This window comes from Microcaecilia unicolor, chromosome 7 (genome assembly GCF_901765095.1).
Source record: "Microcaecilia unicolor chromosome 7, aMicUni1.1, whole genome shotgun sequence".
NCBI lineage: Eukaryota > Metazoa > Chordata > Amphibia > Gymnophiona > Siphonopidae > Microcaecilia > Microcaecilia unicolor.
Genome location: NC_044037.1, coordinates 246,100,011 through 246,206,486, shown reverse-complemented (window position 1 = coordinate 246,206,486; position 106,476 = coordinate 246,100,011). Strand labels below are relative to the sequence as shown.

The 106,476-nt window shown below is 43.5% G+C and overlaps 1 protein-coding gene across 1 annotated transcript; it reads right to left on the bottom strand.

Annotated features, from left to right (window-relative positions):
• Positions 1-41,161: 41,161 nt before the first annotated feature.
• On the bottom strand, positions 41,162-93,886 carry CYTIP (cytohesin 1 interacting protein). The gene is made up of 8 exons (XM_030209464.1): positions 93,675-93,886; positions 81,080-81,129; positions 66,910-66,964; positions 60,687-60,759; positions 58,837-58,930; positions 57,874-57,940; positions 47,652-47,718; positions 41,162-43,706 (listed from the first exon to the last, which is right to left on the bottom strand). Exons 1-8 carry the CDS (start codon positions 93,834-93,836, stop codon positions 43,228-43,230), a joined length of 1,047 nt encoding a protein of 348 aa, XP_030065324.1. The 5' UTR covers positions 93,837-93,886; the 3' UTR covers positions 41,162-43,227.
• Between the last annotated feature and the right edge of the window lie 12,590 nt (positions 93,887-106,476).

The following is a 106,476-nucleotide window of genomic DNA, read 5'->3' as shown; positions in this document are numbered from 1 at the left end:
TCACACCTGTTTTCCATACCTTTCCTAATAATACCCAATATTCTATTCACTTTCCTAGCCACAGCAGCACACTGAGCAGAAGGTTTCAGTGTATTATCGACGACAACACCCAGATCCCTTTCTTGGTCCGTAACTCCTAACGTGGAACCTTGCATGACGTAGCTATAATTCAGGTTCTTTTTTCCCACATGCATCACCTTGCACTTGGTCACATTAAACGTCATCTGCCATTTAGCCACCCAGTCTCCCAGTCTCGTAAGGTCCTTCTGTAATTTTTCACAATCCTCTCGCGAGTTAACGACTTTAAATAACTTTGTGTCATCAGCAAATTTAATTACCACGCTAGTTACTCCCATCTCTAAATCATTTATAAATATATTAAAAAGCAGCAGTCCTAGCACAGACCCCTGAGGAACCCCACTAACTACCCTACTCCATTGTGAATACTGCCCCAGACCAAATGTAAGTGGGAAAAGGTCAACAAAACCAAAGCACTGCCAACATAGTTAAATAGTGAATACAAAAAGGCTATTTATGCCAAAAACATATCTTTCAAAAAGGAAAGAGCACAAAGAATGGCAAATTAAAGGTTAAGCTTTAATAAAATAAATCCAATTTGAAAGGAAGTTTGCCATAGAGGAAAAAATTAATAATGACATTTTTGAAGTATATTCATACCAAGGTGTTTGTCAGGGAGTCTGTTGGGCATTAGATAACCAAGGGCTAAAATGGACAATGAGGGAGAATGAGGCCATACCTGAAAAACATTTTTTCTTGAGTCTTTACTGAAAGGGATGTTGGATAAATACCCATACCAGAAACACTCATTGATGGTGATGACTCAGGAACTAAAGCACATTGTGGTAAATCTGGAATATGTAATGGAGCAAATTGACAAATTAAAGATCACCGGGACTCAATGGTATACTCTCCAGAAGTTTAAAAGAACTCAAAAATGAAACAGCAGTCATATCTGTATTAGTTCAAACATTTTAATATTTTTTAGAAATCATACAAACCAGAGCAAAACAAATCAACTATCTCCCAGCAACCAACAATTTCATAGCTAGGTAAGATAACACACACAGGGGTCCTTTTAGTAAAGTGTAATAGGCACTTAATACGTGAATTAGCACACATTAACTGCTACCACACAAACACAGTAACTGGTTATGTGTTATTTTAGCTGTTTGCAAGTGCTAATTCATGCATGATTTGTTAGGGGATGGTTACTACTGTAGGTGGGGTATGGATGGAAGATGGGTGTGGAGAGTATATTGGAGCTAGTGCATGGCATATACTGTGCTCTGACAATTGTACAATTAGTGCAGGTCTACTCAGTGTCTCCTAAGTAGTCATTTTAATGCAGAATCTGCAAGCACACTCTAGGCATCCTTCCCAATAGTTTTTGCACTAAGGGGGTCTTTTACTAAGGTGAGGTCATAGGCATTTTGAAAATCTTTGCACATCATTATAGAATATACCCACTCTGCGCCTAATTTAAGAGTTGGGATTTAGGCCAAGTAAAACATGGCCTAAATGGACGCAACCAAATTTGGTTGCGTGGAGAGAAGCTCATCGTATTCTAAATACCACATGGACATTTAAGTAGATTCTATAAAATTTAAGCATATCACATGGATTTTTCAGGCACCGCATAGAATCTAGCCCTTTATGAATATTTCTCACCATTGTAATAAATCCAGAGGAAGTTTACATGGATAAAGAGTTGTGAATGGCTCAGAAGAAAGGGATTGGATATGGCTGGCAAAAAGCCTGTTGTTTTGTAAATTAGAAAATTTAATTTGTAAAGGAATAGGTAATTTAGCTTTGGGGGTGAAGTGCTGGGCAGCAGAAGTGCATGATCTTTGAAGAGAGGTTATATGGTTTCTAAGAAAGTCACTTTTCTGATTTTAAATAGTTGTTTGACATGTTTATGGTCTATAATGGAATTGTGAAGAATCGAAATGTCATCTGTTTCATATTCTGTTCTTTTTTTAATAATAAAATGATTTGACAAAAAAGAAACAATAATTTGTTATTTAAGCTGCCCTTCTCCCCACGGCTTAAGGAGAACATTAACATTTACACAAATGGCTAGTTTGCATCATATGGTGCAGATAACACTCTACTGCTCTTGGGAGACAAATTTTATATACAGTTACATGCTGTTACCCTAAGCTTAAATGCAGGGAACACCTACAAGATCAAGTAATTGAAATCATAGTTGTATTCAACTCTGTTTAAACAGATGATATAATATGATGGAAGGAAAGAACTGTTTATACTAGAGATGTGTGGGTTGAAACCGATGAATATTGTTGCTGCACATGCTGCTGTACAAGACTGATGTTTGATTCATTCTTACTTTTTAGATTCTTTAGGGGAGGGACCTCAAGGACCTTCAGTCCTCTAGGAAGATAACACATAAGCTTAATATCAGAAGGTTCAAAAGACAATTGCAAAATGTCTTTCAAATACGTTTTGAATAACTGCATAGATGAAAGATAGTGAGTAAATGGAAATGGCAAAATCCTCAAATTAGTAGCTCTTGATGAATTTTCTAAATTCTCCAGTTGAGAATTTAGAAATTCATCAATTATCTTTAATTGAAGAGGCCACTGGGAAGGAGATAGAGGGGGACAGGTGCTAGACTTTAAAGGGAAGGGCAAGAGAGGGGGTAGATGCTAGACTTGGGGGGGGGGGGGGAAGCAGAGAGAAAGAGAGAGAGAGAGCCTACACCAGAGGAGAGAGGGATTCAGATGATGGACCAGCAGAGGGAAGGAGTGGTCAGGGGTCACAGAGGGGCAAAACTGGACACAAAAGGAGGTAAAGGGATACAGAGGAGAGATGCTGAATATGGTGGGGGGGGGGAATAGAGACAGGGACACAGAGGGCAGACACTGGACTGGACAGATAGGGATACACAGAAAAGATGAATGCTGGACATAGAAAAGAAACATCAAAAGGACTGGAGACCCTGGAAAGAGTTTTAAAAAAAAACAGAGAAAAGCAGAAGAGAGACACCAGGACCAAAGCAATGCTCAGACAACAAAGGTAGAAAAAAGTTGTTTTATTTATTGTAATATGTCAGCTTTAGGAAATGGAAAAAACATGAGAGGCAGAAGATCTGCAATGTAAGCACAGCAGAACAAACAATAGACCAACATGTGGAAAGTAGCAACAAGGAGTTTTAATTCTACCAGAAATAATTATGCCTAATGTGGTCACATTTCGCCAAAGGCTGTGTCAGAGGCAAAACTAAAGCGGCAAAGACAAACACACACTTCTTTCTAAAGTAACAATCTAGGTGAATTAGTCTTGCAGCATATCCTCAGGATTTGCTGGAGACTTTCCTTTTCCCTTTTTTTTTAAAGAGTTATAAATCATTACATAAAACAGCCATCAAGCAAATACCAATAGAAACAAAAATATATAAAAGAAAAAAAACAAATTATGTATAGCAACTAACCCACATTACTGGGAACAATAGGGAGCATGAAAAAAGAGGAAAAAAGAACCCAAAATAATTATCCAACAGGCCTGGACTAATTTACAACAGTTTGCCCAATTATACCAGCATGCATTAAATTTGAATAACAGAAGCTCCCACTTTAGTTGACAAGAAACCTTCCAACTGAACAGGGTCAAAAAATATGTATGAGTTGTTTCGTTAAGTAACTAGGCACTTACAAGGAAATTTCAGAAAGAAAGTGCCTCCCACAGCCAAGATCCTAGGTCTGAGCTGTAAGAAGGCCCTATGCCTCAGTTGGGTAGGCCTAGATACATGTGGAAATATTTGAACCTTCTGGCCACAAACGTTTAAGGGGGTCTTTTACTAAGGCACGCTCACATTTTTAGTGCACACTAAAATTGGGTGTGAGCTAAATGTTAGAGAAGCCCATAGGAATGCATAGGCGTCTCTAACATTTAGCGTGCGCCCAATTTTAGTGCACGCTAAAAACATGAGCGTGCCTTAGTAAAAGGGAGTCTAAGTCCTTTTTTTAAAAGTGAGCTTTCATAATATCCATTTTTTTTAATCAATAGAGCAAAAGGAAAACATTAATGTGGTACACTTTTCAATATTATTTTTAGATGTTTTCAGAAATTTTGTAAAGTCTAAACTATCAGGTGAGTTTAAATATCAAACTCCTTCTCTGGGTTAGAAACCTTCAGTCGTCTAGGAAGATAATACATAAGCTTAATATGAGAAGGTTCAAAAGACAATTGCAGGATGTCTGTAATATACATTTTGAATATACATTTACATTTACAAAGGTATGGTAGTGTTTTTAGTGTGTGCTAAACACTAGAGATGTCCATAGGAATATATGGGCATCTCTAGCATTTAGCACACACTAGCATGCCTTTGTAAAAGACCCACATAGTGAGTATTATTAGGAAAGGAATGGAAAACAAAAATGAGGATGCTATAATGCCTTTGCATCGCTCCATGGTGCGACCGCACCTCGAATATTGTGTTCAATTCTGGTCGCCGCATCTCAAAAAAGATATAGTGGAATTAGAAAAGATGCAGAGAAGGGCGATGAAAATGATAAAGGGATGGGACGACTTCCCTATGAGGAAAGGCTAAAGCAGCTAGGGCTCTTCAGCTTGGAGAAAAGGCGGCTGAGGGGAGATATGATAGAGGTCTATAAAATAATGAGTGGAGTTGAATGGGTAGATGTGAAGCGTCTGTTCACGCTTTCCAAAAATACTAGGACTAGGGGGCATGCAATGAAGCTACAATGTAGTAAATTTAAAATGAATCAGAGAAAATATTTCTTCACTCAACGTGTAATTAAACTCTGGAATTCGTTGCCAGAGAAAGTGGTAAAGGTGGTTAGCTTAGCGGAGTTTAAAAAAGGTTTGGACGGCTTCCTAAAGGAAAAGTCCATAGACCGTTATTAAATGGACTTGTGCTGTGTTTGGAACTGTGTGGGCTGTATGGCGGGGAATGCTGCAGGTGCAGCGGCTGAGGCCACGTCACGAGGTATCTCTGGAGGAGGAAGCAGTGCTTGAAGCGCAGAGGAGTCCGCGTGGGCTGATCCTGGCCCTTGGGTGCTGTGCATGTCATATACCCCCGGGAATTCTGCTGTAATCTCTGTGTTTCCCAAAACCAGATGGTAGTAGTCGTGCCAAGTATTGGGAGTATACTACTGAACACCGGGGGTGATGCAGGATCACTAACCACGTCTCCCATCCTCTAAGTACGGGAGAAGAAAATAAACTAAATTTAGGATTGTTTCCAAAATTCTATAGGAGACCAAGAAACCAAACAGTTTTTCTTTTGTTAAACAAGGCAACAGATTTATTTAGAAATAATTTCCCTTCTTTTGTAATAAAGTAACAAATGTATTCTCTTTTTCAGTAAAACAATTTTTAACTACGAGTCACTTCAAATAGTATTTGTAATAAATAGCGTTCTGACTTTCTTTCTCTTTGTAGATCCCTTCTGTCATCAGAATAAAATGATTATCAGATAAGTACTTTTCCTCAATTTACAAATTTCCTAACTAAACATAAAGAGGGGCATAATTGAACAAAAACGTCTATCTCCATGGGCGTTTATCTCCGAGAAGGGGTCCGTGAAGGGGCGGACCGAATCTTATTTTCGAAAAAAATAGACGTCCATGTTTTATTCGACAATTTGTGAGCTGGGCGTTTTTGTTTTTCAGTGATAATGGAAAATGAAAGCGCCCAACTCAAAAACGAATAAATCCAAGGCATTTGTTCATGGGAGGGGCCAGGAGTCGTAGTGCACTGGTCCCCCTCACATGCCAGGACACCAACCGGGCACCCTAGGGGGCACTTTTACAAAAACAAAAAAAAAGGTAAAAGAGCTCCCAGGTGCATAGCACCCTTCCCTTGGGTGTTGAGCCCCCCAAATCCCCCTCAAAACCTACCGCCCACAAGTCTACACCATTACTATAGCCCTAAGGGGTGAAGGGGGGCACCTACATGTGGGTACAGTGGGTTTGGGGGGCGGTTTGGAGGGCTCCCATTTACCAGCACAAGTGTAATAGGTGGGGGGGGGGGATGGGCCTGGGTCCACCTGCCTGAAGTCCACTGCACCCCCTAATTACTGCTCCAGGGACCTGCATACTGCTGCCAGGGAGGTGGGTATGACATTTGAAGGTGAAAATAAAAAGTTGTGAAACGGCATATTTTGTGGTGGGAGGGGGTTAGTGACCACTGGGGGAGTCAGGGGAGGTCATCCCCGATTCCCTCCAGTGGTCATCTGGTCATTTAGGGCACTTTTTGGGGCCTTATTCGTGGAAAAACAGGGTCCAGGAAAAGTGCCCTACATTCTCGCTAAAAACGCATATTTTTCTTCCATTATCAGCGAAAGGCGCCCATCTCTGATCGCCCGATAACCACGCCCCAGTTCCACCTTCACCACGCCTTCGACACACCCCCCATCAACTTTGTCCGCATCCGCGATGGAGTGCAGTTGAAAACGTCCAAATTCGGCTTTCGATTATACCGCTTTATTCGTTTTTGTGAGATAAACGTCTATCTCCCGATTTGGGTCGCAATATAGGCATTTTTCTTTTTCAATTATAAGCTGGAAAGTTTCAATTATCGTTTACCAGAATCTTTAAGTGTTTGATTCTTTGTGCCCTTTTTCTATTTATTTCAGGTACCTTCACATGTGTATCAGTGTTCACTATGAAATAAGGTAAGTACCCCTTTATTTTTTTATTTTGCTTTCCCTATCCAAGTTTAGTTGGATTTTCTCTGTCCTTCTCAATTTCTTCCTAGTTACTAACAAAGTCACTTAGCTGCTGTGGACTCAGTCGTGCTGCGTGCTCTTTCTTGCGATGGGGCCCGTGATGTTCTCTGGATTTCACCAATCGTTCCTTGTGCCGAGCTTCTTCCTAAACCTTGCACTTAACCAAATTAAAAGTAGGCAAAACCCTTTCTCCTTAGCTTATTTTTGAAGATCCCCTCTAGTGAAACAGGTTGACTGTGGCCAAATAACTTTTTTCAAAATAAAATTAAATAAAATTCCCTCTCTTCCAGGGCTTAAGCTATTTTTTTTTTTTTATTGTCCCTGCGCTAAGACAATGTGACTGGCAAGCCTTGCATCACTGCACTTCTTCAGCATTCCATGCCCAGCACCATTCACCAACATTCTATTTTACAGCATACCATACATCCACTCACTTCACCAAGGTTCTTTTCCTTTTAACAGTTATTTTATTCTCTAAAATCCCTTCCCTTACTCTCACAATGCTTCAATTGTACACATAGGCGGTTGGTGGCCAAACTGTTTGGGGAGGCTAAAGGGGGTGGGGTTAGGGGTGGGGCCAGGGGCGGAGCTTACTCCATAATTGTCTGACAACACAGAAAAAAAATAAGTAAAAATAAAATAGTCACAGTTAATACCTTTTATTAAATTTAGATATTAGATGTCAAAGAATAAAGTGGTTGCTCAAAGCATATACTAACCACAATTGCTCAACTGCAAAACACTATGCACAACTTTGTGCAAAAACACACTCAGAGCCTTACTGTACCATAAATATTACACTGGGCAGACCCTAATACACCAATATACCACCCATACGGAAAACACAGACCGTCAACAATATGAAACAAGGGATCATATCACAATTCTCATTTAGAGCCACAAAACACCCTTTTAGGGTGGATAGTGTTCACAATGAGCTCCTTTTATTAACGACCATATGTAGATCCTTCAAGAGGTAGTGTGTCATGATTTACGCTGTACACCCTTTCTGATGTTTTGGTGCCACCTCAGTAAGCCCAACACACAATCTCTCCACTGCAAAACACTATACATACACTTGTGCAAAAACACACTCATAGCCTTACCAAACCATAACAGCACTAATTCCAAGGACAGGACTAGCTACAACCTTTATGTGTGGAGAGGCAGGACTATAATTACATGGGCTCTAAACACCAGTACACAACCTAGTGAAACAAAAACAAAACAAAAAGGGCTGCAAATACTACACGCTAGCAGAATACTGCATCTTGATCACACAAGAAAAACACATGACACAACAGATATGAAGGCAAAATACTGAACTGGAAAGTTACCTCAAGAAGTCATACTCAGCATGCAGCAATACTAGAAAAATTGAAACTTACATGCAAAATATCACAGATGTACATTTCCAAAAGCTGACATATTCCAATTAATAAATGTTTTCTACCTTTGCTGTCTGAGCATTTAGTTTTTCTATTAGCTTTGGTCCCAGTGTCTTCTTTCCATCTGATATATTTTTCTCTCACCATGTCCACCATCCTTCTGTGTCCTTATGCGTCCTTTCTACCATCTGTAGCCCTGACCCTATCCTTTCTCCAGTTTCAACATCTGCCCTCAAAGTGTTCCAATCCAGCCCTTAAATTCAGCAATTTCCCCTCCATCCATATAAAGCATTTCTCCTCACTCCCCTCCCCTCCATCCATGTGCATCTACTTCCTCTGTCTTCTCTTCCCTCCATCCATGTCTAGCATTTCTCCTCTCTTCCTTCTACTCCATCCGTGTGCATCTCCTTCCTTTATCTATCTTTCCTTCCCTCCATCCTTGTCCAAGATTTCTCCTCTCTTCCCTGTCCTCCATCCATGTCCAGCATTTCTCCTCTTTTCCCTCCCCTCCATCCATGTGCATCTCCTTCCTGACTTCCCTCCCCTCCCTCCATCCACCCATCCATGTCCAATAAATTTCCTCTCACCCCTGCCTCATCCATCCACATCCATGTTGTCCAGCAATTCTCCTCTCTCCCCTGCCCTCCCCTTCATCCATGTCCAGGACCTCTCCATTCTCCCCTGCCATCTCCTCCATCCACCTATATCCTGCAAATTTCCTCTCTCCCCTGTCCCCATTCATCCATCCATGTCCAGCAATTCTCCTCTCTCCCTTGCCCACCGCTCCATCCATCCATCCATGTCCAGGAACTCTCCATTCTCCCCTGCCCTCTCCTCCATCCATCTCCAGAAAATTTGCTCTCTCTCCTGTCACCTCCATCTATGCCCAGCAATTCTCCTTTCTCCCCTGCCATCCCCTCCATCCATGTCCAACAATTCGCCTCTCCCCTGCCCTCCTGTCCAGTGATTTCTTCTCTCCCCATGCCCTCCCCTCCAACCATCCAAGTCCAGTAATTCTCCTGTACCCTGCCCTCCCCTCCTCTACAGCAGTCTGTTCTCTCCTCTTGAACTCACCTTCTCTCCACATCCAGCGATTCTCCCTGCCTCCCTCAGCTCCCCAACAGCCCTCCTCTCTGTTCCTTTCTGACCCCCCCCCCCCCATGCAATCCTTTTCCTCTCCATGGCAGCGGTTTTGCGAGGCAGCTCTGGCTCACCCTCCTTCCTTCCTTGGTTCCCGCTCTGACTGACTCCCCGAATCGATCGGCAGCCCCCCCCCCCCCCGCGTTTTAACCTTTACTTTACGACGTGGCAGCGACGTCAGTCAAAGAAGAAGAAGGGCACAACAGGCTCCCTCGCTTCCAGCTTCTCTCTTCACACAGTGTTCCGCCTTCAGCATTAGTGATGATGCATTTCCTGTTTCCGCGAAGGTGGGGCACTGTGTGAAGAGAGAAGCTGGAAGCGAGGGAGCCTGTTGTGCCCTTCTTCTTCTTTGATTGACGTTGCTGCCACGTCGGAAAGTAAAGGTTAAAACGCGCGGGGGTGGGGGTGCTGCCGATCGATTCGGGGAGCCACAGAGCGGGAACCAAGGAAGGAAGGAGGGAGAGCCAGAGCTGCCTCGCAAAACCGCTGCGCTTGTGAGGGCAGCAGGGAAATTGGAAGTTCACGATTGGGCTGGGGAGGCTTAGCCTCCCCAAGCATCCTATATGGGGCGCCTATGATTGTACATTCCTTTAATCTTCCATACCTGTTTCCCCAAAACCTCACTCAACCAATACCAAAACTTCCAATTTCAGTAAAATTTTAATTAACTCTCTTCTCAACAGCACATCCACCCTCACCTTAACCACAGTACACTCACTGCTACTCAAATCCCTACAAAATTACCTCTATTACTTTAAACTACCCCTTCCTCGCTCCCACTCAGCACAGCACATCCACTCACTCTGGCTGTCCGTCTCACTCTGGCAACTGTCAGCAACCCCCGTCACCTAGGAAACCGGACTTTGGCTTGCGATTCCGTGCTCCATCAGCCAATCACCCGTCCCTTTTAAAATTCTAAATTTCTTTGCTGACCAACGGAATGTTGGCCAGTGCTGCTCCATCTCCATTTTAAATACCCTTTTACCCATAGAAACAATGGGAAAATCAGATATTTAAACTCAATTAAAATCTAGCCCAATTACCCCAAAATTTCCATACACATTAACCTCATTCCTAATAACGGTATTCAAATTTAATTTTCAAAAATAATCAATTTTAAGTTTCCGCCCTACATTTCCTTACCTAAAACCCATTTTAAATGTTCCTGCCCACAACCTCCGCTCACAGCACAAAGCCCTTCTCTCAGTACCCTTCTCCACCACTGCCAACTCCAGGCTCCGCTCATTCTGCCTTGCCTCACCCTACGCCTGGAACAATCTTCCTTTACCCTTACGCCATGCCCCCTCCCTACCCATCTTCAAATCTCTGCTTAAAACTCACCTCTTCAATGCTGCCTTCGGCACCTAACTGCTCGAGAAATATAAAATGCCCCAAACTATCCACCCTATCAGATTAACTGTTCACTCGTCCTCTAGATTGTTCACTTGTCTTTAGATTGTTCTCTTGTCTTTTAGATTGTAAGCTCTTTGAGCAGGGACTGTCCTTCTATGTTTAAATTGTACAGCGCTGCGTAACCCTAGTAGCGCTTTAGAAATGTTTGTTACTAGTAGTAGTAGTAAATTCCCAAATTTAATCTAAACACATATCAAAAATTAAATTAACTCAACATTTACCTACCCCGTCGAATTAAAAATTTTAACCCCTTCCGAACCCCTTTAAATTAACCCCCCCCCCCAAATCACCCCCTAAAAATATTTAAATTTAAAAACTAACCCCCTCCAGAAAAATCACCAAAAATACCCCGACCCCAAATCTGAAAACAGAATTTAAAAAACTTAAAACCCTGAATTTTTAAAAATAAAAAATGCAATTTTTGCATTTTTTAAATAAATTAATAAACATTTCGGGCCAAATGACCCCTTACCTTAATCGGGAATTTCTCCACACGTGATGACAACCAGTGGATCCGGTCCCGCTGCTCTCCAACCAAAATGGAAGTAAAAATAAAAAACGCCTGAAAATCATCATTTTGCCTGGAACTCCGGTCTAAAATCGAGGCCCAGGCTTCTAGGCCTCACTAGAGCTCCAGCAAAATGGGTTGGTGCGCGCTCCCGATTAGTGCATGAGGCGTGCGTCCGCCGGGAGCGCGCACCCCCTCCAACGTCCTCCTTCTTGCTCCCTCATCCTTTCTCTTCCCTCGGACCTCCAACAGCCCCAAACCAGCCCAAATCCGACGGCTGCCGCTCTCCCAAAAGAAATCGGCCCGAACACATGCCCGCCAACCTCAGGAGATCTCCTTCCAACGCTTCGGACCCGAAATCACCGCTTGCTCCAGGGCCCTGCTCCTTCGCTGACCTCTCTTCCGGCGCTGCCTTCCCCCACGAAAACTGCCCAAAATAGCAGCGCTGCCTCGCATGGCTCTGCTTCCTGCGTCACTGCTTCCTCCAGCGGTCTTCCATCTCCCCCCCCCCCCGGGTATAGCGGCAGACGCGGCAGCAAGCCACTTCTTCCTCCGCCTTCGTTTTCCCCCCACATCGGCCCAAAACACGTCCCAAAAATGCCGGGTAAAACCTGGTTTGCCCATTCATGTCCGGGGATGTACCCAACCGTCCCCGGACCTCCAGAAACAGCAACGCTGCCTCAGGTGCTCTCCTCCTGCAGCGCTGTCCCCTCTGGCAGCCCCAAACCAACCCCTCACCCCATACTGGCCCAAAACTGGAACTCACAGCATCGGAGCAGTCTGGTTCTTTCCCCGGACCCGGAAAACCCTGCGCTGCCCCATAGACCGCGACCAGCCCCGCAAAAACAATCAGCGCTGCTTTCCACTGGCCCTGCTCTCCACTCTCCTAACTCCGGCTCTCTCAGATCGCTGACCCCCAGCCAGAATTGGCCCCCCCAAGACCCCAGAAGTCTCCTGGCCCTACCAGAGCCCAGAACAGCGGCGCTGCTTCCCCCCAAAGGTAAGTATTATTTTAAAAAATGTTATTTTTCTTTTATTTTCTCTCTGTGTTACATGCAGGGCCGTTGAGTCTTCTACCTTGGGAGCATCGGCTCAGGTCTGGCTTCTTCACCATGCTTGCCTTGGGAGCGTTGACTCAGGCTTTGCTGCTTTATGTTGCTTGCCTTGGGAGCATCCAGCTCAGGCGCCTCAGTGACTGTTTGCTTGTCTTAGATGACATCCCTAGTCATCCCGCTCTTGCCTCCACCTGCGGTGCAGGTCCTCAAGAGACTCTTCCTTTTCCCTTTGTTTGGCTTCTGCTCCACTCTGGTTTTGAGGGAGCTTGCTGTGGTTGTTCCGCGGCTCATCTGAGTGTACTGAAAGAATGAACCCTTTCCTGAACCACTAGTGGTGTTACCTCTGTCAGCTAAGTATTACCTGTTTGTCTTTAACCCGCTAAGGTGGGCTTTTTGCCTAGTGTATTGTGCTCTATTGTATGCCATATGTTTGCATTGCTGTGCTAGTATTGAGAGGTGCAGCTAGGCTGCTTATCTTTGATTTCCCTATATTGCTAGGCTGTTCTACTTTACCTTTACTGTATACTATATGCTTTGCATTGTGGTTGCTAATATTGAGATATGTAGCTAGGCTGTTCTACTTTGCCTTTACTGTATAAGTTATGCTTTGCATTGTTTACGCTAGTAGTGAGATGCACAGCTAGGCTGCTTATGTTTGATTTCCCTATACAGCTAGGCTGTTCCACTTTACCTTATTCTGTGTTTCATGTTTGCCTTGCTTCAGCTAGGTTAGACAGTATAGCTAGGCTGTCTGTTTTCCTTTCTGTGCCATTTGGCTATCCTTTTAGCCCTGTGTTTTTTGCTGCTAATAAAGCTGTCTCAATTCACCTCCACTTGCAGTCCGGTCCAGTTCTTGGGAGCACACTTAGTTCTGAGGGGACTTGGTCTACCCAGAGGTGGGTGGGTGATTCTCTCGTGGCCACCTCTGGGCAAAGGGCTCACAAATGTCACAGATTTAAGCGGGCAGGAGCCTTTCCTGCCTGCTTAAATAGCTTCCCGCTGCCTAACTGGGGATATTCAGCAACATGTAACTGGACAGTGCCACTGAATATCCCCTGAGACCGCCCAAACACAAAGTGGGGAGGTCAGGGGTGGCACTGGGGAGAAGCCAAATTATGTAGGTGCCGGCAATATTCTGTGTACTTTGTGTAGTACCACGAGTTGCCACAAGAGGCCACGGCAGCCATTTTAGACCAGTGCCACAAAGGGCAGGAGCAAGGGGGCTATGCTCCTGACCCCCAATGACCCCAGTGGACCAACAGGGATACAGCTAGGCCCGGAGGGAGGGCCTGCCTGCACAGCTGGGAGGGGGAAGGGAAAGAAGGGGACATTGGCGAGGGGGCTCTAGTTAAAAGAAGAAATTTTTTTTTTAAGTTATGCGGGCTGGCCAGCCTGGGCCACATAACTTTTATGTGGTTCTGGCTGAATATCGTAAGTGCCAGCCTGCCCAAAAAAATCCCCGATATTCAGTGCTGGTGCCCGGCCATGGCCTGGCACTGAATATCGGGGGATGTTAGCCGGCGATGATCAGTGTTTAAAAAAATGCTGAATGCTGCCAGCTGAATATCGGGGGGATGGACAATAAGCCTACTTTAGAATACATTTTAATGATTAGAGTATGTGTGAGTGTGTGTATTTTATAAAATATGTACATAAAATGTGACTCCACTCCACTCTGTCCAGGCTTCTTCTTTGAGAAAGCCTACTCTACAACAGGGGCGTAGCCAGCCTTCCATGGGGGAGGGGTCCAGAGCCCGGGGGGAGGGGGCACATTTTAGCCTTCCCCCGGCGCCCCCCCCCCCCCCGCCGAAATTGCCGCCCCCCCCTCCCGCCGCGAACCCGCCGCCGCTGCAGCCTACCTTTACTTTTGCTGGCGGGGGATCCCACTCCCCGCCAGCCGACGTCTTCTTCTCAGTCGCTTCCTGCTCTTCAATTTGTTTGCTGACGTCCTGCACGTTGTACGTGCAGGACGTCAGACTCAGAGAACTGAACTGTTCTCTGAGTCTGACGTCCTGCACGTTCAGGACGTCAGCAAACAAATTGAAGAGCAGGAAGGACTGAGAAGACGTCAGCTGGCGGGGAGTGGGATCCCCCGCCAGCAAAAGTAAAGGTAGGCGGCGGCGGGGGCGGGTTTGCCGGGAGGGGGTCCGGGGGTGAATCTGCGGGGGCCCCGGCCCCCTCAGGCCCCACGTAGCTACGCCACTGCTCTACAATATCCCCAGATTCTATATATGGTGCCCAGATTTGCATGTGTGCATTCCCAAGATACACATGCAAATTAATTGAATAATGAGCTCAAAACCATCAATAACTGGGTGCTAACAACCAATTATTGATAATTGGCACCTATTAAAATTTACCCACTTATATGGCTGCATGTTATTCTATAACACTGGGCGTCTACTTCCCATAGCGTGTATCTGAAAAGGGGTGTGGCTGTGGGAGGGGCATGGGCATGTCAGGGGCATTCCAAAAAGTTGTATGTGTAGGTATAGAATAGTGACACAGTGCACCTAACTTGTGTGCCAGCATTTCCACCAGGTTTCAGCAGGCATAAGTCTGGCACTCAAAGTTAGGGTGCAAGGGTACATACCCTTTATTGAATAGCGCTTAGTGTGGATTTTTTTCAGCAGACATTTTTGAGCACTCACACCACATGTAAATCTGCACATGAACTAATTCTACCAGTGTTTTATTTGTGAAAAAGTTTTAAAATTATGGCTTTAATGTCCAATTTTGTATAGTTGTCTAGGTTAGAAAAGGGACTTCTAATTTGAGTGAATGTGGAGCCATTTTATAAAATATATCTACTATAATAAAACTCACCCTCAACGTTCTGAAGACAACGTTCTGAAGTCACTCAGTCACTCCCTGAAGGGTTCATGGATTCATGGTGGTGAAGCCACAACACTGACCATGTCTCTCTGCCCCGTCCTCGCATGACGGACCAATCAGAAAAAACACCCTCAACATTCTGAAACACAAAGGACCATCACAACACCGTTCCCAGGCAACACTAGGCAACGTAAGACGGACAAATCAGAGGAAACTACGTGACAATAAGGGAGGAGCATTCCCCAGAAGAATGGCTCATTATCTGTGCAGCACGGAGAGCACAGAACCACCGCTGGAAAGAGAGAAGAATATTCCTGCTGTGGGTATGTGCAAAAATAGACCTGGGGGGGGGGGGGGAGAAATTTTTAAATGCCTAATGCCAGTACTGAAAGGGCCTATAGCACAGACTATATTTGGGATCACTTGACATGGAGTCAGAGGAGCCAGAAAACAACGTGCCCATCACCATCTGGGACGTGGGCAAACAGGACAAGCTGCGGCCCAGCTGGAAGGATTACCCATGACCCAGCCAGCAGCAAACAGCGACCAAGGAAGGGGGAGGAGTACTCCTTCCCTGCCTAGGAATCACTGGAGACTGGCTGCCAAACTAACGAAACAACCGCACACCGACGCACCACCTCCATCATTCGAAAGGCATCCACTCTTTTTTCAACAGAAATGCAAACTAATAATACAAAACAAAAAAAGAATACATGGTTTCTCAGGTGGCTGCAGGTAACTCCCCACCCCCTTCCTCTTCCCCTTTTGCCGAAGCGGCCAAGGACATGCCCAACCATTCCCAGCCTCAGGCAAGCTGTCTCCCACCTCGGGGATTCCCCGAGCACCCGGAAAAAGACAGCGCTGATTCCCGCAGCGCATAAATGTTCCAGCATTCCCCTGCAGCCGGCCTGAAATGGACCAAACTTACCGGATCACCCCTCGACAGCCTGAGACCATGCTCTTCTCCCTTCCGCCAACTTAAAACAACCATCCCCGTCCTCAGGCAAGCTGTCACCCACCTCCAGGATGCCCAGAACCCCAGCCCAATGGAAAAAGATGGCGCTGCTTCCAACAGCACATTTCTCTTCCAACATTCCCCTACAGCAGCCCTGAAGTGGCCAAAAAATAACGACAGACAAAGAACTTGCTCCTCTACCTTCCACCCATCTAAAACAACACTGCTGCCTCAGCACAACACAAAAAAAAACCCTGAAAAAAAAAACAACACTCAGCAAAGGCTGACCCCCCTACAACCACATTTACATTTCAACAACAGAAAGACCCCCCTCCACAAACCTCCTTGACAGACAAAACCACACACACACAATACAACAGAAACACACCCTCAAAGCCACACACCAATCCAACCCACTTTGCCAGCACAGCACAGCACATCCCCCAACCCCCAAGCAAAAAACAAAGCAAAACAAAAAAAGACACACATCAACAACCTGCACACACACCGCACCCTCACACCCTCCCATACACACACACACACACACACACACACACACACACACACACACACACACACACACACACACACAAAATAACTCTGTGACACATACACACACACAAAAAAAAAGCCTCATGCTAGCACCCGTTTCATTGGTTTCGGAAACAGGCCTTTTTACTAGTCTATATATAAGGCTATGGTGAAAATATTGCCATCTGGTGGCACATTACAAAGAAACACATCCAAAAAAGAGTGGCTTCACTGTGCTTGTAAATGCTGGCCCTTACATGCATAAATGGTGGATTTTGCAACCTACACAGTGGAAGCTGGTTGGGTGACAGCTTGGTCAGATCAGAGGGGAAAGTTCCTGCTATGAGATCAATCAAAATGGATGAACACCAGTCACCCACATGAGAGGACACAAAATATTGTTAAGAGTATCTGTCAGCATATATTTAAGATGCACAGATTTATAGACTCTCTTGAAAGACAACAATTTGGACAATTTACTATATATTTTCATGGGATTGGTTCATAGTGATTTTGTGATATACTTATTTTTACAAATATTTTGTAATTAGTTTTGAAAGTATGTAACAGTGTTTTGAATGTTTTGATGATAATTAGAAGCAGATAACCCCATGGTATTGTGAAGCTGAAATAATATATCTAAACAGTAGAAAATGAGTTTTCTTACTGTTTCTTTTGAGTTTTACTTATGTTATCAAGTATTACAAAATACTGGGGTCCTTTTACTGAGCTGCATTAACCATTTAATATTGTGTGACAGATGTTAGCGCTAACCTACACTAATGACTAAAGTGCATTAAACCAGCTAGTACGATTAAAAAAAACATGCTAGCTCATTATGACAGGTAAGGGTAGTCTGTAGACATATTAGGGGTAGAGCAGGGGAGTGGCCAGTGGTGACAGCTTGCACACGGACAGGTACTGTACGATGGCTGACATGACTGATGATAGCATAGGAGCACCTCAAGAGAACCTCCCCAAATTCTGCATCTCTTTATATAGCCAAAATTTATCCATTAACCCACTAATTCTATATTTGGTATAAATGGTTAGGTGAGGGAGGCGTGATTTGTGTAAGATCACAATGAGCCACAGTGGGATTTGAACCAGATTTCCTTGTTTTTTCAGGCCACTCCCTTTCTCATTAGGCTATTCTTCCAAATGGGCATCTGCCTGAGATGCAGAACTCAGTCTACCAAACATATATGTCAGAGCCTTCCAATTCCTCCCTAATCCCAGATATGCATGAGTACTTCCTAGGCTGGCCAATAGCAGCCCACCTTGCCCCAACAGAGCACTGGAACCTCAGAGCCACCTAGGGATCAAAGATAAGTGCCAGCAAGGGAACCATGATGAAAGACAATCTTGACACATAACCACTTAAATTAGATATATTAAGAAAGTGTACTGCTTCCTTCTCAATATAATTCCATCCATATGGAGGTCTCTTTTTATCTATTTTGTAATCTGCTTTGCACCGCAAGGTTAAAAGTGGAATAGAAGTAACCAAGTACAATACAATGGCATCATCTAGAACATTCTTGTTGCATTTTAGATCTACATATCCAGGTAGTAACCAAAAAAGAGACATCATCGTGATTTTGTTTGCTTTAGCTGTCAAATGATTTCTCTGAAATTGTGATGTCTGATGCTTTGGTTAGTATTCTCTATGTGATTGAATTAAATAGAAAAATGAAGAGGAGTTTTGGTTACTTTTTCATAAGATCAGTTAATGCAATTCTTTGTGAAGTTGATAATTATATAGTTTTATTTAAACATGTTTATATCTAAAAGATGCTGACAATGTGAAAGACATTTTCACTTTATTGTTGGCTCCTCTTGAATATTTATGTTGCGTTACAGTATAAATGTTAAAGTATCTTCTGACAGCAGTCTTTCAGTAAATCAAGCAATAGGAATGTGGACTAAAAAATGTCTTTGTCTTGTGATTTTCCTTTGCTTATCTGTCAATGAAAATCTTACATTCAAACAATGCAGCCCTTTTAATACAATGAACCCTAGAACAGTGATTCCCAAACTTGTTTTACATGCATATTTATCTCATGAATATTCATTGTTAATTCCCTCGAGATCTCCATTTTTCCAATCCAGACACAATTCAATATCTAACTTTCAATCACGTGACTGCTAATTATTTAAATATTATGCACTAATCATTTTATTGATATACTGTATATACTCTCCAATGTAACAAATATCCTGATGTATTTGTATCTTCATTCACCTTCTTTCAACACTCGTTCATTCTAACTCGCATACATCCTACATTTCAATTCAATTAGTGCCAAGGTACGAACATGATACTTGAATATTCTAGAATAGAATCCACTAATGTGCACTTTGTTTATGGATCTGAATAATAACTTGGCTTGAGACACAAGCTCTCTGGTGATATTCACGTTTACCAGTGTCCAAAGTTCCTAGAGCCAAGTCAGTGTCCTAGATGTTAAATCCAATAGACAATGTGCAAAACAGTTCTTCAGAAAAATATTCTTCAAAGAGATACTCCTCGAAAAAGGTTCTTCAAATATCGCCCAGCGGCCCGCCGATTGGCTGTTACAAAATCTGATGACAAGTACCACTATCCTTCCTTGGGTAACTATAATTCTTTTTAATTTGTTGGTCTCTACTGTTGTTCTTTAATGGTAGACCAAAAACCATAGCCAGCACCTATACATTAAAGTCCATCAAACCCAACGCTTGCAAAGCGTTTCTCCTATTGGCTTCTTCAGGGGTTTAACTGTAATGAGATAGATACAAGATCCAGCTAAAATATTCATCCATCTTCATACTTATCTATAATGAATGTTTTAAATATCTTAATATGCATACCTTTTTGTCCCTCCATTGGCTGCTTGCACAGGATCGACCTGACAGGTGTCCTGGAAAAAATGGCGCTGCTGCTGGAAATGCCAGCGCATGCGCTCTTATTATATTTATCAGGGGGGACAGATGTAGCCAATCAGTGCAACGTACTCATAACCCTGCCCACTCCACTTCCTTATTGAGACCCAACGGGTATACCGTGCCCCATTCAAAAATCATACTTTGCTCTTTTTCAACATTTTATGCAAAATATTTCCTACACGGGACCTGTCAAATTGATAGAGGACCACAAACCGAAGTGAAGAGATCGCATGATTTTCAGACAGCCAATGCTCTACTATCGGAGCTTCTAGTTTTGATAACCTGATATTACTTAGATGTTGCGCCACCATCTGACCTATATACCACTTACAACAAGGGCAAGTGATTCCATAAATGACCATATCAGAGTCACAGTCTGTCCTACTTTGAAGATAATATTTCTTATTGGCTTGATTAGGGATGGGTATCCATGTAGTTACCCAAGCTTATTTACAATATACGCACCCTTTACATTTAAAGTGACCTCTTTCCTGAATATCTGTCGTGTAGTGGGTGCTTAATCGTTCGCCTATATTATGGCCCCATGAGAATGCAAATCTAGATCTATCCTCAAATCCAGGTATAATACCTAATACCGGCCAATATTTATTAATAATCTTTTTAATCTGAAGTATACCAAGCTCATTAGGTAAAATACACGTTATTAGGTTCTGTTTATCTTGTAGTGCTCTATCTACACCTAACAACCTTTCTCTTTGAGCATTATATGCTTGTTTGAACGCTTTCCTTATGATTTTTGGGGAGTAACCCCTTTGTAGAAAGCGTTTCTGCATGTCAGTGGCTTGTTCCATAAACACTTTCTTGTCAGAGCACAACCCCCGGATCCTTAGAAATTGACCTGCAGGTATATTGTTTTTCAAAGAGCACGGGTGATGACTCTCATAATGGAGTAGTGTATTACAATCTGTAGGCTTTCTATAACCACTGGTTTCAAAACTCCCTTCCTTGTATTTAATGGGAATATCCAAAAAATCAACTTCTATCCCCCCTTCCTTGACATGAAAAAGTGATGTTGCTGTCTGCCTGATTCAAATACACAAAAAAGTCTTGTAATTCTTCCTGGCTACCTTTCCAAATCAAAAAAACATCGTCTATGTATCTCCACCAGGAGATCATAGATGACCTGAAAGGGCCCCTGTTAATAAATTCTTCTTCAAAGGAAGCCATGTAAAGACAGGCTATCGTGGGGGCTACAGTCGCCCCCATCGCCACCCCTTTAGTTTGCAGATAATATTCTTGATGGTACTTAAAGTAGTTCTTAGTGATCACTAATTTAGCCATGTCGCTTTATAAAGATATATGCATATCTGATAACTCTAACTTTGCCAAATGATGGTTTATAACCGTTAAAGCTTCTTCTTGCGGGATGTTAGTGTATAATGCTTTGACATCAAGAGTCACCAGCGTGACAGGTACATCATCAGGTAGAGAAAGTTGATTCAAATGAACAAGCATCTTTAGAATGCTGTATATAGGAAGGGATTTTTTGTACTTCTACTGACAAATGAAAATCTAGATATTGGGATAGGGGTTCCCATAAGGAGCCCCTGCCATTCACAATGGGGTGGCCAGGTGGATTTACTTGATCTTTATGAATTTTTGGTATAAAGTAGATGTGGGGAATTATGGGTTACGGATGGTATAGATATCTGTATTCCTTGATAGAAATAACTCCTGCTTGATTAGCCCTTTTTAATAAAAATTCGACCCCTTTCTGATACTCTTCAGTAGGGTCATTTTGTAATGGTGAATAAAACTCAATATCTCTCAATTGATTGTTAGCTTCCCTATTTTTTTTATCTTGAGCTATAACCGCTCCCCCTTTATCCGCCCGATTAATTACTATTGAGCTGTCTTGTCGAAGCTGTTTCAAAGCAACCCACATCTCTTTATCCATATTCCCATAATTTCTCCTCCTAGTGGCTTCGAGGCGATAGAGGAGGATAGATGTACTGCACAGGGTGGGGAGGGGAGAGAACAGAAGAGATACTGGGCACCTTGGAGGAGGCCTTTAATGGCTGGTGTTCTTTATACTAGGTTAAGCATGGAGAAAGAATCTCCATCTAATTTTCAGAACTGTAGTTATTTTCAATACAAACTTAATGTTCTCTTAGACTTCCTGGCTGGTGTCATGATTGTCGTTGTCTGGATGTTGCCATGTCTGAGTAAGTGGAACCAATGTTGCAGCCATCCTTCTGTGACTTTTATGAAGAATGCCACAATGACCCTTGTGATGTTTTCTCTCCTACTGGAGACCAGATGGAGAGGGAGGAGGAGGATCCTCTCAGAGCTCCAGTAAGGTTTGAAAGTTCGAGGCCACTGCATGAGAAACTACATTGGCTACCTGTTAAAGACTGGATCACTTTTAAAGTTTGCACCCTGGTGCATGAAATCCTCTATGGAGAAGCTCCAGCTTATATGGATAACCTTATCAACTTACCACCTAGGAACTCTGACAGATCATCTCGTTCGTACTTAACTCTCCATTACCCTACATGTTCTGACCTCAAGTATAAAGCCACTTACGCATCCACCTTCCCCTATGTTGGTGCTCATTTGTGGAATGGATTACCTAAATCTGTAAAAACTACTCCTGATCATCTGACCTTCAGGAAAGCACTCAAGACCACCTTATTTGGAGTAGCTTATGCTAAAGTCCCGCCGTTGCATCCCTAACTGTTGAACTGTACCTATCTTAATGACATCCTCCACTTTCTTACCCCTTCCCCTTCTCTGTAATTACTTACTGATCATGCCTACTTCCATGTACTTGATTGTTTATGCCAAATTAATGTATGCCTTTTCAGCCGTTTACTGTTGTAAGCCACATTGGGCCTGCCCGCGGGTGGGAAAATGTGGGATATAAATGCAATAAATAAATAAATAATTGATTGCCGTTTTCACATAGACCTATACCTTTGGATCTCTTACTCTTGTGCACACCCGAAGAAGACAAAATATCCATCAAGTTTTTATTTCTTGCATAAGACACCATACAGCAAGACTTCCGAAACATATCATGTGTTCCAAGTACCTTGCAATCTTTTTGCACCACTTTAGCTATTTTTAGGGTAAAAATAATATATTTCAATATGCATACAAAATCTTCTTTCTCTGCTTGTTGTCCTTTTGGTTGAATCAATAATTATCTATTGTTAAATAAGGCTCTCTTATATGCATTTTTCACAATTTTGTGTGGATACCCTCTATCAGTGAATTTATTAGGCTAATCACCATTTTTTAAAATATTTTGCTTCTGAATCACAGATACGTCTATATCTCATAAACTGAGAAATAGGAAGACTATTTTAGTATGTACAGGATGCATACTATTAAGCATGAGCAAAGAATTATGCTCAGTAGGTTTCAAATATATATATATATATTGCTACATATTTGTCCTTCTTGTAGCTGAACATGGACATCTAAAAATTTACATTCAAAGGGATGACATTTGTATTGAAACCGAACAGTGTATATTTTTAAATTCTCTTACAAATGATTTTAAAGTTTCTTCAGTACCATTCCACATTACAAAAATGTCATCAATATACCGCCACCAAGGGGTGTTATTGGCAAATCTTAGTGCCAATTAAAATGCTTTTAGTAAATAGGCCCCTTAGTCTGTATGCCCTTTGGGGACATGGATATGCTTACTGTACTTAAATCTAACTTGTCTCTGAACTATCAAAACAAAAAGGTATCAGGTAAATCCACTTAAGTCCAACCTTCCCATAGGTAGGCCTCACGTCACCTTCTGTAGCATGGAAAGAGAAAATATGATGCATCTTGTTTCTGTCTATACTGATATAAGATAATGTTTCATTTGCCTTCAGTAACAAGATTGCAGCTTAGTTAATTTGAATCTGAATCTCATTATTAACCTACACTTCTGCATTCAAAACATAAACAAAGGATTTTTTTTCCTCAATGCATTTTGAGAAACATTTCTGTTGTTTCTCCTTATATTTGACTGCTAAAAGCTGAGTGTATGCCTCCATCTCACCCACATCCTGTTTTTGATCAGAAGCATTTTGTGGTTATGATAGAAATGTCATCCTATGGACAGAAAATGAGATTTTCATTCAAATTAACCCATCAGATTTGAATACACAAGTCTAATACGACACATTTTCCAGTTCTTTTGGCAACTGACAAAGATGTTGAGTAAAAACAATAACCTTTTACTTTAGTAAAAGGGCCTCCTAGTTGTGTCCTTACGTGAAACAAGTCTCTGCCTAGGTCCAGGGTATAATTTTTGTGTGATATGGGTACCTTGATTGAAAGATTATATACGTTTGGGCTTTGAAAAGTATATTGATAGACAAAGGAAATAGCATACATAGAGATAGTGAGTGTGACTATCTTGAAAATGTGGCTTTATTGCAGTATTCAATAGCCAGACTCACCTATCGCAGAAGTATGTTAAAAATAAACCAAATAGGAAGGTGTCTCAGTGCTGGGTTATTTATGTGCAGGAGTATAACAATTATTTTATGGCTTACAGATAATGGAGGAACAATAGAAGGCACAAATAAAATTCATTTTCAAGGGGATAATTCTATAAAAGAGCCTATTCTACAAAGGAGAATAGACATCTACTTTCTTTTATCGAATACTAGTATAAAAGCAAAAATTCACATCTATGTGTATAAGTTAGACATGAGCACTGATGCCAGCTATAGAGCTGGAATAAATGTGTGCATCTATGTTCTCAATATACGTGTGTAACTTATATTTTTCTATAAGTTACATGTGCAAATACGAGTCCTGCCATCTACTCATAAAATATGCACATATTTACAAAATGATGCTTAGTCATAATTTTGGCATTTACGTCACATATGTCCATATATATGTGTAAACATGCCTTTATTCTAATGATTTACTCATGTATTCAGCATGTAACTTAGCATGTATGTTATAGAATTACCCTCCAAGGGAGTAATTCTCTATAGATCGCCTAAAGTTAGGCACCAAGATGATGCAGGCTAAGCGTGAATTCTAGAATGACAATTGTGTGTGCATTTGCTGTTATATAATACTAATGTTATGTGTCGAACTTAACATTAAGTTATGCATCTAAATTTAGGCACAAGCACCTATGCTGGCCCAATTGCTGGTGTAAATGTTCATGCCTAAATTAGGCACGTAACATCTAGCATTCTGGAACCTGTGCATGGAAGTGCTAAGCACGCTTCTGACCTGCCCTTCCCCCTCCCAGGTTCACACCCCCTTGCAATTGTGCACTATGGATTTCACGTGCACAATTTGCAAAATCCAGACTAAGCGCAGTTACTTGCATAACTGATAATTAATGGCAGTTAGTGCTAATTTACACCTGTTATAGTCAATAATTGCTCATTTATGCCAGTTAGCAGCTAATTGTCATATTAAGTTATGTATGTAGCTGACAGTATTCTATAACTTGCTTGTGCAACTTTACATGTTAAGGATAAAATTATTTGCACAGATTTATAGAATTAGGGGGCAAATACTTTTTGATTGGGTCTAAACACATATCAGCCTATGAGTCCACTCCAAGGTTCAGGTTACTTCTATTCCTCATGACAAACAGAAAGTTTCCCCTGGCCATGACTTTAGACTACTTCACATCCATATAACATCTTCACATAGTCAATACGTCTGCCCTAGGATGCACCCAGCTTTTTGGACACTGCCCCATCCAAATGTTGGAAATGCCTTCCAGACATTCCGGTGTTCCATGCTTCCAAGCCATTCTGTGGCTCCATGATTAAAAATGGCACACAGAGACTAGGCTCATAAATACTCACCTTTGTTACATTTCCCCCAAATCTTTAAATACTTGTTCTATTAAGGTAATAACATATCTGTCCTATAAATATAATCTCCAGTAATGTTAACATGCACTGCCAAGTCCCAGAAGACCATATTTACCAAGCGTACTTTCCATAGGCACATGGGGTAGATTCAAGAAAGGGCACTAAAAATTAAGGACAAATAAACTGAGCTCTAAGCAAGTAATCTACATCAACAAAGTCAGGCGCTGAAGCCATTATAGAATACTAGCATAAATCAATATTTGAGCGCCAAACTTTAGGTGCCAGCATTTACGCCATGTCAAAGGCTGGTGTAAATAGTTGTGCCTAAATACTGCCAGTGGCATGCATAACTGACAGCATTCTATAAACTTAGCTCATAAGTGCTTGACATGCCCCTGACATGCCCATGCCCCTCCCATGTTAACGCTCCTTTCTAGTTATGCATTATAGAACTTAGGTACTAATCTCCTGATATTCAGTATTATTTAAACAGTCAGAAATGGCTGATGATTGCTTAACCAGTTAGACACAAAAATACTGTTTATCTCCCACTGAATATGTGCGGTTAGCGCCTACTGCTAAACAGGCAATATCACGCTATTTATCCGGTTATACACGGATATTCAGCACCTGACTGGATAAAATTAGTGGTTAAATTGGACTGCATAAATACTAGTCCTATCTTTAACAGCTATAGCTCAACTGGTCAGTCGCTAAATATGGCTTAACTGGGTAAGTGTTTAACAACCAAAAAAATACCAGATATTCAATGCCAGTTGATAGGAAAAAGCCTGGCATTGAATATCCGGGTTTAACGGCAGCGATGGGCAGTGAAAGAGCTGCCCACCACCGGCTGAATATTGGGCCTTATGTTCTTAGAATATCGCCTAAGTTCAGTCACACACATAACTGCCAATTTGTGCCAATTAACACCACTAAAGGTCATTATTGGCAGGTAATTGCCAATTAGCAACATTTAAACAAGTTAGGTGTTATGCTATAACTTGTGTGTGAAATTTTGTGCTCTAGTCACAAAATTGTGCACCCAGCTTTATAGAATTAGGGGTATAGTCAGTAATTTCATAACTGGGTGACCTCCATTTAGGTACCACAAGGGTGGGCAGTAGACGCTTATTCTTGAATGGAACCCAGGCAGCTAGATTCCATTCTAGAATACTAGCATAACCCGATATCGATGTACTTAGCATTTAGGTTCCCACACAGTCCATGTGTACACCACCTTGCAGATATTCAGTGATTTAGGGGTGTAGTTATTAATGTGGAGACAGATTACCTAAATTGGCTCGCTTGTTAAAGTGGACTAGATAGGCTCACTTCCACTCTGGTCAATTAAACCTCCCTGGGCAGATTTCTCCCTTCTCCAGCTCCCCCCCCCCCCCCCCCCCCCCGAGTGTTGCATCTTCCACCTTCTCTTCTGCCCATCTCTCCCATCCGCGTGGTCACTTTTTACTTCCCTGAAGCCTTCTTCCTGTGCAGCACTGCACCGGTAATTTACAGTCAGCCTTCTGCCAGCGTCGGGGCCTCTCCTCAGGCGCATCCCGCCTACTGTATTCCAACTTCCTGTTTTCCGCAGAGGTGGGACGCGCCTGTGGAGAGGCCCCGACGCTGGCAGAAGGCTGACTGTGAATCACCGGTGCGGTAATGCGCAGGAAGGAGAAGGCTTCAGGGAAGTAAAAAGTGACCATGCGGACGGGAGAGATGGGCAGAAGAGACTGGAAAAGATTAAGACTCGGGATGGAGGGAGCAGAAAAAAATATTTATTGGCACGAGGCATATAGGTGCCATTTTTTTCAAAACAGCTGTTTGGGGGAAAGACCGCTCCCCCTGCGCCCCACCTAGCTATGCCACTGGCACATATACTTAAGTGCTATTCTGTAAATACCTGACATAAGGCATAAGCATCGCCACACTGGGACAGACCAAAGGTCCATCTAGCCCAGCACCCTGTCTCCAACAGTGGCCAATCCAGGTCACAGTCACCCGACAAGATCCACGGAGCAAAGCATTTTGTACTGCTTGTCCCAGGAATAGTGGATTTTTCCCTACATCCATTTAATAACATTCTATGGCCTTTTCCTTCAGGAAGCTGTCCAAACCTTTCTTAAACTGTGCTAAGCTAACCGCCTTAACTACATTCTACGGCAATGAATTCCAGAGTCGAATTACGCGCTGAGTAAAGAAAATTTTTCTCTTATTTGTTTTAAACTTACTGCACTCCAGCTTCATCACATGCCCCCTTGTCCTAGTATTTTTGGAAAGCGTAAACAGACGCTCCATATCTATCTTTTCCACTCCACTCATTATTTTATATACCTCTATCATATCACCCCTCAGCCGCCTTTTCTCCAACCTGAAGAGCCCCAGCCGCTTTAGCCTTTCCTCATAGGAAAGTCGTCTTATTTCCTTAATCATCTTTGTCACCCTTCTCTGCACCTTTTCCAATTCCACTATATCTTTTTTGAGGTGCGGCGACCAGAATTGAACACAATACTCTAGGTGCGGTCACACCATGGACCGATACACTGGCATTATAATATCCTCATTTTTGTTTTCCACATTCTAGTTGCTTTCTTAGCCGCAGCAGCACACTGAGCAGAAGATTTCAACATATCATCAATGATGACTCCCAGGTCCCTTTCTCGTTCCATGACTCCTAACGCTGAAGCTTGCATGACGTAGCTATAGTTTGGGTTCCTCTTTCCCACATGCATCACTTTGCACTTGCTCATATTGAACATCATCTGACATTTAGATGCCCAGTCTCCTAGTCTCACAATATCTTCTTGCAACTTTTCACAATCTACCCACGATTTGATGACCTTAAATAACTTTGTGTCATCAGCAAATTTGATAACCTCAATAGTTACCCCCACCTCCAGGTAATTTATGAAAATGTTAAAAAGCAACGGTCCCAGCACAGATCCCTGAAGGACCCCACTAACTACCCATCTCCATTGCGAATAGTGGCCATTTAACCCTACTCTCTGTTTCCTATCTTTCAACCAGGTTTTAATCCATAACAATACACTACCTCCGATCCCATGACTCTCTAATTTCCTCTGGAGCCTTTCATGAGGGACTTTGTCAAACGCTTTCTGAAAATCCAGATACGCAATATCCACCGGCTCACCTTTGTCAACACGTTTGTTTACCCCTTCAAAGAAATGCAGTAGATTGGTGAGGCAAGACTTCCCTTCACTAAATCCATGCTGACTTTGTCTCATCAGTCCATGCTTTAGAATGTGCTCTGTTATTTTGTTCTTAATGATAGTCTCTACCATTTTGCCCGGTACCAACGTCAGACTCACCGGTCTATAATTCCCCGGATCTCCCCTGGAACCTTTCTTAAAAATCAGCATTACATTAGCGACCCTCCAATCTTCTGGTACCACGCTCGATTTTAAGGATAAATTACATATCAACAACAGTAGCTCCGAAAGCTCATTTTTTAGTTTCATCAGTACCCTGGGATGAATGCCATCTGGCCCAGGAGATTTGCTACTCTTTAGTTTGCAGAACTGCCCCATTACATCCTCCAGGTTTACAGAGATTTCATTACGTTTCTCCGACTCGTCAGCCTCGAATACCCTGTCCGGCACCAGTATACCAACCAAATCTTCCTCGGTAAAGACCGAGGCAAAGAACTCATTTAATCTTTCCGCTATTTCTTTATCTTCCCTGAGTGCCCCTTTTACTCCCCAGTCATCCAGTGGCCCAACTAATTCTTTTACCGGTTTTCTGCTTTTTATATACCTGAAAAATTTTTTACTATGTGTTTTTGCCTCTACCGCTATCTTCCTTTCAAAGTCCTACTTAGCCTTTCTTATCAGCGCTTTGCATCTGATTTGACATTCCTTATGCCACTTTTTATTATCTTCAGTCGGTTCTTTCTTCCATTTTCTGAAGGATTCTTTTTTTGTTCCAATAGCCTCCTTCACCTCTCTTTTTAACCACGCTGGTTATCGTTTGGTCTTCTGCCCTCCTTTACTGATACATGGAATATATTTGGCCTGGGCCTCCAGAACAGTGTTTTTGAACAGCATCCACGCCTGTTGTAGGTTTTTTACCCTGTTCTTCGCTCCTCTAAGTTCTTTTTTTACCATTCTCCTCATTTTATCATAGCTTCCTTTTTTGAAGTTAAACACCAGCATATTTAACTTCCGTTGCCTACATTTTTGACAGCAGATTTCAAACCTGATCATATTATGATCACTGTTATCAAGCGGCCCCCACACCGTTACCTCCCGTACCAGATCATGTGCTCCACAAATGACTAGATCTAGAATTTTTCCTTCTCTCGTCGGCTCCTGTACCAGCTGCTCCATGAAACAGTCCTTGATTTCATCAAGGATTTTACCTCCTTGGCATGCCCCGATGTTACATTAACCCAGTCTATATTGGGGTAATTGAAATCACTGATATATAATAAAGGAATTAGTAGAATATAAATCCACAAATAACACAACAAATTCTACTGAAAATATCCGTGTATTGAAGGTGTTTTAATCCATTTAATCATGAAAATGTGGAGAAAAAAAGACTTCAGAAACCATGGAGAAATCTCTTAAAGGAAAACCTTTTCAAATATACAGAGAAACTCCTCTTCAATCACTAGTCTTCACAAAATAAAGTCCACTCTTCATTCATGAAATACTTGTTCAAACACCTTTTACAATACACTAGGGTAGAGGCATTATTTCAACCACATATATCCGGTGAACAAACATTCATTTGTAACTTAGCTTGAATGATGATGATGCCACTGGTCCACATTAAGTTTCACAATCCTCGATGTCCAGAAAGCCCAACAGTAGACCCTGTTTCGCCACCATCGGGCTGTTTCAAGGGCTAGACACTGCATCCAAATTTTCAAGCTTAACACATTCACCACACACAAAGCCTCTTAATGGCGTCTTTAAATCCAGGACGGTTTCCCCTCACCATATATACGTCATTTCCTTCCTCATTACTTGCTGACGTCAGCCTGCACAGACTCAATCTCCCAAGATCCATTCACAGAAACGCTTTCCACTCAATTGATATATTTAACCCTTTAGGGATTACGGTTTTCAGACAGTATATCCATCTTTGTTCTTTCTGTCTTAATATTCTCCTCACATCTCCTCTTCGCTCAGTCACACGGACTTGTTCCAAAACTAAACATTTTAAGTCAGCAAAATCATGCTGTTTCTCAATGCAATGAGACACCAGAGGTTCATAAGTTTTCTTAGCCTGTACACAATGTTTGTGCTCAATCAACCTCGTTTTTAACATCCGCGACGTTTGTCCCATGTAGTACAAATTGCAGGGACATTTCAAAAGGTAGATCACATTACTAGATTGACAATTTGTTAAAGATTTTAAACCATAAATCTTCCCTGTGTGCACATCCATGAATCCATCCGCATCTAGCATGTTGTGGCAAACTATACAATGACCACATGCACTAGGATGTCCCTTCATCCTATCACCAATTGTTTGACGATTCCACGTGTCAGCCACACATAATAAGTCATTCAAATTGCTCTGTCACCCATTATTATCGCGTTGCCCATTTTATTAGCGTCCGTAATTTCCTTTAACATGACTGCGTCCGTCTGCTCATCCTGGTCGGGCGGATGGTAGTACACTCCTTTCACCATCCTTTTCCCCTTGACACATGGAATTTCGATCCATAGTGATTCCAAAATGTCATTTGTTTCCTGTAAAATTTTCAGTCTATTTGATTCAATGCCCTCGTTAATATACAATGCCACTCCTCCCCCAATCCGGTCCACTTTATCACTGCGATACAATTTGTATCCCAGTATGACAGTGTCCCACTGGTTATCCTCCTTCTACCAGGTCTCGGAGATGCCTATTATATCTATTTTTTCATTTAGTACAATATATTCCAGTTCTCCCATCTTGTGTCTTAGGCTCCTAGCATTTGCATAAAAACACTTCAAGTTATTCCTAGTCACATTATGTTGATTACTTGACAGTATTAATGTACTATCTTCTGCCTGATTTTTATTATTTCTGTTCACAGACGAATCTATTACGGTCGCCTTTGCAACCTCACCATCAGGAACCCCCATCCTCCCTGTTTGGGCAATATCTTTACAAGATACCTCATTCCGAACCATACGCTGTTGTGCGACTGTCGGCCTTCCCCTCGTTTCTAGTTTAAAAGCTGCTCAATTTCTTTTTTAAATGCCAATGCCAGTGGCCTGGACCCATCCCGGTCAAGGTGGAGCCCATCCTTTCGGAATAGATTCCCCCTTCCCCAGAATGTTACCCAGTTCCTAACAAATCTAAAACCCTCCTCCTTGCACCATCGTCTCATTCACGCATTGCGACTCCGGAGCTCTGCCTATCTCTTGGGCCCTGCAAGTGGAAAGGGTAGCATTTCAGAGAATGCTACCCTGGAGGATCTGGATTTGAGCTTTCTATCTAAGAGCCTAAATTTGGCTTCCAGAACCTCTCTCTCACATTTTCCTACGTCATTGGTACCTACATGTACCAAGACAGCCGGCTCCTCCCCCCCCCCCCCCCCCCAGCACTATCTAAAATTGAATTGAGATGAGGGTTCTAAGGGAAGGAGAGGTTATAAAGAAGGGGATGTACACATGGTGCAGCATGGGCTCGATATAGGCAAGGCTCCCACTTAACCAGACACATTATAGAATACTGTATCCCTGTTCTTTATGTGCCCGCACTTATGCCTGTTTTATGGCTGATGCAGTGGCGTACCTATCTTGGTTGCCACCTGGGGTGGGTTGACGCTGCACTCCCCTGGCATGTAACACCCCTCTGAGGTATGTCACCCCCTCCAAGACATGTCACCCCCACTACCCTTCCTTCTAGCATAGGGAATGCATGGAGCAGTCGTGCGTCTGTCAGCTCTGCTGATTCCCTGCCCCGGAACAGGAAGTAAAGTCAGAGGAGGCAGGGGACCACAGTCATGTGAGTGCTCCATGCACCCCTTTGCTGCCTGCACCCATGGGGGACCGCCCCCCACTGCCCCACCCTTGGTATGCTGCTGGGCTGGTGTAACTTCAGGTGCTGAAATGTTAGGCACCAATACCAGGTTATGTTGATATTCTATAGTGGAACCCAGCCTTCTAGGTTCTCTTATAGAATAGACTTACATGTGACTTCAAGGTACCTAAATGGAGGAGCCCAGTTATAGAACTGCCTCCTTAATGCATGGAAAATGCTTTTTCTCTGTATTAATTGCATGGGCAGATGTTGTGAACATCTTCAACATTGAACACAGAGGCTTTGCAGTCACTACACAGTAATTTAGCCAAGTACCATGCAGTAACTGCAAACATTACCACACTTTATTAAAAGGGACCCTAAAATGTTACAGCATTATTAAAAGTATGTTGCATACTAACATAGATTTTTTATTTATTTTAAAACCATTTATGTCTCGCCCATCTGACATTCGGAAATGGTTATAATATAATATAAGAAATAAACTCCAGCAATGAACAAACATTGCATAAAATCACTTCCTAAGAATCAGCTCCCTATGGATTACTAACATGCACATGTCTGAATAAATATGTTTTTAATTGCTTTCTAATTTAATAAGATCCTGTTCTTGCTAGAATGATAACAGCAATTTGTTCTATGGTGTCGGACTAGCAGATGAAAACACATGCTGCCTCTGTCACATCCTACCAAGACTTTTTATAGAAGGAATCTCTAATAGTTCCTAATTTTCAGATGTACAGAATACTTAGTTTTCAAACCTCCTCAAGTTCATGAACAAAAGCAAGTAATATAGTAATAGGTTCACTCCAGATCTTCTTTTTTGTTTTAGTCATCAGAAAGGTTTATAACCACAAAAGGTGTCCATTTTAGATAAGAAACAAATCTGGAAACTGATCAGGTGCAGGTTTTTGATTCTGACTGATCTGCCAGGAAGCCATGTCTGACTTTCTGTAGCATCAGCACAGATGTGAAATAGACCACACTGTTTCAGTCTGCATGAAGTTCAATAACTGTGAGTACTGCAAGGGAAATTCCACTCACCTTAAGTCTTATTTCCTGAACAAGGGGAGAATAACCTTACACTAGCTTCACAGTTGCTGTGAAAATGTGCATCAGAACAAAAAGCTCAGACATCAGGCAAGCAAAATAATTTATCATTTCATGAGCATTGTTGTTTGAACAAACCAACCAACCTGTTAGATATGCCCTCTATCATCATTTAAGCAGCTAAGGGATATCGTTATCAATGTGGGCTACCGTTAAGACATGTTTTACCATTAACTCATGCTGTTTAAGCAGAAGTCAAGAGATATGAGTACAGATGTCATCTCAGGCCAAACAGGAAACATCAGTCTTCAGAAAAAAAGAATGTTTCATTTCAGTAAGCAGCACAAAATAAAAGAAGTTTGCCACAAGTCGTTTATTATGGACATGAGAAACAAAATTTAGTAAATAAAATATGTTGAGGAAAATGTTATTTGGCAACTTCTGCAAAAAAAAAAAAAAAAACCCAAAAAACTACACATCTTGGGGTCTCTACTCAAAAACCTGTCTAAAACTAATTTTAGCTTCGGCCAGTGGCTAGTCAGACCATAATTTTGGGTGGGTCTACAAGCAAAATAGGTGGATACAAAATCTTCTTCATAACCTCTCCTTCCCTTAGCACCCTCATCTCAATTCAACTTAAAATATTAAACACCTCAACTAGTAGGGATCCCCAAGCCCCGCCAGCTGAAGACCTCCTTGAAGGCACCCAAAACTCCTTCCAGCGCAGCATGGCAGTTGGCAGCAGCTTCCCTGTGCTGCTTATCACTGGCACTCAGTAATTGTTCAGTTTTCATGCATGGCATCAACACAAAGAGTTCAGGGACAGAAAACTAACATGACTTCCTATTTAAATATTTATGTCTTATATGAGGTTAAATGAAACGTAATCCTCCACCTCCATAATTCATCAACAGATGACAACACTGACACACTACACATATTCACTTGTTCTTTGAAATCTCTTCCTTCACCTCAGTTGACAAGAAGTGTCTTTGTGAAGAGACTATTTTGCTGTTGCTTGTGGAATGGAAGCATGCAGTGAGTGCTCGTCAGTGTGATTTAAGCAATGTGCTGTGATAGAATTTCTGACTGTTAAAGGAGTTTCTCCAAATCTAATTCACCATTGCATGCCAAGTATATTAGCAGTTTCCATTTGTGTGATCCTCTGATTTCCTTTATAAGTTCATCAACTTTTCTCATGTGAAACTCATCCGTTGCTGTCATGGACTGTCCATTTCATTTCTGATCATACAAACCAGCCCTTCTTGGCCTATTTTGGCCCAGCAGCACACAGTACTCAGATCAATACAATCATTACCATAAACAACCTTCATGCAATGATGAATTTCAATTGGAGGGACTCTGTGAAGAAGTACTTCATCTTGCAACATCAATTCATGTCCACTAGTTCTACTGCTTTCCCGTCTCTGGAAAGGATTTGTTCATAATTTAATACCTTTCAAGTATTTAAACATCTGGATCATATCTCATGTTCTCTACTTTCTCTAGCAAACTTTTCCTTCTAACCCTTTGGCATTAACTTAGAAGGAAACATTGGCCTTTTTGTGGATGTCACAAAAATTTCCAAAAGAATGGACACCCTGGAGGGAGTAAAAAGCACGAGAGAGATCTAAAAAAAATTATAAGAATAGTCATAAGGTGGCAGTTAAAATTTAATGCAAAGAAGTGCAGAGTAATGCACTTGGGATGCAGAAATCCAAGGAGATGTATGAGATAGGAAACACTTTTCAGGAAAGGGACCTTGAGGATGATGATGAATTAACATGCATTAGATTACATTTAGGGTGGAAGTTATCAATGTAGGCTACCGTTAAGATATGTTCCCCTGATATTCAAAACCATTTAACTGGCCAGGAACAACACTTAGCCGGTTAAATGGTACATAGCTGGCTATCTGGCAATATTCAGCAGGAAATAGCTGACTATCAGAGCTGGCTATCTCTCGCTGAATATCATCGGCTTATGGCTTATGGCTATTCGCCGATTTTTAGCACAGGTTTGGTGGCCATCTTTGGCTGCATACATAGGTGATATATCTTTGGCCATTTTGAACTTAACTGGCCAGCACCAAATATCGGCTTGGTCAGTAAAGTTCAAACCAGCCAAAAATAAACCAGATATTCAATGCCTGTCACCGTAAACAGCCCAGCATTGAATATCTGGCATTAGCGCCAACTGCAGGAGTTAGCTGGGCTAACTCCCTTGGTCTGAATATTAGCCCCATTGTTTTACTCTCAACCCCAGTTATTTGTAACTAGGTCTCATTGCATATAATGGGACCTGTGCTAAAATAGCACAAGTTAGTGGTAAAATAACACATCTTAATGGTAGCCCATGTTGATAATTGTGACCCTTAATATTCATTAATTTAATTAAAGTTATTAGTAAATAGGACCTACTGACAATAATGAAGCTTGTGTTAAATAATAATGTGCATTAAGGGGGGGGGGAGATAATAGAGATAATGTTAAGAGGTGCTATTTTACTGTTAATCCCTGTTATTAGTAACTAGGACTCATTGCATAAAATGGGACCTGTATTAATAGGATGAATTAGTGGTACAACCACCCATTTTAATGGTAGCCCACATTAATAACTACACCCCTAAATCACAGAATATCTGCGATGTACACATGGACTACTGTGTGGGCATCTAAATGTTAAGTACATCTATATCGGGTTATGCTAGTATTCTAGAATGGAATCTAGCTGCCTAGGTTCCATTCAAGAATAAGCATCTACTGCCTACCCTTGGGGTACTTAAATGGAGGTCACCCAGTTATGAACTTGCTGACTATACCCCTAATTCTATAAAGCTGGGTGCACAATTTTGAGAGTAGAGCACAAAATTTCACACACAAGTTATTGCATAACACTTAACTTGTTTAAATATTGCTAATTGGAAATTACCTGCCAATAATGACCTTTAAGTGGTGTTAATTGGCAAAAATTGGCAGTTATGTGTGTAACTGAACTTAGGTGATATTCTAAGAACATAAGGCTCAATAGTCAGCTGGTGGTGGGCAGCTCTTTCACTGCCCATCGCTGCCGTTAAACCCGGATATTCAATGCCAGGCTTTTTCCTATCAACTGGCATTGAATATCTGGTATTTTTTTGGTTGTCAAACACTTACCCAGTTAAGCCATATTCAGCGACTGACCAGTTGAGCTATAGCGGTTAAAGATAGGACTAGTATTTATGCAGTCCAATTTAACCACTAATTTTATCCAGTCAGGTGCTGAACATCCGTGTATAACCGGATAAGTAGCGTGATATAGCCTGTTTAGCGGTAGATGCTAACCGCACATATTCAGTGGGAGATAACCAGTTAGACACAAAAAAATGCTGTTTAAGCAATCATCAGCCATTTCTGACTGTTTAAATAATACTGAATATCAGGAGATTAGTACCTAAGTTCTATAATGCATAACTAGAAAGGAGTGTTAACATGGGAGGGGCATGGGCATGTCAGGGGCATGTCTAGCACTTATGAGCTAAGTTTATAGAATGCTGTCAGTTATGCATGCCACTGGCCGTATTTAGGCACAACTATTTTTTTTTGTCTATTAGATTGTAAGCTCTTTGAGCAGGGACTGTCTTTCTTCTATGTTTGTGCAGCGCTGCGTACGCTTTGTAGCGCTATAGAAATGCTAAATAGTAGTAGTAGTAGTAACTATTTACACCAGCCTTTGACATGGCGTAAATGCTGGCACCTAAATTTTGGCGCTCAAATATTGATTTACGCTAGTATTCTATAATGGCTTCAGCGCCTGACTTTGTTGATGTAGAATACTTGCTTAGAGCTCAGTTTATTTGTACTTAACTTTTAGTGCCCTTTCTTGAATCTACCCCATGTGCCTAAGGAAAGTACGCTTGGTAAATATGGCCTTTCTGGGACTTGGCAGTGCATGTTAACATTACCGGAGATTATATTTATAGGACAGATATGTTATTACCTTAATAGAACAAGTATTTAAAGATTTGGGGAAAATGTAACAGTGAAGTAGTCTAAAGTCATGGCCAGGGGAAACTTTCTGTTTGTCATGAGGAATAGAAGTAACCTGAACCTTGGAGTGGACTCATAGGCTGATATGTGTTTAGACCCAATCAAAAAGCATTTGCCCCCTAATTCTATAAACCTGTGCAAAAGGAAGTTATAGAATACTGTCAGCTACATACATAACTTAATATGACAATTAGCTGCTAACTGGCATTAATGAGCAATCATTGACTATAACAGGTGTAAATTAGCACTAACTGGCATTAATTATCAGTTATGCAAGTAACTGCGCTTAGTCTGGATTTTGCAAATTGTGCACGTGAAATCCATAGTGCACAATTGCAAGGGGGTGTGAACCTGGGAGGGGGAAGGGCAGGTCAGAAGCGTGCTTAGCACTTCCATGCACAGGTTCCAGAATGCTAAATGTTACGTGCCTAATTTAGGCGTGAACATTTACACCAGCAATTGGGCCAGGTGCTTGTGCCTAAATTTAGATGCATAACTTAATGTTAAGTTTGACACATAACATCAAACATATAAATGGCAAGTGACCGACTCACCTGCAAATGCGCAGTAGAGACTTCCCTCTCTGTCCCGCCCCCGCATCAAGACGTGATGATGGAACAGAGAGGGAAACTGCGCTGAGGAGTGCACCACACAGAAAGGGAGGGAGGGAACCACCGATGTCGCTACCGCCCCCCCCCCCCCAGGTCGCTGCCGGCCCCCCTCCACCTGGGCCAGGGCCTCTCTTCTCCATTGAACTTACAGCGCCGAAACCACAACAGGCAGATCAGCTCCCGTCGGCTTTCCTTCCCTGCCTGTGTCCTGCCCTCGCCGACGTTATGTCACACGAGGGCGGGACACAGGCAGGGAAGGAAGGCCGACGGGAGGCGATCTGCCTGCTGCGGTTTCTGAAGTGAGGTGCTATACGTTTAATGGAGAGGGCCCGGCCCGGGTGGGGGGGGGTGGCGGCGACCCCGGGGGGGGGGGGAGCGGTAGCGGTGACCTCAGGGGGGGCGGCAACCTTGGGGGGGAGGGAGGGGAGAGCAGGAGAAATGCTGGACATGGGAGGTCTCAGAATGAGGGGGGCCTTGGAGCTGGGAGGGAGGGGGCCTTGGAGCTGGCTGGGAGGGAGGGATGGAGGGGGGCCTTGGAGCTGGTAGGGAAGGAGGGAGGATGCTGGACATGGGAGGTCAGAAGGAGGGGGGCCTTGGAGCTGGGAAGGATGGACAGAGGTGGGCCTTGGAGTTGGCTGGGAGGGAGGGATGGAGGGGGGCCCTTTGGAGCTGGGAGGGAATGGGGCCTTGGAACAGGAAGGGAGGGCGGGGGGCCTTGGTGCTGGGAGGGAGGGGGAGGGGGGCCTTGGAGCTGGGAGGGAGGGAGTTAGACATCAAAATAGAACATACCAATACTTGCCCGTTTTAACGGGCTTAACGGCTAGTTAGTATTATATAACAGCAAATGCACACACAATTGTTATTCTAGAATTCACGTTTAGCCTGCATCATCTTGGTGCCTAACTTTAGGCGATCTATAGAGAACTAGCCGTTGAGCCCGTGTAAACGGGCTAGTTTTGGAATGGGGGGGTTCCGAGGCCCCCCCCCCCCGAGGTCGCCGCTGCCCCATCTTCCCCCCGGCCCAAGCACTGTCTGTTATTGAACTTACATCGCACCATGCAGATGCAGCAGGCACATCAGCAAAGCTGCCATCGGGACGGGCTTCCTTCTCTGCCTGTGTCCCGTCCTCGTGTGACATTTTCAAGATAGTCACACTCACTATGCATGCTATTTCCTTTGTCTATCAATATACTTTTCAAAACCCAAAGCCCAAACGTATATAATTTTTCAATCAAGGTACCCAAATCACACAATAATTATACCCTGGACCTAGGCAGAGACTTGTTTCACGTAAGGATACAACCTTATGATTCGCTGATCTCATTGGTCCACTACATTTTATTTTTATCTTTTTAAAAAAATCTTACTTTGATCTTTTTCTCTTAAAAAGCAATATTTATTGACCCCAACCTTGACTTCTCTTAAAAAAAAACTTTAGAAATTCAATACTTATCATTGTAAACTATAAACCGCTGAGAGGACCCTAGCCAACATGGGCCATGTTTCGCCAATGCTGCATCAGGGCTTGGTTCTAAAATTCACCGTAGCATAGTCACTTCATATTCCAATCCATGCATATTCATTCCTAATTTCCTGACTATCCGACTGGATTGTGCCACTAGAGCAGTGCTTCTCAACCCTGTCCTTGGGGCACACCCAGTCAGGTTTTCAGGATGTCAACAATGAATATGCATGAGAGAAGAGGCGGTTCATGCCATTCTCTCTTATGCATATTCATTGTGGATATCCTGAAAATCTGACTGACTGGGTGTGCCCCATGGCCTGAGCAGAGAAGCACTGCTCTAGAGAACCATCATTGCCAATCCTTGATTTAAAGCCTTGTTTGGACAGGCAGTTAAAAAACGTAACGTATGGCAGGGTGGACTCCTACTGCCAGTGCTTCCAATCTGACAATGGGATTCAGAGCAACAGTTTTAACTGTCACTGCTTTGATTAATTACATTGGAGATGTGGTATATAAGACTTACAACAAATAAACAAGGGAGTAGTGTATTTAAAAAGGTGAATGGGGAAAGGCCAGAGAGAGAGGCAGAGAGACCCCCCCCCCCCCCCCCCCCAATATTTAAAACCATTTAACCAGCCAGGAATGGCACCTGGCCAGTTAAATGGTACATAACTGGCTATCCGGTGATATTCAGTGGGAGATAACTGACTATTTCTCACTGAATATCCCCAGTCAGAGGATAACGGCTAGCCAGTTATATCACGCAATATAACTGGCTAGCCAGAAATACTCAGCATCAGTTAAGCGGTCAGATTTGGCTGTATAAATGCCTAGTATATATTTGGTCGGTTTGAACTTGACCGGCCAGTGCTGAACATTAGCTTGGCCAGTTAGGTTCAAACCAGCCAAAAATAAACTAGATATTCCATTCCGGTCACCAGAAATGGCCCGGCATTGAATATCAGGTGCTGACCATAGGAGGCAGCTCAGGTACCTCCACAGTCTGAGTATCAGCCACAAAAAGATAAATTGAGGATAATAAAACATGTTTTAAAAGCTGCTTTTTATGTATTTATTTAGTTTCATTTATTAAGTAGAATGATTGAAGACATACTTTAAAATTTAAATACTGTGTAATCAGTCAGTTATATATAAATGGCAGCACCTGAAGACAGGACCTATGCAAAAACCCCTATACTTCAAGTGGTAAGTAATTGTTATAATATCATGCCTGGTTTAAATGGCCAAGTAGACACCTACACTATATAGGCTCTATTTTATAAAGACACATACGGGTCAATATTCAAATGGGATTAATTGGACAAGAGAGGCTTTTGATCAGTTAAACCCTGTTGAGTTGGTCAGCCACCAATATTCAGCAGCATTTAACCAAATGGTGCCTCTGAGTGTTGGTTCTAACTGCCCATTCCTAGCCAACTACGGGGCCCTTTTACTAAAGGGTTGCCATGTGGCAACCCGGAACTTTCGCCAGCCCAATGCAGCCACCAGCTGTAATTCCATCTTGAGCACGTACTGTTTCTGGCACTATGGAAAATAATTCAGTCATTTCTAATGTGGTGCTTACCTGGCAGTAATCAGGCAGAGCTGTGCACTGCCAGGTTACCATGGGAGCCCTTACCGCCACCTCATTGGGTGGCAGTAAGTGCTCCCCCCCCCCCCCCACCGCATGGCCACATGGTAATAATAATCTTACTGCATAGCCATGTCTTTTTTAGGGGCTGTTTACCCACTATAGTAGAAAGGGCCCTGCAGCTTGTAAAAGGACACCTAGGTTAGGAGTGGTCCAGGAGCAGATTTTGGGCAGAGCTGCTATTTACCCTATTAGCAGCAATATTCAGACCACTAACCGGCTAAGTATGTGTATAAAGTTAGAATAGCAAAAAGACTGTTCTAACTTTATCCACCAAGTTAACTGGGCACCTGTCTGAATATCAGCCAGTACCCAGTTAACCTCTGGGTTGCCACGCTAACCTGGAAATTAAATTCCGCAGGCTGGTCATGCTCTGACATTGAATGTCCAGGATTAATTCAACCCACGGCTGTGAGCGGCTTACAAGCTGCTTACTTCTGCAGGCTGAATCTCGGGCCCACAGTTGCCTATCAGGCTTATTTTTGAAAGAGAAGGGCGCCCATCTTTTGACACAAATTGGGAGATGGGCGTCCTTCTCCCAGGGTCGCCCAAATCGGCATAATCGAAAGCCGATTTTGGGCTGTTTTGTTTAGGACCCACTAGGATTCTGCACAAAAATGGAAGTATGGAGGAGGTTGGGATCTAAAGGCCAGTTAATTTAATGAAAAGGCTGCTAAAAAAAAAAGAGGATAGTATAATTTCTGGAATCCAGTGGATTGCAGGATCTGAGGATTTGGGGTAAAGTTTGCTCTCTCTGTATGATACCAAAATCTACATCTACTCTGGATGACGTAGAGGGATCTAGGAAAGCTTCAGGAGTGGTCTAGAATTTGGCAGCTAAGATTTAATGCTAAATGTGGAGTCATACATTTGGGGCTGCAAAAATCAAAGGGATTGATACCGTACTTCTATACACAAAAAAAGGAGAAGGACCTGGAAGTGATTGTATCAGCTAGGCAATTATAAGTCTCTGGTGAGACCTCATTTGAAGTATTGTGTACAATTCTGGAAACTGCACCTTCAGAAGATATAGAGGATGGAGTAGGTCCAGAAGTCAGCTACTAGAATGATTAATGGATTTTGTCATAAATCATATAGGGACAGACTTAAAGATCTCAATATACTTTGGAAGAAAGGTGGACAAGTAAAGATATGACAGAGACATTTAAATACCTCTGTGACAGAAATGCACAGGAGATGGGCCTCTTTGAATTGAAAAGAAGCTCTTGATTGAGAGGGCATAGGATGAAGGTGAAAGGAGATAAACTGAGGAGTAATATTTCATTGAGGAAAGGGTGGTGGACGCATGGAGCATCCTCCCAGTGGAGCTGGTGGAGACGAGGCTTTTGAAAACGAGGGCTGTGTCTGAATTCTAGAAAACATGGCACAAGCACAGAGGGAGAGGAAAGAATTGTAGAGCCTAGTGGTTGGTGTGGATGGACAGACTGGATAGGCTGAATGGTATTTTTATGCCATCATTTTCTATGTTTGTTTGTCCAAACAGGTCCTAAAAGTAAGTTAGGTGACTTCTGCTTTTAAAGCAATTACTCTCATTGTATTTTCTTATGGAAGAATTCCTAACTTCAGTAGTAATGGACTGATGAGTATGTAGAATATGTAACTGGAGTGGTAAATTAAGAGCTTGAAAACGTATGGTTCAAGCATTCCAGATATGTCTGTTGCCTTAGCAACTTCAATACCATGAGAAGCATATTTTTAAGCAAAAGTTTCAAATCCTTACTGCTCTGTGTAGCAAATGATCATTTTCTCATATCTTTTCCCCTTTGTCCATTTTCTTTTAAAGATCCTGCAATTTAAGATGTCCCTTGACTGATTCTAGGAAATAAATATTTGCATTGCACAAGGGTTTTGATTCTTTGTTGTACAAATAATGGTTCAACACATTGAGAATGCCCTCTAAGCTATGTCAGTTCTGCTTTAAAGTTATGTATGAGAAAACAGGAAAGCAGTTTATTGTCCAAGAAGTTTGTCTTTCCTTCATTGTATGCCTCATAATTTTCTTAATCACCCTAAGGGTCTATAGCATGAAATTTATTTTATTTAATCTAACACTGTAATATAGTCAAAGTATATTGTGAAATGTCAGCCATGACTTTCTTCCTCTTCAACTGCTCTATGTATGCCAGGAATATACTTCAAGAGATGCTTGCGAACACTGCCTCTTCTATTTTTCCGTGGAATCGTGCCAAAGAGACTTGAGACACTTCCTGAATCCCATGAAGGTGACAGAGATCCACTTCCACTGCTGGCCACACTGATACTTCTGGTTCTTGTCAATGAAGTCTTCTTAGGGGAAATGTCATTGTTCTTTCTAACAAAACAGTCTTCTTCCACACTTGCCTGTCGACTGAATGTCTCACTAGCTGAATCATCAAATGCACATATCTGGTAGAAACAATCCTCACTGTCTTCTGTCATTGAGCTAAGTCTGCTTTTGCAGCTGCTTTCACTGGAGAACCTATATTTATTCAGAAAGGCAGATCTAAATGTAGATGGACTACCTAGTAATTTAGATTCCAGGGATTCCAGAGTGTTTGCATAACTGTGATCATTTTTTACACCTAGAAAATATGAAGAAAAGAAAGAGGAAGGATTAGAATGTCTCATTTCCAGTAGCATTTAAAGAATGTGCCCATAGTGAGGAGTTCCAGATTGTAAGCTCCTTTGAGCAGGGACCGTCCTTTGTTAAACTGTACAGCGCTGCGTAACCCTAGTAGCGCTTTAGAAATGTTCAGTAGAAGTATATAGCCTGGTGAAACTGGAAACGAGCCGGAAACACCAGAAGAGGAACGAAATGTTCTGCAGTGCAGGAAATAGTCCAAAGAAGAGCAGAACACACCTCTTAGTATGATAAATAGGCTTTATTTGTGCCACTCTGTAAAAAATTCCCAATGTGGCCATGTTTCGCCTCACTAGAAGCTGCATCAGGGACTAAAACAGCTATTGCGGTCCCAAAAGGCACAAACACGCAATAGAGCTAAAATCCAATGAAAGCATCAACAGTCGTCTTGCAGGATAGATAGAAACACAGCAACCATCTCCCTCATTCCAGACAACTAGTGAGGCAAAACATGGCCATGCTGGGACATTTTTACAGAGTGGCACAAATAAAGCCTATTTATCATACAGAAACTGAAATCTTTGCAGGCAGTGACACCTTTTATCAAAGTGACAGAAAATACGTTGAAGTACAGTACATATGCAAATGAGATCACATAAGGGTCCTTTTACTAAGCTGCGGTAAAAAGTGGTCTTGGCATATTCTTGCACAGGTTTTTCCACATGCTATGGCCATTTTTATTGCAGCTGTAAAATGGATGATTTTCTATTTTTTTTATTAATGGCCATGAGCTGATGATGCCATAAGCACACATAAGCCATTAAAAATTTACCACGTGAGCACTTACCACCACCCATTTTGGAGGTGGCAAGGGCTCATGCAGTAACCTTGCACAAAACAGCGCTATTTAACACAGGAAAGCCCACTTTCCACCCCCCGATGTGCCCTCTCAAAACAATTTAAATATTTTTTAGCATGTGGTTAGCGTGCACACATTTGACACTTACGCGGGATAACTGAGCACGTCCCACGAAATGCCATTTTAAGCTGCATTAGGAGTGTGTTAGCTTAGTAAGAGATCGCCATAGTATATAGTACGATGAGTAAATGCTCTTCAAAGACAGTGAATCTTAGAAATATGTATAAAAATGGCACTTGCTCTTATCAAAAATATCATTGGACTAACATGTAGCTTCATCAGCGGATCGCTGTACATCAACCTGATAAACATCATGATGAGTAAATGCTCTTCAACAAAACATCCTGGATGCAGTCTTACAATCAAAAAACACTTTCTATGCTCAGAATCCGCTTGCATTCATTGAAAACAAGTGTTGTTTTCAATGAAGTGTTAAGTCTCTCCTTTCATTTTTCCTTACTGTTCCAATGATTAGAATAGTGTTGAATATTACATTTTTCTTCTTTTCCATTTCTTTAATGTAAATGTATAATTCTCAATAAAATAAAATAAAATAAATGGTGATTGCTCTTATCAAAACACCAACTGTCCCACAGCAACCCATGTAGAGCAAATATCATTGAACCAAATAATAATGATAAAAGACTAATCCAGTGCAATCAAAAGTGTATTTTATGACTTAAATCCCTTGAGCCACATGGTCTCAATAGTAGTTTGGACTTGGGCAGCTTTTTATGACATATAGATATGATTTGACCCAATGGAGTTATCAGCAGTATGCAGGTCCCTGGAGCAGTTTTTTTGTGGGTGCACTGCACTTCAGACAGATGAGCCCAGGCCCATCCCCCCTACCTGTTACACTTGTGGTGGTAAACGGGAGCCCTCAACCCCCCCCCCAAATCCACTGTACCCACATGTAGGTGCCCCTTCACCCATAAGGGCTATGGTAATGGTGTAGAGTTGTGGGGAGTGGGTTTTGGGGGGACTTGGGGGGCTCGGCACACAAGGTAAGGGAGATATGCACCTGGGAGCAATTTTTGAAGTCCAATGCAGTGCCCCCTAGGATGCCCGATTGGTGTCCTGGCATGTCAGGGGGACCAGTGCACTACAAATGCTGGCCCCTCCAATGACCAAATGCCTTGAATTTGGCCGGGTTTGAGATGGCCGGCATCGGTTTCCATTATCGGCAAAAACCGATGCTGGCCATCTCAAACCAGGCCATCTCTAGGGTGCTTGGAATGCCCTCCCGCGGGAGGTGGTGGAAATGAAAACGGTAACGGAATTCAAACATGCGTGGGATAAGCATAAAGGAATCCTGTGCCGAAGGAATGGATCCTCAGGAGCTTAGTCAAGATCGGGAGGCGGGGCTGGTGGTTGGGAGGCGTGGATAGTGCTGGGCAGACTTATACGGTCTGTGCCAGAGCCGGTGGTGGGCAGAGGGACTGGTGGTTGGGAGGCAGGGATAGTGCTGGACAGACTTGTACGGTCTGTGCCAGAGCCGGTGGTTGGGAGGCAGGACTGGTGGTTGGGGGCAGACTTATACGGTCTGTGCCAGAGCCGGTGGTTGGGAGGAGGGGCTGGTGGTTGGGAGGCGGGGATAGTGCTGGGCAGACTTATACGGTCTGTGCCCTGAAGTGCACAGGTACAAATCAAAGTAGGGTATACACAAAAAGCAGCAAATATGAGTTATCTTGTTGGGCAGACTGGATGGACCGTGCAGGTCTTTTTCTGCCGTCATCTACTATGTTACTATGTTACTCTGACATTTGGCTGGCCCGAACTGTATTATCGAAACGAAAGATGGCCGACCATCTTTTTTGATAATACGGTTCGGGACCGCTGTTTGCGGCTCCGGCCATATAGATGGCCGCTGCCGTTCAATTATGCCCCTCCACGTGTCAAGGGTAAAAGGGCACCTATTTGTAGCCTATTTATAATGACACATAGATGCCTATGTTTTTTTATAAAATACTAGCAGCTTGAAAGCAGGTGTAAACTTACATGTGTAGAATACACATGATTATGTGCATTTTATAAAGTATGCATGTAAATTGTGACTCCACCTGCACTCCACCTAAACTGCACCCCTACACCCTAAATTACACCAGTCTCATAAACAAATATGCATATTTTTGTTATTGCACATACTTGTATGTGTGGGGTAACCCTATAAGAGATTTTTTACACACATACTGTATATTGGCCTATATGCATGAAAATGCCTTTACAAAATTACCCTCTTAGTCATCATTAAGGGGCCCTTTTACCAACCGACGGTAGGGCTACCACCAGGGTAGTGTGCAGCAAAGTAGTTCTTATTCTGTCACATGCCATTTCCAGCTCCAGTGGGCGGGGAGTAGGTGTGCCCAGTGGTAATACTGTTGGAGCCCTCACCACCTCCTAAATAGTAGGCAGTAAATGGCTTCATGCCAAATTTTTAAGTAGCGCACAGCCATTTACAGCCTCTATTAGGAAAATGCCATTTTGCCCGCTGCAATAAAAGGTGACCTCGGCGCATGGCAATCCCACACGCCAACACCACTATGGGCCGCCTTTTACCACCACTTTGTAACTTTATGTCCATCCCTCTATGGAGTTCTAGTACAGCTAAGTTTTCAGCACCACTTTTTTCTCTGATCTCAGTTTTTATGCTCTTATCTGTTCTTCTTTCTTGGTTTATCACTTTGTCGAACTTCTAGCAAAATGCATAAAAGCTCTGTGCAGAACTTATAAGTAGTTTGAATTCCAGTCTATATGGAGTATTAAGAGGGACAATGGAAACGATTACTGAGACAATGGGACTAGAAGCATCTTTACTTTGGCAGAGATCAGACAATTGATCACAATTCTTTCAGCCTTGGCATTTTTAAAATCCCTCCTACAATTATATTGCTCAAATTGTAGATGATTCAAACACAAGAAGGACGCAAATGTTTTTTTTTCTTCAAAAACATATTACTGGCTGCAAAAGTTACAAAAGAAAAGAAAAAAAGTATTCTAGTTACTTAACAGGAAGTGTAACTTTACCATGAAGCAGGTTCTGTTCCTGTAAAAGCAGTGACCGAAGCTCCATCCGTTTTTCATGTAAATTTTGCTGTGGGTTCAAAAGGATAAGTTACTCATTCCTTATTTCTCTTCTATCATTTTATTTCTCTTAATACATCATAGTCCATTTTTTCTAAAATGGAATGCATCATATTCAAAATGCTTCGTTCAAATTCCAAGCCTCCATAAGAGCAATTATCTGATGATAAAGTCTGATGCTGCAGATATTAGGACTTAAACACTTCTGTCTGATTAAACTACAACATTTAAGCACCTGTATATGAAGCTGTATTAGATGCTAATGTGGTAGTTGGTATGTACTAATAGCGTATGAGGGCACCTTCTAACAGTTAATGTGGTGTCTTAACAACACACACTAATTTCCATATTAATTGCCCAATGTTGAAGGAATGTGTTTACATTTACCCCCTAATTCTATAAAGGGCACTTTGAGATGTGTGTGCAAATTGGGTGCGCGCCCAAATTGTGTGCACATCTTAACTGAATAATTAGCTAGTTAGCAACAGTAATTGGCTTTTTAACAAGCTGTTATTGGTGCTAATTGGAATCTATTAAGTTGCACACACGTAAATTTAGGCATATGATCCACGCCTAAATTTTTTGCATGCCCCGGAAAGGGGGGTGCGGAAATGGGAGGATCATGGGCAGTTCGGGGTGGATCGTGGGTGTGTTTTTTGGTTATGTGTGGAATTATAGAATAAGGGGGCTCCGTGACTAAATTTAAGTGTAAAACCTAGGACTATTCTGCTATTCTATAAACCATGCTTAACTTTAGGCATAGCTTATAGAATAGTGCTCACCGTTTTTTTTTTCAGTGACAATTTTTTTGGCTCCATTTATATCTAACCCTTAATGCGGGAGTAGTTACCATGAATTTATTGTTATCACAACAGATACCACACTGCAATTAATACCCACCCCAACAGGTGCAGCTAACTGTATCACATAATCTGTCACTTATTCAGGGGCCCTTTCACGAAGCTGAAAAAAATGGCCTACCACAGAACACGCGTTCCACATTAGTTTAGCCATTTGCAAGTGCTAAGCAGAAAGTATTTATTTTTTGCATTTTTTTTGGAGAGAGCATGTCAGGAGTGGAGAATGGACAAGGAAACACACACTAACTGAATAACGTTAACAATGCTGGAGCCTTCGCACCTCCTAAATAGAAGGTGGTACGTGCTCCCATGTTAATGTTTTTTTAACGGCATATCCAGATATTTAACAAATGGGAAAATGCTCACTTTATAGGTTATGCTAGAAATGGGCTTAGCACACAGGAAAGTCCACTAGTGTAGCTTAGTTAAAGGACCCCTTAATGTGTAGTAAGAATTGTTTTCTGCATTATCTGAACAGCTGACCAATGATCGATTGACATACTAGATTCAGTAAATCGCACCAAAATATTGTCAGGGAAAAAATTGTGCATTGAGCGCTATTCTGTAAAGGGTATCCACACTTTGAAAAATGGTGCCTAAACCATGCCTGACTTGAGGTGCCTGTATTTACATCTGCTGAAACCAAGTGTGACTGCCGGCGCCTAAATTGTGCGTGGATTTGGTGTATTCTATGAATGCGCATTACTCATAGGAATGCCCCCCAAATACCCCCTTGTAATTATACACTACAGGAGATGCATGCACATCATTATACAATACAATGTGCACAGGGCTGGCCCAAGACAAGATGCCACCTGAGGCGGAGCTACGATGCCGCCCCCCCCCCCCCAGGCTGAGATGCAGCTCCCGACTCCATGCTGAGATACTGCCCCCCTTCCTACCTCCAGCCCGCTCACGACGTTTACCTCGTCACTTTCCAAACCCGGCAGCAGCAGCGATTCCCATACGCTGCCCTGCCGCTGGCATCTGCCTCTTCCCTTTACTGCGGCTTCCTGAGCCTCTGATGAAACAGGAAGTTACATCAGAGAGGCAACCACAGTAAAGGGAAGAGGCGGGTGCTGGCAGCAGGGCAGCATATGGGAATTGCTGCTGCTACCAGGTTTGGAATGTGACGCAGTAAACGCCGCGAAGGGGGAGATGCTGCTCCCCGAAGAGTGGGGAGATGCTGCTCCTGAAGAGTGGTGCTGCCTGAGGCCCCTGCCAATGGTTGGTTGTTAACAGCCAATTGTTTGTGCTGATTGACTCATTAATGAATTAATGAATTAAGTTGTTCGCCTAAGTCAGCTTTGTGCACTGATTTGCACATACAACTTTAGTTGGCATATATAGAATCAGGGGACTAATGTATGAAACTGTTTTACCAGTGGTTAGAGCCTAATTTATTTAAGAGTTCCATAAATAGCAATTCACACGCTGAACATATGACCATGTACTAAAGAGGGAAAAAGGTATAAAACCTTCAGACATCTTGCTAAAAAGTAAGAGTGTTTATTCCATTCAATGCTATAAGGTTGTTGTTGTTTTTTGTTGTTTTAAAAAGAGAATATTGGAATGTGTTTGAAGACATAACTGCTTGTTGGTTGTTGTAGTGCATCAGCGTTCAAAAGTAATAAGAAACTCTTAAAGCTACATTAACCCATCACTCAAATAAGCTTCATTGTACCAACATGTTGCACTAAAACCTTGTCAGTCATAGACAAGAAAACATTTATCTAAAAACATCAGGAGCAACATAAATCAAACATCTGGCGATTCATACATATTACATAAGGAACCATTATCAAGTAATAGGCCCCTCCATGACAGGGAATCCATAAATTAAACCTTGAGCTGTGGTAGCTGAATCAAATCATTTCCATTGTTCATCTGAGTAAATCGTCAGTATTGCAGGATATAGAAGCATGAATCTAATTTTACGCTCAAAGTAGTGCAGATAGTACTCAAATTTCTGCAATGCTCCAAAAGCACTGAAGAGTAGCTTTTGAAAAATACAAATAGGTACCTCATCATATTGAAATGAGTCCTTCTTAGATTTGTATTTCCACAATATGAACTTGGGAAATCCATTGCTTATTTCTAGGAAGCAGCATAAAATCTGTTTTACTGTTTTGGAATCTTGCCTGATACTTGTGACCTGGTTTAGCCATTGTTGGAAACAGCATACTGGGCTTGATGGACCTTTAGTCTGTCCCAGTATGACAATGCTTATGTTCTTAATGTTTTGCACTTAATATGCATTGAATATAGTCATTAACCATTGACAAGAGCAAACGCTTATCACAACTTCATAAATAGGTTCCTTTAGAAATTGCAGAGGCTGGCATCGGACATGCGGGGAATGCGCTCCTGTCTTTACTTTCTACTATTTTCTAACATTAAAGTTTTCATGCCAAAATGACAAGGCAAGGTGAGGTGATCTCTTCTTCCTTCAATACCTGTTCCCTTAGCACAACAGACCATGATTACCACCTTTGTGGTTTCACTAGCTTCAAGCACAGCCGCTGTTGAAGCAAGGAAGTACACAGACTTGGCAAGTGATCCATCACTGAGCCCACTGAGTCTTCAACTGCCTCCTCAACCTTGGGTTTCCACACTGCTGCAGCCGCTATTCAAAGAGACGGGGATACCTTCTAGGAATGTAGGCCAGGCAGTGATGCAGAACCCTGATCCAACTGATCAGACACTGATGCCAATAACTTTGGGTGGGTTGGCTATGGAGGTGACCATCAAGGATGTCCCGAAACCAGTTGACACTACATTCTATGTTTCTTCTGAATCTATGCAACAAAGTTCATCATTGGTGGTAAATCCTCTGCCTACTTTGGAGATGCCCTCGGTGGTGATATTAGATGCTCTATGGTCAGCTATTGAAAATGTACACAAGGTTTGCTTCTCATTTGTGACTATATCAATGAATTAACTAAGTTACAGGATTTAGATAATACAATAAACATGCAAGTACCTAAAATTGACAGCTTAGAAAAATCTTCTACTGAGTTAAGGGCTCTAGTATCTAACATTTCTCAAGATAACAAAATTGCTTCTAAGAAAGATTGAGAACCTGAAAAATAACAACAGGAATCTCAATTTGAGATTCCTGAACTTTCCGCAATCTGAATTTCATTCTGCAAAACATCTTCTAAATAAGTTTCTGAGTTATCCAAGTACTACACTTTCACCAATACAGAAGGTTTATTATTTGACCCCACTAAGGATAATGGAAAAAATTGCTCCATTGGATGTTTCTACGATTTTGGAATCCTTTTTAGAAGAAATTAAAAGTAGATCCATATTGTTGATTTCCTTTGTTTTTCTACAGGATAAAGAGACGATTATGAAACTTTATTACCTGAGGGGAAGATCAAGATGGTCGCACAGTGAATATGCTGGTTGTTTTGATCCTGTCTTTGTTTGATATTTCCTAGCTGAGTTTTCTCCTTGTTCCTTTTTTCCTATGCTCAAATAAAGAGGAAAGCAGGCAGCTTCTGCCAGGCTGCAGGAAGTCCCTCCTCCTGTGTGCCTAGTAGCAATCACCAGTTTCATGACAAGCTTGGACACTCCAGCTGGAAAGGTTGAGCCTTGGGAGCAAATTTTCACTCAGCCCTGCAGGACCAGCACCTCCTTTACAACCTTGAGATCCTGTAGTGTCGAGTTTGCGCCAAGCTATGGAAGCCGTGTTCGCTGCTGAGTTCATGGGCAAACTGACTCTCCAGGAGTTTACAGTGGCTGGTACAGCATCAGGGGATCTGGGTCAGGTCTCCCAGTTAAGTGAGGGAAGGATCAGAGGCATAGCTAGGTGGGTCACCAGGGGAGTGGTCACTCCCCCAAACAGACTTCTGAAGGTGCCGGCGCCTATTTTTCACATGATCTGTCATGTTTAAAAAACACAACAACACCATCAGCAGTCTGCTCTCAGCTCCCCCCATTCCCTCAACCTAGCTACGCTCCTGGGAAGGATGGATGGTCAATCAGAGAATAGGGTGATTCCAGCTGTCCCGCTTCTGGTGAGGCCTTCAGAGGTAACCGTTAACGCTATCTGGACAGCTTTATACTCTCTTTATAAGGTTTGTGCGGGAATTTCTTGCCTTACTCAGCAGCACACACTAAGGATTGCCAAGTGTGAATCAGATAATATGTTAGACTCTCAACTTCAGAAGTCTCAGGTAACTCAAGGGACTTTGGTTCAAGACAAACTGATATTACGTTGAAAAATAGAAAATTTGGATAACTTCACTAGGCTTTTGAATCTGAGACTTTTGAATTTCCCAAAGCTACCTACTGCTACCTCTAAGGAATTGTTTTACAAATTCTTAAAAGAGAAGTTTAAATCTTCTGATTCAGCAAATATATTATTTGCCAATTCCTAGACATATGAATTCTCCTGCTGGCAATTCATTGGTGGAAGTGCCTTCTGGTATTAGTCTGAATAATACTATTATCTTGGAAAGTTTAGCTGAAGAAGTAACTTTAAGGACTTCGTTATTGGTGACTTTTATTTTTAGCAGGATAAAGAGGTGCTTTTGCCTCTCTTTTTTAGGTCTGCTGATGTAACTTTACTTGATGGACTCAAAATAGGAAGAAGAAATTCCTGTCATTAAAGCAACAAGTTATTTCTTTGCTAGCTAGATTTCAGTTGAGATATCCTTGTAAATGTGTCATCTATTTTGATCAACATTCCTATGTTTTTTATAGGGCTGTTCACCAATTAAAATGTTTAATCGCATGACTGGTCACAATTAAAATCTTTAATTGTGCGATTAATCACATTAACTGTCTCCCTCGCATTTTCACCTGTATAGTGCAAAATATAGATTGCAGATGTCAATTGTCAAAATTGACGTGGAGAGGCATAATCGAACGGGGCGCCCAAGTTTTCATGAGGGCGTCCTCGCAGGATGGCCCCGTAAAGGGGCGGGACAACCTGTATTATCGAAACAAGATGGGCGTCCATCTTTCATTTCGATAAAACAGTTGGGGACACCCAAATCATGAAATTTAGGTTGACCTTAGAAATGGTCATCCTTAGGTCGTTTTTGAGATGGTCGTCCCTGGTTTTCTGTGATAATGGAAACCGAGGACGCCCATCTCAAAAACGACCAAATCCAAGCCATTTGGTTGTGGGAGGAGCCAGCATTCGTAGTGCACTGGTCCCCCTCACATGCCAGGACGCCAACCGGGTACTCTAGGGGGCACTGCAGTAGACTTCAGAAAAAGGTCCCAGGTGCATAGCTCCCTTACCTTGGGTGCTGAGCCCCCTAACCCCCCCAACCTCAAAACCCACAACTAGTAACTGAATATTCATAGGAATATTAAAATCATTTAATATCACCAAACTAAATCATCAGTTCTGTAATATACTCTTAACAAATTAGATTTTTTTAAATCACTCGTCCCTTTCCTGGAGGATTCTATACCAACAGTGAATACATTTGGTTTATCCCTTGGAGTTTATGTACATAGTCTTCCAATTTTACTGCTTCCCATCAATTATGAAATGTTACAGCCAGTCCAAACCTCCTTAAACACCTAGCTTTTAAATATGTATAGTCCAAAGAGCTGTAGAAGTAACCTCATTACTCTCCCTCAACTAGGTTTCAGTAATGAAAAGCATCTGAAACCCATATTTCATAATATAATCATTAACTACTTTGTATTTATGTGACTCCTTTGTTTTACTTTACTTCATTTTATTATATTTGATTTACCTCCAGAAATATCATGACTATATTAAAATAAATATTTCATTAATACCTCTTGTAAACTTAGTTGTAGGCATGGTCATTTTAGCCTTCCCCTGAATTTGTGCTGAAACCAAAATCCATAGAGGCACAAAATTTCCCTGTCGCCTTTCTTATCTTCTTCTCCCTATTCTCATTGGAATTTCAGAACTTAATACAATGCACATAATTATTCTTTACCAATCCAAGCAAGCCTTTTTCTAATAAGTCAAACTTTTACTCACAATTTACAAACCCAACATGCAAGAATAGACAAGCAAAATTTCCAGGCCATATTTCAGGATCATGCAAAGGGGCATTGCCCCTTTAGTGTACCCCTTCAGCTACAAGCCTGCAGTGGCACACTCCAAAGCAACTGTAGAAACAGTATAGGCAGTTGGCACAGCCTGATAACATTGATGGGGGTGAAACTCATTGTTCCTAGAATCAGAAATACTACAAAGTGCCCAATGCTAGGAGGAAACAAAAGAGTAGAAAAAGCACCAGAAGTAAAGTGCAGAGAGCTTGCAGAATTAATTTTCCAATCAGCAGGAATCAGAAGTCCTTCAAGCAAGCAGGAAAGCTTGGCACACCTTAAAATCATTTGCAGAAACAGCTGTTTACAATGACAAGCCTCTCGAAAAAGCAGTAAACCAGCACAACTTAGTCTCTCTGGCATAATAGTGTAGACAGTTAGTGCAGCATGATGATGTAACCGGAGGTGAAACTCACTGTCCCCAGGATCAAAAATGTTGTAAATTGCTTAGTGCACGAAAAAAAATGATGAGCTGAGGAAAAAACACCAGAAATAAATATGCATTGTTAGGAAACAGCCAATTCATCAATTTATGTCAACCTGGCCTAGGAGAATGTACACATTAGCAGCATGCTTACTAAGCTGCGCTAAACAGCAAATATAGATTTTACCATACCTTACAAGTTAGCACAGTCCTGCACTAATGGATAATACATGTTCAAAAAGTCATAACATAAGAACATAAGAGTAGCCATACTTGGTCAGACCAATGGTCCATCTAGCCCAGTATTCTGTTTTTCAAACAGTGGCCAAGCCAGGTCACAAGTACCTGGCAGAAACCCAAATCATGGCAACACTCCATATTACAAATCCCAGGGTAAGCAGTTGCTTCCCATGTCTGTCTCAATAGCAGACTAAGAACGTTTCCTCCAGGAATTTGTCCAAACCTTTTTTAAACCCAGATACGCTAACTACTGTTACCACATCCTCCGACAAAGAGTTCCAGAGCTTAACTATTCGTTGAGTGAAAAAAAATATTTCCTCCTATTTGTTTAAAAGTATTTCCATGTAACTTCCTCAAGTATTCCCTAGTCTCTGTGCTTTTGGAAAGAGTAAAAAATCGATTTACTTCTACTCGTTCTACACCATTCAGGATTTTGTAGACTTCAGTTATATCTCCCCTCATCCGTCTCTCTTCCAAACTGAAGAGCCCAAACCTCTTTAGCCTTTCCTCATACAAGAGGAGTTCCATTCCCTTTATCATTTTGGTCACTCTTCTTTGAATCTTTTTTAAATCCACTATATCTTTTTTGAGATACGGTGACTAGAACTGAACACAATACTCAAGGTGTGGACTCACCATGGAGCGATACAAAGGCATTATAGTATTTTCGGTCTTATTCACCATCCCTTTCCTAATAATTCCTAGCATCCTGTTTGCTTTTTTGGCTGCCACTGCACACTGAGCAGAAGATTTCAAAGTACTATTTACAGCGACACCCATCTTTTTCTTGATTGCTGACCCCCAAAGTGGACCCTAGCATCAGGTAACTATGTTTTGGATTATTCTTTCCAATGTGCATCACCTTGCATTTGTCCACATCAAATTTCATCTGCCATTTGGATGTCCAGTCTTCCAGTTTCCTAAGGTCTGCCTGCAATATTTCACAGTCCGCACGTGTTTTAACAACCTTGAATGGTTTTGTATCATCTGCAAATTTAATCACCTCACTCATTGTTCCGATTTCCATATCATTTATAAATATTTTAAATAGTATCAGTCCCAGTACAGAGCCCTGCAGCACTCCACTGTTCACCCTCTTCTATTGAGAGAAATGACCATTTAACCCTACTCTCTGTTTTCTGTCCAGTAACCAGCTGAACATAGAAACAGAATATTAAAACAATGGGAAACCCTAGAAAGAGAGTTGAGAAGAACACAGGAAAGCAAAAAAAAGAAACAACTAAGGTAGGGGAACAAGTATATATTTTTTCTGAATCTTGTATTTCAGCTTCTATTTCTATTACTATGACACCTTCTCTATATAGGTGTGGAACATGTTTGCTTTTTGCAGAGTTTGTTTACTGTTGCTTTGAAGGGGTTTCTCCTCTATCCACTCCACACCCCCCACCCCCCCCCCCCCCCCGGTGCCCACTACCTTGGGAGAGATGGTATTATGGGTGGGGGTGGCTTCTTAATTTTTCTGTTCGGGGCTCATTCACTCCTAGCTACGCCTTGCAGATCAGTGTTATATTTTAGTACTTATACACTTTGAGGCCCTTTTACTAATCCGCATCCGATGTGCACCAAAATGGAGTTACTTCCTGACTACTGCGTGGCTCTTGTGGTAATTTCATTATTGGTGCACGTCCGATATGCGTGTCTGAAAAATATTTTTTATTTTCAGGCGCGCGTAACAGACATGCGTCAAGTGGCATTTAACGCATGTAGGTCATTACCACCTGGATTCTTTACCATTAGGTCAATAGCTGACGGTAAGGTCTCAGACCCAAAATGGACGCACGGCAATTTTGATTTTCCCGCACGTCCATTTTCGGCAAAAAAGGCCTTTTTTACAGGCACACTAAAAAATGGATCGGCACGCACCCAAAACCTGCACCTTCACTACCGCAAGCCATTTTTTACAGCCAACAAATAGGCAAGTCATACATATAAAATATCACATACCATGTAAAATTAGTTTATTTTGTTGGGCAGACTGGATGGACTGTTCAGGTCTTTATCTGTCGTCATTTACTATGTTACCACGTTATTTATACTCGCCAGGTAGACTAAATTATTGGATTGCTATATTGATGCAAATACGAGAATTGGGGATGAGGGGTTTTGATCACTTTTTCATTTCTAAAAATCCACCTGATCTTATGGCCAAATCTCTTCACACCTCTACAATATCGACTGCTCCTCCAGCTGAGCTCCCAACAAATATACCAACTATTTCTGCAGCTGGTGACACACTTAGATAAGTAGGTATAGAGGTGTGATGCCTAGACCACTGGGGTGCAGTCAGGGGAAATTACAAAAATTGTATGAGGAAGCCAAGCTAGAAGGAGAAAAGGTACTGGGTTCTATTATATCTTGGTCAATATGTATTTTGAAAGTAAAAATGTATTTTGAAAGTAAAATGTTTTACTCTGGCAAAATGCAGGGGGTTCATTTTTTGGAAGATGAACTTGTCATACTCAAAGATCACTAACTTATGAGGGTATAGTTTTAAATTACTTGTAAAATGAAAAAGTTAAATTAAAGACAAAAACAAATCAGTCAAGTACATATCAAATTAAATTACCTTCAAAATCTGTAGTCTAACTTCAAGTTCATTTCTTTTCATCTTGTCTCCATTTATAGTCTCCAATCTAAGGAATAAAATATTTAGATGGGAGAATCAGTCAGTAACAAAACCAGCCAACGAGATAGTGTTCTGCCAAATCTTAGATGAGTGCAACTGAAAATCTAGCACAGTTTTCTTCCATAATTAGCATGCTAAAAATATGAGAAGTGCTGTGGTTATTTATTTTATTTTCAAAAGATCCATGTGTGGAGACTACAAGAAATTCATACAGCAGCATTCAGGGTCCAATTAAAAAGAGTAGGCTAAGGAATTTTCACCACTGACATAATGAGTTGGTGGGCAACCTAAATATTTATGAATACGGTAGTTTAGAGGAAGGGACCCAAAAAGAAAAAAAGGATAACACTGGCCATCATCATCTTAGTAGGTGGAGAATATTTTTGGACGGATTATAAAGCCTGAAGTACAATTTGAATCTTTGTCTGTTGGTTTTTACCTTCAGACTTGGACTCACATCATAAGAGAATACCCCTCAGCCTTAATCCCTGGCAGCAATGTTTCCTCTAAGGTGTGGCTTGGTCTATAGAAAAAAATTTTCATATGAGCAACAAGTTTTAAAAACCAACAATTTTTGAGTGCCAGTATTAACAATGCATTTCTGTATATTGCACACATACACACACACAACATTTTTGTGAGAACCATGTAAAATCTGTGAGCAACGCTCCTAAAATATATGATCAATTGCTCATGCGCTCCGCTTAGAGGGAACATTGCCTGGCAGTTTAAGGTCATACTGAACTGCAGTGATAATTGAGTATTTTTAGCCAGACCTACCAGGCCCGGTTTGGAATTGAAACTTTTCCAAAATCTACGTAAGTCCAGCTATTTAAGCCAGCAATTTGTGCTTTGTTGAGAAGTGAAGATACAACTATTTGATATATAATTTTTTTTTTTTACCTTAGACAGTTTCCAGAGGATTTAATTAGGTCAACCAACTGCATGTGACTGAAGTCTTTTGTGTCAACTCCATTGATGCTGATGAGAATATCACCTAATAGATTTATATAGAAGCAGAATTAACATTTTAGTAAGAAAATTGTTACTACTACTACTACTTATCATTTCTATAGCGCTACTAGACATATGCAGCACTGTACACATTCCCCCAAATTCCATATATGATGCCTTAAGTTGTGCATGCTAATTTGGCTGCATGGCCAAATTGCACGCAGAACTTAATTGATTAGCAAGCTAATCAGTGCTGATAATTGGTATTTAACATCCAATTACTACAGAGTGGAGGAGTGGCCTAGTGGTTAGAGCACCAGCCTTGCAATCCAGAGGTGGCCGGTTCAAATCCTACTATTGCTCCTTGTGATCTTGGGCAAGTCACTTAACCCTCCATTGCCTCAGGTACAAACATAGATTGTGAGCTCTCCTGGGACAGAGAAATATCCAGAGTACCTGAATGTAACTCTACTTGAGCTACTACTGAAAAAGGTGTGAGCAAAATCCAAATAAATAAATAAATTAGCAGCAATAATTGGCTTTCATTAGAATTAACATGCACAACTTTTTAGGCATATTCTATAACGTGGTGCATGTAAATTCTAATGCATGCAGTCAAAAAGGGGGTGTGGCCATGGGAGTGAAATGGGTAAGCTGTGGGAGTTTCAAAACACTATGCACACTATTATGGAATATATATGGAATACAGCCAATCTGCACCTAACTTAGGCTCAGGTATTTAGGCCTGGTTTTAGGTGGCCTAAATGGGTATGTCTAAATTTTAGTTACAAGAGTAGCACGTGAGCATATTCTATAAACTACGCCTAACTTTAGTTGTACTTTATAGAATCATGCTAACCGTGTGGTTTCTCAGCACCGATTTTCAAGGCGCTATATATAGAATTCCTCCCATTATGAATTAGATTTAGTAAATGGCGCTCAAAATTTGGCACAAAAAAAATGGTGCTTGGCGCTATTTTATAAAGGGCATTCCGGGATGGGTGGTTTTTATAGAATAGAACCAGGATCTGTGCCAAACTTTGGGCATGAGGATTTACACCAACTGAAAACAGGTATAAATCCTAGCACATAAAAGTTATGCATTATTATTATTTATTGCATTTGTATCCCACATTCCCCCACCTATTTGCAGGCTCAATGTGGCTTACATAGGTTTGATAACATTGTCATAGCTGGATATCAGATACAGTTAGTTATGTGTGGCGATTAGGAAGGGGAGAAGGAAGAAGGAAGAGAGTTGTTAAGGTAGTTATAGAGGGTGTGCGATCATAATTGAGTGGACTTAGTGAAGTTATAGGTTTTCATTGTAGGCCTTGTTGAAGAAGAATGTTTTCAGAGATTTTCGAAACATAGTTGTTTCTTTGATTGCCAATTATCAGCACTGTGCGCATCTTTAGTGAACACCCCTGACCCACCCATGCTCCTCCCATGGCCACGCCCCCTTTTCAGTTGCATGTTAAACGATTTGCATGCAGATCTTTATAGAATAGCGCTTAGCAAGATATGTGCACAAATCCTAATTGGAGCCAATTAACTGCAATAATTGGTTGTTAGCACCTAATGATTACTAGCTCTAGGCTAATTAATCAATTAAAATGCTCACACAACTTGAATATGTGCCCAATTTTGGGCATGCAATTTTGGGCACCATATAGAGAATCCATGGGTATATGCAGGTACTTTCTCTGACTGATATTACTTTCAAAAAAAGAAAACAAATGGCAATATTAACCACAAAAGAAGAAAGAAAAACAAAAGCACGAAGCATAAATAGTTACCCATTTTCAATCCAGCATTATATGATGGGCTATCTTCATGCACTTTACCAATACAGGTGTGCGTTTTGGAAGTCTACAAAATACCACACGAAGAATGTTAATAAAAATATAAACTCTCTGGTTGATATTCAAAATGATTTAACTGGCCACTGACCAGTTAAATCAGTTGTTTGGAGCTATCTGCTCATTTTCAGCAGCACTTAACTGGTTATCTCCGCTGAAAATTAGTGGTTAGCACCTAAGTGAACACTAGCCATTTTGGAAGCTTTCCAGGTGCAGAGTCAGCCGTTGGCCGGTTAAGTGCCGATATTCAGCACTGTAATTTAGCTACAGATGCTAATGAGCCTTTAACTCATTTGAATCCATATCTAAAGAGAAATGTAATGCATTGTCAATGCTGGGATCCTTGTATGCTCCCGATAATGGCGATCTGTGTTAAATTCAAAGCCCAGTTTGCACAGTGGTACAGCCAAATTTAAAGGGCCAACTGGCCCCTTTATGATTATTATTATTATTTCTAGATTTTGCTCACACCATTTTCAGTAGTAGCTCAAGGTGAGTTATATTCAAGTGTACTAGGTATTTCACTGTCCCTGGAGAGCACTGTTCCCTCTAAGCTGAGCAGGAGTCCTCCACCTACAGTCCTAACAGTGAGGACTGCTGTTTCACTATCACAGCTTCAATAGTGAGGGACAGGCAAACTCTGCCGGAATCCATGGAATCTGCCTATCCCCAGGGTTAGACTGACCATTCAGGCAACCAGGAAGTGCCCAAGGGCCCAGAGGTTTTAGGGAGCCAAGAGGCTTTGCCCAGCTGCCCACCGCCACTGGTGGTCCTACCTTGAAGGGCTCGGTAGTCTAATGGCTTCTTTGGGAGCAGCTGGGCAGGAAAGAATCTCACTCTTTCCTGCCCGCTGCCACTAGTGTGCCCAGGGCCAGTGCTGCTGTGTTTTAAAAATGGCTGCCGAGACTAGGAAATCTCGGCAGCCGTTTTGAAAACATGCCAGTGCCAGCCCCAGGCACACTAGCAGCAGGCAGGAAAGACTGGGATTCTTTCCTGTCTGGATTCCCCCGAAGAAGCCACTAGACCACCAAGAACTTTTAAGGTAGGACCCACTTTCAGGAGTCTGTAGTGTGTGTGGGGGGGCAGCAATTGTGGTGGTGGGGGAGCCGTGATGTGCATGAGGGCGGCGGGAGTGCAGCAGTGGGGCAGCAGGCAGTGGCTGGGGGGGCCCCGATGACCATTACTGCTTGAGGGCCCCAACCACTGTCAGTCCGCCCCTACCTGTCCCTATTGATTGAAAATATAATATTGAAACACCACTGCCACTGGCTGCAATGCAGTTGGAAGACTCCCACTTAGCTTAGAGAGAACAGTGCTAGAGAGCTCACAATCCAATTCTGAACCTTCATTGCCTTCAGGGACAGAGAAATATCTAATGTACCTGAATGCAACTCACCTAAAAAAGATGTGAGCAAAATCTAAAATCTTATATAATAAAAAGCACCTCCAACATTCTGAAGCTGACTCCGTGGCACTGTGGCAGTGTAGGGTTCATAAGTCTGTAGTTCAGCATTTCATTGGCTCTCACTGTCAACGAAGAACCAATCAGACAGAATGGAACTTGGAGGAGGGAAGTGGAGTGGATTGAATCTCTAACAAACAATCATATACAGGGAGGTACAAACATCAGTGGAGGCAAGTGCACAGAATGGAAGGGAAGACAAACATTTAATCACTTTGTCACTCACACACATCACACACACAGGGCCGGTCTTAGGCAGAGGCGACCGAGGCGGCCGCATAGGGCCCCGCGCCTAAGGGGGCCCCGCGCGGCCCACCTCAAGTCTGCCTCGCCTCTCCTACCACCGCCAATGCTCGCCTGCCCTCCATGTCCAGCGACGTGACTCTCGGGACGGTGTAAAAACCAACCGCTTAAGGTAGTACTTAGATCCGGAGGATCCCGCGGATCTGGCTTTTACAACGTCCCACTCTCCAGTCCTTGTTCCCCTGCTCCACCTCCCTCCAGCAGTCTGAGCCCCCCCCCCACACTCCCCGACCCGCCAAACGACCCTCGTCTACCACCCGACCCACCGGCACCTCACCTGACCCAGCATTTTTAAAAAAGCTCCAAGCGGCAGTGCCTCCTCGCGTCTGTAAAAGAAGAAAAGTCGCTTCGTCCATTGGCCGGCCTTCCCTCATGTCCCGCCCTTGCGGAAGTTACATCAGAGGACGGGACATGAGGGAAGGCCGGCCAATGGACGAAGCGACTTTTCTTCTTTCACAGACGCGAGGAGGCACTGCCGCTTGGAGCTTTTTTAAAAATGCTGGGTCAGGTGAGGTGCCGGCGGGTCGGGTGGTAGACGAGGGTCGTTTGGCGGGTCGGGGGGCTCAGACGGCTGGAGGGAGGGGGATCAGGAGAACGAGGAAAGTCGCGACGCTGGACATGAGTGGAGGGCAGGGGGCACAGGAGGGTCGCTGGACATGGGGGGATAGCAGGGGAGGGGGGGTCTGGAAATAGGTGGAGGGCAGGGGGCACAGAAGGGTCGCTGGACATGGGGGATAGCAGGGGAGGGGGGCTTCTGGACATAGGTGGCTGGCAGGGGAGGGCAGGGGGCACAGGAGGGTCACTGGACATGGGTGGATGGCAGGGGAGGGGGTTTCTGGACATAGGTGGATGGCAGGGGAGGGCAGGGGGCACAGGAGGGTCACTGGACATGGGTGGATGGCAGGGGAGGGGGCTTCTGGACATAGGTTGAAGGCAGGGGCACAGGAGGGTCGCTGGACATGGGGGATAGCAGGGGAGGGGGGCTTCTGGACATAGGTGGCTGGCAGGAGAGGGCAGGGGGCACAGGAGGGTCGCTGGACATGGGTGGATGGCAGGGGAGGGGGGCTTCTGGAGATAGGTGGATGGCAGGGGAGGGCAGGGGGCACAGGAGGGTCACTGGACATGGGTGGATGGCAGGGGAGGGGGCTTCTGGACATAAGTTGAGGGCAGGGGCACAGGAGGGTCGCTGGACATGGGTGGATGCCAGGGGAGGGGGTTTCTGGACATAGGTTGAGGGCAGGGGCACAGGAGGGTCACTGGACATGGGTGGATGGCAGGGGAGGGGGTTTCTGGACATAGGTTGAGGGCAGGGGGCACAGGAGGGTTGCTGGACATGGGTGGATGGCAGAGGAGGGGGGTTTCTGGACATAGGGGGAGGGCAGGGGGCACAGGAGGGTCGCTGGACATGGGTGGATGGCAGGGGAGGGGTTTCTGGACATAGGTTGAGGGCAGGGGCACAGGAGGGTCGCTGGACATGGGTGGATGGCAGGGGAGGGGGGCTTCTGGACATAGGTGGATGGCAGGGTAGGGGGGTTTCTGGACATGGGTGGATGGCAGGGGAGGGGGTTTCTGGACATGGGTAGATGGCATGGGAGGGGGGTTTCTGGACATAGGTGGATGGCAGGGGAGGGCAGAGGGGACGGGGGGTTGCTGGACATAGATGGATGGCAGGGGGGACAGGAGGGTCGCTGGACATGGGTGGATGGAGGAGAGAGAAGAAATGCTGGACATGGATGGAGGCGAGGGAAGAGCGAGGAAGGAGATGAGGTGAGGGAAAAGGAAGAGAGGAGAAAAAGTGCACATGGATATAGAAAATAGGCAGAAGCTGGATCCACTGGACAGTCAAGTCTGCGGAGGACCCAGCTTTTACTTACGGATGTAGGGCAAGAAATGAAGAAGAAAGGCGGAAAGTAAAGAAATAAATGGAAAGGAAGCCCTGGAAACGGAGTTAAGAGGACAGATAGCAGTAGAATCGGATACTGAGCCAGCATGAGCAGAAAAACAAAGTCACCAGACAACAAAGGTAGAAAAAAATATTTTATTCAGGATTTATTAATTGGAATATGTCAGTTTTTGGAAATGTGCATCTGTGATATTTTTCATGTACGTTTCAATTTTTGTAGTATTGCTGCATGCTGAGTCTGACTTCTTGAGGTAACTTTCCATTTCAGTATTTTGCCTTCATGTGTTTTTCAGGTGTGATCAAGGAAGGTGCAGTATTCTGCTAGCGTATAGTTTGAATCCCTTTTTGTTTGTTTTTTTTCACTAGGTTGTGCACTGGTGTTTTAGAGCCAGGTGTAATTACAGTTGCCTTTCCACGCCACGCATAAGGTTGTAGCTCGTTCTGTCCTTGGAATTAGTGCTGTTTATGGTTTGTTAAGGTTATGAGTGTGTTTTTGCACAAGTTTGTGTATAGTGTTTTGCAGTGGAGAGATTGTGTGTTGGCCTTACTAAGGTGGCACCAAACATCAGAAAGGGTGTAGAGCCTAAATCATGACACACTACCTCTAAAAGGGTGTTTTGTGGCTCTGCATGAGAATTGTGGTATTATGATCCCTTGCTAGCTTCATATTGTTGACGGTCTGCATTTTCCGTAAGGCTGGTGTATTGGTGTATAAGGTATTAATTGTGACAATTTGTTTTTACTTTTTTTTTTCTGTGTGTTGTCAGACAGTTATGGATGACAGACAGAGTCGGAGTCTTCTTGAGTCAGAGAGCTGTGGTATATATTTTAAAACAATTTTAATACCTTGGTGGTCTATATGTTTTTATATTGTACATTATATTTCACACATCACTTTATTTTATTGTATATCTTTTCATTTCATTTTTATTTTATTGCATATATGGGTTACAGAGTAATAGGGGAATTTGAAAGTACTGAATCTTTTCTTAATATTTTTCCTTTATTCTCCTTTGTTATGAGAATTAGAACTACTAATTGTAGTGGACTTGAACTGAATAATTTCTGGGGAGGGGAGGTTTCATGATAGCATTGTGCTTATTATTTCAATCAGTTTTTTGTACAAGTTTAGCTTCATTTGTCTTTATTTGAAATTTCATAAATAAAGTTCTAAAAATGGAATAATCTTATCAATGGGGTGGAGGTAGGGGCGGGACTACGGTGGGGCGGGGCTAGGATGGGGCCCCACCAAATTGGTCTGCATAGGGCCCCGCACTTGCTAAGACCGGCCCTGCACACACACAGACATCACACACACACACACACACACACACTCAGTCACTCTGTGTATCTCTCTCTTACACTGTCTGTGAAACACACTGTCACTCTCAGTCTGTATGTTGCATTCTCACGAGTAAGGAGCTCTTCTGATGTGATTGTTAAACTGATTGTAGGGCCTGAACAAGGAAAACTTTTACCACATTGTAAGACAGTTTACACAAAACATATTGTATATAAAGAAATCTTACACATGTAAACAACAATTATATTCAGAATACAACCGTGGAAACATTAATGGCAGGAACTCATTACAATGCTAGCGCCCGTTTCATTGCATTAAGAAACGGGCCTTTTTTACTAGTAATAATAATAAAGGGGCCAATTTCAGGGGACCTGAAATCTGAAGTGGGATAATCTATTGAGCTTCCCCCCCCCCCCCCCCCCAAGTTCCAGCCAGACCTTAGGATGCCATTTTCCAAGATGGTACCAGTGGGAAGAAGCAATCTAGCTCTGCCCCCTTTATTATCTAGAAAAATATGGGGTAATGCTTCAAGGAAATGTATGGGGAGCAATCAGGAAGACTTTGGCCCTCAATTTTTTTTTACATTAAGGCAGAATTTCAAGAAGCTGGGTTGGGCAGTAGGAAATTACTTCTTTTAAACATTTTGCATGGCATTGATCATAGAGGTTTGTAGAACAACCAAGTCCAACATGGTTTTGGACCTCCAGGGAGACTCTAAAATAAACTGTGCTGCCCCTTTAAACTCGGCTCTTACCAAATGAAACTCTAGTTTTAGGATAGTTTAAAAAAAAACAACAGGTATATGGTGCCACTTATGTTCACCCATTCTTACAATACTGCCTTGCTGCAGCTCATTATTGTTAAAGTTTCATCAACATTTGAACAAAGCAGACAGCAGGCAAATATCTTCCACTATAAAGCCCAACTTTGTGAAGACTTTCTGTAAAAATGTGCTTGATATAAAATGTTATCATTTTCACTCATTTGTAGTTATTTTGTACTTCTTTTTAGCAAAGCACACTTTTGTGAATTTTCAGGCAAAACACACTTTTGTGAAGTGACAACGCCTCAAAACACACAAAAAAAATGTCATAACCCAATTCTGAATATATATAATGGACATAGGTATTCATGCTTTCCTAAGTGTTACCGAATTGAATGATTTTTTGTTCAAATAGTGGACTTTTACCTGAATGTGAAATCCAAATGTTTCATCATCCTGTTTGACTATATTAAGATGCCTCCTGTAACAAATTATAAAACTGTATGATTGTCTTGTAATCAAACTTTGTACAGCAACTTGAGTTTTATAAATCACATATTGAAACTAAATGTAGCATACTTAACAAAAATTGAGCAGGTCCAACCTAAGGAAAAGTTTAAAGGGAAATCTCATCTAAAATAAGAAAATCTATTTTGTATATCTAAACAAGATACGAAGGACCATTTTATTAGGAACATTGAGATCGGAACTGAGAAAGCAAGGTCAGAGCATGCTGTGCTTTTTACAAAAGGCACAGTCAAATGCAAAATACCTATAAGCACTTATAGGAGTGCTAAGTATTTGCCATCATGCACAGTAGAAGCAGCTATTTTATAAATATACACATGGAAATATGCGTGTTTTGGACATATGCAGATCCATGTTTCAGCGCGCCTATAAAAAAAAGGCCTTTTGGGGGGGGGCCGAAAATGGACGTGTGGCAAAATGAAAATTGGCGAGCATCCATTTTGAGCATGAGATCTTATCGCCACCCATTCACTTAGCAGTAAGGTCTCACACGTTAACCGGGTGGTAATCGTCAGGGTGCATACAATTAGCGCCAAGCCCCAGAAAATAAAATATATTTTCTGGCGTGCATAATGGGCACACGTAAAAAATGAAATTACTGCCTGGGCCACACGGTAGCCAGGCGGTAGTTCTGAATTGGCGTGGTTGGGTGCACGTAGGTGCCTACACAGCTTAGTAAAAGGACCCATAAATAGCGAGGCCATAACTTTTAGTTTTATTCATTTTGGTGGTGGAAATTAAACAACAGGGGGAGAAGGCGAATCACTCCTTTAATCCCTCATGTAAAGCCCTGACCAAAATGAGCACTTTTTAAAAATCTGTGCTTGCCTTTCAGCTGGTATAAAGCCCAATAGGGAAGTATTTTCCCATAAATGTGTATTCCCTTTGTAAAATGAGGAATACATGGGTAAATATTTGCTTGGCCCAATAGAAACCTTGCCCTCTCCAAGCCCCCTTGAAATCTCTGCATAGCCAATTACACACGTATGCAATCTACACATATGGAAAGGCTTCTTTAAAAACTCTCTATATTAGCACTCACCAGTCTTTCTGCAGCCATGAGCTCAATTTGCACAGCTGCAGAAAACCTGCCACCCCCATTGTTGCAGGACAATGACATCCAACGAAGCACCCATCATGGTATGGAATTGTAATTTACATTATATACTGGTTAACATTACTGAAAAAGACGTTCTGCTGTTGCGATGGGAATGTGTTTTGCTGGCTGTGGCAAGTAAAAAAAAATCTATATGCAACGCTGTTAACCAGATAAGTGTTGCTACGAAATGTAAGTAGAGAGTGTTTACCAACAGCTACAAGTATTGGGATGATCTAGAGCCACTACCCCCTGGATTCCATGAATGGCACCCAAATATAGGCACCCAAATTTCAGCACGAATCAAAGATACACACTCAAGTAAATTGTTTAACGAGCCATTAACTAGCAATTAATTGATGTAATCAATTTTTGCAGTTAATTGTCAATAATTGGGATTTGCATGTGCATATGTCTGTGAGCTAGACTGGGCACTAAATCTCCTAGGGGTCCTTTTACTAAGCTGTGGTAGAATGGGGCCTGTGCTAGCATCAGTGTGTGTTTTTGATATGCGCTGAGGCCCCCTTTTACCACAGTGGGCAAAAGGCTGTCTTTTAGAGGAAAAAAAATGGACATGCGGTAAGTGAAACACTCACTATGTGGCCATTTCGGGAGGAACCCTTACCATCACCCATTGAGATGGCGGTAAGAGCTCCTGTGCTGACCTGGCAGTAACCGGGCAGTGATTACTGTTGATTAAGTTCCGGTGCTACAAAAATAGGCCATATTTTTGTAAGAAATGGCGCACCCTAGAGGTGAGAGCTACCACTGGCTGCTGCGGTAGCCCGGTGGTAGTTCCAGATTGGCGCACAGTAAGCCTGTGGTGGGCTTACCGCTGCTTCGTAAAAAGGCCCTCTAGTGTGCTACTCAGAAGGGGGCACGACCAGGGGAGGGGCGGGGCATTTCAGAAAGTTGTGCACAGTTTTATAGAATAGTGCTATTTCCATGCTCAAATGCTAAGTATTGGGCACCAGGTTTCAGCTGGCTAAATACTGGTGCCCAACCTTAGGCATAGGAATCAATTCTAAGCACTATTTCATAAACGGCACTCAACCCAGAGCACCCTTTATAGTAGTGATATTCAATCTTTTTCATTTCGCGGCACACTTACAAAGCACAAAAAATTGTCAAGGCATACCACTGGAATTTAACCTATACCTGCCTTTTCCCACTAAGATCCATTCTATCCCCACCCATCTCCACAAGTAATCTCCTTCATTCCTGCCCCCCTCCCCACCCCATACCTTCAGGAGTAGTTATTTCATTTAGTTATGCTACTGAACTATATTAGACTATGACAGAGACCCATTTACTAAGTATGTATTCTTCCCAATTGCTGCATCAGCCCAGGCAGACAGCAAGTGCGCCTGAGCTGAATTATTGAAGGGAGGAGGCGATACTTGGATATCCTGGAGGACTCTGGGTAGGTAGTTGGCCACAGCGGCTCATACACTCCCATGGAAACCCCATAGACTTGCAGGGGATTCCCGGAAACCACATTCCTATGCAGCAGCTCATTGTGGCACACCTGGGAAGCAGCCGCAACACACTGGTTGAAAAACGCTGCTTTATAGAATAGAGATTGGGGCCGATTTTATCCGGCACCAATTTTTGAGTACCATTTATAGAATTCCTCCTATACCTATAGCTAAGCAGGTTAACGTAAGGTAACACTTAGCTCTATGGATAGTAGCTGATATTACCACTATTGCCATAGCTGGATGAGACATCCTCATTCCATCCTCAGTCTACTCTGGTACCATCCGTATAATGCTGCTGAAAATTCACATATAGGGATGTCAGCCTAGCAGAAGGAGGGGTGTTTGGTGTGTGGTGGGGAAAGCATACAACACATGCTTCATGGAATAATTTACAGCCTTCCTGGACGTGGTCATGCCTATATTTGTGTGTGCCTGTGATTGTGTATGTGTGTGGCTTTATGTGTGCATATATATACAGTATATTTTTTTCTAGGCGTGTTTGTGTGTCAGTATATATGTTTGCATGTGTGTCTGTGTATGTACATGTGCATACTTGAGAGTGTGTGCATGTATTTATTTATTTATATACTAGCCGTTAAGTCCGTAACAGCAGGCTATTTTTTTGTTTTCCTATGGCCTCCCCCCGTCCACCAACCCTGCTCTCTCCCCTGCCCTACCCCCATGTCCAGCAACCCTCCTCTCCCCCCTCCCATCCGCTCCATCCACCTGTGTCTATCAACTGTTCTGTCCCCTACCCTCCATCCTCGGGCTCCCATCCACCGTGATTGTGACCTCCTGTGCCCTGCCGTCCCCGCCGCCACCATTTCGCCATCCCCGCCGCTGCCATTTCGCTGCCCCCCGGCATCGCCCCCCCCCCTCTTTCCGCCGTCGTCGTGTCGTCAGTTCTCCATCGCTGCGTCTGTTTCCCTCAGTTCCGCCCCTCCTTCCCTCCCTGCTCCCTCCTCCTCAGATTTCCACACCCATGTCCAAGCCCTCCTCCCTATTGGGCTGTACTGCTGGTGGAGGTGGGGCTTGGACTTCTACACTCTCAGCGTTCCGATTCTACTGCGCATTTGCAGGTGAGTCGGTCACTTGCCGTTTATATGTTTGATTGGGATTTATTAACTGCCTTTATAAAGAGATTTACCCAAGGTGGTGTACAGCAGGTACATTTTAATATAAAACTAACAATTTTGTTAACAGCATAACAGTAGTAAAATAAACAAGTATAACATAAATACAATAAATGAGGTAAACTTGAAAACAGCAAAACAGTATATCTATGTACATATCTGTGTGTGTCTAATGTTTGTGTGTATATTTTTCTGTGTATTTATGTGTACGTCTCTGGGAGTACTCCTGTGTTGTGTGTTTATGTTTATATGTTTGCATAGGAATCAGCTGTGAGGGTGCAGTGGGTGCTTGAGCATCCCCAATATTGAGCAAACTCTGACTGTGTCCGGGGAGGGGGGGGGGGCTAAATTCCATTGGGTTTAAAACCCGTAAACCTTTTAAAAAGTTGGCTCCTATGTGTGTTTCTGTCCTTCTGTCTGTGTGTATTTCAGTTTTAGTGTAAATGTGCGTGTCTTTAACTGGGAGAGGATAGGAAAGCAGGGAGCAGTTTGAAAGGAGCAATTTCTAACAGCTATGCTTCAATCTTTCTGTGTTGCATGGAATTCTCTCTCCCGTAGAAACACATTAGACGATTTTGTGAGGAATTTATTTTTCTGGAACTACTATTTAAAAATTCAATATGTCTTTTCCTGGGGTATTCCCAAACCAGATTTGGTCCCTTCCATTTTCAGAGTGTTATTTTGACCACATCAGACCGATGGACAGATTTTCTTTCGACCCCTTATGTATAATTTCTTTCCAACAATAACAATTTTTAAGGCATAAAGCAGGTCAGAACCTGGAGAAAAAGCTTTATATGTTGGAGGATCTCTATTTTGAAAATGGATGGTATAAAAAAAAACCTTCTTAAATGGCTGTATGCGTGTGGATGTGTGAGTAACACTTGGATAGCGACTCCGGCTGTGAAGAACTAAGGCCAGTGCCAGGCAGGCTTTGTAGGTCTGTGTTATGTACTGTATATGATAATTCAGTATAGGATGGGCTGGAAAGAGCTTCAATGGCAACTTCAGTAGCCAGAACAGAGGACAGTTACTAGTGGTGCACCACAAGGATTGGTTCTTGATCCAATTCTTTTTAACTTTTTGGAAGCGATATGGGCTATCTGGTAAGATTTGCCTCTTTGTAGATAATATCAAAATCTGCAATTGGGTAGATACACCTGATGATGTGGATAACATGAAGAGGGACCTAGTAAAACCTGAAGAATGGTCCATAATTTGCTAGCTAAAATTTAATACTAAAAAATACAGGGTTATGCATTTGGGTTGCAAAAACCTGAGGGATGTGCAGTATAGGGGGTAAAGTATTTTTGTGCATGAAAGAACAGTGGAGGTTGGGGGTGATCATATTTGATAATCTTAAGGTGATCAAACAGGTACAAAGGCGAGAAGGATGCTTGGGTGCATAGGGATAGAAATGGGCAGCAGGAAAAAGGAGGTGATAATGCCTCTGTATAAAACTCTGGTGAGACCCCATTTAGAGTACAGTGTACAATTCTGGAGACCTCTTCAAAAAGGTATAAATAGGATGGGGTCAGTGCAGAGGGTAGTTACTAAAATGGTAAGTTGTCTTCATCATAAAGTGAATGGGGACATAAATAAAGATCTTAAAATGTATACTTTGGAAGAAAGGTGGGAGAGGGAAGATATGATAGAGATATTTAAATACCTCTGTGGCATAAATGCACAGAAGGTGAGTCTCTTTCAACTGAAAGGAAGCTCTGGAATGAGGGAGCATAGCATGAAGGTGAAAAGGGGTAGGAGTAATCTAAGAAAATGCTTTTTTTATGGAAAAGGGTGTTGGATATGTGGAATGGCCTCTCAGTGGAGGTGGTGGAGATGAAGACTCCATCTGAATTCAAGAAAACATGGGACAAACATATAGGATTTCTAAGGGAGAGGAAGGAATAGCAGGCGGCATGGATAGGTAGACTGAATAGGTCATATGGGCTTTGTCATCATTTTCTATTTTCCTATGTAACTTTTCAGATGTGGTTGCTGGCAGCTGGTCAGGGTTTTTAGGGGCTTTGATTCTAAATGGGTGGCTACAGGGATCTTTGATAGAGCAAAGGGGTCACTATTAAATAGGACTCAATTTATATTACTATTATTTGGTAATTAATAAACAAAGATTAGTATTGGGAACTAAGAACCTGATTCATCAAAGTCTATTCCTATAATAGACACTGAATGGGAAAAAAAAAAGGTCAGAGCTTAGCACTGAAGCTATTTGATAAATGAATCCTCATGTTTCATGATGTTTAAGATAAGGTCATAAAATATGGCACTTTATTTGGATCATGAGAACTTTCCCCATGTTTTCTGCATTTTCAAATGAAGATTAAGAGGCTATTTTGATGTACGGATTTGCCACACTAACTCCCCCTCCCCCCCATTCAATTTTCATGTGCTAAGTAGAGTGGTTTTAAATTCATGTTGTTATACCATCAACACTTCAGAAAGCTGATATGAAGAGCTGTTGTGCTTGAAGCCCCTGAAGAGCTATTGGATCTGTGCCATTGTCTGTATGTTATTGACTTCTGTAACCCTCTGTAGAGACTTAGGGAAGCTTCAGCGGAGATGAATCTATTTGTCCTTTCTGCCTTGTCCATTGCGTGTACCCTGTAATGTTGAGTCACACTAGGAATGTATGTCTACGTTTTTTGCTCCCTGAATATTCTCTCTGACACCATGTTCTAGAAAACTACTGAGCACAACTGTCTTTTTGAATTCCGTCACCATTTTTATCTCTACCACCTCCCTCGGGAGGTCATTCCAGGCATCGATCAACCTCTCCCATGAAAAAGAATTTCCTGACATTATTCCTAAGTCTACCGCCCCGCAACCTCAGCTCATGTCCTCTAGTTTTACTGTTTCCCCTTCTCTGGAAAAGATTTGTTTCCATATTAATATCTTTCAAGTCTTTAAATATATGTATCATACCTTCCCTGTCCTTTTTTTTCCTCTAGGCTATACATATTCAGGTCTTCCAATCTTTTCTCATATGGCTTACAGCGCAAGCCCCATATCATTTTTGTCGCCTTTCTCTGGACCGCTTCTAGTTTTTTTTACATCCTTAGCAAGATACGGCCTCCAAACCTGAGCACAATACTCTAGGTGGGGCCTCACCAGCGACTTATACAGGGGCATCAACACCTCCTTTCTTCTGCTGGTTACGCCTCTCGATGCAGCCTATCATCCTTCTGGCTATGGCCATTGCTTTGCCACACTGTTTTGTTGCTTTAAGATCTTTGGACACCATCACCCCAAGGTCCCTCTCCCTGTCTGTGCATATCAACCTCATACCTCCTAGGACAATTGGTGCACTTCTTTGCATTAAATTTTAATTGACCAACATTAGACCATTCTTCTAATTTTTGTAGATCCCTTTTCATGTTTTCCACTCCCTCCGGGGTGTCCACTCTATTTCAAATCTTGGTATCATTCACAAAAAGGCAAATCTTATCTTTTAACCCTTAGGCAATATCACTCACAAATATATTGAACAGAATTGGCCCCAGCACCGATCCTTGAGGCACTCTGCTACTCATAGGCGCCCAGTATAAGAGGCTTGGGGAGAGCCACAAGTGCACAACAAGCAACAGGGGATCTGAGAGACCCTACCTTCTTTGCAGGAAGTTTCTCCCATCTTTCTTCTCCAGTCCTCTGTTCTTTGCAGCGCCGTGGTTTCTCCTCTCCTCCCCCCCCCCCCCCCCCCACCTCGACTACTCTCACTTCAGGGCTGGCATCTCTCCTGCTCCCTTAATCGCTACCAGTAGCGGTACTGTAGCGATTACAGCAATGTGCTTCAGCGCCTCAGCCTTCCCTACCATGGCTCCCTCCCATCTCATTTGATGCAACTTCCTGTTCCGCAAAGGCGGGAATGCACGGGACCTATCATAGTAGGGAAGGCTGACTGAGTGGCTGAGCTTGAATGCTGTTCCCATACACTGGTCTTGAATCAAATTCAAAAGAAAATTGTGGCATGTTGGATTTCAGGAGAGGCACTGAGGCAGATTGCTGATCTCCCTACAGTACTGCTACTGGTAGCAGCATCAGTGGTCAACTTCAAGGCAAGTAGAATGCAAGGGATCACTGGGCCGTGGATAGGGCGGGAAAGGTAAAGACGCTAGAACCACGATGGGGGGAGGGGAGAGACACAAGACCTGGCTGCAGGAACGATAGAGGCTGGAGGGAAAAAGGTGTAGTGTAGGTGCTGCTCCCCTTGACCTTGGGGGGAGGGGGACTAGGTCAGATAGAAAGTGCTGGAGGGGGAGGGGAATAATTAATGTCGACCAGCTGGTAGGAGGGGGGAGAGAGGAAGCGTGATTCATAGGAGGAAGCTGGAACTGCTGGGGAAGGATTGAAGATCAAGATTGGTAAGTGTTTTCAGCTACAAATAAGAACTGTGCTGCAGGTTTTATAAGTCAAAATAAAAAATAAATATTTTGTTTCATGCAGATCTCTTTTGTTTAAACATAACTAAATGGGCTATAAGCCCCTAATGCAGACCATTGGTTTTCTTATATTTTGTTTGCGTGATGACTTATACTGTTCCAAAATTGAAATTTGAAAACTCTTATCTCCATCAGGTTGTTAATAAAAGGAGCTCATTGTGAACGCTATCCACCCTAAAAGGATGTTTTGTGGCTGTACATGAGAATTGTGATATTATGATCCCTTGTTTCATATTGTTGACGGTCTGTGTTTTCCGTATGGGTGGTATATTGGTGTATTAGGTTCTGCCCAGTGTAATATTTAATGGTACAGTAAGGTTCTGTGTTTTTGCACAAGTTTGTGCATAGTGTTTTGCAGTTGAGGGATTGTTGGCCTTATTGAGGTGACAAACATCAATACTTTAATTTAATTTTAGTTTGTCATAACATCAGACATGGTTTGGTTTTAGAATATTTTGGGGGATCTGGTGTTGAATTGTTCCATAGATGTGTATGTGTATGTGGTTTAGTATTGGTTAAGTGTTTTTAATAATTGAGTTTAAAATATGATATGTCTAGTCACCAGATGTTACTTCACTAATGTGACCATTTCATTTTGGGATTTTCCATGGATGGAAATAGCAGTGTTTAATAATTGATAACATTTTTGAATAGTATACACTGGTTAGTTTATGTTTTGAGCAACCACTTTATTTTTTGACATAATACCTACATTTAATCAGTGCTTTTTTTGTAGAAAAAAAGGTGCCGGTACTCACTGTGGGCGGAGTCACCACATATGACTCCACCCCTATTATAGCCACACCCACGTTAGTCACACCCCTTATACCAGCCATAACGCATATAAACAGACATCATTGAAAATATTATACTAGTATAGGAGAAAAAAATAATGCGATTTTTTTTTCATTATAAATAATTTCTGTAAGCTGTTACAGCTCCAGTATACCCAGTGCAAAATAAGACAGCAGATGTAAATTCTCAAATTGGACATATTCCAGACACTAAAATGAAAATAAAATGATTTTTTTTCTACCTTTGTTGTCTGGTGGCTTTCTTTTTCTGATCATGCTGGCCCAGTATCTGATTCTGCTGCTATCTGTCCTCTTAACTCTGTTTCCAGGGCTTCCTTTCCATTTATTTCTTTACTTTCCTCCTTTCGTCTTCATTTCTTGCTCTATATCCATAAGTAAAAGCTGGGTCCTCCGCAGACTTGACTGTCCAGTGGATCCAGCTTCTGCCTATTTTCTCCATGTGCAGTTTTTCTCCTCTCTTCCTTTTCCCTCATCTCATCTCCTTCCTCTCTCTTCCCTCCCCTCCATCCATGCCCAGCATTTCTTCTCTCTCCTTTATCCACCCATGTCTAGCAGCCCTCCTCTCTCCCCTGCCCTCCATCCACCCATGTCCAGCATTTCTTCTCTCTCCCTTCCCTCTCCTCCATCCACCCATATCCAGCAACCCTCCTCTCCCTCATGCCCTTCCCTCCATCCACCCATGTCCAGCAAGCAACCCTCCTCTGCCCCCTGCCCTCCCCTCCATCCACCCATGTCCAGCAACCCTCCTCTCCCCCACCCTCTCCTCCATTCACGCATGTCCAGCAACCCTTCCTCTCCCCCTGCCCTTCCCTCCATCCACCCATGTCCAGCAACCCTCCTCTGCCCCCTGCCCTCTCTGCCATCCATGCATGTCCAGCAACCCTCCTCTGCCCCCTGCCCTCCCCTCCATCCACCCATGTCCAACAACCCCTCCCCTCCATCTACCCATGTCCAGCGACCCTCCTGTCCCCTCGCCATCCACCTATTTCCAGAAACCCCCCTCTCCTGCCATCCACCCATGTCCAGCGACCCTCCTGTCCTCCCTGCCCTCCCCTGCCATCCACCTATGTTCAGAAACCCCCTCCCCTGCCATCCACTCATGTCCAGTGATCCTCCTGTCCCCCCTGCCCTCCCCTGCCATCCACCTATGTCCAAAACCCCCCCTCCCCTGCCATCCACCCATGTCCAGTGACCCTCCTGTCCTCCCTGCCCTCCTCTGCCATCCACCTATGTCCAGAAACCCCCTCCCCTCCATCCACCCATGTCCAGCGACCCCTCCTGCCCTTCTCTGCCCTCCACCTATGTCCAGCGACCCTCGTGTCCCCACTGCCCTCCACCCATGTCCAGCAACCCCATCCCCCCTGCCCTCCACCCATGTCCAGTGACTCGCCTTGTTCCCCTTCTCCCCCTCCCTCCAGCCACCTGAGCCATCTGAGCCCCTTCCCGTCTGAGCCCCCCCTCCCCGACCCAGTCCCCACCTGCCGCCAGATGACCCTCTTCTGCCATCCGACCCGGCTGGCACCTGACCCAGCATTTTTAAAAAACTACGAAGCGGTGGAGCAGTGCCTCGCGTCTGAGAGTAAAAGAAGAAAAAATCACTTTGTCTGCCGGCCTTCCCTCACTGTGTCCTGCCCTCTGATGTAACTTCCGCAAGGGCGGGACACAGTGAGGGAAGGCTGGCCGACGAAGCAATTTTTCTTCTTTTACTCAGACGCGAGGCACCGCACCACCGCTTGTAGATTTTTTTTAAATGCTGGGTCAGGTGCCGGCCGGGTCGGGTGGCAGAAGGGTCATCAGGCGGCGCGGAGGGACTCCGGAGGCTAACTCGGGGGAGGGAGGGAGGGAGGAGAGCCGGCTCCAGCACAACGTCGGAGAGCCGGCTCCAGCACAACTTCGGACCTAAAAAAAAGGTGCTAGTACGCCGTACCGGCGCGTACCGGCACAAAAAAAAGCACTGCATTTAATAAAAGGTATTAATTGTTACTATTTTATTTTTACTGATTTTTTTTCTTTGTGTTGTCAGACAATTATGGATGTAAGCCCCACCCCTGGTCCCACCCCCTGGCCCCACCCCTAACCCCACCCCTTTAGCCTCCCCAAACAGTTGGGCCACTGACCACCTATGCTGCTACTCACATTTCCTTCCTTCGAGTGAATTCCATTGACACCCTCTAGGGTCTGTCTGTCAACCAGTTTCAAATCCAGTTCACCACTTTGGGTCCTAACGTCAGCCTGTCAAGTTTATTTAAGAGCCTCCTATGAGGATTTAAGATACAAATTACAGGGAAGGCTGTCCAGTGCAAGGAGCAGATCATTTTTGAAGCTTTTACCTGGGTAAAACAGCTGTTTACTTGTTGAAAAAGGAGCGATGAAAAACAAATCACCCCCTCTATTGCATGAGAAATAGCCTCACTATTTGACATCTTGCTTACATTTCCCCATGCTAAAAGGAGCGGGCTTAGGGCAGTAAAGGTGGAATCTGCACACTTGCCCCTGGATCCTATAAACATGCACGCCCAAATTTATGCCTAGTGTGAAAATTTGCATTAAATTGGTGTTAATTAGCGCTATTTGGCACTAATTAGGATTTGCACGCAACTGCCTTAGGGGTCCTTTTACTAAGGTGCGCTGAAAAATGGCCTGCAGTAGTGTAGACATGTGTTTTGGGTGTACGCAGAATTATTTTTTAGCGCACCTACAAAAAAAATCCTTTTTTAAAATTCTTGCCGAAAATGGATGTGCGGCAAAATGAAAATTGCTGTGCATCCATTTTGGGTCTGAGACCTTACCGCAAGCGATTGACCTAGTAGTAAGGTCTCACGTGGTAACTGGGTGGTAATGGTCTACTTGTGTGTCAAATTCCACTTGACGCGCTTAGCTGCTGCGCATCAGAAAATAAAAAGTATTTTTCAGATGCGCGTAGCGGATGCGAACCAAAATTGAAATTACCACAAATGCCACACGGTAACCAGGCGGTAACTCCAATTTGGCATGTGTTGGGTACGAGTAGGCGCCTACGCAGCTTACTACTACTACTACTACTACTACTACTACTACTATTTAGCATTTCTATAGCGCTACAAGGCGTACGCAGCGCTGCACAAACATAGAAGAAAGACAGTCCCTGCTCAAAGAGCTTACAAGCTTAGTAAAAGGTCCCCTTAGCCACTGTTCTAGAAGTTGCGTGCACTGATTTCATCCCATGCAACTTCTAGGGGACGTGGAAGTGGGAGGGTTATGAGTGGATCAGGGGGTTTGCCAAGGAGTTAGGTGCACAGGTTATAGAATACTAGGAGTTATGTAAATTTAGGTTATGCTCCTAAATTTACAATCCTAAATTTATGAGCATAATCTATGCTCCTAATTGTATGCTAAATCTATGAGTGTAATAGGCCCTAAATTAGGAGAGTAAATGTAGGAGCATAGATTACGCTCGTACTTTAGGAGCATAAATTTAAGAGTGTAAATTTAGGAGAATAACCTCTACAGAATAAGGCCCTATGGGCTGTACCATTACAGAGACAACACTATCCCCCAGATTCTATATAGCACGCCTAAAGGTCTGCATCAATATCCAAGCATATTCTATAAAAATGCATGTAACTTAATTGGCTTAACAAGCTAATCAGCGTTGATAACAGCACTTAACAAGCAATAATGAGCACTAATTGGAAATAATTAGAATTTACACACATAATTCGCAATGTGCATGCTATAATGCAGTGCGCCTAACTTCTAACGCATGCAGGCAAAAAGGGGTGTGATTATAGACAGGGAAATGAGCATTCCAAAATTTAGAAGCGGAATTATAGAATATGACCCAGTATGCCTAAATCTAAGCATCAGAATTTGCGCCGCATTTTTGTTGGTGTAAATGAAGGCAGCGTAGTTTTAGGTGCTGTGATATCAGCTAAGAGTATTCTGTATACCGCGCCTAAATCTACTTGCTGCTTATAGAATACGCTTAGTTGGCATTGATTTCTCACTGGATTTTTAGGTGCCATATATTGAATCTCCTCCAATGTAGGGTTACCATATGTCCGGATTTACCCGGACATGTCCTCTTTTTGAGGACATGTCCGGGCAACCGGGCGGGTTTTGCCAATCTACCTATTTGTCCGGATTTCTGGACAAACGGGCAGATTGCTAGCCTCCCCTCCCCTTAGTTACTACTGCCCTGGTGGTCTAGTGACCTCTTCCGCCTTCAGGGCAGGAAAGAGCCCCCTCTTTCCTGCCCAGAGCGCTGCCCTGCATGCATCCTTCCTGTTGGTGATCTCAGCGCCGATTCAAAATGGCCACCGAGAGTTGAAGTGACCTTGTGAGACTTCAACTCTTGGTGGCCATTTTGAATCGGCGCCAAGATCACCAACAGGAAGGATGCATGCAGAGCAGCGCTCCGGGCAGGAAAGAGGGGGCTCTTTCCTGCCCCGAAGAGGTCACTAGACCACCAGGGCAGTAGTAAGGTAAGGGGAGGGGTGGTGACGGGGTGTGTGACGGGGGAGGGAAAAATGTGACAGGGGGCAGAGCGAGAATGTGAAAGGGGGCGGGGTGTGTGGTGGGGCGTGGCATGTGTCCTCCTTTTTGCGAAACAAAATATGGTAACCCTACTCCAATGTGCCTAACTGCCAACAGTTAGGCATAGACACTTACACCAGCCTTTGACATGGTAGAAGTGTTTGCACCTAAAGTTAGGTGCTGAACTGTGGACTTATGCTAGTATTCTGTGGACTTATGCTAGTATTCTATAACGGCAAATCCACGCAGAGCTGCTGTTATACAATTCATGCTTAGCGTGCATCATCCTGGCACCTAAATTTTGGAGTTGTTTCTTGAATCTACCCCTTGGTATGACAGCCTTTAAATTTCAAAAAATTTTATGCAGGGTTTCCCTTTGAAAATGGTCTTGCTATACCTTAGCTTTAAAAATTGCTCCTTCTTAATCACACATCTTGTTTGATGCTTCTTCTGATAGATTTTACAGTTCACTTGTTAAAATATTGGCACCTGTCTTAAGCATTCTAAATTGTAAATGAGAATCCATGTGTGCAGAGAATCATACAAAGTGTAATAAAAGTATTGTGTTTACCTCTCAGGCTCCGGAGAGTCTAGTAAGGAATTCGATCTGGATAAAACAAGCTGGAAATACAAAATATTTTCATTGTTATTATTCTTATGTGCTCTCATTGAACTCTTGCTGCAATATGAAAAATACCCTAATCAAAAATACACAAAATGAACTGTAATACGTCCTGAACTCATGAATGCCTCATGAATGATTTCAATGCCTGAGAATGTGAATGATTCCTCTTAGAGCCAGGAAATCAAAAAAGCTTTCTACTGCTTTAGACAGCACAAATGATTTATGGAAACTATAAATACTTTCTACCGATATTCAAAACTATTTAACTGGCCAGGAGCTACTCCTAAGAAGAGCAGAACACACGTCTAATATGATAAAAAGACTTTATTTGTGCCACTTGCAGAGTGGATAGAAGCACAGCAACTGTTTCTCTCATTCGAATGAGAGAGACAATTGCTGTGTTTCTATCAACCCTGCTAGCTGCAAGGCTGATTGTTGCTGCTTTTGATGTTGCTTTCATTTGATTTTAGCTCTATTGCGTGTATGTGCCCTTTGGGACTGCTATAGCTGTTTTAGCCCCTGGCGCTGTCTCTAGTGAGGTGAAATGTGGCCACGTCGGGACATTTTACAGAGTGGTAGAAACAAAGCCTTTTATCATATTAGACGTGTGTTCTGCTCTTCTTTGGACTGCTTTCTGCACTGCAGGACGTTTCGTTCCTCTTCTGGTGTTCCAGGAGCTATTCCCGTTATCATATTCAGCGGGAGATAACCAGTTATCTCCCACTGATTATCCGTGGTTAGCAGCTAGCCACTAACTGTCTATATCGTGTGATATAGCTGGTTAGGTGCAGATATTCAGTGCCAAACTGGCTATGTTTAGCAGTTAAAATAGGCCGCATTAATAGGCCTATCTTTAACCACTAACCTCAGGATTCTAAATAGCGCGACCGAAATTGTGTGTGCAAATCTGGTCATACTCTGGATTTGCGCATGCAATTTAATTACTTAACAAGCCAATTAGTGATGATAATTGCCACTTAACAAGCAATTATTGATACTAATCGGCATTCATTAGAATTTACGCACAAAACTTGCTAGACGTATTCTGTAAAGTGGTGCATGTAAATTCTAGTGTGTGCTGCCAAAAAGGGGGCATGGCCATGGGTGTGGAATAGGCGGACCGTGGGCATTCCGAAAATCTGCGCGCATGGTTATAGAATACACCTGCTCTGTGCCTAATTTAGTCACTGGTATTTATACCAAGTTTTACTATAAATGGATGCACCTAGAGTTAGGCACAGGCATGGCCGCTAGGTGTATTCTATAAACCGGCTAAGTGTATTCTATAAACCTGCCTAATCTAGGTGCAGTTTACAGAAAACACCTAGGTGGAAATAGTTTCGGCATTGATTTTTCAGGTGCCATATGTAGAATCTAGTCCCAAGCGCTTAACCAGTTAGCACTGAATATCAGCTTAACCGGTTAAGTTGTTGTGGTCAAAAATGAAACCAGATAGTCAATGCCAGTCACCAGATTCGGCTGGCACTGAATATACAGTCTGACTGTCGGTGTCAGGCAATCACCATGCTCCTGACACTGGCTGAATATCGGGGGCAGGGGGGGGGTGTTTTTTTTTAAATATGATAACAGAAAACCATTACAGTTGAATAAGCTCACATGAAAACAAGTTATTTTTTATGTTCAACATATTACTTAGTGAAGTCAAAAAAATTGATCCAGGCCACATTAGTAATATTGAGCAAGATGTAGAAAGCTCACCATGGCTTATAAGAAAATAAGAAAAAAAAACATGCTAAATTAGACCAAGATCCATCAAGCCCAGCGTCCTTTCTTTAAGAGTTGATGGCCCAAGTTATAAGTATCTGGCAGGATCCCAAAATGTAGATCAGTCTCTCAGAGCTCATTTCAAGTATTATTTCAAAGGTTAAATAACCATTCCCTGTTTCGTTGTTCCATCCCACTCATGATGTCATTAACTTCTGTCATAGCCCCTCTCAGTTTTCATTTGTCCAATCTGAAGAACCGGACTCAGGCCCTGTTTGCTAAGCTGCGCTAGAGGCATGCATTAAGCATTAGTTCACGCTGTGTAGATGCCCATAATATTCCTATGAGTGTCTACACGGTTAGCACACACTAAGTTTTAGCACGTGCTAAACATGCTAGTGCATCTTAGTAAACAGGACTCCTGATTTGTTTAGGCAACCAGAACAGCAAAGTGTAGTGGCACCATGGACCTATACAGAGGATAATGATATTCTCAGTTTTGTTCTCAATTCCTTTTTGAATAATCCCTGACATTCTATTTGCTTTGTTTTGGCAGCCAAAGCACAAATCTTGGAGCAACTATGTAGAATATGTTGACATTTTGGGGCTGAAAATGTCAAAATATTCTATATAGTTGCTCCAAGATTTTTTTTTCTTGGCAGGTAATACCTAACTCAGAACCCAACATGGGGCTTAGGTGCATCATTTTGCATATCCACATTACAATTTAATCTGTCATTTAGATACCTAGGACTGGAGTTACTACCATGCATTAAGAGAAAACATACATGCCAAATAACATGTAAACAGGAACAGATTCCCACAGTGAGAGTGCAATTAATAGCTGGCAAGTACTCTATATTTATGCTTGTTTTTACATCATTCTTGATCATTTTGTTTATTATTTATCTTTTGAACACTTTGGAACATGTGGAGGGGCATAATTGAAAGGGGCGCCCAAGTTTTCCTGAGGACGTCAAAATAGCCATCTCATTCCTCCTGCTCCCCTCCCCCAGCAGTAGTCTTACAGGACTGTCATTAAGAGGCAGATGCACTAAAGCTTAATGAGCCTTTAATGACCCTCCAATGAGGAAAATTTGATCCGTTGCATGCATCAAAGGGCTTTTACCGAGGAAGCCAGCAGCTAACGAAAACGGAATGGAGATGAGCAATTAGTGTGAAAACCCCATTGAAACGAGATGCACTAACCTTTTCCGATTGCCTTTACGCAGGAAAAAGGCAGGAAATCTAATGAGAGGTCTGGACCTCTCGTTAGGACAGCTCTGTGCCAGGAAAAATAGTAAAGTTAAAAAACAAACAAACTGTGAGCCAATCCCAGCGCATTAGCAGAGCTAATAGCACTGTGATTGGTCAAAAGGAAACTGAAAGGCACAATCCATAAACAGAAGCCTCTACAAGCCCCAAGGAGTTCAAAAATATTTTTTTTCTAGGCATGCATCCCCGTCCTCAGACTGCAAACAAAACACACGTTGCTTAGAAGGAGAAAAAATAAAGGCTTCATCATCTGTCTCTCGATCAGCAACAGAGAACATTTTTCATGGCAATAAATCCAGGGGCAGGAGGAAGAAATGGTCCCCAGAACTTCATGCCACTCTTTGCAAGATCTTTCAACCCTGTTTTCGCACAGCCCCAGCCCCCCTCCCTTCCTCACTACTCTGTCTCCCCTCAGCTCCGCCTCCCGACATCCTCTGCCCTGTGCCCCGCCCCCTCTTGGGGTCGTCGCTGCCATTCCCCTCCTCCATCGGGCCCCCCTCCCTCTTACCGGGCTCGTGCAGCGCCTCTCTCCTCTGTCCGAAGGCGCTGCACGGGCAAGAAGAAAAGCTGATGCCTGTCTTCGCACAGCTTCGGTCGTGCGTCTCTCTCCTCCTGCGCCCGCCCCTGTCTGACTTCAGTAACCTACGTAGGTTACCGACATCAGACAGGGGCGGGCCCAGGAGGAGAGAGATGCGCGACAGAAGCTGGGCGAAGGCAGGCATCAGCTTTCTTCTTGCCCGTGCAGCGCCTTCGGACAGAGGAGAGAGGCGCTGCACGGGCCCGGTAAGAGGGACGGGGGCCCGATGGAGGAGGGGAATGGCGGCGACGACCCCAAGAGGGGGCGGGGCACAGGGCGGAGGATGTCGGGAGGCAGAGCTGAGGGGAGACAGAGTAGTGAGGAAGGGAGGGGGGCCAGGGCTGCTAAAGGTACGTTTGCTTTTTCATTTAGAATGCAGGGGGAAGTGGGGCAGGGGGGAACGGCGACCTCGTGTGGGGGGGCAAGGACGGCCATACAGGACACTCCTGACGAGTGCCTTTGCCCCCTCCCGACCCTTTTTTTATTTTTGTTTTGATTTGGGAGCCATGTGCTTGTGTTTTGACTGTGTTTTGACTGTTTGTGGCATGCGCAGAGCAGCTAACATAACGCTTGGCTGCTCTGCGCATGATTTGGGGGCCGATTAACGATGTGTATTGTGATTCTTTGATACATTGTACGTTTCAATACCGATCTCAGCATGTGTGACTTTTTTTTTTGGTGCATTCTTCGTTATTTTAAAATCGTTAGGGACTTTAACGATTTAGATTTTTTTACGTTTGGTTGCTGCATCTGCCTCTAAGTGGTCAAGCTGCCTAATAAGGTTGTTTGTTGATGGGTGGGTTGGTAGTTATATGGAAAGTGGATCGGGATGGAGGTAAGATGGATTGGGGTATCAGGGTGAGCAGTGAGGGCTGAATAGAAAAGATATCAGTGGAGTGTGGGGGGGGGGGGGGCGAAGATGTAACAAGGTATATGGATGTGGGAGGGTAATTTTCCCCTGCACCTGTCTGGTCCTTTAATAACTTTGAATAATTTTATGTACCTGCAAATTTGATTGCTCTACCTATTGATCCTTTTTCCAGATCATTTATGAATATGTTAAACAGACACAGGTACTAGATGCATTCTTAGGCCATTCCACTACTGACTTTTTTTCCATTTTGCCAAGTATCTTGCCATTTTGACAGAAACTGATCCTTTTCAGTCACATAAAAACTTTGTCATTAATGAGTATATTGTTGGGATCATCAGTAGAACTTCATAGCACCACATTACATGTGTATGAATTTTCTTACGCATTTTGACAAATACATTTTGCACAATGTAAATATAGGACTTTGGTGTTTTTTGTCCTGTCTACTGCCAGAGGGTGTGACTGATGCTCCATTTAGGATGATTCAGCCTTTTTGGGGGAAATAATATGATTGCTTGTCATGGGTATATTGTCTTTGTATGTGTATGACTGATTTTTTTGTAATGTTCCTCTTTCATTTCTGGGTGTTCCCATTTTTGCTTCTTCTGTAATTTGTCTGACTGGCAGGTGTGAATTGTACATAATAAGTGGTAACAACAGGAATGTGTGTAGTCAAAACAGATTGGGGCCCTTTTGCTAAGCTGTGCTAAAAAGTGGCCTGCACTATTACTAGCGCGTGGGTTTACCACACACTGAGGACACTTTTAGCACAGCAGTAAAATGGCTGCATTTTCTATTTCCCCCAATTAGTGCATGGCCATTAGTGCATGAGCCCTTACCACCACCTATTTACTGGGCGGTAAGAGCTCACCCACTAACCATGGGCAAACTGGTTAGCATGCAGCGATGCAGCTCCTCCAACTGATTAGCGCTGGGTATGTGCCCCCAAACACACCCCCAGCACTAAAAAATATTTTCTATTTTTTAGCACATGGGTAATATGCACAGAACACAAAGCTACCATGGGACACCTGAACGAGCCCCGCGGTAGTGGATTTTAACCTGCAGTAAGCACGTGTTAGTGCTTACCACAGCTTAGTAAAAAGACCCCTATGTTTGCTTCATTTTCAAGTTTGTTGATTCTTAACTTGTTTCACTTACTTATTTGTGACTGATGTATTCCATATCTGCAGATGAGGTTAATGGGCGGGAGAGGGGGGGTTATGTGCTTATATTTAGAAATTCAATAAATGCATACAGAGGTCAATACTCAGTGGCAGAAACATAACTGGTTAGGGGGTCCTTTTACGAAGCTGCGGCAAAAGGGTGCCTGCCCTGGCAGCCAGTAAAAGGCAAGTCTTTGTTGTTTTTTTTTTTTTTCAAGAAATGACCTTGTGGCAAATGTTTCACTGCCCAATTTCCGCTGGGTACACGATGGCGCTACAAAAATTGAAATATTTTTGTAGCACCAGAAATGGCACGTGCTTGGGAAGGGTTCTACCGCCGGGCTGCTGCGGTAACCCGGTGGTACTTCCCTTTTAGCGAGCGGCAAGCCCGCATTGGGCTTACCACCGCTTCATAAAAGGGCCCCTAAGTTGGCACTACTAAATATAGTAGGTTAAAATTAACCAGGAGCCCCTTTTAGCAAGCTGTGGCAAAAGGGGGCTTGTGCTGGCATCGGCACGTGTTTTTGACGTACGCCGGGGCCCCCTTTTACCGCAGCTGGTAAAAGGTAGAGCTTTCTTTTTTTCAAAAAAGAAATTACTGTGTTGCAAGTGATGCACTTGCCATGTGGCAATTTGGGGGGGGGGGGGGGAGCCCTTACCGCCACCCATTGAGGTTTTTGTAGCACCGGATATGATGGCATGCTGGGGGTGGGAAGTACTTCCTTTTTAGCAAGCGGTAAGCCCACGTTGGCCTTACCGCCGCTTTGCAAAAGGGGCTCTAGATTTCTTACCCATTGCTTATATCCCCTTCCAAATAGAAAATAAATAAGAATTGTGACCACATATAAGTTTGCAAAATGGCAGAAATTCACATGCTCAGTGTTAGCAATTTTCATGTGTACATGTTGGCGCTTACATTTGAAAGTTCCTGTGTTTTCTCCATTCAGTATTTCAGTGTGTGTCTTTGTGAAATGGCTGCTTCCGCTGCACAAGTAGGCAAATATACATATACTCCTGCATCTATTTTAGAAAAGACTCTATGTCGGCAGATCCTTTTCTAAACTTCTAACAGAATAGGTAAGCCCCCATGGGGCAGGGGAAGGGTCCTATGGGGTGGGGTTTTGTGCAGAGGTGGTATTTAGATCAGGGGAGTTTGTACAGAGGGGGCTTCAGATTGGGGGGAGTTTATGCTTGGGGGGGCCCCTCAGATTGGAAAAGGTTAGGGTGATCATTGGGGGATGGCAGGGACAGCACCACAGTTCCTTTAAGATGTGGCCCGGGGGGGCATCGAGTCATGCTTTGAGGCCTGATGCTCCTGGGTCAATGGACTTGCAGACACTGTTAGTCCTTTACCATGGGAGTCAGCAACCTGCAGTGTAGAGATACCATGGATTGGTGACTCCCATGGTAAATCAAAGTGCAATAGAAGTTTACTTTATACTGCACCTTTATAACTTCCCACCTAAGTGTGCTGCATTTTCTGCTGTGTTCATATTTGGTTAATTACTCTGTATTAACTAAAGGTGCTGTCCATACCCATTCTCCATCTATTCCTTGCCCCATTCCATGCAGTTAACATGGGCATTGATGCACGTTAAATATTCTGCTACCACATCAACTGTTAGCATTAATTCCCACATTAATGCTAACAGTTGATGTGGTAATGCACTTCAATAAATGTCCCCTTGGTGACAAAAGGAGATAAAAAGCAACATGTTGAATACAGTCTGTAACAACCCAGTAGACAGGCAGAAGTGGGAATATTTGGGTGGACCAAGTATCCTTTGTTGCAGATGTCATCTATGTTTCTATTCTTTCTGTCCCTTTGGTTGCATGTTCTCAGAGTCTGACCTGAATCACTTTCCTGATTAACTTATCATGGTGTGAGACAGAAGGAGAGGATCTAGTATCTGGAAAAATACAGAAGGCTGCATTCAGTGGGCCAATATTTGGTTACTTTAAGTGAATATTGTGAGAGCTATCTGTTTCAATATAGTCACTTAAAGATAACCAGGTAACTTCATCTGGTACATTAGGCCTAGAATCTCTGTGGCCATCTTATCTGGTAAAAGTTAACTAGACAATGCTGAATTACTATTATCAGGTTAATTTTTGGACACACCTCCAGAATGCCTCTGATCCCTCCCATTGCTAAACAAATATATTTTGGGTAGACATCAACTTATTTGAACAAAACCTAACTAGTTTCTGGAGGGGGATGGGGAATTTAAAAAAAAGTTAATTAGATAAATGCCTTCAAATATTTATCTCTATTTCTAGGATAATGTTTTGGTCTGAAACTTTGAGTCTAGTCTGCTCAATAAGCAAAACAAGGCATGCAGAAAGAGTTAGCCAAAAGTCATCCTGCTGTACCAGTGACAGCATTATTACTGTGTGCACTCCATAATGCATTGCAGTCCTCTATTTCACTACTGCCATAAACAAAGAACAAGCAGGCCATATAAACCAACAGAGCAACTGCAGGTTTAAGCAATTTAGAACTTCCTGTGAATCAGGAATTACCACATCCTGGATTTGTCATCATTGATGCAAACGTCAAACACTATGTCAAAGAAATAAAATGTTTAGTCACATTTGAGCCATAATTGTATTGTTACAAATAGTATGCTTGACAATATTTTTTAGGTAAAATGAACCATTTCTTTAGTAAGAAACAAATAAGGTTTAAATGCAGCATGACAAATCTGTAAAACATGTAAAATGAAGTATAGCAGGGGATAATTTTATAAAGCCTTTTCTGTGCGTAAATCCTGCTTTACAAGTGGAAAAGGGTTTTTTCATAAAACTGTGTGCCTTTATACAAGTATAAAAAATATACACATAGAAACTCTCTCATTCTGGAGGGCAGGGGCATAGCCAGACTTCGGCGGGAGGGGGGTCCAGAGCCCGAGGTGAGGGGGCACATTTTAGCGCCCCTCCCCGGCACCGCCGACCCCCCCAAACCATTATCAACCCCCACTGCCACCGCTGACCCCCCCGCCATTGCCGACCCCCCCCCCCCACTGCCGCCACCAACTTTAATGACCCCTGCCAACGACCCTCTCGACCCCCCTCCCGCCGCCTACCCTCCCCCGCCATCGCCTACCTTTGCTGGCGGGGGACCCCAATCCCCGCCAGCCGAGGTCCTCTTCTTCCCGCAAAGGCTTTGTTCTGTTTCTGACGTCCTGCACATTGGCGTCCTGACGTCCTGGCTGATCTGCAAGGCTTCGTTCTGTTTCTGTGAGCCTGATGTCCTGCATGTACAACGTGCAGGACGTCAGAAACAGAACGAAGCCTTCGCGGGAAGAAGAGGACCTCCTCGGCTAGCGGGGATTGGGGTCCCCCACCAGCAAAGATAGCCCACGGCGACAGCAGGGGAGGGTTGGCGGCGGGAGGGGGGTCAAGAGGGTCGTCAGCAGGGGGTCCCGGGCCAAATCTACGGGGTCCCAGGCCCCCCCCGCCCCCACATAGCTACACCACTGCTGGAGGGTCTTTTATTAAGGTGTGGTAGTGTTTATAGCGCACGCTAAAAATTAGTATGTGCTAAATGCTAATACACCCATAGGAATATGTTTTCAATGGCCTGCTTGCTTTTTGTTTATGGAAGTAGTGAAATGGATGACTTCAACACGTTATATAGTTACAGTAATAGTGCTGTCAGTTTTGCATTCATGGAGCAATTTGGCCTCTCCCCCAACAACTGGTGTACAGCAGAACTTAGATATTTCCCCATAAAACATGCTGTACAAAAAATATTTGTTTCTAATATAATCTCAATAAACTCTGTCAGTACTAGGCATATTGTAAAGTAATTAAAAACTGTACAAAAATTCACTCATTCTGCCATAACTTCCAAAACTCACATAAGGACCAAACCAAGGGAGAGGAAGCAAAATACACACGTAGTGGGCCCTGGACCCTAGAACATCAGTACAGCTATTGGGAAAACTGAACAAGCCAGATTACTACAGATCCTTACACAGAAACTCCATGATAACAGAATATCTGTCCTCCACTTCTCACACAGAGCCAGGGCCGCTGAGAGGGGGGGACAAAATTCCCCAGGCCCGGGCCTCCGGGGGGGGGGCCTGGCGCCGCCGTCGCAGTCCAGCCCGCCCGCCCTCCGTTGCTCCCTGATATTGAACTTAAGCGCCTCACCTTCAAAAGCGCAGCAAGGAGCGGCAGACCACTCATTCCTTCCGTGTCCCGCCCTCGCCTGATGTAACTTCCGTGAGGGCGGGACACGGAAGGAAGGAGTGGTCTGCCGCTGCTTGCTGCGCTTTCGAAGGTGAGGCGCTTAAGGTCAGCGCAGAGGGCCCGGGGGTGGAGAGAGGGCCCGGTGGATGGGGGGCCCGGCGACCTCGGGTGGGGGGGCGGGGGCAGCCTTGTCCCGGGCCTGGCCCAGTCTCTCGGCGGCCCTGCATAGAACACAGAGAGACCCTCAACAAATACAAACTCAGTGACCATAAACTAAAAGAAATATATAGATAGAAGTTCATCTGAAATCCCAAGAAACCAGACTCTAGCATACAGTACAACACATTGTATGCAAATAGATCTCATTCATATTCATTGGGGAAATCCTGAAAACCCGTCCTGGCAAGGGCTGAGGTTGGACACCCCTGTTCAAAATGCTTTGACGCATTTTACAGTAAGTCTTTTTTCATGCGCTAACCGCATGTTAGGGTATAACATTCTTAAGTAAAAGGAACCCCTTAATGACTCGTGTTTGAGCTATATTTTTTGCAGCAATTATTATTTTAGTGTGCAATCTTTGTCTTTTGTGCTTTTTGTAATTCAGTGCTAGTAGGTGACTGCAATGGAAAATGGTGGACAGCAGCTCATTAACTTTGAACACACAGTTAAATTATGTATGAAAAATTCTAGAAGTGCTATTTCAGTCTATAAACATACCACATGTGCTGTTTTGCTACAGGAGTCATTTGTATATGCTGCCAATAGCAAAAGACCATGCACCGTTTGCTCAGTAGTGTGGAAACTTGTACCAAGTGTTGCACACTTTATTACATTGGCCTCTTCCATTCATGCTTAGTGACTTTACCTCTTTATTGTTACTATACAATAGTTTACTGTATGCTGTATTAGGTCAGATCAGCTGTCTGTTTTAATTTGTACTATATTTTCAAATGTTCCTTCCATGTAACTTGTTACAAACACATTTTTTTTAAAGTTTCTGCTTATTTGATACACCACTCAAGGGCATGCCATCCAAGCCGTTTACAACATAAGGCAAACATTACAGAAAAGGTCAGAAGACAGAAATGCAAATATCATAGGATAGTGAGGAGTCAATCATGCTGCTGCTGCATCCGCAGCATACCACACCCCTATGCCAACATGCCCCATGGGCTGTAAAATGATGGAGAAAATTAACATTCATAAGCCTTACAGAAAAGGTAAGTCTTCCACAATGCCTTAAAATTCTGGAACGAAGGCCATGGGGAGTTTATTCCAAAGGACAGGACCAACTACTGAAAACAGGGAGTCTCTAAATTTATTGAGAAAATATGTTGGAAGGAAGAGTTGTGAAGTAAATTCTGTTGTGAGGATCGAAGAAGACAGGCAGTTGTTTAAGGAACCAGAAATTATGACAGAAATGGCAGTGTACCAGAGGACTTAATATGGTGGATCAACTTGAGACTTTTGAACAGAATAGGTAACCAGTGTTCGGCCCTCAAAAATGGGGCGACATGATCAAATTCAGCAGCACCCTAGCTGGAAGTAATGCAAGCAAAGCATTGCAGTGGTGAAGACGCGTGAGGACCAATGAGTGGGCTCAGACCAGCTGATATTTAAAACTATTTAACTGGCTGATTTTTAAAACTATTTAACCCGCCAGGAAGATCTCCTGGCAGGTTAAATAGCCTAAAGCCGGCTAAGTGGTAATATTCAGTGTGAGAGAGCCAGCTATCTTGGCTGAATATTACTGCTTAGCAGCTAGCCCGGTCACTGGCAATGTCGTGCGACATAGCTGGTTAGCACTAATATTCATTGGGTGACCAGCTAATTTTAACAGCCAGATAGAAAGACCTGCTATTTGCACAATCTTTTGCTGCTATAACTTAGCCAGTCAGCCGATGAATATTGGCTTCACCAGCTATGTTTTAGCGGCCCAAAATAACAGAAATTCAATGACAATCACCGGATACACCCCGGCATTGAATTTGCAGGTTCACCGGCAACCACAAGAGTTGGACGGGCTCTCTCCCTCGGTCTCAATATCAGCCACAGAGTGTCTTAGGTATCAAGAAATTACAAATAGAATGAATCTGGTGCATTTTGAAAAAACATTTCCCTATGACATTTGAGTTATAATTAAAATGCCCATTTGCTTTAACATAATTAAAATATAACACATTTTATAAATGACCATTAATTACTCATCCCTTTTAACGCTACTGTAACCAGGAGAGACTTTTTAGACCCCTAGGTTCCCATCATACTTTTTATTGTAGCACAGAGTTACTCTAAAATCAAACGTGGATTTAAGAAACTTTACAGCGTTTTCTGAAACAAAAACCTTTGCTAGGTTACGAATCACCACATCCTGTGTTCCTCCACAAGGTTGCTAACACAGAGTGTGTCAGCAGTACTCTGAATAAGTAAGTATGGTGTATCATAGTTTGAAGTTTCTTGAAATACAAATGACCTACTGCCCATTAGTACTGTCAAAGTACACAATTCTTCCTCCTTTATTCTCTAGTCCCAGTTCACAAATCACGGAACTTCAGTGCCTGCATATCAATCATTACTTCTTCACACCTTTCTTTTAGTATGCTTTTCACATTATAAATTTAGTTCTTTGCATACATACATAGATAAATCTTTTTCCAGCTTTTAACATTTAGGTACACTTCATCTGTAGCTTGGCCTTAATATTTTTTTAAAAAATAGACACCATACCTGTTTATGTCTTGGAAGCAATATCCCAGGGATACCATAAATTCTTCCATTATCCATTTGACTGCCACGCAGTGATTCAAAAGAAGGATTAAACTCAGCTCTAGCAGAGATATCCGCAAAGTTGTCGTTATTGTTTTTTCTTATAAGACTTCTTAAGGCCATCTTCAAGGAAGGCTCTTCAGACAAGTGTTGCTAAATATTATGCCATTGCCTAAAAAATGTATTACACTGCCTAGACTGCCTTCCTCTACAAACAATCAAAGAGTAAGTATTGAAACGGAAAAGGACCCATGTGACTTATGTGGTTTTCCTCTCTGCATTATACATAAATCTGTTCTTGCAGATCGCCAATGTTTTCAATCATCCTTACAGCCCATGGGAAAACTAACATCGAGTTTTCTCAATGAAATAAATCTGCTTATCTTTGACTCTTAGAAATAGCTAGAGCACTATCGTTTACTCCCCACCCTCTATGATTCTGCCTCAAAAGTTTCCCTAATTCAGATGTGTTACATTTCTGATATGCTCAATTTATTTCTTCATGTATCCTTAAAATTTAGATAATAACAGCCCATTAGTGGATCAATCCATCTTCAAGGCATAAATACCAAATGAAATGCATCACCCTCAGGGAGGGTAATTTTCAGCTTCTACAGAACTTTCCCTTAAAAATCATTGTACTGGCTAGTGCTGCAGGCATCTTTAGCTCACATATTTTGCAGGTGTAAAGTGTGTGAGATAAATCTTCAAAAAGCAGTCACAGGGATTTCAAATAAAATCCCAGGGGTAAATACTCAGCCTGCTGCAGTCAGCAGGTTCTCAGATGCTGGCTGACGTGGTCTGTATCACAGTGGAGATCCTAGCCTGCATGACACCCAGGGTGGATCGCCGATGCGCCCCCCCCCCCCCCGGGTGCAGCGCCCCCCCCGGCGAAATGACACCCCCACGGGTGCACGCCGCTGGGGGGGGGGGGTGCCGCAGCGTGCGCCTGTCAGCTGAGTTCGCTAACTTCGCTGCAGCTCCCTCTGCCCTGGCCGGAACAGGAAGTAACCTGTTCTGGGGCAGAGGGAGCTGCAGCGAAGTTAGTGAACTCAGCTGTCAGGTGCGCGCCGCGGCACCCCCCAGCGGCGTGCACCTGGGGCGGACTGCCCCCACCGCCCCCCCCTTGGTACGCCACTGCTGTATCAGCATTGGGCTGTGCTCAGATATGACACTGAAAATCTGGGTGAAACAGGCTGCTGGCATTTATCTGTCTACCAGTGGCGTAGCTACGTGGGGCCACAGGGGCCTGGGCCCCCGTAGATTTGGCCCTGGACCCCCCTGCTGATGACCCTCTCGACCCCCCCTCCCCCCGCCGCCATCGTCTACCTTTGCTGGTGGAGGACCCCAACCCCCGCCAGCCGAGTTCCTCTTCTTCCGGCGCAAGGCTTCATTCTGTTTCTGTGAGGCTGATGTCCTGCACGTACAACGTGCCAGGGGCCTGTGCCCCCATAGATTTGGCCCTGGACCCCCTGCTGACGACCCTCTCAACCCCCCTCCCCACACAAACAGAACAAAGCCTTGCGCCGGAAGAAGAGGACCTCGGTTGGCGGGGGTTAGGGTCTCCTGCCAGCAAAGGTAGGCGGCGGCGGGGGAGGGTTGGCAGCAGGAGGGGGGTCAAGAGGGTCGTTGGCAGGGGGGTGTCAAAGTTGTTGGTGATGGTGGCGGCGGTGGCGGGGAGGTCGGTAATGGTGGGGGGTCAGTGGCATCCAGGGGGGGGGGGCTAAAATGTGCCCCCTCACCTCAGGCTCTGGACCCCTCTCTGACTACGCCCCTGCTGTCTACTAGCAATATTCAGCCCAGTACTCAGATAACTAACTAGATAAAACTATCCTAATTTTGGAGCCCTTTTACTATACTGCAGTAAGCACTAAGGTGTGCTTACCGCAGGTTAAACAGTACCACCATAGGGTGCACTCAGGTGTCCTGCGGTAGTTTTGGGATGGACACATGCTTCCCATGCGCTAAAAAATAGGATTTTTTATCGCAACTCTTACAGCCTAGAAAATAGTTGTCAGTAAGTGCTCACGTGCCAATGGGGAAATTAGTGCATGGCCATTAATGGGAATAATAGAAAATTGGTGCCATTTTATCGCTATGCTGAAAGTACCCTCAGCACGTGGGAAAGACCTTTTCTGGGGATAGTGTTGGCCACGTTTTACTGCAACATAGTAAAAGGGCCTTTTTATCTAGTAAAGCAGACTGAAAATGGCCACTAAGGGGTAGATTCTATATATGGCGCCTAAAAAATCCGTGCATAGAAGACTTCGCACATAGGCAGCATGTAAGCACACGTATGTGTGCCTAAATTCTAGCAGGATCAACCAAATCGGCATAATTGAAAGCCGATTTTGGGCGTCCCCAACTGCTTTCCGTCGCGGGGATGACCAAAGTTCCCGGGGGGCGTGTCGGAAGCATAGCAAAGGCGGGACTGGGGCATGTTTAACACATGGGCGTCCTCGGTCGATAATGGAAAAAAGAAGGGTGTCCCCGACGAGCACTTGGCCAACTTTACTTGGTCTATTTTTTCTTGCAACCAAGCCTCAAAAATGTGCCTGAACTGACCAGATGACGACTGGAGGGAATCGGGGATGACCTCCCCTTACTCCCCCAGTGGTCACTAACCCCCCTCCCACCCTAAAAAAAAAACTTTAAAAATATTTTTTGCCAGCCTCTATGCCAGCCTCAAATGTCATACTCAGCTCCCTGACAGCAGTATGCAGGTCCCTGGAGCAGTTTTAGTGGGTGCAGTGCACTTCAGGCAGGCGGACCCAGGCCTATCCCCCCCACCTGTTACACTTGTGGTGGTAAATGTGAGCCCTTCAAAACTCACTGTACCCACATAAATATTTTCAAAATTGCCACTCTAGCAGCTTATTTCATCATTTTTACTTAGTTATTTATCACAGACGGTCTGTGGAGCTCTGTGCATTTCCGGTTTTGACATTATGTAATGTTGCAGCCCGCCAGGGATAGAACTGACACTGGTGTGGCAAAGATATCAGCCTGCTTATCCGACATTGCTGCCTGGATGTCCAACCGCCACCTGAAACTGAACATGTCCAAGACCGAGCTCATCGTCTTTCCACCAAAACCCATGTCTCCTCTTCCTCCACTTTCTATCTCAGTTGATAACACCCTCATCCTCCCCATCTCATCTGCCCGCAACCTCGGAGTCATCTTTGACTCCTCCCTCTCCTTCTCTGCGCATATCCAGCAGATAGCCAAGACCTGCTGCTTCTTCCTCTTTAACATCAGCAAAATTCACCCTTTCCTCTCTGAACACACCACCCGAACTCTCGTCCACGCTCTTATTACCTCTCGCCTTGACTACTGCAACTTACTCCTCACCGGCCTCCCACTTAGCCATCTATCCCCCCTTCAATCTGTTCAGAACTCTGCTGCATGTCTCATATTCCGCCAGAAACGATATACTCATATCACCCCTCTCCTCAGGTCACTTCACTGGCTTCCAATCAGATACCGCATTCAATTCAAGCTTCTCCTTCTTACCTACAAATGCACTCAGTCTGCTGCCCCTCACTACGTTTCTACCCTCAACTCCCCTTACGTTCCCGCCCGTAACCTCCGTTCACAGGACAAATCCCTCCTCTCTATACCCTTCTCCACCACCGCCAACTCCAGGCTCCGCTCATTCTGCCTCGCCTCACCCTATGCTTGGAACAACCTTCCTGAGCCCTTACGCCAAGCCCCCTCCCTGCCCATCTTCAAGTCTTTGCTTAAAACCCACCTCTTCAATGCTGCATTCGGCACCTAACTCTTACCGTTCAGTAAATCCAGACTGCCCCAATTTGACCACCCCTATCGGACTGACCATTCACTTGTCTCTTAGATTGTAAGCTCTTTGAGCAGGGACCGTCCCTCTATGTTAAATTGTACAGCGCTGCGTAACCCTAGTAGCGCTTTAGAAATGTTAAGTAGTAGTAAGTAGTACTTCCGACTAAGCGTATTCTATCAGTGGCACCTAGATTTAGGTGCGGTATTTAGAATACGCTTAGTTGATATCCCAGCGTCTAAAACTTGGCATAAATCCCAGTGCGTAAATTTAGGCGCGCAGTGCCATATGCTATAACTAGTGCCCATTTCCCCAACCATAACCATGCCCCTTTTTGCCTGCACGCGTTAGAAGTTAGGCACACTGTGTTACAAGTTATGCATGTAAGTTCTAATTATTGCCAATTAGTGCTCATTATTGCTTGTTAAGAGCTGTTATCAACGCTGATTAGCTTGTTAAGCCAATTAAGTTAAGTACATTGTTATAGAATATGCTTGGATTTTGCCACGGATCTCTAGGCGTGCTATATAGAATCTGGGGGTAACTGGATAAATGACAATTCTACCCAGACTCCGCCCCTGGACTGCTCAGGCACTGCCCGATAGTGCTGAGATGGTCTGATCAGATCTTCAGCAGCACTATCCAGTTAAGTAAAGTGTCACTGAATATCTGTGTTTTGTCCTGGTCAGTGTGATTAACTTAACCACACTTTGTACAGCACAGCAGTGGCGTTCCTAGCCTGGATGACACCCGGGGTGGATCGCCGATGCGCCCCCCCCCCCCCCGGGTGCAGCGTGCCCCCCCCTGCGAAATGACACCTCCCCCCCTGGCGAAATTACCCCCCCCCCCCGGGTGCACGCTGCTGGGGGGGGGGTGCCGCGGCGCGCGCCTGTCGGCTCCGAGTTCGCTAACTTCGCTCGTTCGCTGCAGCTCCCTCTGCCACGGAATAGGAAGTAACCTGTTCCGGGGCAGAGGGAGCTAAAGCGAACGAGCGAAGTTTAGCAAACTCGGAGCCGACAGGCGTGCGCCGCGGCACCCCCCCAGTGGCGTGCACCCAGGGCAGACCGCCCCCCCCCCTTGGTATGCCACTGCAGCACAGGTTCCCGTGGAGGAAATTTTCAAACAACCATCATCTCCAATTGGTTTCAATGAACCAACCAAATCTCCAGTTACACAGAGAAAGTGTATTCTTACCTTCTGTAAGTTCCATAAAAGCTCATTGCTCAGGGGTCCATTAAAAGTGGCCTTAGTGTGCCCTTGTGCGGGTTTTTCCCACAATCTAAGGCCATTTTTACCACAGCAGTAAAATAGCTGCTTTTCCATTTTTTGAATCGGAGAAAATTTTTCTTCACCCAACGTGTAATTAGACTCTGGAATTCATTGCCGGAGAACGTGGTACGGGCGGTTAGCTTGACGGAGTTTAAAAAGGGGTTAGATAGATTCCTAAAGGACAAGTCCATAGACCGCTATTAAATGGACTGGAAAAATTCCTCATTTTTAGGTATAACTAGTCTGGAATGTTTTTACGTTTGGGGAGCGTGCCAGGTGCCCTTGACCTGGATTGGCCACTGTCGGTGACAGGATGCTGGGCTAGATGGACCTTTGGTCTTTCCCAGTATGGCACTACTTATGTACTTATATGTACTTATGTGAATACTGTCATTAGTGCACAGCCATTTAAAAAAATTACCCCATGATCACTTAATGACACCTGTTTTGTAGGCGGTAAGGGCTCACATGGTACTCCTGTACTATCCAGTTAGTGCACAGCAGTGGCGATCCTAGGTCGGCTAACACCATTGGTGGATTGCCAATGCGCACCCCCCCCCCCCCCCGGCGCAATGACCCCCCCCCCCCGGCGCAATGACACCCTCCCCTGGCGCAATGACACCCCCCAGTGCATCACCCCCCCCCCCCTCCCGAGTGCATTTTTAGCTGCTGGGAGCAGCCGCGCGGCTCTCGGCTCCGCTGGCTCCCTGCTCCCTCTGCCCCAGAACAGGAAGTAACCTGTTCCGGGGCAGAGGGAGTAGGGAACCAGCGGAGCCAACAGGCGCACGGCTGTTCTCTGCACCCCTCTAGCAGCGTGCACCCGGGCGGACCGCTCCCACTGCCCCGCTCCTTGGTACGCTGCTGGTGCACAGTAATGTAGCCACGCTAGCTATTAGCGCGGAAATACCCCCTCTTTGCCCCCTGAAGCAATGCTTCCCCAATAAAAAATTAGAAAAAATGTTTAGTGCACGCTAATTCAGTAATTACCACAGGATGCATGAGAGCGTCCCATGTTACACCATTTTAAGCTGCATTAGGCACACAATCAGGCTCATTTTTGAAAGAGATGGACGTCCATCTTTCGACATAAATCGGAACATAGAAGTCCATCTCCCAGAGATGTACAAATCAGTACAATCGAAACCCAATTTTGGATGTCTCCAACTGCAGTCCGTCGCAAGGACATCTAAATTTCAAGGGGGCGTGTCGGAGGCATGATGAAGGTGGGACTTGGGCGTGCCTAACACTTGGACGTCTTTGAGCCATAATCGAAAAAAGCATGGACGTCCTAATGTAAAACTTGGACGTTTTCACAAGGACGTGTTTTATTACGAATAAGGCACAAAAAGGTGCCTGAAATGACCAGCTGACCACCGGAGGAAATCAAGGATGACCTCCTGTTACTCTCCCAGTGGTCACTAACCTCCTCCCACCCTCAAAAAACATCTTTAAAAATATTTTGTGCCAGCCTCAGATGTCATACTCAGGTCCATGACAGCGCATGCAGGTCCCTGGAGCAGTTTTAGTGGGTGCAGTGCACTTCAGACAGGCAGACCCAGGCCCATACCCCCCTACCTGTTACGTTTGTGGAGGAAACAGCGAGCCCTCCAAAACTCACCAGAAACCCACTGTACCCACATCTAGTTGCCCCCCTTTATCCGTAAGGGCTACGGTAGTGGTGTACAGTTGGGGGTAGTGAGTTTTGGGGGGAGATTGGGGGGCTCAGCACATAGAGTAAGGGAGCTATGTACCTGGGAGCAATTTATGAAGTCCATTGTAGTGCCCCCTAGGGTGCCCAGTTGGTGTCCTGGCATGTGAGGGGGACCAGTGCACTACAAATGCTGGCTCCTCACACGTCCAAATGGCTTGCATTTGAACGTTTTTGACATGGACGTCTTTGGTTTCGAAAATCGCCAAAAGTCAAAGACATCCATCTCTAAGGACGTCCAAATCCAAGGACATCCTTGGTATTTTTGAAACGAAAGATGGACATCCATCTTTTTTCGAAAATACGGTTTTCCCCACCCCCAGATTTGGACATTTTACAAAGACATCCAAATCCCAACTTGGACGTTTCTTTTGAAAATGGCCCTCAATGGCACTTAACACAGCTTAGGAAAAGGATCCCTTTATTAGGGGATACTTTAAAAAAAATGTTGGTTCATAAAAGCAGCGTTATAAAATTATCCCACAAGTTATGCACTTAAAAGTACATAAGGAGCAGAGAAGGGGATAAGTTCAACCATTTCTAGAAGGTCATTTGTGATAGCAAAACAAATTTCTAAAATGGAGGAAAAGACCTCAGAGACTGCGGAGTTTGATCTACTGTAAGAGACTATGGTCTCAACAGACATTAAGATAATCATTGGTCAAAAACCTTGAGGGGCCTGCCTCATATTTTCAGTGACACTTAGGGAAAGAAAAATGGGACTTGATATACTACCTTTCTGAGATTTTTGCAACTACATTTGAAGTGGTTTACATACATTCAGGTACTTATTTTTGTACCAGGGGGAATGGAGGGTTAGGTGACTTGCCCAGAGTCACAAGGAGCTGCAGTGGGAATTGAACTCAGTTCTCTAGGATCAACGTCCACTGCACTAACCATTAGGCTACTCCTCCACAGAGTGCAGCTAAAAGTCCAATATAACCACCTCAGAACTGTACAGTTACTGCCAGGAGCAAAGTGAAGGTGGAGCCGGAAGGTATGTAGGCCGAAGTTTGGTTTGCAATGCATGGTTTCCTGTGCTGTGTGGGTTTTGCTTCTAAAGGAAGAGTTTGGCAGTGCATGGTTTCAAACAGAATGTGCAAATCTATGTGTAGGTCTTTTTTTTTTTTAACTGAAATCCAAACACCATATAAGGGAGCTCTGGCAGGCTGTAGTACTCAGTTCTTTGGAGAAAAGAATAGGAATATTAAATGTAAAGACAGGTATAAGTGTGAGAGAGAGAGAGAGAGAGAGAGAGAGAGAGAGACACTGGAAGAAGAGGCAGTCAGTGTGACTTCAGGCTTTCTGTATGTATCAAGCCTGCATCTGAATGCTAAAATAGTGATAACAGTGCCAGTGGTGTGTAGCTGTGTGAGCACCGATGCTCACTTGCTGCATCTGGCAATAAAGGACACCCTCAGGATGGGGTATAAGGAAGGAGGCAGCAGAAATGTGTAGGAAAATAGCTGCTCATTTCAACTGAAGGGTGAAAAGAAGACAGCAGGCATTATTTGGTGCACCTCTAAATAAATTGATTCAAGATTTTATTTTATTTATTTTATTTGTTGCATTTGTATCCCACATTTTCCCACCTTTTTGCACGCTCAATGTGGCTTACTTGGAGAGGAATAATCGAACGGCACTGGCAAAATAGATTGCCGGCGATCCGTTTTGGTGGCGCCGCAAACAGCTGGCCGGAACCGTATTATCGAAAAAGATGGCCGGCCATCTTTTCTTTCGATAATACGGTTTGGCCCGGCCAAATGCCAGAGTTCGCCGGGTTTGAGATGGCCGGTTTTGCTTTTCAGCGATAATGGAAACTAAAAGCAGGCATCTCAACCCCGGCTAAATCCAAGGCATTTGCTTGTGGGAGGAGCCAGCATTTGCAGTGCACTGGTCCCCCTGACATGCCAGGACACCAACCGGGCACCCTAGGGGGCACTTCTAAAAATTAAAAAAATATATACAAATACCTCCCAGGTGCATAGCTCCCTTACCTTAGGTGCTGAGCCCCCCCAAATCCCCCCCCCCAAAACCCACTCCCCACAACTCTATACCACTACCATAGCCCTTATGGGTGAAGGGGGGCACCTACATGTGGGTACAGTGGGTTTTGGGGGGGTTTGGAGGGCTCAACACTTACCACCACAAGTGTAACAGGTGGGGGGGGGGGGATGGGCCTGGGTCTGCCTGCCTGAAGTCCACTGCAATTAAACTTCCAGGGACCTGCATACTGCTGTCAGGGAGCTGGTTATGACATTTGAGGCTGGCATACAGGCTGGCAAAAAAGGTTTTTATTTTTATTTTTTAGTGTTGGAGGGGGTTGGTGACCACTGGGGGAGTACAGGGAGGTCATCCCCCATTCCCTCCGGTGGTCATCTGGTGAGTTGGGGCACCTTTTTTGAGGCTTGGTCGTGAAAATAAAAGGACCAAGTAAAACCGGCGAAATACTGATTAATGCTGCTTTTGTTTTTCCATTATGCGCTGAAGCTGGCCATCTGGTAGCCACACCCATGCCCGCCCATGTCCCGCCTTCGCTACGCCGCCAACACTTCCCCTTGAACTTTCGCCAGCTCGGCGACGGGAAAGCGGCGATGGTGTCAAAAAAGCAGTTTTCGATTATACCGATGTCGCCGCTTTTGAGAGATCGCCGGCAATCTCCCAATTTGTGTCGGAAGATCGCCGGCAATCTCTTTTGAAAATAAGCCTGATAGTATCATAAACGGCGTTAGCCAATGCCAATATGAACAGATACAAGGTATGAACAGTTACAGATAATATTATGGTAGAATGAATTACATGTATGGTAAATACAATTGGGGGCTTAATAAGGGAGAGGGAGAGTTAGGATATGTCTATTACGGTCTTTGGTTACGTTGTATCGCAGGTGACAGGTTTTTTATGTTGTGTTGGTAGTGTATGCCCTTTTGAACAGATATGTTTTTAGTGCTTTCCGAAAATTCAGGTAGTCGAGCGTACTTTTTACTACTTTAGGTAGTGAGTTCCATAGTTGTGCACTCAAGTAGGAGAAGCTGGATGCATATGTGGATTTGTATTTGAGTCCCCTGTTGTTTGGGTAGTGGAGGTTTAGGTATGATCGTGCTGAATTTATAGTATTTCTGATTGGCAGGTCGATGAGGTCTGTCATATATCCCGGTGCCTTGCCATAGATAATTTTGTGAACTGTCATGCAGATTTTGAAAGTGATATGTTCCTTAATTGGAAGCCAGTGCAGTTTTTCTCGGAGTGGTTTGGCGCTGTCAAAGCATGTTTTTCCCGTATATAAGTCTTGCTGCTGTGTTTTGCTTGATTGCTTCACTGCACTGCACCTGGGTCTGTCCTCTGCCTGGCTCTGGTGTTGTTTTGTCCATGGTAAGCTCGTTCCTGCTTGTTTGTTTAGTTCCCCTTTCCTCAATATTAACCCTTTATGTGCAGAGCTTGGTATTTGCCTTATAAGTCCTGCCTCTGTTAGGCAGCCTTTCTTTCCATTGTAAGCTCGTTCCTGTTTGTTTTTTTAAGTTTCCCTTTACTCAGTGTTAACCCTTTATGTGCAGAGCTTGGTATTTGCCTTCTGTAAGCCCTGCCTCTGTTAGGCAGCCTTTCCCTGGTGTCTGCCTTATCCCTTTCGGTACTCGTGTGCCTGCTTCTTTCCTGTCTTTATTTGAAAGCAGTCTTTTCCTTCAGCCTGTTTTTCCGTGTTTAGCCATTCCTGTGGAGCTTCACTCTTGTAGAGTCCGTGTCTACAGTGTCCCATTCTGTCCCCAGCTTTCACTTTTTCCCTGTGGGCTCTGCCCTCCGCTACCTTTGTTTCTGTGTAGCCTTTGTTTGCTGTCTCTCCCTCTGGTCATAGTCTGTATCTGCCAGCTTTTGTCTGTTGCCCTTCCCTAGAATTCAACGTCCCGAATGCTACTCAGATGTTAGTTGAGTAGCAGACTGCTCTTCACAAATTGTCTGTGGAGGCTAACATTGGACTGGATTACCCTTGGGCATCAGGATTGGATACACATGGCACAAATGGTGTATGCTCTGCAGCCCTGAGTTCGGCCACAGCTGCAGCCATCTTGGATGAGGCCATTCCTATCATAAGGTTTCTGGATCAAACTCTGAAGTAATTTCTGCAGAAGCAGCAATTGTCAGAGGAGGTGCTGATGTTAGTAGAGTACTTAACGAAACAGGTTGAAAATCATGTGAAACCTGTTGGATTATTTGTAGTAAATAATTAGCAGATTTTAGTACACACAGCTTCAGCTTTAGAAATGTTAATTTCTTTCTTCATCTCTCTCTCATTCACCCCTGAATAATTCACTGCTGAGTCACTTTAAAGTTGAAGTAACAAAACATCTGTTTACTCACAGTTTGTAGTTAGATTATAATCAGACAGGCTTATATATACATATTACTATACATTTGTATTATCAGCTCCTTCCATGTGCTTAGATGGTAATGGATGCTCACACCACCATAGATCCTCTCAGGTTAGGAGAGATCATGAGCTCCATGTGCTCCATGTGCTGCATCTGCTGTGTCTAACCCCCACAGGAAGTTGCATAGCTGTGTGACCTCTCTAAGTAATTCACATCAGAGGTCACAGAGTAATCACAGAGAAATAATAGGTGACAGGCAATGCATGTAAAATACAATTACATTCCAACAAACCCCTTCTCATGCATAACTGTCATGCAATTATTTATTCATACAAAGTCCAAGCTTTATACGCAGATTCACAAAATGTTCTCTGGGTAACGGTTTGGTCATGATGTCAGCTGTCATCTCACTGGTGTGACAATAGTGTAGACTGATGACCCCTTCTTTTGCCAACTCTCGCACGTTGTGGTATTTCGTTGCGATGTGCTTGGTGCGTGACTGAACCTTGTCATTCTGTGACAGTCGGATGCAGCTCTGATTATCTTCCATTATCTGGATTGGTCTCTTTTCTGCTATTCCAAAATCCAGCATAAGTTTTTCAATCCACATCAGTTCTCTGCACGCTTCCGATACGGCCACGTATTCAGCTTCTGTAGAAGACAAACTCACAATACTTTGTTTATGACTGGCCCATGAAATTTGTACATTTCCATACATAAACACATATCCACTTGTGGATTTATAATCAGAATGATCCCCTGCCCAATCTGAATCACAGTAACATATTAGTTTTGGATTACTATTGGCTGAAATCTTTAATTTACAATCAATGGTACCCTTTAAATACCTTACCATCCTTTTAACTGCAGTCCAATCTGATTTGGTAGGTGAGCTGACCCTTCTGCTCAAAATTCCTACTGCATTTGCTATATCAGCCCTGTATGTGGTAGCTAGATATAAAAGCTTACCTATGGCTGATCTATATTGGATGTTATCTGGTAAAGGTTCTCTTACTGTTTCATCCTTCAGAAAATCAGTGATCATGGGAGTGCTTACAACTTGGGCATCTTGCATACCTAAACTTTCAATAAGCTCATTTATTTTCTGCTTCTGGCTTAGAAGATAAGAACCATCATTTTGTTTCTCAATTTCTATACCAAGATAGTATGACACATTTCCAAGTTCTTTTATCTCAACATTGTGGTTTAAACACTTTACAATGTCCTTGTACTCTTGCTCACTTTTGCTTGCAATGAGCAGATCATCAACAAAAGCTAAAATGTATGCATATTGTCCATTTGTGCACCTAGTGTACAAGCATTTATCTGCTTCACCTTGCTTAAATCCTAAATTTGTCAATATTTCATGCAATTTTTCATTCCAACATTTTGCACTTTGCTTTAATCCATAAAGACCTTTGTTTAATTTACACACTAGCTTTCTTTGTTTTGTATTTATGAAACCTGTTGGTTGTTCCATGTACAAGTCTTCAGTTATATCTCCGTGAAGAAACGCTGTTTTCACATCAATGTGGTTGACTTGCATGCCTTTTGAGACTGCAATGCTCAGAAGTGTTCTGATTGTCGTGTGTTTCACTACAGGTGCAAACACTTCATCAAAATCTT

Coding starts and splice junctions, on each gene's coding strand:
- CYTIP (XM_030209464.1), bottom strand. CDS start 93,836: ATGGCCTTAAGAAGTCTTATAAGAAAAAACAATAACGACAACTTTGCG. Junction 58,931..60,686: donor TAATGCTGGATTGAAAATGG/GTAACTATTTAT, acceptor TAAATCTATTAG/GTGATATTCTCATCAGCATC. Junction 43,707..47,651: donor GGAACAGAACCTGCTTCATG/GTAAAGTTACAC, acceptor CATATTTTCTAG/GTGTAAAAAATGATCACAGT.